Source organism: Juglans regia, chromosome 3, assembly GCF_001411555.2.
Source record: "Juglans regia cultivar Chandler chromosome 3, Walnut 2.0, whole genome shotgun sequence".
Taxonomy (NCBI): domain Eukaryota; kingdom Viridiplantae; phylum Streptophyta; class Magnoliopsida; order Fagales; family Juglandaceae; genus Juglans; species Juglans regia.
Genome location: NC_049903.1, coordinates 4,572,391 through 4,712,308, shown reverse-complemented (window position 1 = coordinate 4,712,308; position 139,918 = coordinate 4,572,391). Strand labels below are relative to the sequence as shown.

General features: G+C 34.7%; 11 protein-coding genes and 1 pseudogene across 17 annotated transcripts; 3 read left to right on the top strand and 9 right to left on the bottom strand.

Moving 5' to 3' along the window:
- LOC109008114 overlaps positions 1-606 on the top strand; it is a 2,064-nt pseudogene extending 1,458 nt beyond the window's left edge.
- On the bottom strand, positions 439-4,928 carry LOC109008122 (exocyst complex component SEC15A-like). Of its 3 annotated transcripts, XR_001998902.2 has the most exons (4): positions 4,675-4,871; positions 1,556-3,978; positions 831-940; positions 439-523 (listed from the first exon to the last, which is right to left on the bottom strand). XR_001998902.2 is itself a non-coding variant. In XM_018988104.2 (3 exons), exon 2 carries the CDS (start codon positions 3,973-3,975, stop codon positions 1,600-1,602), a length of 2,376 nt encoding a protein of 791 aa, XP_018843649.1. In that variant the 5' UTR covers positions 3,976-3,978; positions 4,675-4,871; the 3' UTR covers positions 709-940; positions 1,556-1,599. The 3 variants fall into 3 exon arrangements, 2 of the variants coding, with proteins under 2 accessions (XP_018843649.1, XP_018843650.1); XM_018988104.2 differs by lacking the exon at positions 439-523 and having other exon boundaries at positions 709-940; XM_018988105.2 differs by lacking the exons at positions 439-523; positions 831-940 and having other exon boundaries at positions 1,200-3,975; positions 4,675-4,928.
- Positions 4,929-7,975: 3,047 nt separating this feature from the next.
- Positions 7,976-12,573, bottom strand: LOC109008121 (bZIP transcription factor 17). The gene is made up of 2 exons (XM_018988102.2): positions 10,409-12,573; positions 7,976-8,624 (listed from the first exon to the last, which is right to left on the bottom strand). The coding sequence occupies exons 1-2, from the start codon at positions 12,312-12,314 to the stop codon at positions 8,179-8,181; spliced, it is 2,352 nt and encodes a 783-aa protein (XP_018843647.1). The 5' UTR covers positions 12,315-12,573; the 3' UTR covers positions 7,976-8,178.
- Positions 12,574-24,286: 11,713 nt separating this feature from the next.
- On the top strand, positions 24,287-35,811 carry LOC108983415 (R3H domain-containing protein 1-like). Its single transcript, XM_035688286.1, has 4 exons — positions 24,287-24,644; positions 29,531-30,149; positions 30,690-30,966; positions 35,538-35,811. Exons 1-4 carry the CDS (start codon positions 24,530-24,532, stop codon positions 35,586-35,588), a joined length of 1,062 nt encoding a protein of 353 aa, XP_035544179.1. The 5' UTR covers positions 24,287-24,529; the 3' UTR covers positions 35,589-35,811.
- Positions 35,812-38,875: 3,064 nt separating this feature from the next.
- On the bottom strand, positions 38,876-41,185 carry LOC108983410 (transcription factor MYBC1-like). The gene has a single exon (XM_035688798.1). The coding sequence runs from the start codon at positions 40,742-40,744 to the stop codon at positions 39,797-39,799; it is 948 nt and encodes a 315-aa protein (XP_035544691.1). The 5' UTR covers positions 40,745-41,185; the 3' UTR covers positions 38,876-39,796.
- A 1,611-nt stretch (positions 41,186-42,796) lies between these two features.
- LOC108983412 (calmodulin-interacting protein 111) lies at positions 42,797-54,162 on the bottom strand. Of its 4 annotated transcripts, none has more exons than XM_018955027.2 (11): positions 53,696-54,160; positions 51,325-51,483; positions 49,766-50,655; positions 49,350-49,554; positions 47,800-48,007; positions 46,433-46,929; positions 45,493-45,919; positions 45,232-45,312; positions 44,864-45,054; positions 44,600-44,787; positions 42,797-43,608 (listed from the first exon to the last, which is right to left on the bottom strand). In XM_018955027.2, the coding sequence occupies exons 1-11, from the start codon at positions 53,987-53,989 to the stop codon at positions 43,575-43,577; spliced, it is 3,174 nt and encodes a 1,057-aa protein (XP_018810572.2). In that variant the 5' UTR covers positions 53,990-54,160; the 3' UTR covers positions 42,797-43,574. The 4 variants fall into 4 exon arrangements, with proteins under 4 accessions (XP_018810572.2, XP_018810571.2, XP_035544548.1 ...); XM_018955026.2 differs by having other exon boundaries at positions 42,798-43,706; positions 53,696-54,159; XM_035688655.1 differs by lacking the exon at positions 53,696-54,160 and having other exon boundaries at positions 42,798-43,706; positions 51,330-51,391.
- Positions 54,163-54,955: 793 nt separating this feature from the next.
- LOC109009842 (G2/mitotic-specific cyclin S13-7-like) lies at positions 54,956-57,797 on the bottom strand. Its single transcript, XM_018990476.2, has 8 exons — positions 57,630-57,797; positions 56,915-57,053; positions 56,771-56,831; positions 56,405-56,665; positions 56,195-56,320; positions 55,842-56,090; positions 55,592-55,750; positions 54,956-55,504 (listed from the first exon to the last, which is right to left on the bottom strand). The coding sequence occupies exons 1-8, from the start codon at positions 57,664-57,666 to the stop codon at positions 55,166-55,168; spliced, it is 1,371 nt and encodes a 456-aa protein (XP_018846021.1). The 5' UTR covers positions 57,667-57,797; the 3' UTR covers positions 54,956-55,165.
- Positions 57,798-59,511: 1,714 nt separating this feature from the next.
- On the bottom strand, positions 59,512-71,201 carry LOC108983413 (stomatal closure-related actin-binding protein 3-like). 2 transcript variants are annotated; one of them, XM_035688806.1, is made up of 13 exons: positions 70,902-71,201; positions 69,294-69,760; positions 68,734-68,862; positions 67,245-67,337; positions 64,791-64,931; positions 64,563-64,631; positions 63,678-63,761; positions 62,674-62,854; positions 62,091-62,207; positions 61,941-61,999; positions 61,046-61,180; positions 60,261-60,410; positions 59,512-59,783 (listed from the first exon to the last, which is right to left on the bottom strand). In XM_035688806.1, exons 2-13 carry the CDS (start codon positions 69,576-69,578, stop codon positions 59,751-59,753), a joined length of 1,476 nt encoding a protein of 491 aa, XP_035544699.1. In that variant the 5' UTR covers positions 69,579-69,760; positions 70,902-71,201; the 3' UTR covers positions 59,512-59,750. The 2 variants fall into 2 exon arrangements, with proteins under 2 accessions (XP_035544699.1, XP_018810575.1); XM_018955030.2 differs by having other exon boundaries at positions 69,294-69,596.
- A 7,800-nt stretch (positions 71,202-79,001) lies between these two features.
- LOC108983411 (tubulin beta-5 chain) lies at positions 79,002-82,905 on the top strand. The gene is made up of 4 exons (XM_018955025.2): positions 79,002-79,181; positions 80,133-80,531; positions 81,013-81,282; positions 81,856-82,905. The coding sequence occupies exons 2-4, from the start codon at positions 80,138-80,140 to the stop codon at positions 82,536-82,538; spliced, it is 1,347 nt and encodes a 448-aa protein (XP_018810570.1). The 5' UTR covers positions 79,002-79,181; positions 80,133-80,137; the 3' UTR covers positions 82,539-82,905.
- Positions 82,906-87,698: 4,793 nt separating this feature from the next.
- Positions 87,699-91,945, bottom strand: LOC108983409 (probable mediator of RNA polymerase II transcription subunit 26b). The gene is made up of 9 exons (XM_018955021.2): positions 90,801-91,945; positions 90,443-90,511; positions 90,228-90,310; positions 89,577-89,629; positions 89,345-89,469; positions 89,196-89,223; positions 88,770-89,080; positions 88,603-88,693; positions 87,699-88,342 (listed from the first exon to the last, which is right to left on the bottom strand). Exons 1-9 carry the CDS (start codon positions 91,278-91,280, stop codon positions 88,218-88,220), a joined length of 1,365 nt encoding a protein of 454 aa, XP_018810566.1. The 5' UTR covers positions 91,281-91,945; the 3' UTR covers positions 87,699-88,217.
- Positions 91,946-103,879: 11,934 nt separating this feature from the next.
- Positions 103,880-110,114, bottom strand: LOC108983407 (probable mediator of RNA polymerase II transcription subunit 26b). Its single transcript, XM_018955019.2, has 10 exons — positions 109,986-110,114; positions 108,678-109,172; positions 108,474-108,542; positions 107,540-107,622; positions 105,315-105,370; positions 105,104-105,213; positions 104,935-104,962; positions 104,635-104,843; positions 104,461-104,548; positions 103,880-104,338 (listed from the first exon to the last, which is right to left on the bottom strand). Exons 1-10 carry the CDS (start codon positions 110,112-110,114, stop codon positions 104,214-104,216), a joined length of 1,392 nt encoding a protein of 463 aa, XP_018810564.1. The 3' UTR covers positions 103,880-104,213.
- Positions 110,115-118,430: 8,316 nt separating this feature from the next.
- Positions 118,431-120,753, bottom strand: LOC108983404 (10 kDa chaperonin-like). The gene is made up of 3 exons (XM_018955016.2): positions 120,462-120,753; positions 119,874-120,013; positions 118,431-118,909 (listed from the first exon to the last, which is right to left on the bottom strand). The coding sequence occupies exons 1-3, from the start codon at positions 120,564-120,566 to the stop codon at positions 118,861-118,863; spliced, it is 294 nt and encodes a 97-aa protein (XP_018810561.2). The 5' UTR covers positions 120,567-120,753; the 3' UTR covers positions 118,431-118,860.
- Between the last annotated feature and the right edge of the window lie 19,165 nt (positions 120,754-139,918).

Here is a 139,918-nt window from a genome sequence, read left to right as displayed (position 1 = left end):
AAAATGGAAAAAATATAGGCGACTCGTACAGCTTTGACGAGCTCCGGGAGATGCATTATCTGCATGCGGCAATCACTGAAGCCATGAGACTGTAACCCCCCCGTACCGATGGATACCAAAGCTTGTCTAAACGACGATATCATGCCGGACAGCACGTTCGTGAAGAAGGGATGGTTTGTGTTGTACCATACGTACGCGATGCGGAGGATGGAGAGCATGTGGGGAGAAAATTGCCGTGAGTTTTTGCCTGAAAGATGGCTAGAAAATGAAGTTTGTCGGCAAGAGAGCCCGTTTAGGTTTCCAGTTTTCCATGCCGGACCGAGAATGTGTCTGGGAAAATACATGGCGTATATTCAGATGAAATCGATTGCAGCATCAGTACTGATGGATAGGTTTGAGATCGAATCGACTGATAAGGACAAGGATCTGGAGCCATTGTTGTCATTGACTATGAGGATCAAAGGTGGCTTACCCGTGAATGTGAGGAAGAGATCAGCATGTGTGGATGCCGTCATTTGATCATCTACACAATTATCATACAAAGCTGAGATTTCCTCCCATTATCGATATGAATGCATGAACTATTAACAAGAGAATTTTCTTGCACGAATCTTAGACCCAAAAGATTATATGATCTAAATTATGAATAATTACTGAAAATGAGAAGCTTCTTCAAGTTAATTCGATGGTTGAAGATACCGCCGCGAATGCTAATTCTAAATAGATAATTCTTTTCATTATATATACAAAATGATATTTTTCACTACTTTAGGTTGTTAGAAAGTACTATATATAAAGAAAAACCCTCGAGTATTTGATTTGCATCCCACCTTACGGTTGAGAAGCTGCCTCCAGTATCCAAATCTGCCGCCCTGTTTTTAGAAAGGCAGGAGCTGGAATTTGAGCTGGACAAATTCAACAATTCCTTGACACAAACACGCTGCAAAGTTTGAAATAAAATACAAACTATTACAAAGCTCAGAAGTATTAAATAACAAGAAATCAAATTTGAAAGAAATTATCAGGAAGCCTCTACATAGAGTTCATGTAATCGATCCATTGAAGAACCCTTCTCTTGAGGAAGCCTACATGGCCATTTCAACAGAGGAAAAGTGCCAAACTCGGGGAATAGAAGGCTGGCATCACAATCATCGAGACTGTGAAAGCAACACATGCATAAAAGATGGAAGCAGCAATGCTTTTACATGACCTTAAATTGATTAGGCAAAGGGAATGTGAGCGAATTTTATCATACCAACATAAATCGAAACGAAAATCAAAGAATCCTACTCATTCTGAACATCAACAAGAAAGATACAAAAGTATATGTTCAAAAGTGGGGGAAAAAAGGAATTCTAATCTAGATGCAAATATATAACTCGAGCCTTTTTTCTGACATAAAACCTCGTCAAATTAGGACTTTTCAAATCCACCCAAGAGTCAACTTCAGAAACACGAACCCACCAGCCACGACTGTGTATTAGGTAATCCAAGGGAATTGCTAGTGCAAAATCCAACCTAGGATGTCTGAGTCTATAACTCATTCCAAGCCTACCTTCTGAACTTTAGGTTGCACCCTAATGTATATTCCAAGCCTTATTAATTGAAGTCCTTCAGTCTTTTCTTCAGTATATCTATTGATTTCTTCCGTGCACTTTGCTTCGTATTCCTGCTTGAAAGGCTTCCAAAGATCCCATCTGGAGAATCCTTGAATTTCTCACAGATACTGGCCACCTTCTTCCAATCCAATGCATTATAGTTTTTCTCCCTTATAACTGGATTGATGAAGTTATCCGGCTGGCTGCTTAACAAAAGATTTATCAATTGTCGCGCTTGTATTAAAAAGCCTCTAAAACTACCTTCCTTGTATATTTCACTCAGGCCAGTGCTATGGAACCTCTCATCTGCAAAAGACTCCAGCATCTTTAGATCATTATCGATACCCATAACAGCATTAGCATTGAACCGCTTGACGCGGTCACTAAGAAAAGCTGCCACTATTGAGTTGGATATATGATCGAGAGCTCCACTTCCAACCATGAAGAGAGCATCCAAAGGTAAAATTTGTTGTGCTGTTGACATAATAGTGCCAAGGTAAATGATCACTTCATTCATATTCTCATTCTCATTCCCATTCTGAGCTATTTCCTCTGAATTCCAGTTGATACTTTCTGTTAGTGTCATAAACTCATCTAACTTGGAGTTCACCAAACTCAGCAAAGAATTGTAGGCTACATCCCTTGAAGCTCTGAGAGTCACCTTGGCAGTTAAACTAGCTTGAGGCCTTTCAACTGGTCGAGCAGGCATCCGACAAAGTTGGGCCGCATGTTGAAGAAAAAAATCACAACTTCTTTCAAGAACAGATATGTTTGCAGCAATCTGCATGGCCTGAGACACGCCAATGGTGCCACTACTAATTGTATTTAGTATTGATTCATTTAAAACATCACTCAAAATTTTGTCCAGATACTTCTTCACAACATCATAAACATTAGAATGCACCCCATGAGACAAGTAATCAACAGACCCTTTAATGAATGATCTTATAATGCGGCAGGCATTAGGTACCATGGAGGAGAATGGCGCAATATAAGGGAAAGCTGGCATTATATCTGAGGTCTGGAGGTTAAATGCCAAAACATTATTCTCATAGTCAGTATCTTTTTTCAATATCATCTGCTCATAGGTGTCACTGGCAATAATATTAACAATTTGTTGACGACACTCTTCCAAAAGAAGCTCATAGTATTTGTCTCGACTCCTATCAAGCACCTCCAGAAGTGGGCCAACCTCATACCCATATTGTCTAAGAGTAGATCCAAGAAGTGTGACATAATCCTTAACCAGGAGAAGGTGGGTTGCAGAATCAATACGAGAGAACTGTTCCTCCAACACCGTTGTCATTTTAGAAATAGCAATTTCCCACATTGTCTCGACCTGATCAGCTGACAACAGCCCCCCAGCAGTCCTCAGGACCCGATCCTCCACTATAAAGTAACCAGCAATTTGAGCCAAAAATGTCTGATAGGATTCAACAAAAGGTTGTGCAGAAGAAATTTGCAAGTCTGAATTGAGCTGCAATACTCGGTTTTTATAGTAATATTCACGAAACTGCTCTTGGATTCCAAGACAAGTATGAATGTGATATGCCCGGTACAGAGGTGTCAGATCAAACTTCAATACAGAATCTTCATCAATTTCCTCAACATCTAACATATATGCAAAATCTCCTAAACCAAATACACTCTGTTCTTCGGCTTTCCTCTGGCATTCCAGCATTTCCTCATCCCTCTGGCGAGCTGATGCAGCATGGCCTATTGCTGTCTGTCCAATATTCATCCCAGAACTCCGTATGTGAACTAACCATTCATTAAACTGACTACGCACTTTCTTTTCAATGTGCAGTCTAATCACTGGAATTGTTTTCTCTATCACCATTCTTAGTGCCTTGACAGGAATATTCTGCAAGTGATTCTTTTCAATCAAATCCACAGTCTTCAATGCAGGGTAAAACTGGCCTTCAGATATATGATTGTTACATTTAACACAAAGATCCAACACCAGCACACAGACGTTAGACATTTTAATAGATTCAGTCATATTCTTCTTGATGGAATAAGATTCAAGAAGCTCCTCGAGTTTTATTAAAAGAGCACTGCCAACCTCTTGCAGTTTAAAATTATCACTTGAGAGTTCACCTTTCAACTCTTCAGCATCAACCAGCACACCGCGAAGTTCATCAACTGCTAAAATGAATTCCTCATAGTGGGTCTTGCAGAGCTCCTCTATTTCAACTTCCTTCTTCTTCACAACAGCTTTTAGCTGGTGAAGGAGCGCTTCAGGCCGCCCCATCTCAAATGCGTGCCGGACAATAGGACCCAGATCATCTCCATTCCCAATCAAAGTCGCAATGACCAATTCCTCTCCCGCATCCCCATTTTCTGCAACAGGTCTCCTCTTTGGTTTTGTATCCATCTTCTGATCAATCCCAGAAATCAAAACAGACGAATAAATAAAATTGTAAAATGAAAAATGCCCAAATGGAAAACCTCTTGTTACCTATAAAATATATCTCGGAGACCAACAACTTTTATAAGTTCATTCCCAAAAAGTGTTAAAACGGTTTTTTTTTTTCTAAGATATTGACCTTTATCGTACCCACAACATGTTGACAGTAATCCCACGGCGGGGGACTCGAAATCTCAAGATTTCCTACGATAAAGAATCTATAAAAATAATGCTCATTCTAAGATTCCACACAACTCCCCCCCCAACCCCCCAAAAAAAAAAAAGTCCAAGACACATAAAGAAAATGAAATGATATTCTCCAATTGGAAAACGAACAGGGAAAGAAAAAGAATAGTTAAAGAAATGGGAAGCATGCTTGGAATAGGCATTTACAAATGGGCTCCAATCAAACAAATCAGTGAATAATAAGCAATCACTAGACGCACACTTAGAATTAGATATCAATAAGATGGAGATATGTGCTCCTTTTAACCAACCAAACCCACAATCAACGAAGATAACGAAAACAAGAAGCAATGCTCAAATCTGCTCCCACCGAAATGGGTTGAACAAGCAAAGCAAGAAAGAAGAAGAAAACAGAAACCTCGAGAAGCCCAAATTCATTCAAGGAAAGGAGAGCTATGATCATGGCACGGACTTACTCACCGTTAGATACAGAAGCTGGTCGAAGTCCTCCTCAAACAAAACTAACAGAGTTTACAGGGAAATGAAAAACGCTCTGCGAAATCGTTGCCCCTTTCTCGTAATTCTCGGGGATCTTCTTCTCGCCTTGTCTGCCGTCTAATTTGTCGCCTTTATTCCCCACTACTGTTTGTGTAGTACCGCAACATTTTTTCGAAGGAAAATGCTGCAGCCCCTTCTATCTTTGGATTTGAAGATGACTTGAGATGAGTTGAGATAGATTGTGAATAGTAATGAGATGAATTGTGAATAGTAGTGAGATTTGTGAGTTAAAGTTGCTGAATAGTAGTGAGATGAGTTGAGATAAGCTGAGATGACTTGAGATGACTTGCGAATCCAAACAAGTCCAGATGTACTATTGTCTTTCATGTATTTTTTTTAAGTTATTTTTTATATAAATTTTTTAATATTTTTTAATATTTAAAATAAATAAAATAAATTTAAAATATTATTAGAAAAGCATTTTTTTAATCAAATAGTAAAAAAAAAAATCATTAAAAGATACTTTATTTTTTTATAATATTTTATTTTATTTTGTAATTAAAAAATATTTTTTAATAATATTTTTTTATTTTTTAAAAATATTAAAAATTATTAAAAATTTTATATAAAAAAATTTTAAAAAATATATAGAAATACACTTACTAGACCTGGGAGTTCTAGTATTTTCCTTTTTCGAAAGCGACAATTGCTAATTCCACGCCTTGTTTTACGTCTTTTAGGGTGCCAAAGCCCGGCTTGTCTGAGTGTGTGTGCTGGCCATTGTTTTGTTCATTCAACCTCGTTTTTAACGTGGCATTTAAAATTAAAACTCTATTCTTGTTATCTCCAAAATTTATTAGATTGTATTGAAAAAGCAAGGCACTGCATTAAAAGCTAAGGTTGGGCAACGGGGGCCCAGCCCACCGTTACCTCGCCTCCGTCCTCCCTGCCTCCGCATGGGCGGGCGAGATATACCCCGCACCGCCCATGCGGGGGTGAGGGGCGGGCTGACCTCAGCAAGGCCCCACCCCGCACCCCGCTCTGCATCGTATCAAAAATTTAAAAAAAAATTATTTTTTATATTTATATAAATAATTTATATAAATATAAATTGTATATAAATATATAAAATTTAAAAATTTGAATTCAAATTAATGGATTGCATTGGCTTCCTAGATTAACATTTATATAAAAGGTCAAGACAATCTAAAATAAAACTCTAATGAGTTTATATTTTTTTGAATAAAATTTATAATTATATTATATTATAATTTGAGTCTAAAAAAAATTATAGATTCAATGAATCACTGGATTGAGCAGGGAACGGGACGGGGTGCGGGGTTGAAATCGCAACCCCCGCATGGTGCGGGGCAAGGGGCGAGGAGGGGGTGCCCCCGCCCCGCATCATGCGGGTAGCAGCCCTACTAAAAGCTAAGCTGTAAGCATTACATTCCATTAGAACAGTCATTTGCAAGCTTATTTATGAAAGCTCACCATCGACTTTTTATAATAATATTAATTATATTATCAAACCATTGTGTAAAACACACAAAGTAATTTGATTTAGGATATAAATTTAAAATTTAAAATATTATAAATCAAATCTTATCATTTAAGTTATGTGTATGGTGTACTCTACGCACCACTTTTAGAATAAAATCAGCCCTACACCATACACCTACTGACGTAGATTTGTATTTTATATTTTATGATTGCTTGATAGAATTTTTCTTCATCATTATATATCTCACTGTTCAATAATCTTTATATTTTTATGCTTTTTAAATAAATATAGAAACTTGAAATGATATTAAATAGACAAATATAAACGTAATTAAATAATTGTGTAGTTATTATTAACAAGATAAATCCAACCATTATATTCATATTCAATAGTTTAGTTTTTCTCGTACTATTATTTAGAAGATATATACTGTAAAATATAATAGATATAAAAGTGATAAATATGGTGTTAACAAAAATGATAAATATCAGAAGGTTAAAATGTCTCATAATATAATTTAAATAATATAAGTAATAGTGTTTGAGCAAATCATATAAAGAATTAAAAATTAAATGAGCATACATCTCATACAAAAGCAACGTGGCGTAGACTAATTGGTGATTTGAATTAAAATTAAATAATATTATGATTAATGAAAAATTCTAGTCATCATCTCACACATCACACATCATACATAATTTTTTAATTTTTTCTCTTATCAAATATGTGATGTATAGATGATGAGTAGAAGAATTCAATTAATTTAGAAAGAATAAAATCAAAAAAATTTTAAAAAAATTAAAATAAGTGTAACGTATGGTATGGTGTGATGATGGGTAGCAAAAGTCTTTGACTAATAGTTGTTTGTGCTGATTCGAATACTTTTTGTCCTGACTGCCAAGCAATTTGGCTTGTTATGGCTCACACCATATCTCTCAGCATCAACTTGAACCGGGTAGGATATTTATGTTCTTCTTTTTCAATTGTTTCAAGCAACCTCCGCATATCTTCAGCTTGTATTCTATTCATTGTCTTATCGCCAAAGTAAACTATGATTCAGATCACAAGAAAGAATCTTGAATAAGCTGCAGCCTTGGCCTCCTTTCCCTTCCCACCAAGATTTCATGTGTGTTGAATCAATGAATGGACTTCTAAGAAACTGCCGACCAAATTAAAGACGGATTAGCAAATATCTCTCTTTACTGATCCAATCCATCGTGTGCTTTTTGTTAGTCTATTCTTGTTGCAACTACAACACATCTCCGTTCTCCAAAGAAAGCATCTCTATCTTTACGGGTTAACTTTGCTAGAAATATTCTCTCCCCCCTTACTGTATAGAAGATTATCCGCTCAACTACACCTTCCTTCAAGGTTTCATCCATGACTACTACAAGAAACCAGTTCCAACAGGTATAACTTATGCCTAATCCATGCCTCAACTTACTGCAATTGAGGTTCACAAGGGGGGGAAAGTTATTTGTTTTCCATAGAATGTTGCATGGCTTAACAGTTTGCAGATTGACTCGAGTACATTTCTTAAATTCAATTCTGCCATATAAACAAAAGTGTGACCAGATATGACCTACAAATGAACTATGATTTGCTGCAGCTTCTCAATTAGAATTGCACCAAATAGCTTGTCCCATATATTAAGTCAAATGGCTGCAATCAGTAAATTGCCCGATTACAAGCCTGTGTTGCATGCCAACTATCGATCATATCTACACCTATGAATGTTACCTCAGAGAACAAACTGGAGAGAGAGAAACTGCCAAAAAATCTTATGAAGGAGACGAGCTAGCTTTCAAGGTGCTGCATCTCAACTGAAGAACATTACAGTATAACTTAACACCATTAAGTTAGGAAAGTATTGGAAGTTCCGACTACATGAAGCGGCTAAAAATGCTATAGATGCTGCTAATTATTCTGTTATATACAAAAACGGATTAGTGTTCCATATCTCCAAAAACTAAAATCCACCTTCAAGTCATCACCAGATGAGGACCAGATCGTGGAAGCACACATGAGTAAGTCACATACTTCACGCTGTCCAAAAGCACGACTACAAAAATCCGAGAAAGGGACTTTGGTGTGATCATGCCATCAACTTCAATCTCTCCAGCCTCCCTGGGATCAACAAGCACGGAAACAATCATTGGTGAAGAAGATGTATTACCTTGAAAGCCTTTCTTCTGCGATGTTTTTCTAATGTGTTCTTCAGTGATGTTATAATTGGATCCAGCCAGTGAAGCTGGAAGACCATTGAGGATCCTTCTATTTCTCCCCTTGTTAAGACGAGTAGCATTCTGTTGATGTTCTGCAGGAACATTGGAAGCTGAGGATGCTGGAACTATAGCTCCAGAAGCAGAAGCTGGAGAGACATCAAACTGGAACACCTCGGTGCACATGCCAGAACTCAACATTGGCCCTGTAAAAGGGAAAAGAACCATAAGTATTAAACAAGGTGATGAATGAGTGCGTGCCAAGCACGACTGACTACCAAATCAGTTCAATAAAAAAAACATGCATGGACACCAGAAACATGAGATCAATGGTAACCCATCAATAAAACTCACAGCCCAGCACCGAAACACCAGAAATGAGAACCAAAATGATGAGGTAATTAATTTTTCAACAGTCAGGGTGGTTACAATTAATGATTTACCTGACAAACTAAATTTAGTTATAAAATGATGGGAAATGTTCTCTTAAACATCTTATATGAAAGTCAGAATGTCGGGAGCCCGAAGTCAGAAGTTGGTTTAACACATCAATGCTAGAAGAGAAACTACAAGCATAATACCATGGTGTAAGTAGCTTCCCTTTAAGGCACATGGCAGCTGAAGAACATGCACCTCTTAAGAGTATCTCAATTCGCATGTTTCAAAGGTTGTTATCCAGTGAACTCACTAGATAAACATTTTGACCCTACATTAAGCTCCAGGTCTGCATTTGTGTTATAGTGACTAGGAATGCAAATATAAAACACCATTAATCCCTTCAAATGTACATATAACTATGTCCGTAGTTAAAACCTGAATCAAGAAACTTGAACATGGCATTCGTAAACATTTCCTCAATTACTGAAGCCAGACAGCAACCCAAATTCCAAAACTATATGGGCGATAGTAGAAAACAAAAGGTGACCTAAACCAAACCAACTGATCAGATAAAAAGTTTGTGCCAATTCCTTAAAAATCCCATTTAGATGAATGGGCATAATAAAACAGTAACATACAAAAATACATACAACAGTATCAAAAAATTGACACCGGGGAAAAAGCCTTCCATTAACAAGTTAACTGCTGAAATAGCCCATAAAACCGTCACTGAAAACGTTTATATTTTTGCTGATGGAAATAATTCACAGACCTATTGATGAATGTATGAGTGTCTCTTGTATAGTTGTATACGATGCATTAATGAACTTCAAAATTTTTAACGAAGTCTGAATTCAAAATTTTATTCTACAAATCTTGTCACTTTATGCAATCTAATATATACACACACACACACATGTATATATATATATATATATATATATTTTTCTTACAAGTATGTATATATATACATATTTATATATTTATCATTAAAGAAGAATTTTATTGATGAGAAATAGGCATGGCTCAAGTACAAACATACATACAAATAAATATATATATATATATATTAACTTTGCAGAGAAATAAGAGGACACCCTACAGCATGTAACAGAACATAACTCCAGCCATGAAGCATGCAAGGGGCTGATTTCACATCTGACATAAAGACTGCATGATAGTTGCTTCGTTTGCTTGTCGATACTGGTAAAACTAATTTTATATAGTGAAAGATTAAATTCAATATAACCACTTTTAATGGCATGAACATTCATGATTTCCTTGTACTTGGGCTATGCCTACTTCTCATCAATAAAGTTCTTATTTAGTGATAAAATATATATATATATATATATATATATATATATATATATATATACCACCACAAGGAACAATGAAATCCATCGCAAAACTACCTAAAATAGTATATATATATCTATTAGAGTATATATGCACTGTCAAAAGTAAGGAATCAAATGCTCCTCTCCAACATATCAGGCATGCGCCACTATACTAAATGCATACATAAAGAATCTAGGAAAATAGACAAGTTGAGAGCACAATGAATTTATCTTATTTTTCGTATAAGTTAAGTTGATAGCACAATTATTACCAGCAAGGCCTTCGCGGAACCATTGTTGTAGTTTACTATCTACCGCAGTCGACTTCAAATTGTCTTTCAAAGTATCGGTAGAACTAGAGGCAAGAGCCTTCTGTCCTCCAGTAGGATTTCTAAACACGTGAGAATGTCTTGCTCTACTGCCTCCAACTTCAGGAATTGCCAGTGCTGGAGCTAAATCTCCAGGAATTGCCAAACCAGTTTCTCTATTAACCTCCTTTCCAGGAGTAGCTTGAGATGCCATAGCTTTCTCACTGGCCAGGACAGAATGAATAATCAAGTTACCATCAATCTTCACAAGCTTATCATTCCTTGGCACATACAAAGAAGCAACAAGAGGCTCGCTAGCATTTCCTAGATTAACAAATTCATCTGAACCCAGTAAAGTCTGTGTTGCTTGTCTTTTCCATTCAAAATCCGACTCTTTCGCTCTAATGCGACCTCTCTCATAATTTACTCTGTGAGAAGTATCATATTCACCGCTAGAAAATCCAACACTCACACCTTCTCCAGATCCATTACAATTTCTATCAACGTTCAAAACCCTACCAAGGTGTTGACTGTAGAACTTATCATTGACATAATCCAATCCTCCAGGAACTTTGTCCCCTACTCCTCCATATCTAACATTCACAAAAGGAACTAACCCACCAAATAGCAAGAAGAAAAACAATAAACCCAGAAAACTAACACTCGCAACCTTCTTAGTTTTCCCCTCACTCTTCTTAGTCTCCGACTTCTTCGCCTTTGGCGCTGATACAGGCTGCTGATGTTTCAATCTCGGTATCGGCACCAAAGGTACCTGAGACCCTTGCGGTTTCACCACATACGGCGGACATGGCACCCACGGATAACCCACGGGCGCCATCGCAGGATGGGGGAACATTCCCGGATGCGGTGCACACATGCCACCAGCGGCGCCACCACTCAGTTGCTGACGTAAACTGGCATTCTCGGCCATAATATAAGATATCTTAGTGTTCAATTCCGCAATAGTGGAATGCATGGTCCTCAGTTTATCCTCCAGCTCCTCCACGTAGTGTTTCTTCCTCTGCCTAGACAACTGAGCACTCTCGCGGTTCCTCATCAGCCTCGCCTTCCTCTTCTCTTCATCTTCGTCTGCCGAGGCATTGAAATTCGCATTCTCTGACGACCTCCTGTACTTGGTGGTCCTCGAATCCGTAGCGGTCCCTTCCCCCTGGTCTTTCTTCCTCTTCGACACGCAATTTTTGGACCCCATCCCCTCCTCCACCTTAATCTTCTGATCGACGACTATCACATTTGACGAATCCGGTGAAGGAGGACGGTAACCTGAACCCTGCGATGACACAGACCCGCCCCCGCCCGAGAACTCGCGGTCGCAACGGCCAGAGTCCGGTGACGGAAAATTCAAAACTCCAGCGACAATCGGGTCCCCATTACCGGAATTATCAGAAGAAACCGGTGGAGAATACTCGCGGCCGTAGCTATCAGACTCGGACGTTGGGAAATTAAGAAATTCACCAACGTCCGAGCCCCGATCGCTGGAGACGCCGGAAGCACTCGATTCCTGAGACAAGGAATTCAAGAGCTGAACAGGTTGATCCGGGCCCGAACAGGGCAGTTGAAGCTCGTGGTGCCCGTCGGAGGTGAGAAAGTCTTCAGTTTCGGAGGGAAGGAATAGATCTTCGAGATCGTCAAAATTGAGGTCGAAATCAACGTTCTCGTCGAACCCTAACCCCATGCCAAGATCCGACACGAATGTTTCGGAGCTCATACTGTTGGTACTGTTGTTGACCTCCTCGGAGAAGAATATAGAATCGAGAGGAGGAATTGGGAGCGAATCGAAATCCGTCGTGAAATTGTTAAGGTGTTGGTTAGAGTCCGTTGGTGGTGGCTCGGCGACCGGTCCGTCAGCCATTGCTAGGGTTTTTGGAACTAAAAAGAGGGTTCCAGAAGTCAGAAACCCGTTTATAGTCTTTTCCCTCTTTATTCTCTCTCTATTTATTTTCCATTTTCTTTTTTCAAGTTTTTGGGAGGCGGATTGAGATCGTTTGTGTTAGAAGAAACTCAGCTGACCAAGATCAAGGCTCAATTGACAAAGATCAAGGCTTGATCTCAGCCACTAATTCAGCCTCAGATGGAGGCCCGCATGCAGACCATGCTCAAGATAGCAAGACAGTTGATGCTTTCCTTGTATAGATAAGACAGCAAGATAGTTGATGCTTTCCTTGTATACATATCAACTTTCCTTGTATAGATTTATTCTCTATTTAGTTTCCTTATCTAGATTTATTCTGATTGAATGTAATCTAATCACATTGTTTCTTCCTATGTCTCAATCCCTACAATTATGGGAACATGTGTATTTAAGCAGCTCTGCTGCATTGTAAAGAATTGAAAAGAAATACAATTTGCATTTTATTTTCCTCTATAGTTTTTTTCATGGTATCAGAGACCCTCGAGGGTTAATACCTTTTTCTGATCATTTTCCTTTTAACATCATGTCAAACTCTGGTAATTCCTCCTCCTCTTCTACTCTATCTCTACCAAGTATCACTCATTTTATTTCTATCAAACTAGATGGTAACAACTATCTAAATTGGGTATCACAGTTCCTACCTGTGTTGCGTAGTCATGATCTCATGGGTATTGTTGATGGCACTGAGCCATGCCCACCAAAGTTTCTGTCTGATAATTCAGGAAACTTGTCAACTGAGATCAACCCATTTTTTCTATCTTGGCAAAAGAATGATCAATACCTTCTCAGTTGGTTCAATACCACCTTGTCAGATAGTGTGTTGTCTTCAGTTTATGGCTTACACACTTCTAGGCAAGTTTGGACCTCTTTGGCAACTAGATTTGCCTCACAGTCTAGGTCCCGAATAGCCTACCTAAAAAGACAGCTTCAATCCTTGAGTCAGGGATCACAAACCTGTACTCAATACTTAGGACAAGCCAAAATCCTTGCTGATCAACTTACTGCAGCAGGAAAGGCAGTGGATGATGATGACCTTATTTCCTATGTCTTGGGTGGTCTCAATCCCACTTACACTGCCTTCATCACATCTTTTCACTTTGCTACTAGAGAGTCTGTTATGGCCTTTGAAGACTTTCAAGCTGAGCTATTAAACCATGAAATTCTTCTTGGGAATCAACAACAGCAGCAAACAAGTAACTCTGGTAATTTTGCCCTTTACTCACAAAAGCCCAAATCTTTTAACTACAAGGGAAAGAATCTTGGACAGCAGAGGCAACACTCTTATTCTAAGAAATCAGAAGGGCACAAGCCCAAGAATGAAACAAACCAGAGAGGACCTTGCCAAATCTGTGGAAAGATGGGACATCAAGCTCTAGACTGCTACCATAGGATGAACTATTCTTATCAAGGGAGGCATCCTCCTTCTCAGTTGGCTGCCATGGCTGCAAGAATGAATTCTGTTGAACCAGAAGAACAACCCTGGTTTGCTGACAGTGGAGCAAACAATCATGTCACAGCAGATTTAGAGAATCTCACTCTTCAAGAACAATTCAAGGGTGATGAAGAAGTTGCTGTAGGAAATGGTTCAGGTTTATCTATCCTAAACATTGGTTCCTCAACACTTTTTCATTCTCAAAAACCTTTCAAGTTCAAAAATATTCTTCATTGTCCTAATGCAGCAGCCAATTTGCTTTCTATTCAGAAATTTTGTGTTGATAATAACTGTTGGTTTAAACTGACTGATACTCATTTTTTTGTGAAGGACAACATCACAGGGCAGACTCTCATGCAAGGACCAAGTAGAGATGGCCTCTATCCAATCAAACTTTCCAAGTCTATCAATAAAGTCAAGAAATTCACTAGTTTCCTTGGAGTCTCTGCAAATGCCAATATTTGGCATCGAAGACTAGGACATCCTGCTTCTCTAGTCTTAGATAAAATTAGAAAATTTGCTCACATTCCTGTCATTCAGTCTACTGAACATTCTGTCTTGTGTGAGGCCTGTCAATTAGCCAAGGCCAAAAATCTTCCTTTTCCTGCTTCCACAATTGTAACCAATGAACCTTTGGAAATAATACATTCTGATTTGTGGACTTCTCCTGTTCTTTCTACAACTGGGTTTAAATACTATGTTGTGTTCATTGACAACTACTCAAGGTTCACTTGGATTTATCCTCTCAAGACAAAATCTGAGACCTTTGACAGTTTTGTGAAATTTAAATGCCAAGCTGAAAATCTTTTGTCTAAGAAAATTAAAAATTTTCAATCTGATGGTGGAGGTGAATTTCTTTCTACTCAATTCAAACAATTTCTCACTGCCAATGGGATCCACCATCGAATATCTTGTCCATATACTGCCCAACAAAATGGTCTTGCTGAAAGAAAGCATAGACACATAGTTGAGATGGGTCTTGCTCTCTTAGCTCAATCTAAATTGCCAAATACCTACTGGACAGATGCCTTCAACACCTCTGTTTACCTCATAAACAGATTGCCTAGCCTTGTGTTGAAAGATAACTGTCCATATACCAAACTGCTAAACAAAGTCCCTGATTATTCCTTTCTCAAAGTGTTTGGTTGCTGTTGCTATCCTCTTCTCAAACCTTATAACACCCACAAGCTTATGTACAGATCCAAAAAGTGCATATTCATAGGCTATTGCTCCAATTATCGAGGGTATAGATGTCTTGATCCCATGACAGGAAAAATTCTGACCAGCAGGAATGTCATCTTTGATGAGCACTCCTTTCCAGCACAGGATTGGAAACCATCTCTGCTCAAGTCTTCTGCACGAGACCTCCCCCAACAGGTTAGTACTTTACACTCAAATGATGTTATCTTACCTGTTTACCACACTACATCAACACAAAGTTCTGATGTCTCTGTCAATATTGCACCACCTGCTGAATCTGTTGATCCCTCTGTTGAACCACAAATGTCTCCCAACTTCAGTTCTCCTTTAGAACCACCTCAAGTTGAGGAACAAATGAGTTCTACTGCCTGCTCCATACCAGAAACACTTCAAGTAGAGGACACAGCAGTCCCTACTGCACCCCCAATTGAGACCATAGCTGCTTCTACACATCCTATGACTACCAGGTCCAAGGATGGTTCTAGGAAAACTAAAGCATTTCCTGATTACAAAGTCTTTTCAGTCATCAAACACCCTCTCATGGCTTTGCATACAGTGACTCCTAATACCACCTTACCAACTACACCACATCTTTATTCTCAAGCCATCAAGTCACCCCACTGGATTCAAGCCATGCAAGAAGAGTTTGATGCTCTCTTATGCAATCACACTTGGACTTTGTGTCCAAGACCTCCCACCAAGAATGTCATTCATAATAAGTGGGTGTACAAAATAAAACAGAAAGCTGATGGATCTCTAGACAGATTTAAGGCTAGACTTGTAGCCAAAGGGTATGAGCAACAAGATGGGATTGACTACACTGAAACTTTCAGTCCAGTAGTCAAAGTGTCAACAATCAGAACAATCTTAGCAATCGCTGTTCATTACAATTGGCCATTGAGACAACTTGATGTCTCAAATGCTTTTCTCCATGGGACACTTGAAGAGGAGGTTTATATGGAACAGCCAGCTGGTTTTAAAAATAAAAAATATCCAAATCATGTTTGCAAGCTACACAAATCCATCTATGGCCTTAAACAGGCCCCTCGTGCCTGGTTCAACAAGCTTGCCACCACTTTAATTGCTTTTGGATTTCAAGAATCTAAAGTGGACTACTCTCTCTTTGTTTATCATTGTTCTGACATACACATATTTCTGCTAGTGTATGTAGATGACATAATTCTCACAGGAAATAATACTGCAGCAATGAGAGGTCTCATAAATTGTCTTAAGCAACATTTTGCAATGAAGGATCTTGGCTCTCTTAGCTTCTTTCTTGGGATACATGTTCAATATCTGACCAATGGGATGTTGTTATCACAGTCCAAGTATGCATTGGACCTTCTCTCTCGGTTCAAAATGACAGAAGCCAAACCAGCTAAAACCCCTATTCCAGCAGGCTCTCAGTTATCTAAGCATCATGGTGATCCATTGGAAAATGTCACTGAATATAGACAACTTGTTGGAGCTTTGCAATACCTCACTTTGACAAGACCAGACATAAGCTTCACTGTCAATCAGCTTTGTCAGTTTATGCACAATCCCTCCACAGTCCACTGGACAGCAGCCAAAAGAGTGCTACGGTATCTCAAAGGATCACTCAATCATGGACTGTTATTCACCAAGGGATCACTCACTCTTAATGCATACAGTGACTCAGATTGGGCTGGTAACCCAGATGACAGAAGGTCAACCACTGGCTATGCCATATATCTAGGACCATGTCTAATCAGCTGGAGTGCCAAGAAACAAACTGTGGTTTCTAAATCAAGTACAAAAGCTTAATATCGATCTTTAGCACTTACCACAGCTGAAGTTTATTGGCTCAGGATGCTTCTAAAAGAACTGCAAGTGCCTCTCGGTACAGCTCCTACCCTATGGTGTGATAACTTAGGGGCACTGTCCTTGGCAACAAATCCAGTGTATCATGCAAGGACTAAACATATAGAGGTGGACTATCACTTTATTTGAGAGAAAGTTGTTAATAAAGACATCACAACCAGGTATCTCTCTACCATTGATCAAGTGGCAGACATATTCACTAAGGGACTTACTTCAGCATGATTTCTACTACTTAGAGACAAGCTGAGAGTGACCACCTCACCCATCAGCTTGCAGGGGGATGTTAGAAGAAACTCAGCTGACCAAGATCAAGGCTCAATTGACAAAGATAAAGGCTTGATCTCAGCCACTAATTCAGCCTCAGATGGAGGCCCGCATGCAGACCATGCTCAAGACAGTAAGACAGTTGATGCTTTCCTTGTATAGATAAGACGGCAAGACAGTTGATGCTTTCCTTGTATAGATTTATTCTCTATTTAGTTTCCTTATCTAGATTTATTCTGATTGAATGTAATCTAATCACATTGTTTCTTCCTATGTCTCAATCCCTACAATTATGGGAACATGTGTATTTAAGCAGCTCTGCTGCATTGTAAAGAATTGAAAAGAAATACAGTTTGCATTTTATTTTCCTCTATAGTTTTTTTCAGTTTGCACCTGAAACTATCCGGGTCACGCAACGGAATAATTAGGCGTGACATATCATTTTTTGGTAGTATTTGTCAACATTTAATTTAATTATATAGATCTCAATCTTAAATCCAATCTATTAATTTAAATATATTAAATTCATAAATCTTAATTCAATTTATTTAAATAACGAATTATATTATGTCATTCGTTTTGACTCGTTTATTAATTAATTAAAAATATATTAACACGACACGATTTATTTAAATTCGTTTATTTCATAAAAATAGGTTGAATTAAAATATATAATTTATTTGACTTGATTAACATGATTTTACATAAATATTAAAATATACATTTACTAATAATCATAATATCTTAAAAAAAATATATCAATATTTTTCAAATTATAATATATAATAAAATTAATATTACAAACTATACAATAACAAATATGAATATAAGTCTAAAATTACAATGTTAACAATAAAGATAATAAAAAATATAGGCATACTAAAAAATATTAGTATTATTGCTTAATAATAATAAAATTTTAATTTTAAAATAAATTTTAAACTGATAAAATTGATTGATTTCGTATTAAAAAAATTGACATATTTATAAGTCGTATCTTAACAAATCAACCTATTTTAACCCGAGTTATTAACATCAAATTCAAACTCATTAATTTCATCATTTTTTAATTGAATTCACAAATAGCGTTACATGTTGATACACCTAAGAACACTCTTATTGGATTAGCTAAAAGTTAAATCCAATGAGTATTTAGTTATTAAAGAGTAAAATATGCTCACATTGAATTAGTCAAATTCTAAATAGAATTTAGCTACAGTAACTTTCAAAAGTTTTTCCAAATTTAAAGGTTACTGTATATACATCAAATAGATATTTTATTAATTATTTATCTATCTTTCTTTCTATCACATATTTTATCACAATTAATATATTAATTTGACTTAGTGATACATTAATTTAATAAAAATATGATTATTAATTAACATATAATAAGTAGAATAATAAAATATGATAAAATTAAAAAAATTAAAAAAATTATTAATTAGAAAAATTATTAATTTTTGAAATTATTAATTATTTATTATCATATAATGAATAAATATATAATCTAATGTAGAGATTTAATGTGAATAACTAAAATCAATTTTATCTTATATTATTTTATTATTATATAATAAAAAAATAATTATTTTAATATAAAAATTTATATAAATAGAACAATTAAAAGTTAATTTTTTTTTATATTTATTAAAATTATCTTTTAATTTTGACTACTTCAACGAGACTGCTCTAAACGAAATAATTTGGAAACGGAGCGGACCAACTTTTCCAAGTGCGTGCATTGAGCATGAAACAACGCGCCTAAAGTCAGGCTCCTTATCCTCCACGTGTCAAAAGCAACGCGAAAACTGGGACCCACGAAATTCATTGGGAACTCCCTGGAATCCTGACCACACTCGCGGCTCGCGACAGCACTACATTTAAGACTTTTTTGTTTTTTCCTAAAATGTGGTCGTGCAATATTCCTCGCCTCTAATTAACTATTTCCATATTTTTATAATTTTTTATTTTTTATTTCAATTTTAGATCTAATTATATAAGAGACATAGGAAGATACAAGCCTTGTTTTTTCTATACTGTCATTTAAAGTTGCGTGAGTGTGTCATCCATCAAAGAAAACATAATTGTGTGAGTGTATTTATTTCTGTAAGTCTCTACTTTTCTTTAAACATGTTTATTTCTTTTTCTATATTTTAAAATTCAAAGAAAAACATCTAAATTTAATACATTTATAATGGTCAATGTACTATATTCTTATTTTATTTTTATTGTTAACATTATTTATGAATAAAATTACGTTAATACAGTAAAATAATAGTATACTATAACATATTATTTAGTTTAGACTGGTTATTTAAATAGATTAATTGCTTAAAATATGATAAAAAAATAAATTTAGTGTTTAAGTATAAGTATATATATGGAGACATAAATGGTTGCCTAAACCTGTAACTGACTGTGTTCAATCTCAAATAAAAGTGCTAAATGCTGAAGCTCGAGTGAGTGAACTGATTAATGACTCAGTTAAAGGGTGGAAGATAGAGTTGGTGAAACAGGTTTTTGATGAAGATGAAGCTGAAATGATATTGGCCTTGCCTATTAGCCCTATGGGTGCAGATGATAGACTAATTTGGATCCAAACTACTAATGGTAAGTATTCTGTTAGAAGTGCCTACCATATGTTGCAGCAAGTTAGGAGGATGGGGGATGGGGAAACCTCAGAGGGAGATAGAGAGGAAACTATATGGAAGCAGATATGGATATTGAATGTCTCAGGGACAGTGAAACACTTTTTGTGGAAACTTGCAAACAATATTCTGCCTTCAAAGCAAAATTTATAGCAGAAAAAGATAGTGAAGGATGGCTTGTGTCCAATCTGTTTAAGTGATGAAGAATTAGCTATGCATGCTATTTGGTGGTGTCCAGCAGCCACAGATGTGTGGGCAGAAAGGGAAAATCCAGTGTAAAAATGGAGAGTGGGTGTGGAAAGTTTTTTCCAGTTATGGAAGGAACTGTACAGCAAACTCACGATGAAAAGCATTGAGAATATGGTTCTAATAATGAGGAATATATGGCATAGAAGAAATAAAGTGGTCTTTGAAAAAAAATTTGCAAGTCCTACTAGGGTGGTACAGTGGTCAGTAGCAGGATATGAGGAATTCAATAGGGCTAGAAGGAAAAAGGAGAGAGAAGTAAATTTAAGTGCAGCTGATGTTGGTAACAACTGTGGTAGGGGATGGAAGAAACCTGGGGATACGAAATTAAAGGTAAATTTTGATGTAGCTATTAATGTGCCTTCTAAAAAGATGGGTATTGGGGTGATTATAAGAGATGGAATGAGTGAGGTGTTTGCTACAACATCTATTATCAGAGAAGCTATCTTTGGTGCTTTTGGGGCTGAGTGTTCTGCCATGTGGGAGGCTATGGTCCTATGTGAAGAGTTGAGAGTGAGAGAGGTCATGATTGAAGGGGATGCAAAGGGTGTGATTGTAGCCATGAAGATGGGAGAGATGAATGATTCAAGTCTGGGTCATCTGGTGAAAGATCTGCAATAGAAATTGAGGCTCTATCCAGAGTGAAAAATTGGGTTTACTCGTAGAGAATGTAACGAGGTAGCTCATCAACTTGCAAAAAGGGCTGTACATGGGGTGAATGATTTGTATTGGATTGAGGAGGGCCCTAGGTATATTACTAATCAATTGAGGATAGACAAAATGTATTATGATACAGTTAAAATTTGAATTGAATACAAGGAGGTTTATTTCAAAAAAAAAAAAAAAAGAGTATAAATATGACTCCTCGTCCGAACGTGGCATTCACTTGTTATTAATATGATAAATAGTAACAAGTAAGTTACATTGTGATGCTCTTTTAATTTGTTTTTTTTTTTTAAAAGGTATTTTTTTAGTGGTAACAGCTATAGCCTATGGGGCAATGGGGATATGGGAACTTCATTACGTGGTGTTGGTGAAGAATTACCGTTTCCGCCACGCATACTCGGTGGTGTAGCTTCAATTCCGTGTCACTGCATGTGTTTGTTGATGATACTCTTTTGGAATACACAAACTTCCTCTCGTATTTTAATCATTTTTCCTATTATTAAATGAAAACCCTTTTCTATAATCTAATGGTTTTTAGCATTTGTAACTCTAGAGAAGATAATTTCTTGGAACACTCTCATTGAATTAGTTAAAAATTAAATTCATTAAATATGATCACTTTTAAAATTATTTTTAATTTTAAAATTAACTATTCATTCATCAAATATATTTTATATTAATTATTTATCTCTCCCTTTTATATCAATTATTTATCTCTCCCTTTTAAATGACAATTGAAAAAATATAATTAGAATATAATTACTAATTAATATATAATATTATGAATAGTAAAATATAATAAAATAAAATAAATTCATAATTAAAAAAATTAAAATATTTTTAAAATTATTAATTACTCATTACTATATAATAAATAAATAGATAATTCAATGTGGAGATTTGATGTGAATAGTCAAAGTTAAATTCATCTTATATTATTTTACTGTCATATAATGAAAAAATGATTATTTCAATATGGATACTTATGAAAATTAAATAATTAAAAATTAAATTCATCTTACATTCATATAAAATGTAATTTAACTTTAACTAATTCAATAAAAGTGTTTTAACACGTTAATTATATACGGAGGAATGCTAGGTACAAGTTTATAATTGACAAATTTCATGTTGACCTTTTAAAAAAATATGGATCTCACTAAAAGAAAAAAGTTTTTCTTACACTTTTTCACGTGGAGTCTATTTTTTTATAAAGAACATATGCAAAACTTGTCTATTAAGACTTGTACAAATAGTTTCTCTTACATACGTGGTCTATACTGTCAAATCTTACCAATTTTACCTAATCAACATATAATTTATTATTTTTATTATTTTATTTAAATATATACATATTTAAACATCAAGATAAAATGATAAAAATGATAAATTAAATATTGATTAAGTGAATGTGCATGATATAAGGCTTTCATATAGAATTTCTGTTCAAGTTTTTGCATGGCCAAGTCATCAAGTATAACACACGTTTTAAAAATATAGAATGAAAAATAAAAAATAAAAATAAAAATTGCTTGAAACTTCAAGTATACTCTAAGCATGTCTCTTCCTTTCACGACATCCACTTAACAAATTTATTTCCTTTGCTGCGTGTCTTTCTAAATGCCAAGTCATTAGAAGCTTAATAAACATTAAAGACTCACAAATATGTGAGTGGAAAGAGCAATGCTACACTCACCGAAAATTTGTCTGTGTTTCAAAAAGTATATTTTATTTTTTATTTATATATATATTTTTAATTATTATAAATATTTAAAAAAAATAAAATATTCAAAATATTATTAAAAAACACTTCCTTAATCACTAAGTTAAAAAAATAAAAAAATAAATTTCGGAATACACTTTGAGACACACTTTCGAAAACTTTAGCATTTCTGAAGTGGAAAATAGGAAGGGTTAACATGCTGGGCCGTCTTCCTTGTATTTTATCCTTCAAGGCAATCAGCCTCTTTTTCCTCTACATCCAGGCAGTAGAGTTGACAACAGAACGTTCCCAACTTGCATGCAAAGATAAGGCAATGGGCCAGCTTGGCGAGCTTAGCTTTTGGTCGTTAAGTACAGTCGGCCTCCCAATTCTCTTTCAGGGCGGAGCCCAGCGTGGCACGGCAAGGGCAAACGTGTGGTCCATTGGGTTCGTTAAAATGGAACTGGGCCTATATTTTAGATTATTTTTAATGTTATTTTAAGATATCTGAATGACATATTATTAACGTGACATTTATAAATCTTAAATAATCAGATTTAATCTATAAAATTTAAAATTTAAAATTTAATTTTTTAAATCAAATTATATAATGTATCCGATATATGGTAGAGATGGCTTTTCAATACCAACGTTAAATAATAAATTTTCTCAATTTTATCATAAACATATTGTTAATACCTTAATTTATACAACAAATTGAAAATAAGGAAAGAGTCATCTCCAGCCAACAAGATGATTCAAACTTCGATACGGTACTTATCGTGTTCATCTATAACATAGATAATAAATTAACGAATAAAAGTAAATAAATAGAGACATTTAATTTTGTTAGAGATCTCCTCATAAATATAGAGGTATAACTTGTCTTGTGAAATATTTTTTTTGTTAGAAGTTCGAGTTTCTGTTATTTTTGGAGTCTAAATCCATTTCCTTTTAAAAGTTTGAGTTAACTTGTCATATCTCTTAACTTGATTTTTGATCTTATTTTGAAATTAAATTATATGCTATTGATTTGATCCCAACACATAAATTGCATCTTTATATCAATTTAAATTTTTAGGGTCGATGGGTCATTATTTTGTGGGAAAAATAATTTGTATAATTTTAAAATTTGAAAGTTTGGTGCAGTCATTTGAAAAAAAAAAAAAAACACGAGTGAGATCTATAAGAAAAAATATAATTATTTTGAGCAAACTGTTTAAAAGAATTTGCAGAATTTGGATACTTATTATTTATAATACTATTATATAATAAATTGATAATAAGAATAGAGTAGAACCAACACCTCACATGCTGTTCATGCGTATAATAAGGCTAGTTTTGGATATAAAAATTATTTTATTTCATTTTATATAATTATTTTAAATTTTTATATAAAATATAATAAATAATTTAATTTTTTAAAATTTTAAAATAATAATAATATTAAATATAATATTTTATTCAATTTTTAATTTTTAATTTTAATTTATATAATCTAATCTTGTCTAATTATTAAAAGAAAAATTCAATTTCTAAGCCTCATACACCACACACCATCATTTTTAGGATTTCTTTAATTTTATTCTCTTATTAAATGTGTAGTATATGGATTATGAGTAGAATAATTCAATTATTTTAAGAATAATAAAACCAAAAAATATTTTAAAAAATTTTTAAAAAATTAAAAAATTTTTGATATGTGATGTATACTTAAGAATAGCAATGCTCTTATTAAAAACTCTCCGAGTGTTATGATCGGAACTTACGTTACACGGCATGGAACTTCTACATTGATGAATCGGGTTAGTCCACCGCGGCAAAACTGCAGAGAAAAAACCGTACCCAACAAAACGAAAATTTTAGGAAAAAAAAAAAAAGAAAAGGGAGAGAAAATATTGGGCAGACTTTTTTGTCCTAATCGGATTTCAACACTACTTTGACGAAGAAAAGATTTCGGGACCTATAAAAATCTCTTCGTATCCTTCTTAAGCTTCTCTCCGTTGGTAGGATAAGAAAGGAAGGGTTCCTTCCCCTCCCTGAATGCTTCAAAGGCAATAACCTTTCCTTCTTCTTCTTGGCTAAGAAGAAGAAAAGGAATCTTTTAGGGGAGGTCTTAGAGAGAGAAATTACAGAGGAACAGGGAGACTTCATGGCCATGGACGCCTCTGCTACCAATGATGGCGTTGCTGGGCTAAAAGATAAGGAGTCAATGGTGGACCCCTTCTTGGTTGAGGCTCTCCAGAACCCTCGTCACCGTCTCACCAGTTAGTACTTTTTTCCGTTAAAATTTTATTCATTCAGCCCCAAGTCTCATTTGCAAACCCGAGATTGATTTAATTTGATCTGGCGCTTATGGGTTCAATTGATGGGTGTTCTATAATTTCTGGTTTTGTGATTAAATTTTCTTTTGCTGGTTTTTTTGGTTTTAGGGTTTATGGGTTTTAATTGAGTTGGATTGGGTGGATAGTTGTGAACTTGTCAGATCTGGGTTTGATCTGGGGTTTACCTTTTGATTGGTTTGCTAGCTGGGAAAATTGATGCAAAGCGATGGAAAGCGAGACTATGAATATGTATATGTATGCGGAATTGATTTGTCTATTTGGAAGTGCAAGCTCCATTAAGGAAACAGGTGGTATATCAGGCTCATTCCAGTGGAGCTTTGTGTCCAAAATGATCAGAAACCTTATCTTTTATACATTTGTTGAGTACTTTGTCCCAGACTTAATTCACTCATGATATGACTTCCTACTTCTTCCAAATAGATGCTTGTACCACCTTTTGTGCTATTTTCACGATCAATGTAGTAAATGAAGGCTGCTAGTATCTTTTAGAAGGATTATGCTTTGTTAACCTGTTCTAATTAAAAGAAATTGAATTTCTGAAATTCATTTCTACCATCATGAGTAGGATGTGAAACATTAGGTATTCTAGCCTGGTGACACCTAGTAGGAACGGCCTAGTCACTCATTGTTTTCTGAGTAATGATGGAAGTTGGTGGGCCTTTGGCCCATGAATCACATTGCCTTGACCAAACCTTGTAGTGAAATGTCAAGCAAACCCCTCATTGTCATGGTAACATTGTGTGGCTCAAGCCTCCCAAAACGGCTTTTTTTGTATGGACAACAGCATTAGGTAAGATCTTGACGACATATAATCTACGGAGACGTAAGGTGATCATAGTAGATTGGTGTTGTATGTGTAGGAAAAATGGTGAAAATGTGGATAATTTACTGTTGCATTGTGAGGTGGCTGGAATGTTACGGAATGAAGTAAGTGTTTAATAGAATGAAGTTAGCTTGGGTTATGCTTGCCATAGTGACAGAGCTCATGGCCAGCTGGATAAATCTACGAAGTTTCCCACAAATCTCAGCAGTGTGGAAAATGGTCCCGACTTTTATCATGTGGTGCCTATGGAAGGAGCGAAATGACCGGACATTTGAAGACAAGGAGTGCTCACTAGAAGAACTTAGATTATTTTTTGTTAGCACTCTTTTTCTTTGGGCCGCAGCTATAGATTGTTGTGGCCTCGGTTTTTCATGATTTTCTTGTTTCTATTACTTCTCTCTAACTAGGTGTGACCTTTTGTATACCATCTCATGTACTTGGGTTATGCCTATTCATATCAATATAATCGTTTACTCATATAAAAAAAACGTTGTGTGGCTCAAAATCCATATTCACCCCCAACCTGTTGATCTTTGACCATTGTCCAGGGAAAAAAAAAAAGAAATAGGGTTGGAAAGTGAAGTGTAGGATTATGCAGCTTGAAAGAGAGAGAGATTTTACCATCTAAAATTTTTTTTTTTGATAAGTAAGATATAAACTTTATTGATGTGAATGAAATAGGCAGATACATTCTACGAGTGTTAAACTAAAGATAGGAATTCATGTATATCATCCCCATTTAATACAATAGCTGAAAACCAAAGCAATAAAGTGTGGAAATTATATATATTCCTCAACAATAGAGAGAATATAGGAAGGGGTGCCACAATAGAGAGAATATATAAAGCTCAACACTTTATTCCTCAGCAATAAAGTGTTGAGCTTTGGGTGCCACTTTCAAAACTAGAGGTATATGGGAAGGGGTTATTGAGAGAATAGAGAAACGATTGGCAGGGTGGAAACGGTTGTATTTATCGAAGGGAGGGCGGCTCACTTTGATCAATAGCACTTTATCCAATCTACCAACTTATTTCTTATCATTATTCCCGTTGCCGGTAGGGGTGGCGCATCGTATCGAGAAATTATTCCGGGAGTTCTTGTGGGGTGGTCTGGGGGAAGAAACTAAATTCCATCTTGCTAGTTGGAACAAAGTTTGCTCTCCAGTTTCGGGTGGTGGTTTAGGTGTGCGCAATTTGAGAACTTTCAATAAAGCGCTTTTGGGAAAATGGTTATGGAGGTATCAAGAAGAAGGGGAGTCATTATGGAAGGAAGTGGTAGTTTCGAGACATGGAGGTGCTTGGGGGGGATGGTGCACTAATGAAGTAAGGGGGGGTATGGTGTGGGTCTATGGAGATATATAAGGGGGGGATGTCAGTGCTTTGAAAATAATGTTAGATTTGTAGTTGGTCAGGGCACTCGCATCAAGTTTTGGCAGAATGTTTGGTGTGGAGAGCGTTCTTTGGAGAGAGCCTTTCCAGCTCTATACAATATTGCGATTAATAGGGAGGCTTCTATAGCAGATCTATGTGTGATTGCCCAAGACTCTTTTCAGTGGAACATTTTATTCACTCGGGCTAATCATGATTGGGAGCTGTCTATTGTTTCAGAATTTTTTAGCATGATATATTCCTCAGAAAGATTAATGACACAAGATGATAGGCTACAATGGAGGGGCAAAGACAGTAAGAAGTTCTCAGTCAAGACATACTATAAAATTCTGGTATCACAAGGTAATGAATATTTTCCGTGGAAAAGTATTTGGAAGTCACGCGTACCTTCCAAAGTGGCTTTTTTTGTGTGGACTGCGGCACTTGGGAAAATTCTAACCACGGATAATTTAAGAAAGAGGGGACTCATAGTAATGGACTGGTGTTATTTGTGCAAAAAAAATGGAGAATCAGTGGACCATCTATTATTGCATTGTGAGGTGACGAGAGAGTTGTGGAATGGAATATTTCGTAGGGTAGATGTCGCATGGGTTATGCCGGCTAAGGTGGTGGACTTGCTTGCTTGTTGGAAGGGTCTAAAAGGCGGTACACAAGTAGCTGCAGCTTGGAAGATGTTCCCGCTGTGCATTATGTGGTGTATTTGGTTGGAAAGGAACGCACGCTGCTTTGAAGATAGGGAGCGATCGATGGAGGAGCTTCAGAATTTTTTTCTACACACTTTACTATTATGGTTTTCAGCCATTGTTCTTAATGGAAACAGTGTACATGAGTTCCTAGCTCAAATTTAGTTTTTGAAGAATGTATTTAGGTGTTTTCTATTGTATACTCCCTGTGTACATAGGCCTTGCCTATCTTCATTCATATTAATGAAAATTCACTTTTTACTGATCAAAAAAAAAAAAAAAAGAAAATTATGGACAAATCAATTTTTTTAACCAAAAACTTATATTATATACTTGTTCCCATGTAACGTGTGTTTATTTAGTTGTGATGCATATGCCTTAAGTCCTAGTTATCAAAGAGATAAGTTAGATCAAAAGTCCAAAAAAGTATTTTTGTTGGTTGATTCTCTTTTTGATAGGTAATTAGGATATTTTATTAATAAGATAATAGCAATAGCCCAAGCACGCAGGATATATACTCGAGTAACACCTAATTAGGATTTACAACCAAAACAAGTAAATCACGGGCACTTAGTGTGTTAAATATGAATGCTTAGGTGCTCATGATAAAATTAATACATTGCTATTCATAATACATTGATAATTAATACATTACTTATAAAAAAAAATAATAATAATTGTATTTTGACTCCTATACTCACTCGATAAAGAACAATCATGGTCATTTGGTTAATAGATGGTGAGTTTTATTCCTTGGAAACATAGTCAAGGCCACCTATTAATTTTTTTAATATTATAGATAAGATCTAGATAAAAAAACAATCTTCAATATTTACATTAGGCTGCAATTTGATTTGAATGTTGTATATTTCTTGAATATTTCCCTATGAAATGAAACTGTAGTAAATAGGTATTCATTAAAATTTACAAAAATCTAGTTATATTGTGTTAGAATCTTCTGGCCTCTGCGTCTAACATTTCTTTAGACACATGTAAAAGGGATGCTCAACACAAATGAAGGCATCTTGAATGAGGATTCTGTGTAAAAAATATACTTTTTGAGGATCTGCATATTCCATAGACATATATACTGACATGCATACGTGCATATAGATATAACCCTTCTCATATTTTCATTGTCTAAATTGACAATTTGACATTGAGAGGGTGTCTTCCCTTCCATTCCTCCCCTCTTCAACTAGACAACAAGAGAGGGGAGCTGGACTCTTCTTCTTTCCCTCTTCAGTATCCGCCTTTCCCCTTTCCATCTCTTCTACCAAACATAGGGTTAGTTGTAAGGAGATGTTTTTTCACTGCTCTCATCTGTAGTTGCTGCAGGGGGTGGTGTGTTATTGAATTCCCCAGTTAATATTCTCCTAAGAATGGATGCAAACCATGTTATTCCTTTAGTGATGCTTCACATGCACGGTGACTGGAGGTTGAGTATTTGATTTCAGCTCTGATGTTTTCTGGATTAAACTTCAGCTAGAACAAAATAGGTTCCAGGTATATGTCTGATTGGGCTTCATTTCACTCGTAGAGTGATGAATCCATGTTGCTCTTGATTGGGTGGCCACATGTATCATAGTTTTTGAGGTTTGAGTATATTTTCGACATTGACGGGATTTTTTAGTCGTAGCTGCGGGTAAGGTGGTGCACAGCTAGAGGTAGGTTGATTTGGGGAGTCTTCTTTTTTCCTCTGATTTTAAGTTGAAGATTGTATTCAAGTTAGCTGAATCTTCCGTTGCCTTTTTTTTAATCTACCAAGGGGGTTTGATTGTTCTTTTGATAGATTTTTGTTGAGGGCAACTTAGAAGTTGCTTCCTTGATTTTATTTTTGTAGTAATTTTTCCTCTTCCTTTCTTTATTTCTTTTTCTTTGAATTAGTTGCTAATGTCTTTCATTCTGTTTCAGTTTTGAGAATGGAACTCGATATCCAGAGGTTTTTGAGCATTCCTGATCAGCAGCAATTTGAGTTCCAACATTTTCCTACTTCCTACCTTCGACTCGCTGCACATCGTGTTGCTCAACACTATGGCCTTCAAACTATGGTTCAGGATATTGGCTCAGATGGTCAGGGAAATAGAATTTTGGTGAGGAAAACAGGAGAAAGCAGACACCGTGCTGTGTCTTTATCTGAAATACCTGTAAATCAGCCAGAAAATGATAAACGTGAGAAGATTAAAATTGTCATCAGGCCGAGGCCGAACAGAGCATCTGTAGATGGAGGTAATGATGTTGGTATCAGACGAAATCCTGTGAGAAGTGTGGAGGAGAGGAAGGAGGAGTATGACAGGGCACGGGCTCGCATCTTTTGTAGCCCTAGCAGTCCTGACTCAGATGATACATTTTCTCAGGTCCCAATGGAAAATATTTGTTTGAGCAGGGATGAGACCGAAGGTTTCAGAAATTCTATGATCAACCAAGAAAATAATACTGAAATCAAGGATGCTGGCACTTCATCTCGAGTTGCCATTTTCAGAGATAGGGAAAAGGATCGTACCGACCCAGATTATGATCGTAGTTATGAGAGGTAGGACTCTGTTGTTTCTATTGAGTTTGGGTTATGGAGTTATCAAGATTGTGGATGTTCATATTTGCATTCCATTTTATACTTCTACCTATCAAAAAAGATTGTGGATGTTTTTTTTTTTTTACTTATAAAAAAAAAAAAAGGATTGTGGATGTTCGTGTAGCAAGGACACTTCTGTTTTGGCATTTGTGGCCTGATGAACATGCTTGCTGCAGACAATTCAGAGCACTGGCCTTGGTATCTGTTTTGAAATTTGATCAGTCTGCTTTTATAAGAATTTTATTTTAGAACTTTTTGCCCTTTCTGTCCAGTGATGTCGGTTCCCCCCTGCCCCCAAAAAAAAAAAATTATTTGGGGATAGGAATAAATCTGCTTACTAATTAAGGATTGGGATGTTTTGTCATGGCACCTGTTGTCTTCTTTGATCTAATCCTTACTTTCGTGACATCTATTTTGGTGCTTTCTTTCAGAATTTGTGGTCCAGAGTTTATTGTGAAATAAACTCTGTTGTTGATCATATTGAATTACCATCTGCTGCAGGTATGTTAGGAACCTTCCACCCAATCAAAATTATAACTTGGTGCCTTTCAATATGCAAAAGGTACAACACCCATTTGTGCAGTACGATACTGGTTTTTCTCAGTTGGGTCAGATGCAGAGGACGCTCAGCTACAGGCCCCCAACGAGCCCGGCTATGGGCCCTTTTTCTGCCATGGGATTGAATCAGACATCTAGAGATGCTACATACATGCAGTGGCCAAGTGCTGCTATGATGTATGCACATTCGTATGAGCCATTTAGACATGCTGTTTTCCAGGTGGGCCACATTACTTGATGTTCTTATTGATTATGCTTTTGGGAATATAAAGATTTATTACAAATGATTGATTGGTATGCTATCTTATTGTCATTATGCCAATATCCAGTTATATCATGTCTTTGTCGTTGGGATCTCTTTGTCGTTGGGATCATCTGTTTTTAACTCAAAATGCTTTAGTAATTTTGTACAGAGTGCTGATGTGATTAGGAGTAGCAAGAAAGAATTTGATAGAGAATGGTTGGCAAGAATGCAAACACTTATTTTGAGGTTTTCCCTTTTTTATTTAAAAAAAAAAAAAAATCACAAGTGCACTTAACAGCTACTTTGGCAGGGTACCTGTAACACCCCGTTCCCGTAGGATAGAGATGTTATTAGCATTTATAACTTAGTGCCCGGTAAAGAGATTCATATCCAGAAATACCTCATTTATTGAAATTCATCAAAACGTTAAAACTAGATTGAACATGATTGTTTTAACAACTAAACGTAAAATAAAAGAACACAAACTAATCCTATGAATGACATAAAAAGGAATCTAATTCTTGTGTGAATATCACTTATTCATTCCTAAGTCTTTGTACTAGATCTATTCCTGGCCATCCAACTCTGCATCATCATAGACATCATCTGCGAGAATTAGACATAGAAGAAAACAAGAAGACAAACAAACAAAATGAGTCGAATACTCAGTAAGTAGCACATCATATCGTAAAATATAATTTTTGTAACATACATTTCATTTCTATGAGACTCTTCAAAACATACCTACAACTTCATAGATTACAATCAAACACGTAACATGACTTTCTGAAGGATTTTACATACGTATATCATTATAGACTCACATAGCAGATGTTTTAATCATTGACCAAAAGCGGAAGCATACATAATCGTGGCAAACATGTAATCGTGAATGCATAATATCTTATTTATCTTGTCTTATCATGGAGTGAAACACGCTTGGGTCCGTGTTTCACCTAACTTGCATAACATGGAGTGAAACACGCTTGGGTCCGTGTTTCACCTAACTTGCATAACATGGAGTGAAACACGCTTGGGTCCGTGTTTCACTTAACTTGCATAACATGATGTGAAACACGCTTGGGTCTGTGTTTCACTTAACTTATGGTTAACCACGCTTGAGTCCGTGGCACCGTAATATTTCTTAACTTCCTTAATGCATGAAAATTTATTAGGTTTTCATGAATATTTCTAACATAGCATATTCTTGTACATGGCATAGCATAACATGGCATAATATGTCATATTCTTGTACATATCATAGCATGGTATGTCATATTCTTGAACATGGTATAGCATGACATAGCATAACATGACACTTCCTTATACATGGCATAACATAACATGGTACTTTCTTATACATGGCATAACATAATATGATCTGAATATTTTATGACATTTCATGGCATACATAATCTAAGTACTACATGAACATGGCTCGCATAATATGGCTATTCTATTACATGGCATACTTACTTGAATTACTACATGAATATCTCATTGCTTTCATACGATTTTTAGTAACATTCAATTAATCAAACAAATTTATTCATTCAAGCATAATCTCATATTCCCTCAAGATCATGAAAGGAATCTAACATTGGCTTGTCTCTTAGCGTAGCATAGATAACCATCATAAGCACATCATATTTTCATATATGACAATAATATTCACAATACACATACATTTATATGATCATACTATTTATTACCTCAAGACATATCTAATAACAATAACAATAACAAAAACAATAATAATAATAATAATAAATCACACTTTTGGACTCGGGGTGTTACAATCTACCCCCCTTAGAAGAAATCTCGTCCTCGAGATGTAAAGTGTACTCAATACCCGATCTTTATAAAATATACTGGAAGAAATCCAAAAGAAAACTTGCAAAAGCAATTAAAAATCAACCAAGTTTCAAGTGCTTAAAAAAAATAAAATAAATAAAATAAATAGCTTATAGGAAATATAGCTAAACGAGCATGTTCCAAAATGCCTATCAGCCGGTGTCGTTCTAACAACACCATCTATTCAATAAGCAAGTAATAATTCAATCATTCAATCAAGCAAAACAAGACAACAAACATCAACTTAATAGTAAATAACTTCTCTTGAACTTCAAGCTAGCCAGGATTCATCCTAGGTATTTTCTATCCTAGAATCATTTTGTTTTTAAAAGTCTACAGAATCTCTCGACCTGGGCTCTGATACCAATTGTAACACCCCGTTCCTGTAGGATAGAGATGTTATTAGCATTTATAACTTAGTGCCCGGTAAAGAGATTCATATCCAGAAATACCTCATTTATTGAAATTCATCAAAACGTTAAAACTAGATTGAACATGATTGTTTTAACAACTAAACATAAAATAAAAGAACACAAACTAATCCTATGAATGACATAAAAAGGAATCTAATTCTTGTGTGAATATCATTTATTCATTCCTAAGTCTTTGTACTAGATCTATTCCTGGCCATCCAACTCTGCATCATCATAGACATCATCTGCGAGAATTAGACATAGAAGAAAACAAGAAGACAAACAAACAAAATGAGTCGAATACTCAGTAAGTAGCACATCATACCATACCGTAAAATATAATTTTTGTAACATACATTTCATTTCTATGAGACTCTTCAAAACATACCTACAACTTCATAGATTACAATCAAACACGTAACATGACTTTCTGAAGGATTTTACATACGTATATCATTATAGACTCACATAGCAGATGTTTTAATCATTGACCAAAAGCGGAAGCATACATAATCGTGGCAAACATGTAATCGTGAATGCATAATATCTTATTTATCTTGTCTTATCATGGAGTGAAACACGCTTGGGTCCGTGTTTCACCTAACTTGCATAACATGGAGTGAAACACGCTTGGGTCCGTGTTTCACCTAACTTGCATAACATGGAGTGAAACACGCTTGGGTCCGTGTTTCACCTAACTTGCATAACATGGAGTGAAACACGCTTGGGTCCGTGTTTCTCCGTGTTTCACTTAACTTGCATAACATGAGTGAAACACGCTTGGGTCCGTGTTTCACCTAACTTGCATAACATGGAGTGAAACACGCTTGGGTCCGTGTTTCACCTAACTTGCATAACATGATGTGAAACACGCTTGAGTCCGTGTTTCACTTAACTTGCATAACATGGAGTGAAACACGCTTGGGTCCGTGTTTCACTTAACTTGCATAACATGGAGTGAAACACGCTTGGGTCCGTGTTTCACTTAACTTATGGTTAACCACGCTTGAGTCCGTGGCACCGTAATATTTCTTAACTTCCTTAATGCATGAAAATTTATTAGGTTTTCATGAATATTTCTAACATAGCATATTCTTGTACATGGCATAGCATAACATGGCATAATATGTCATATTCTTGTACATATCATAGCATGGTATGTCATATTCTTGAACATGGTATAGCATGACATAGCATAACATGACACTTCCTTATACATGGCATAACATAACATGGTACTTTCTTATACATGGCATAACATAATATGATCTGAATATTTTATGACATTTCATGGCATACATAATCTAAGTACTACATGAACATGGCTCGCATAATATGGCTATTCTATTACATGGCATACTTACTTGAATTACTACATGAATATCTCATTGCTTTCATACGATTTTTAGTAACATTCAATTAATCAAACAAATTTATTCATTCAAGCATAATCTCATATTCCCTCAAGATCATGAAAGGAATCTAACATTGGCTTGTCTCTTAGCGTAGCGTAGATAACCATCATAAGCACATCATATTTTCATATATGACAATAATATTCACAATACGCATACATTTATATGATCATACTATTTACTACCTCAAGACATATCTAATAAAACAATAACAATAACAAAAACAATAATAATAATAATAATAATAATAATAAATCACACTTTTGGACTCGGGGTGTTACAGTACCTGAAGGCTGAAGGGGTCTTGTGTCACACAAATGAAATTTGAGATAGTAGTTGAGGCTTTTGAACTTGATAATATTAATAGTGGGTTTGTTTAAAAAGGTAGATCTGTTCCTGATGTTAATCAACCATTGTATACACAAAGTTATGTTTTATTTTGTAAGTATATACACAAAGTTATGTTACCTGTCAATGTCTTGTTTATTTATACTGACAATGCTACTTATCAAAAAAAATTTATACTGAGAATGCTGCAAGGTCCTTTTTTCTGCTGATTCACAACTTATATTTGGGAAAGTACATCTCAGATATGGCTGTGTTTGCGACGCTAGGTTTTAGGTTTGTTGATACCATTTGTTTTAATTCAATACGGTGGATTTGCCATTATTTTGGAGACAGCTTCTAAGGGATTCTGATTATAGCCTTGCTTGCACTGCATTTTTCTCATTTACTTACCAATTTTCTTTAAAGTTTTTCTGCTCCTGGATTGGGGGAATCTGCGATTTCACAGATTCTATGCATGGTGTTATAAGTGACTGTGTAAATGTCTTTCACATCTCATTTACATTTTCAAACTTTGCAGGCTCCGCTCTGTCAGCAGCCACTGACCTTTGATTATTCACAGAATCATTAAGTGCCAATTATGTGGGGATATGGATTACACTACCGATTCATTTGTAGACCTGGTTATACTTTAGACCGCTTTGCTATTAGGTTTATTGTTTGAGACTGTTATGGACCTCTGTTGCAGTTCTAGTTTTTTGTTGTTTTTTAATTTGGATATTGACATTAGTAGTAATGGAGTGTAATGCTTTTACTCTTCAAAAAAAAAAAAAAAAAATCCTTTTGTCGTGGAATCATGCATTTCATTTACAGGTCGTGAGTCACTTGTTGGCTGTCGGAGAGGCATTGCTTAGGAAGTGCCAAATCTTGTCATCAGCTTATGTTCAAATAATCCGCCTAATAAGTTAAGAAAGTATTCAAATATTGTAATCAACTTATAATGCTTGGATGGGTGCATGTCCAAACAACTCAACTCGAGTTTTGATTCGTTGACTCCTGAAATGAAGGCAATCATCTCACATGGTGGGGGAGCTTTGCATTTTTAAGTTTAAAACAAAAATTGGAACAACTCGATTACATCACTGCCAACTGAGTTCCATCGTGCGTTTATTACTGGATATTTAACAACTTAATCTTCTTCTTTAAATTATTCGAAAGTATTCTCTCTTCGGATGATACAGGTTTTGTTTATCTGATCTCTGAGCTGTCTAAGCATTCAAACCTAATCATTTTATTTTATAGGATGGTTCCTAAGAACACGTTGGTAAATCATTGTAAACACGAAGGATGCATATCAAAATTATTCTACAATGCTGGGCCTATTTGTTGGAATAACGTGATTGTCACAAACGGGATTATTTCGTTCTGTCCTCGCCCCCACTGCAACTGTTGAAAGAAAAAGAATATGAAAATCAAGGCCTTATAGAAATCGTAAGATTCAATTTATTTGTCTTTCATCAGTTTGGAATTTGGGAGCTACTTTAATAAGCAAGCACACATGTTTTATAAGGGAAACAGATTCTTGAGTATGATTAGAACTCTTCCTCTCGTGTGATAAGATTTTAGTCTTCCTTCAGAGTACACAATTATTAGGTGAGATCCAGGTTGTCTTCCACCTGCTCGCAGCTTGAGGTGTTGGGAATCTTAAATGTCATGTCGGCTCGAGGAGGCATCCGACTTTTCCTTTTCTTCGAGGGGGGGGATGAAAAGGCTCACTTAAAAATTCCACAACTTTGATGGGGCGCATGTGAGACCGACCCATCACCCAAGCTTAGAACCAGAGAGAGAGAGAGAGAGATACATCCCAAGAATCATTGCAATTTACAAATGTAAACCACCTGTTACTTGGTGCAAATATTATTTCCATTCAAGAAAGCGGAAAAACTTGCATGCATTTGGCACATTCTCATCTGCCTTTACTGAGCCCAATGGAAGCAGAAAACTATGACTGGCTGGGTCATTTTGGGACTATCCAATATTGCATCGGCTTCAAATATAGAAAACATAGTTTGGAATGACATGATTACTGACCCAAGAGTAAAACTTTAATGATCTTTCTAAAATGTCTTGTGCTTTTCATTTGAGTTGGCACCACTTTTGATACAAGTGGTACAAAATGGTCTTCCAAGTAAAACGATCATATGCTTAAAGAGTATGGAAAATGACTGCGAACTACCAGGTAGATTGCCTCCATCTAAGGCATGTAATAGTTAGGATGACATGGACCAGTGACCAGTCGGAAGGTTGCAGTCAAGCCATGGTGAACAACTTACCATTATATTTAGAAATGCAATCACCCCTCTATGTGGTTGGATATTGTAGAAGGCACATCAACCAACTGCCAAAGGCTTGATTAAAAGGACAGATTTAATTTATTAATCCCGGGAGATCAATGGCTGAGTGACCTTGCTTGACCAAAACAAAACAGTGCGCTCTCTGATGACAAAATATAATCTCATTCCCAAATGTTCCAACTTAATGCACTATGCCTAGCAGAAGTAATACAAAAAGAAAGAGAAGACTTGAAATGTACAATGATCACTCCAACTGCATGCAACCTACTATGAATGCTAGAAGTTGCCCTCTAATTTCCTAGATTTACTTGGCAAACAAATAGAACATATTGCAATTCCAGGCCAAGTCTCTGTAGTATAAAGATGAAAAACTCAAGCATGTTATGCCGAGATGCAGAGCAAATTGATACCCAATAGATTAAGGTAGTGCAACAAACTTGTAAGAAGAAATTGTGGCATATTGGGTTTAACTAGAGAAGAAAAATGCAGATTCTCTCAAAGCATAATGGATGTTTCCACATGATCAACATGTTATGTAGGTAAACTAAATGACTAATTATATACATCACTAACTGACAATGGGTGCCAAATCTGAATTCTAACTGGGAAGCTAAGGCTCCATTTGGATAGTGAAAGTGTTTCATCTCATCTCATCTCATCACATCATTACAATTTTTCTAAATTCTCACACAAAATATAATAAACAATTCAACTTTTTCAAATCCCAAAATAATATTAATATTCTAACAATATTTTATTCAACTTTCAACTTTAATCTAAAACCATCTCATCTCATCTTATCTCATCTCTCTATCCAAACCGCACCTAAAACAACTTAGGTCAGAATTAAAATTTTGCAAGTGATGGAAAAATTCCAAAAATTTGAAAACACGAAGAAAATTACAATGAAGAACAAAGTGCATGACATGGAAACATGCTTCTAAGAATTATAAACTACACATATAAAAAAAATTATAAACTAAAATTGTTAACCTCAGTCAATAATTAAATAATTTCACAGACCAACTACGAGTAGAAAGTTTTAGTTTTTATGTTTCATTAAATTTACGAGAATTTTAAGGGAATTAAGTACTTTTTTAAAATCTTATGACATATCGGCCAATCCCTATAGGAAATAGTACTTCACTCCAAATTGAGTGTTTATAGTAAGGTATTCAGTTTCTTCATATCAAATTAAGTTCCCAATTCAAAAGGACCTATCCACATTTTATCAATTAGAATTTCAGAACCAATATAGTGAAGAGAGTATCTATCTAACTAAGATCAATTAATTACTAACTCGATATAGAATTCAAAAATGACTATAAAAGTTTTAGAACCTCCCTATTTTTTTTGAAATTGATGCATTTTGGTGAAAGCAAGTATTAGTTCATATGCAAATGTATGCCTAAATGATGAACTGCTGGGTGCCCAATTCCTTGTTTTTTTTTTTTTGATAAGTAAGAAAATTTATTGATCCTCAGAATTGGGCTGGGTGCCCAATTCTATGCTACATGAAAGAATATATTGGCAATGCTAATTTGATTATGATAACTAAGAAGTATCAGAAAATTATGCTAATTTAATATTCTTGGAGCATTAAAATAACTCCAACAATGTAATATAAATCAGCTTTTTTAAGAGGTCTGCTTGCAGTAAGCTTTTAAGTCTTCTATGGAGTCACACAATGTACAACAGGTACAGCTCAGCTCTAAATAAAATCAGACTAATAAACATGAGGTCTTACACATGCGAGATTCCAGGATATTGCTGAGAAATTCAGCACCCGACATGCCAACTATGGGTAATGGCCACATTTTTAGATTTCTAGAGAAACATAATGGTATTTCCCAGCATTATTTATCCTCACCTGTCATCCCAATGGTTCATAAACTTGATGCTTTGGCCATGCACACTTTTAATGCCAATGAGTACCTTTCACCAGTGAGAAGACTGAGGTTTGGAAAACCAGCCGATTCCCAGACTACCATGGGATAAATAAACTTCTAAGACATCCAGATTGACTCCTTCTCAAAACACTAGAGTAGTTGTTGAGGAGCTTAGAAACATAATTGCCGCCCGGAGTGACATCATGATCAATATCCGTCACCAGAAGCTCACAGAAGACAGAGATCGCTAAAAACAATGTAATTATACAGGTAGAAGTCCACAGAACTAAAGGACGCGGTGAGGGACACTACCCACCAATTCTAACCTCATAAAGCATGGTGAAAGACATCCAATTGGCAACAGAAGCTTAATTGACCCAAGTTGTTTGACCCAGAAATATGCCCATTTCAATGGAAGCCCAACACCACTTACTATGACCAGGATAACTAAGGCAAACTAACACGACAATAAAAACAAAGAGTCTAAGCAAAACAAAAATCTAACAAATACCGCCAGATACCAGTATCACAAAGACCCAGAAACGGAATGAAACGAAAACTAAGACGTTAAAGGAGGCATTAACAATTACCAAAACTCAATCATCCCCAGTTGGAAATAGAGTGAGAACCTTCCTTCCTCCTGTTCCATTAGCCGATTCCAAGTCCTCCACATACCCCTGTACTGGATTGTGCACTGGTGCCCCCATCCTATGCACCGACTGTGACTGCCTACTCAGAAATGGATGCTCAAATTGCCCATTCGGTGGCGACCCGAAATGCCCTACCTGCCTGTGATACTGCGGCTGTAGCTGCGGGTGGGCTGCGACCGCAGCAATCTGCTGCTGCTGGTGATGGTGGTGCTGCATTGCAGCCACCGGCACCTGCACAAACGGCAAGAAATGTTCCGAATTGGAGCGACCTGGATGCAGAAAATGCGGCGGCACCGGGGAGCTCGCGAACAAATGGTCAGTAGCAGGATCGACACTGGCTGTCAATCCACCGGCACCACCACCTCCACCGGCACCGCCGCTACCGCCAAGTCCCTGCATTCGCTTGAGATAAAGGCGATACTTCTGCAAATGGCTGGCGACGTTCTCCCTAGTGAGCCCATCCACACTCATCAGTTGCATTATGGTCTTGGGGACAGCATTCTTGATCCCCAAGTGAGCCACAGCGTCCACAAAACGCTTGTGTAGCTGTGGCGTCCACACGAGGCGCGGCCGCTTGAGAGTACGGGCAGGCTCCTCCCCACCGGCCCCGGAACCCAACTCGGCAGAATCGGCGGCGAATTCCGCGGAGTTTGGGTGGGGAGGAGTGGTGGCTGAAGCGGGTAAAGGATTCGAAGGAGGAGGTTGGGGCTGGGGTTGGGGGGAGGCATGCTGTTGGATAGGGGAAATATTATTATTGCTGTTGTTGGGATTTCGTATGTCAAAAGCCAAAGCAAGATCAGGGGTAATTAGGGTTTGGGAGAGGGGCATCAGCTCTTCAGGCGATGGGAGCTCTTCTTCCCATCTTGAGAACCAATTAGAGTCCTCTTCCCTCATATTACCCCCTTCAAATCTGGCTCTTCCCACTCCCAATTCACTATTTCTCGTATCTGGGTTCTTCAGTTCTGAGCTGATTCTTTTCTGGCAGAAATATCAAGGTTTGAATAACAAAGAGAATACAACAACCGAAAGGAAAGCTAGTAAGGGTGGTAGCGGTGGTTTTTAAAGAGATACAGAGACAGAGAACCGAGAGACCCACATAAACGCATACACGGAGATGGGTTTCTTCGAAAAAGCTCTCTCCTGCCTGCCTCCACCAATTGATTTAAGCATAGATAGAAACGAAAGGGAGGGAGAGAGAGACAGAGGTGGTGCACTGGTGTTGGTGACAGTGGAGGAATTGGGAGGAGGGAGGCAGGTAAGGGGTGTGGAGAGAGGTTCGAGGTGGATCGTGTTCTCTTGTTTTCAGCTTTTAAATTAGAAAGCATGACCGACTACTCTAGTGTAGTGTTCGCCTTAATATTGTGCTTTTCTTCTGATTTTTCTTGTGATTTTTGAATCTTAAAATAATATTATTTTATTAAATTTTTAATTTTTATTTAAAATTATTTATCTCTAAACGCACCCTGTTTTTATAAAGATGTTTTTATCTTTGATGATTGATCTCTATCCCCCGGACCTCCACTGCTTTTGGTAGGGTTTGAGAGTCACGCTGACCTGCTTACTCCACCGGGTTGGAGGTTATAGTCTACTTGTGAGTTTTATAAATTAATAAAAAATTATTTAATGATAAAAAAATTATATAAAATAAATTTATAAATTAATATGATTTGAAGCATTACCTCATATCCTAAACCCACGAATGCTCAGCAGCCAGCTGCTAGTAAAAGAAAACAGGATGCATGAGAGAAAAAAATACTCTAGAAATGAAGAGGTGGAGCGTGTGTGACACACTCTGGAGAGTGGTGTGGAGATTCGTGGTCCCAAGATGGCCTGTACGGGAATTGGAGTTGGGGATTAGGAAAGGATTAGAGAGAGAGAAAGAGAGATGCAAAGTATGATGACTTTGTGGGATTTCTTTTTTAGGTTGTTGATGGGGGATTGGAATCAACTGAGGTTTGAGTTTAGTTATGAAGATAAGCTTCTTTTGTTTTTTGGTGGTTTGGTTCTCTTTTTGGCAGAGAAAAAAAAAAAAAAAAAACATAATGTGAGTACCAAAATGTTTTGTTCCTCAAGTCTTAATGATACTCTGTAATAGTCGATCTGGGTTGACCCCGAATTAAGGATTCTTAACTGAGTAATGCTGTATATCATATTTTTATCCTATTTTAATCATATTAAATAATATGTGACATATTCATTACAATTAGATAATAAAAAAGTATGTAATAAATTATCATTTAATAATAATAAATATACTACATCATATTTAATAAAATAAAAATAAGATAATAATATGATGTATAAACTTTCTATATAAACCTGTTTTTGTTATATTTTTTGGGACTTGACCAGCATCATATAAAAAGGATAGAAATATAAATTCCAAACTCAAATGGGGGCAGAGAGTATCTTCCAGAGGTTGATCAGAAGCCACATAGTGCCAAGATAGGAAAACTGTCTGCAGAGTTTGCTTGTACTTGTTGGGTTCAAAAGTTACACTTGGCCCAATTAAATTTTGCATTTGCACACATAGCTCATAGCTGTGTTCCTATTTTTAGCCATGGAATTGGTTGTGGTTCACTGTCTTCAAGGGTTCATGCCAGTGAATAGAGTGTTAGGACCAATAAAATCAATGGAACATTGATAAAGAGCTGGTGGATCAGGTGAGGACCATGTGCCTATAGAGCTTAACCCCTGTTGGATATTTCAGTACTTTCAGATATTCCTCCAGTGTATTAAACTTGAAGATCTGCAAATCTGGGATGGATTAGATGTTTTTTTTTTTTAGATAGATGTTGAGAGTTGAGACAACACGTTTAAAAAAATTGTGGGAACAGGAAAGCTCTTGGTGGGTGTCATGGTTGCTGATCCGGCACTAAAAGATGGATGAATTCTGAGAAATCTTATCATTCATATAGAACATCAGCAGTTATTTTTGACCCCTCTCTCTCTCTCTGTAGACTGCTTAATTTCAGGTTTTCAAAACCCCATCATAATGCTGTATGAAAGCAATTCAAACAAAATAATTTAAAAAAAAATTGGGGAGAGATTTTATTCATCCAACTAAGTTAATTATCCCGTTGAAAATGAAAGTCCTAGACTGAGAATGCCGAGTGCTTTCCTGCCGAACTTGCTGAAAGGCGTCAAAGCCATCGAACCTTCATTTTCTGCCATCACGGCTTCCACAGTAGCTCAAATCCATGGTGAAAATCTCAAGAGCTTAACACAACCCCCCCCCCAAAAAAAAACATATATATATATAAAAAAAAAAAAAAAAAAGAAAGAAAGATAAAAACTGCTTGTACAAAGGACTGAAGACGAGGACAACATATGGTAGTCCCTACATCTCACGGGCTGCCCCCCTCTTGTCTAATAGCAAGAATATTTGCATGCTCAAGTGTAACCATGAACTCTCCATTGCAAAATCATCACGCAATCTCTGGGTCCCACCAAAACGGGTTACTTGACTTAGCTGCAATCGGAGCTTAGAGCACGAACCTATGATGGAAATGTCAGAACAAAAACTCTCCCCTCAAGTTGCAATGCCAACCCTATACAAGATCCCATCCTCATCAAAATAATACTGTGGTTGTACTTGAGTTCTTCAACATTTCTTCTTTTTGAAGCCCCAAGCACTCCTCAAGTATATACGCCTCATATCGAAATCAGCAGGTGACATCTTCTATACTTTTTTTCTGTGTGAGCTTATGTAAATGAAATCCCGTTATAAAAAGGCCACGAAGATCATATATGGTAAGCTGCAGAAAAGTTGAGCTACACACTTGAATCGGACTTTGGGTGAAAAAGGGCTACGGGGAATTGATAAAGGAAGAATGCAACAGATTTTACAAGGTTCCTGCTTCATCGGAAAAAAAATGAAGAATGATGTTGAATTAATTTATCTTTTTGAAGGATATAAAAAAAAAAATGTAACCACAGCTACAGCCACAAAATATTTATTCCAAGTGTAAGGAAATTTCTACAGACAAACAAAATACAAAAGTACCTTTAACCAAGCAAAATCCTAATTCTACCAAATTCTGAATGTATGAGCCTTATAAGATAAATACGCATATTTTGGCAATGCCCCGGATGTTATTATTCCCTAAAGGGTGAAATATGCAAAAAATGTTGTTTTTATGCAAACAGTTAAGAATTGCCTTTATAATAAGTTCAGCAGCAAAGCTGTGCTATTTTTATTGGACTATCATTTTCTTTGTCCAACTTCTCTGGACGATTCTGAGACATCAGCCAATTTACGTGACCTACTCATCGATCCATATGGTCAAGGACTTCAGTCATTCAAAACATTTATCAAGTTACTTTTGGCATTTAGTCTCTCATAACCTAGCCGGCTGATTTGACAAAAAGATCACTCATTCTCATGATAAAGCCATGTTTAAAAACAAGAGATAATATCAGGACTAGAACACCCTTTTTAAACTCAGAACATAAAAACATATTGCTGCCATTGTCACTGTTATTATTGTGCAATATTTCTGATCTATATTTTTTAAGTAATATTGCTGTACTATTATTGGCCACCGCCACAACAGACTTGTTCCCTTGGGCAATTGGACCTCAGCACTGAGTTTTTAACGTGTGTGTGTGTGTGTGTGTGTGTGAGAGAGAGAGAGAGAGAGAGAGAGAGAGAGAGTCTCAATTCAGCTGCATATTCAATTCTAGCTTACTGACCAAAATAATAATATTATGTTAGAAAAAAAATAAGTATGGGAAGAAATGTTTTACCAGATAGGAAACCGGTTTGATTTACTAGAATACTGCTGAATTACTAATTCTTTTTCTGTTGCAGCAGAATGAACAAGCCTTTGAAATTTTGCTGACAGCTCTTCATAAGAGTGAATTTCTGATGGCTGCACTTGTCTGATTGCAGTCCTTAAATGTTGCATTGATATTTCTGAAGCATCACGGCACTCCTGGTTGTGAATAAAATGAAAAATTAATCACGATTTCAAAGACAGAGCAATCTAATCACAAATGAACTTAATATACCTCAATAGCTGCAACAGCTGCCTCCCGGCAGGTCAATGATATATCAGCCCCAGTAAATCTTTCTGTGAGACTAGCTAGCAGCTTTATGCTGATGTCAGAACTGCATGAAATTTTGCGCAAGTGGATGCGGAATATCTCTTCTCGGTCAGTGTGATTAGGAGGCCCCACATATAGCAGCCGGTCAAAGCGGCCTGTCCAAATCTTTTATCACTATTAGAAATCTTAACAAATTCCTGTGAGGGAATAGTAAGATACTACACCTCGCTCAGTATATGGGTATGGATCAGTGGGCATGTCGGGGGTGGAGGTGTGCATGTGTGCTTTTTTTTTTTGGGGGGGGGGGGGGGGGGGGGGGGTTGAGAGTGAACCTGGTCTTAAAAGGGCAGGATCAATCTTGTCTGGTCGATTTGTAGCAGCAATTACAGTAACATCAACTCTTTGATGCAAACCTAAATTCAACAAGATATTTGGGTGAGAGAGAAGCAATGCCAACGTCGATGTTCAAGATTAAATCTCCCAAATTTTACTTACTACTCTAGAAACTTAAGAAATAGCAATGTGTCTAAAACAGAAGCCATAGAAAAGAAAACTTCAATTGGTGGTATTTATAAGCAGAATTTATCACTAACCATCCATTTCAACAAGAAGTTGACTCATAACCCTATCAGAAACTGAAACTCCATCACTTTCCTTCCCACGGATGACGGCAAGACTATCAATTTCATCAAAAAATATAATTGATGGGGCATTGGCCCTTGCCTTTGCAAATAGTGATCTTACAGCCTTCTCGGATTCGCCAACCCATTTGCTGAAAAGTTCTGGACCCTTCACAGAAAGGAAATTCAGTCCCGCTTCTGAAGCTACCGCACGTGCCATGAGGGTTTTGCTGCAACCAGGGGGACCAAACATCAATATCCCTGTTGGGGGACGAGTCCCAATACGCTTGAAAGCATCCTGGTGTTTTTGAGGCCACTCTATGGCTTCCATTAACTGAGTTTTAACCTCACTTTGGCCACCAACATCTTCCCAATTGACCTTTGGAACCTCAAGTATTACCTAGGAATAAATAAACAAGAAGATAGTTGAGTAAGGCTGATTATATATGAAGCACTTAAGGCAGCAATAAAGGGAGAAGCTAAGAGCAATAATGGAAGTTGGACTCCAACTGTAGAAATCATTTAGTCATTATCATTTTAATACATGCTTAATATATAGCATATATTGCTCACGCTTTTACTTTTAAACATGCAGCAAAAAGCCACTCCCAGATCGATAGTCCACTAACTTTGTAGTCCCACAATCCACGCCTGTGTCTGGCTGCTCATCATTTGCGTAGTAGTTTAAATACTCATGATAGATCTCTCTCACATGCCCATATTTTTTTTCTTGTTCTCACACTTTTGAGCTCATTGTATCTGAGAGATTTTTCCATCGTATTATTGGTTTATATAAAAGAATAATGAGCCAATAGTACTCCCATAAAATAGGTGTAAATTACAGATACCACAGACCTCACTGCTGCAATATAGTTTAAACAATAATAATGCAACATATATGCATAAACCATACCTCCCGCATGGCACTGGGCCTCACTTTCATCCTGGCCTTTTCAAAATCTTCAAAAGCTACTCTTAACCGACACTCATCTTCAATGCCATCCAAGATATTTTCTGCATGTTCCAGAACAGTAGCCGTCAAGTGTAAAGATGGTCGAATCTCTGAGGAAACGGAAAAACTTGGAGCAGAGGAAGTTGCTGAATTTGCATAATCCCTTGAAATACTTCTTTTCACTTCTAAGCAATCAGATCCGTCCATTATAACATCAGAGCAGCCTTCACATGCAATAGGTGTTGAACTGATGTCCAAATCATGACAAGAATTTCTAAACTTAACATAATGTCTAAGACAAACCAAAGCTGCCTCGTTGCAAAGGGCAGCTAGATCAGCACCCACAAATCCATGTGTGACCGTGGCAAGGTGTTGAACTTGCATATCAGAAAGCGAGTGCTCCATTTCACTGAGAAGGGTATGTAATATATCCAGCCGCTGCTTGGGAGATGGAACACCTATATTTGGATTTTTGACAGAAACAAAATTAACAACACATCCGTCAAACAATGACAAACTCAACTGATTCCAACTCCCTGCTTAATTTTCCTTCCACATAGAATCATGCCCCAGTGCACTTATAACAAATGTACATCCCTGATTCCTTAGCACACCCATCTTGCAAACATAGTTATTACCCAATAATTATTTAACTAGCTCGAGCAAGTCAACTCATCATTTTCTTATTTTTCCTATTAACCATCGAGTAAATGACACATACACAGACAGTGCAAATGCATGTATTTCCTTTCAATCCTTTCAGAATACCGACAGCAAATTGCTAAATTTTAAATGTCCATGAGTCATATAGAAATTCAAACCTACACCCTAAATTTCAGGGACAATGTGATTTTGATTCATGTTTCTATTTTTGAATAAGTTTGAAGGACTCACCAAATATATACTATGACTTTCCTAGGAGCACTATCAAAGTAGATCAATTTCATTCCCAGAAAAATCAAAGACATAGAAGTTTAAATCACCTATTTTCTTTTGCAATTTCTGAGTTTTGGAATCATTGAGATATTCCCATAAGGACTCCAATTTACAAAGGAGATATACAGCACAGATGAAGGCAGTCATGATACAGAACGACTACCATATTAGGCAATCATGTTGCTTTCAACATGTCATATTTGGTGAATTACATATGAAAACAATTATTTGATAGGCAGAGAAAGGCGAAAAAGAAATAAAACTGGTATATGGCATAAAAATTTTGGCAATGTCGTACAATGCGAATCACCTGAAAGCTTAAGCAGAATGTATCATTCAGAAAGGTTCCTAATATGACAACATATTGTAATCACACAAAAACTCGGTAATACCTATTTCAATTTCCCTGTCAAGTCTTCCAGGTCGTCTCAGTGCAGGCTCAATACTATCAGGCCTATTTGTCGCAGCAATTACAATCGTTCCATCAGCTCTGTTAATTCCATCCATCAAATTTAACAGCGTAGCAACCATTCTTTGAGAAAGCTCTTCACCTCCATCTTTCCGAGCAGGGGCAATGGCATCAAGTTCATCAATGAATATCTGTAATAATATGCAACCCTAAGTAGTAATCTAAAGGCAGAGTCAACAAAGCAAGAATATATCATGCCCAAAGGCAAAATATTGACTTGTTTAACTGAATGACATGGAATTTGTATACTTGTTTTCTTTTTAGTTTAAGTTGAAAAATACAGTTAGAACTTGAAGGGAATATATTTTTATTTAGCTGTCCTACTTGATCATACCTCTATATAAGACAAAAAGTTACAAAATGTAAGTTATTCTTACAAACTTTCTCCAGTACCCAGAAGATTTTTATTTGTATAACAGCACAGAGATCTTCTCTTAATACAGTTTAGATGGTTTGTTTATTTTTGTATATCCATAAGTTAGTCGCTATAGTTCACAAGATGAGTATACAGTTATCTAGAAATAGTAAAACCTTGGTGTTGGAGTTAAGTCTTTCGTTAAGACCCCTTAGCGCCCCGGGACGGGAGTGGGGGGCGTTCTTAAAATCTTGTATCATTGGACAACGGCCCAAAAATTTCTGATTTTCTAGCACTTTTTCCTTTTGTTTGTTAAGTGGCTTTATGTATACTTCCCGTGTACAGGGACCACATCCCTTTCCATCATTAATAGAATTTAATCTTAATCATACATAAAAATCTTATTTTTCCTATCAGTAATGAATCCTTTATTGATGAGAAGGAAAATCTCATGCACACAGAGAATTGTAAGAACAGTAAAATTTAAAGTTCTAAAAAATAAAGCAAATTCGAAAGAGCTGAGCAGGGATACTTTCCATGTCAGTTATCTATTCCTACGTTAATCTTAAGAATAAATATGTGGTTACCTACACCTCCTGTGGCTCGAGTTGATTCTAGTATCATTCGCTTAGTTTTCGACATTTATAATTACATCCCCTGTTAATTGTGCTAATTCAGCACCTCCGTTCCCCTTCCGTAAAATTTACGAACGGAACTTCTGATACATGAGATAATGCGACTTTATGGACATATCAACAACTCCAAATGGAATAACAATACAAATGTTAGAGAGAAAAAGGGCGGACAGAAAAAAGGTTGTTAGGTAGAGAACGGTGAGCACTTTGGCGTATGGGCATTGCAATCATAACCAATTCTTGAGTTCACTGTAAATAAAATGCAAGCATTTAAAATGTATATTTTACACAAAATTTTCCTGACTTTTTTTTTTGCCTTTGCAAATAAAAAACATGAAACTCTAATCCACGTGAAATTGACATGTTCTAAACATTGTTGTTTTTTGGTTTTGAAATCCAAGTATAACACCGTATCCATCAGTACTTCAAGCAGGGTGAAGCCCAAGTTTGAAACATAAATCAATCAGGGTAAACAAATCTAACCACGGCTGGTGCTACTTGGCTTGCTGACTCAAAGACTTCATGCAAAGCTTTCTCACTTTCCCCATAAAAGTTACTGAAAACTTCAGGTCCATTCACAGAGAAAAGCTTGACACCAGCATCATGGGCACACTGTCGTGCCAAAGAGGTCTTTCCCGTGCCAGGAGGGCCATGAAGAAGCACACCCTTCGTAGTTCGTAAACCGAAACTAAAATAGTTACATCAGTGATCAACATTTAATTTTGAATATGTGGATGACAAGAAAACCACATCAAGTATGCAATCAAAGGAAGACAAGAATCATCCCCAAAGAGTTACGGAGCTCCAAAAGTCTAATATAGAATAGCATGACCTTAAAAAGGAATTCAATTGTACAAATCTGCACAAATAAGCAAGAAGCAATATCCTATAGGACATACCTCGACAATGTGTCCACTGAGGAGGAGATTATTATATCTTTCAAAATTGCATATTCTTTTGAAAGACCACCCAATTTCAAAGTATTTTCTACCACAGTAGCTTTAACATCCTGATATTCAAGTTCAACACCTGGAAAACCCCCTTTTTGAGAAGTTTCAGATGTCATGTTTGAAGAGGCACACAGATGGATTTCCGTATCATGGTTTATCAAAAAAGCACGGATGACATGGTCCACCAGTTCAGGAGCTTCAGGGAGCAAATTATCACCTTTCTCATTTGTCAAATCATGTCTGCTACTCTTTGCTGACAACTCCTTAGCACCTACTACGCGAAAATTGAAAAGCTCTGAAAGTATCGGGATGGAAACAAAATTTCCACAGAGCAGATAACGAGAAAACAGCCAAGTACTGGCACATGTTTGCAGAAGTTTCTTTGAACTTTTATCCGCTAATACCTCTCTAATGTTAAATGAATCAACAGATGAACTGTTTTGATTTGTCAAACAGGATACTGAATCATCACATATTGGTGAAATTGTGTGACAACTATTAGAAGAGCTAAGTTTCGACTGATACAATGGAGTTTTAGGGGATGAAAGCATTCCACTTTCAAATGGATTTTGAGGCCTTTCTTCAGAGAAGTTCATGGAAGGCAACAAATTACTTCTCACAATTGGCCTATTCTCTGAAAGAGCCAGCTCGAGATACAATTCCTTGCAGTTGTATACAGAAAAACACTTTATTCTGGTGCCATTTGGTACTTCATGGCCATTTACAAGACCAGATGGAAATTGACTTTGTATGGGGTAAACAAACACAACACCGCCCGAAGTAGGACAACCCAGGGTGTAGGAAAGGTTGGAGGACAGTTGCACTTCATTCTTCATAATCTGGGAAAGGTAAAAACAAAACCGAAGAAAAAAAAGTCTCAGTAATAAAATAGACCCAAATCTCTGTTTTATATGATGTATTAGGATCCAATAAGTTTGTGCAAAATTAGGCACACCAGCAATTCCAAAATAAATAAATATATATATATAAATAAACGCTGATACATAAAATCATAAATTGATGCATGGGGAGTATGGAATAGCATGTTCTTTAAAACTTGTACACTGCATCTCTCTGTTTTAAAAGCTGCACTGGACCAGATATAGATAGTCCATTCTATTTCTAGAAGGTGCCAACCTCATAGGGCATAAAAAACGTACAGTCTATCCTTGACAAAGATTATAGTAACTTCCAACCTCCCAAAGGCTGAACACCTTCTTGCAATTAACTGAATCAAAGCAACCATAAATTATAAATGCAAAATGATTTGATAATTAGATTTTGCAAATTCCAATTGCAGGAATGCCACTGAACTCATTTCAACCAGTACAACAATTGAAAACCTGAAACTTTTAGCGATGCCATGATGGAAGTGAAAAAATAAATGCCAAATGTTGCCAACTTTATTCCCATCCATTTATTCATTAGCTTCCCTTTTTTCCTGAATCATTTTTTTCGGTTGTCAATCACTGGTTTAGTAATCAAATCAATCAAATTGTCATTCAAACCTTACTAGAAGGAAAAACAGTTGCGAGAGCGAAGTAGTTCCCAACTTCATTGGCCATTTTCTCTCCATTATCAGTCCCAAAGTATGCTGAACATTCATCTGCTAATGAGCTAAGAGGGAAGCTAGATGAAACTTTCATCCTGGAAGGAGCAAGTGACACCTGTCAACAGTATTAAGATAAAGGATGAGCAGCCAAAAAATAGATAATTATGCAATCACGCATTCCCTTTTGACACTCTGTTAAAAGTTAAAAATATATAATTATAGAATGACAAATCTAACCAAACATATAAATCAATGTTTTCTATTTATAGAAGGATACAAATTTCTACAATCAAACTGTTATTACAGAAACAAAAAGACAAAGAATTTGAACGTGAATTAAAGCGGCAATGTAGCATATGGCCAATGGAGAAGTGAATTCTTGACAACCGGATAACACAAACAAAAAGGGAAACATTATTTTAAGCTAAGAGCTTCAAAATCAAAGTAACTCTTCATCAACCGTGTGCTTGATAATCCTTTTCTTTTTTCATGGTTCAATTTAGAAAAAAACTCAATCCTTTTCCTTTTCTCTCCCTCTTCCCTTTGCCTGTTGGGGTGGCTTGTAGAATTGAAAGAATCTTTCGTAGTTTTTTGTGGGGTGGTCTTGGTGATGACAAGAAGCTCCATCTAGTAAGTTGGGATAAAGTCTGCTCATCAGTTACTTGGGGGGGTTTGGGGATCCATAATCTGAGGCTTTTTAATAAAGTTCTTCTTGGAAAGTGGCTTTGGAGATATCAATTAGAGAGGGATGTGTTATGGAAAAATATTATTGATGTTAAATATGGGAGGGCGCAGGGGTGTTGGTGTTCTAATGAAGTTAGAAGTGTGTATGGTGTGGGCTTGTGGAAGTACATACAGAATGGTTGGGGGGATTTTGCTAAACATGTTTCCTTCAAGGTTGGAGGAGGCGATAGGATTCACTTTTCGCATGATCTTTGGTGTGGGGAATTGACTCTCAAGAATGCTTTTCCTTCCCTATTTAGAATGGCAAGAGACAAGGATGCCACTGTTGCTGATTCCGTATCTTTTTCCAATAATATTCCTCAATGGAATGTGAGATTTTTTAGAGATGTTCATCATTGGGAAGTGCTGATTATTACTGATTTTTTCAGTAGACTGTATGACATTAAAATGGTGCAGGGAGGAGAGGACAGAATGTTTTGGAAATACGCTGGAAATTCAATTTTCTCTGTCAGCTCTTATTATAAAGTGCTGGCGTGTCATTCTGTCAATCAATTTCCTTGGAAGTGTATTTGGAAATCCAAGGTTCCGACCAAAGTTCCTTTTTTCTGCTGGTTGGTGACACTCGGGAAGATTCTAACAACAGATAAATTGAGGAAGCGAGGGTATTATATGCCTGGACTGGTGTTATTTGTGCAGGAAAGATGGGGAGTCGGTTGATCATTTGTTTCTACATTGTGAGGTTGCAAAGACTTTTTGGGATGAGATTCTCAGCAGGTTGAGTATTGCTTGGGTGATGCACAAGAGAGTGGTGGATCTATTGGCTTGTTTTTCTTTATATAAGTAAAAAATTTATTCATCAAATGCAATAGGCAAAGCCCACGTAGGAAGTATACAAAAGAAACACCTAATTACATACTAATACTAGAAAAACGAGGACAAAAACTCATTGACAGCCCCTCCATTAAGTACAATAGCTGAAAACCAACTAAACAAGGAACACATAAAAAATTTCCAGAGTTCTTCTACATTGCGTTCCCTATTATTAAAACACCTCTCATTCCTTTCCAACCAAAGGCATCACATAATGCACAAAGGAATCATCTTCCACGCAGCTACCACTTGAGAGCAAGTATGAAGTCTAGTCCAACATGCACGTAAATCTATTGGCTTGTTGGAAAGGATCTATGGGCAGCCATCACATTGCTGATATTTGGAAGATGATACCTCTATGTCTATGTGTTGTTTGTGGCTAGAAAGGAATGGACGCTGTTTTGATGACAGAGCTCACTCGTTGGGAGAATTTAGAGAGTTTTTCTTTGAACTCTTTGTTTTTGGGCGACAACTCTTGTTTCCTTTTTAGACTTTGCTAGTTCCCATTTTCATAGCTTGTATTTAGGTGTTTCCGCTTGTATACTTCCTTGTGTAATTGAGCTATGTCTATCTACTTGCATTAATAAATTTCTTATTACTTATAAAAAAATAGAGGATTTTATTAATAGAAACGGCAAAATCCGAGTACACAGGAGAGAGAGAGAGAGAGAGTCAATCACTTATATATGAGACACATATAAAACACCAACATGTCCAATTCCAACGGAAATAAAGTTACATATTATACGAATAATGCGAATAATGCGAGTTACCGATACGATAGAACCAACGGCAATGGAAGAAGAAACCATGGAACTCTCGGAGAGCCAAACTTTACAGCCTTTGGGCTCACGCACAACACCGGCAACTTTACCAATGATAGCAGATTTACCGATGAGAGCAGGAAAGTTGGCCGAAGCCTGTTCAAGAGAGCAGAAAAGGTCCTCCTGACTAGTTCCAAGATCTATAGAAGGCGTGGATGAGGGTGTCGAAGGAGATGCAGAGTGGTCATCAGCTTTTGACAGCCTTGACTGTGCCTTGGAATGCTTCTTCGTCTTAGGCGGCATCTTTTCCCGCTGTAGTCTCCAAATAGGCGTAAGTATTTGAAGAAGTGGAGCAACGCAACGCAAGAGTAAGCGAGCGAACCAGGCGGAGAGTTTTTGGTTCAGAAATTAAACCCACCTTTAGGGTTTAAAGAAAGAAAAGAAGAAACCTTAAGAAAAAGCTTCTGCTTTGCCAAAAAGTATATTTGCACTGCCACTGATGATTGATGTACTTAATGGGCTGTTGGATCCAGAACTCTAACCAGACTTAGGTCCAGAATGTGTAGCCCAGAGCCCAATCTGCTGTTAAATGTGGGTTTCAAAATATTTATTATTTTTTTAGCAGTATATTAAGCGTTGATAATTATTTTATGACTCGCGAAGCTAACACAGAACTAACATGTGTTAGAATTTAAAAAATGGGGGGAATAATAAATTTACAAGTCTCCCATTTTTTATAAAAAAAAAAAGAGGATCTCAAAATTCAAAAATATGAAAATTTTACTCTTTTTTTTTTTTACTTCGTGATTAAGAAATATGATTTTTTATTTTACTTCGTGATTAAAAAAATATTTTTTAATAATATTTTAAATTTTTTTATTTTTTAAAAATAGTTAAAATTATTAAAAAAATCTATATAAAAAATAATTTAAAAAAAAACACATAAAAAATACACTAATCTCCAGCAGGAGCTCTAAGCAGGAGCTCCCAGCGGGAGATATAGCATTTCCCTTTTTTTTTATAGTGAGAAAGGATCCCACCACTTTTTTACAAACAACCAACACAGAAATTACACGAAGTAAAAACTAATAAACTGATGTAGTTTTATGGAATCCGTTAGATCTACTTTATAATAAAAACAATTTTAGAGTTTGTGGATTTATTTTGTGTAATTCAAATTAGAGAATGGAGAAAAAGGAAATAGAGAAAAAGGAAAAAATAAAAAACATTGAAAGGGAAAAAAATATGGAGATTTGAAGTGTCTGCTCGTTTCGTTGCATTCATTCTAATTAAATTGCTCTCTAATTCAAGCTTCCACATGAAATGTAAACGAATGAATGGAATACTTAAATGTTAACAATGTATCCTAATACTTAAATGTGCTCTTCTCATTGGAGATATTCAAAAGCAACAGGAGAGACAAAAAGAATCAAAGAAAAGCAAACTTAAATCAATCCCAATGCACATAATATATGTCCATTAAGCCTTGGATGCGCATATACCGCCAGACAAGAGAGCTTTTGCCGGCGAAAGCAGTGCCACGGCTCCCCTTTCAGATTTCGAGTACTTTCTGAACACAGCCTGAAGCTTACTTCTCGCAGCCATCGAGTGGAGGCTCGCCAGCAGTTTTGCACAATCCATGAGTTGTGGTTCGGAGAAGCCGGTATGAAGCTTGAGGGTGGCGTTCCAAGCGGGGATCTTCTTTAGAGTGCAACGAGCGGCATAGACTGCTGAGGCAGCAATCATTGATGGGCAATACATTATGGTTGCATAATGCATCATACCCAACTCACCAAGAAAATACACCAAGTTTTCCAGCTACACAATTTGAAACAAAACAACACAGCTTAGCTTCGGCAAAAATAACCATAAACAGCTATTATCGCGCAGAGAAAGAATACCGACTTCTTGATCAGGAATCGATGCCTTGATGAAACGAACGAGGAAAACGTATGGTGTAGGCACTGTCAAGGTCCATTCCAGCTTGCCAAGTATGATTTTCTCCATGACTAGAATCTGTTCATTGGTGTAAGCTCTGTCTGAAAGGTGTACAAAGTCGTTGACCTGCATACATCACAGTTCATCTTACACTCGAGCTGACTAAAGAACTGACTATGAGATCTGAAATCAGGTTGAGAATAGCATTGCTACATACCTGAGGGGGCCAGATTTCTTCATACTTAGAGGCCATGAGCATCGCACTGATGCCCACCAACTGCAATTCCCTCCTTGGCACTGTCTTAATTGCGAGGAACCGATCGATTATATTGACTGTCAGATAAAGAGTTTCTAGAGACAGTTCAAACTTCCTATGAACATCTATCAGCCAGTCCACCAGAATCCCTCTCATACTTTCATTGATATCCGGCTGAGAGTCTATATAATCATAAGGTCGACTCTCATTCTGTATCACGCACATAATTAATGGGTAGTTCATCAGTCAGGGCACGGAAGGAGACTTAAATTGGAAAAGGAAATCTACCTCAAGAAATTGATGAAAAAATATACCTCAACTAGTTTATAGAACTTGTAGATGTCCTCAACGTATTCTACAGCAGCCAAGTCATTACAGGCGTCTGCAGCATCAATATCAACAATCTGCTCCTTTGGTTTGTCAGTTAAACCACAAGAAGCCTGCCAGATTAAGATCAGACTTTTCAGCGAAAGTGCCACAGATTTCAAGAACAATCAACACTAATCTAGGAATAAAAAGGCCACCTTGCTACGAGCAGTTAGGACCGAAGTAAAGGCATGTGCTTTCTTCCTCAACATTTCTTCTCCATCCTTTTTCTTGTTGATAGGATTTTCTTGCTTAGCCTTAGCACCATCGTCCTCCGTATCCGGGCTAATGACAACGGCTTCTTCGGGCTTCGGCTTAACAGCAGCTTTCTTCTGAGGCTTTGGTGCAACGGCTCGTTTACCTGCCGCAACCCCATCAAGAAGAAGAGGAGCTCCATCAACATTCACACAGAACTGTTTCTGGAAAATTCAGACAGACCCGATACGCAAAATCAGGCATATTCCCAATCACAAACTCATAAATTCCAATTAAGAGACCAAAGAAATTAGACAGATGACTGGAACCTTGTTATTTTCAGCAGCTGCTGCAGCTTGCGCATTTGCGAGCAGTTGAGCACAGAAACTCCTAAAAAGACCATCATATAAAATTCAATGAGATGGAAAACAAAATCTAAATCAATAAATAAGAGAGGGGGAGTGTAAGGAGACCTTGTGATGGGACGATTTGGTTTGCCCTCGATTCCTCGGATGGTTACCTGATTCCCAATATCACCGAGTGCTCTGCGGTTTCTTGCTTCGGCTGCATCATTCTTCTTCTGCTGCTTACCTCCTCCAACTACTGCCTCGCCTAAAAAAAAAATCAAAGGAAGTCAAATGATAAATTTTATAGCGTTTGGTCTGAAATAAAGGATTCCAAGGCATATCAGACAGAAAAAGATATATGAACAGACGAAAAAACCCATTCCGGTTCGGTTCCTGGCATCGAAGAAAATAAATTACTTTTCCTCGAGTGAAAACACAAAATAACGTCAATCAACCATAAATAGGATTTTTCGTGTTTTCCTGCCAGTTTTCTCGGCAGCCAAGAGAATAAAGAATATCGACCGATAAAAAAAATCAAAGAAACTGAACCCCTTGTCCTCAAGATCTACACTTTAGAGTAAAAAATCAGTGAAACCAGAGTAATCTGAATAAAAAGTAAAAGAAAAAACAAATGTAAAGTCATATATTACCAAAGATTAGCCCATACAAATTCAGAAACGAAAAATCAGATTAAAAAAAGAGAGTAATCAAATCCGTACTATCCCATTAGCGTTCTGACTATCAGGCAGTGTATCAAAAACCCAAACAGAATCTCATCTCCACAGATAAAAAGAATATTGATCCTCGAAAGAACACCTCGAGAGAGAGAGCGAACAAATACCTCTGGGCTGTGGCGGAACGATGGGTCTTGACGCCATTTCTAATTGCTCGAATGTGTCCAAGAACTACAGCTACAGGCGACCGATTTCCTTATGAGTCTCTCCCCCTCCCTGTCTCCCTCTCTCTCTCGCTCTCTCGCATGTACAGAATAAGAACAAGAAGACCGAATGAACCGGGTGGCCTTTTGAAGTGGAGGAGCCAACGGTCGAATTTTTTTAACTTTCTAACCGTTGGATCTGGGGAAATCCAACAGCGGAATATGGGTCTGAAGAATTTGTAGCCGTTGGGGTTAAAGTAGGCGTGCCAGGACGAAAGGTCGTGACCTGGGGTGAGACTGAAATTCTATGCAATACGTGTCAATCTATGACACGTGCGCGAAGGGTGGAGCGCTTATATCCTTCCTAATTAGTCTCCTGCGTGTCCCAAACATTTTTATTAAAATTTACTATTATTATAGGTTTTGCTATACATGATAATACATCAGTCATTATTCATCCACACACCTCACATTTAACAGTTTTTTTTTTTAATGCCAAACTCATCACCTTTGACCTCTCTCTCTCTCCTCAAGTTCTCCTCGGCCTCTCTCTCTCCCCTCAAGTTCTCCTTTACTTCTCTTTCTCCTCAAGTTCTCTCTCATCGTGCTTCTTTGAGCAGGACCGAGATGGATGAGTTGGGACAAAACTGGTTTGCATGTTAGTGAACCCGGTTTGCAATATAAGATGTGGGATATTAAATAATAACTGATAAGAAGATTTATTATAATAGAAAATGTTGCACTCGTTTTATCATAAAATATAATGTTATATAAGTTTTTTTATATAAATATCATTTTTAATAACATGACACCTTACAATAAAATGTGAGTTTGTTCTCACTAATTCATTTATGATTACTTTTTTCATCGCTCACATTTTTGTTGCCGGATTGAAACAAATCAGGTTATATTTAATTCGAGTTCAAAAAAATAGAAAGTTTTTATTCATTAGCTGATACGGATACCACACCTAATCAAATATTTATATATCGTATTTGACATGAGAAATAAATTTTAAAATCTAAATCTTACAAATCAAATCTTATCATTTAAGTAATATAGATGATATACTTTATATACCGAATCTTGATAAATAGAAAATTCTGTACGAAATTACTTTGTGTAAATTTGCTAAATTTGTTCAAATATATCAATTGGTATTACAGTCAATAAGAGTGCTTATTGAATTTGGGTCCCATATAGGGGGAGCAAGACAGAGAGTAGACTCAATAGTTATAGCTGTCCATGAGGATCTCACTCACCGTTTGAAAATCTCAGTGTGCCTTTTTTTTTTTTATTTAATTAGAACATCCATTTTAGGCAAAGAATTGAAGAGAAATTCGATTCGAAAGCATGTAGGATGCCATGGAAAATGGGCAAGACTCTCCGAAGGTATTTTCTTTGTGTGTTAAAGCACTTCTCAAAACGATTTTTCTCATCATATATATATAGTACGTCTCCAAACTGATACCGTACTGGAGAATGACCTCAAGCATGCAGAGATGAAATCTTTGGTAATTTTATGTCTATGAGATGGCTTTCAAGCCTATTACTGGGCAGACGAGCGAGCAGTGACACAAGGGTATGTGCTCTTCTTTTACAGGCTTCTGCTGCAAAACCCTCTTCTTTTACAGGCACTTGAGTAGAATGCATTTGGTGACAAATTAATCGAGCCATCTGCACACTTGGAATTTTTTCTTTTTTCTTTTTTCTTTTTTATTCTTCCTGCTTAGCAAGATTTCAACATAAATAAAGCCAAACCCAACTCTACCCTTGTGTCAAATGATTATGTCATAAACTGCCATCCCTTGTTGCAAATGTAGCAACATATAAAGTAGAGTAAATATTTGCAAATCAGCCAAACAGCACAAATGAACCCATTAATATAGAAGTGGTAACTTTGTTACAACAAATGATTAGGCAAACAAAAACCATGCCTAAAATGATTCAACCCTATTAGTGGAACCCCGATTACTATAACAAGCACCAATCTTTTTTGAACAACACAAACGCACACACATTACTCACACTATGAAAACCTGGTTTTACTTACATTTTGTGAAGATTCAGTCAGTAGGTTAACTTCTATACTTGATCATCTGGTCCAGCAAGCATAACCTGTTATTAAAGGTTTCCAATTTCAAAACTATGTAAATTGAAAACCAAAGCAAAAATGGTAGGATGCTGGCAAAACTAATTTCCATCAAACAACCCATGTAGCCTTTATAAATCGATTGGTGTATGCCCGAAAATAAGCGCTGAGCATAAAGAAAATGTTTTTCAAAGCTATACCAGTGGCTTCAACTAGTATTCAAGATACAGAAGAAACAGAAGCCCGTAATCAGAGCCCAGAAAATGGAAAATTACAGTAAGCACTTAATCATGGTGATTAAGATCTTCAAATATTCTTTCTTTTTATTTTCTTTTCTTTTTTTATGAATAAGATCTCCTAATATTCAAAATAAATGATAACATAAGCTAGATGCGGCAACAATTGCGTAGAACTTTTGGGGTAGAAGGGGGAGGGAGTGGACTCCTGGGATTAAACTTTCATATGTCCTACCAAATGTCTGGAATAGAGGAAAGGGTACTTACATTGCAATCAAGAGCATATTTCCTGGCAAGCATAATTGCTGCATTCCTGTCTCGCTCCGATTCAAATGTTAAAACAAACGAAAGGCCCTTCCTTGCTTGCCAAAACAATGCCTTGGCTGCATTATTACCATCGCCTCTAACTCCACAAAGCTAGAGGTAGAGAAAAAGTTAGTTTAAGAAAATTTGGTCGGTGAAAGTTCTTCAACCAACGGTACCAACTTTTAATGTGAAGGCTTTAAGTCTCAAGGAAAGATAATTCAAGTACAGAAAGAATATGGGAGATATCAATGATCAGAGGCCATGACAAAAATAAGACTCCAGTTTCTGCATAACATGACTGATACATTGACAGAGGGAAGTACATATATTTGTGCCGAAAGTGCAAGTTTTTTCACTTTAAACATTGGTTCAAATCTTTGAGGCAAAGAATAATAGGAAACTTTTATCTGCCAGAAATCTGTGCCAAAGATTAATTCAAATTCAAATTAACAGTATGACATGCAATAAAAAATTTCACAAAGAGAATGATCGCACAGTTGGAAGACTTTCCCCACAAAGAGGCTAAAAAGAAATGGAAAGATCAGAACATGGATCATGCAGTTCACAGCTCTTGAAGGCAACTAAATCTGTATCAGCAAATGAGCCATGGAAAATATGGAGCTTCAATGACAAACTACAGTTAACAGGTAAAATGATGGGGTCTTGTGAATCTCAACATGCAAAAATGAGCCTTCTTCCCATTACGGAGATAGTCACTATAAATGCTAAGAATAGTGAAAGGAGACCTGCATTGACGATGAATAATTTTCTCTAGCCTTTGTGATCCATCCTCTACAGAGCTTTATCCTCATCTTTCCCACATGAAATACATGAACTGAGTGTGACGCATGATCTTGTCCATTCATCTGGGAAATAACTACCTAAAAGAGACAAATGTCAACTTGATAAGAATTAGATGTGCAGACTAGTGTCCTAGCCCATAATACCCCAGTTTATTTTTGTCAACACTTGGAATTAATTAGAACCAGCACAAATAATGAATTCCAAAGCACACAGTTCCAGATATATGCGCAGAATTTATAATATTATGTTAAAGTTCCTATATCCACAGGTTGTAATAGAACCACTTGGTTTCCTGATAAGAATGATATGGTAGTTATATTGTTAGATGCTGGTTTAAGACAAGATCTACATAAAATCCGTTTGGACCTGAAGCAGAACTCAGTATCCTAAATGACTTTACATGCTACTGATACTTGTTGCTAAATCTGACATTTATAGAATTTTGTTGTGTAGGTTGCAATGAAGATATCTTTTTTTCTCGTAAGACCACTATTAAAACAAAAATGCCAGCCATTAGTTTTTTCATGTGTTTATAACTATTATTTGAGGATCACGCCACGAGGCAACTACACATCCATAGTAAATGGGGACAACCCAGCCTGAAGGATCAGCCAAGAAATTTGCCAAATTTGACAACAAAACAAAATTTGTCTCTCATCTACTCATCCTCTTCTTGTGTCTTAGTTTTTAGCAACTAAGAAAATAATGGAATAAGATATCGTTATTCCGCTTTTTATCATATTAGTTTTTGGTAGTTAAGAATAATTCTCACTATTACAGCTTAATAAGAATTAAAAAAAAAATTGGGAAGTAAATGAAGAAAATACAATAACATACATTGAATTCGGTGTTAGACTTTCTTAAAAGCGTCTCTACATAGCTTCCAAGCCCTGCAGCTGTCAGAAGCAATTTAGTCAGTCTCTTTTTTTCCCCACATCTCTAAGCATCAATACGATGCATGAAGCTAAAAGCTATAACAGTCTTAACCTGGATCAATGGGACCAGTAGTTGTGACTGTGAGTTTTTGGCCGTTTGAAACAATTTCAGCTTGTAAGGTTCGCCCAACATCAAAGGGCTCTGGAGCATAAATTGATTTGTTGGCCCCTGTTGAAGTGGAACTAGTATTAAGAAAGATGCAGTTGCATAATAATAACTCGTGAAGTTAGTAACAGCATGAAACATTGGTGAGTTTTAACTGTTTGAAGGTACAAGGAAATCCTAGATCTGTTTAACACTTGAAGTATTTCTCAAAACTTCAAATGAAGTAGGAGCATATTCCTTTTTTTTCCTTTTCCAAATGCACAATTATAGACAACCCGATTATTCGTAAACCTTAAACAAGTCAACATAAATGAATCACAGAAGAAATCGCATACAATTTTTTTGTGGGTGATTATACTAAAGCATAGAGGACTGAAGCAGGAACAATGAACAGACAAACAAGGTAGAAAATAACAATATGTTCAAGGTGTTACAGTTTTAATCATATGAACTGATTCTACTGAGACCAATTGACATTGGAGCACAGGATGTCAATTACAAGTAACAGAAAACTTCTTGAACGAATTACCTGAAATAACTTCCTTCCAGCTGCCTTCAGATGACAAGCGGTACCACTGGATCAAGCTTTTTGAAAGCAGTGGAGCCTTGTCTGAGCAAGGCTGGATTCGTAGATAGGAACCTAGATTTTCAGAACCTTCCAAGGCATATATACGGTATTTGTTCTCCTCGTCTCTCTTGCTCATTGCAAGCTGGAAAAGGATAAGGACATTAGATATTCCAATAAAACTATCAAGAACAAGCATTCTTGCATTGCTAGTAAATATGTAACAATTAACAAAACTGAAGAAAGATATCAGATGTCAAACCATAGTCATAATCACATTAAGATAGCAAGAAGAATTGAGATGTCAAAACATAGTCTGAAACCATACTCATAGAAACATGCATAGCTAGGAAAAATTATTTATCCATAATCAAGGGGGAAAAACAGGCTTTATAAACTTTAGGACATAGGAGTCTCTCATATATTACTACTTAACAATGCCCAAGAAATATGAACCTATATGTGATTAATTCCAAGATAAAAGCTAGAAGGCAGGAACTGAGCCTATATGTTATATATCAGTGACGTACTTGACATTAGCACTAAGCTTAGGTACTACTATTTCGTTTCATTTTCTATGTCATATTATCACCCTCCTTTTCGTGTTGAATATGAGCACCGTTGCCGAGAGCTAATTCTAGTCATTATTGAACCAAGTTCAGACTTCAGAGGTAGCCACTGAAATTGGGTCTGTCAACCATAAGTTGATAAAAAAAATAGTGACAAAATGTTAAAAGAGCACTAAAGAAACATGTCATGAAACAGGTGTTTGGGAATATACATGTTATATGATATGAAATGAACTGATGCTATCCCCCTCGTTTTGGCTTAAGAAGAGAAAAGGTATTTAAATTAAGGTAAGACCTCACTGACCAAGCCAATGACAAAACCAAATATCAACCGTTCAGCTAAGGTCGGCAAAACTTATTACATAACTTTTATAATGCAAAACAAGATATTAAACAAACCTCTTTCTGAAGCTTAATCGAAAACATAGATTTTTCCCGAATTTGATTCCTTAGCGCACGAAGCTCATGCTCCATATCCATCACCTGCAAAGACAATGCATATATCTTCATAGTTTGAAAAGGGAATTTTAGATCAACTACCTACTTGAATTTATTTGTTTTTTACTAGGGCTATGCCTTTTACTTTGCTTTTACTTATCAAAAGAAATTATTAGTTTTTTGGACTGATCCCCATAATTTATTGATAGCCTTCACTTATATCAGAGGAATACCATGGCGACAAATCCATAAGCTTGATTGAATGTACAAACATCCCAGACAGATCGAAAACCAACAAAAAAGGAAAGCCAAAACTCTATACAAAGCAAAAGCCATTAAAAATAATTGAACTTCAAGCTACATATTTGAACTCCCAGTGTATACTAAAAAAGCTGGCGATTATGGAGAGCAAATCATGCCTTAATATGTGAATAATAATAAAATATGACAGTGAAGAGCCTTTTAAACAGCACCAATCTACCCTCTAGCACCATATATTGTTGAAGAATATGGCACATACTCTTGAAGATGTAATCGTTTCAACTATTTATTAGACTAGTTTTTTTTTTTTATATGTGAGTATTTATTAGACTAGTTATAAAACTAAGTATTTAAATAAAATGTTGAGCCAATAATTTTTTACTGGGAAAACTAGGAATTAGCAAAAAAAAAAACTAACAAAGTTTTGTAATACACGTTTGTTATGAAACCAACGGCTAGCCTCAGTAAAATACTAGAGTATGTGTCAGGGATAGGGCAACTCACAAGTATCTTGATCATGGTTTATACTGAAATCTGAGAAAACCTACTGGAAAAAGCAAAGCTAAGGAGAAAATAATATTGTACCTTGCTTGGCTGATGCAACAATTTGATTCTTCTAGCCTCCTGAACCTCCTCTACCAGCTCCTCCACATCCTGATGGTGTGGAACATTAAAGAAACAAAAACAAAAACTAGCCTCATGAAATCTGAACAACAATTTTTTTTTTTTTTTTGTTTCTCATGTTCCATTAATATTTAGATTCCTAAAACGTAAGGTAAATGTATATAAAACATTAAAACAACCGATTTAAACCTGCTTTTTTGAAGCTTGGGAATCGTTTTCTTGTTCTTCAAGCGCCTGTCCAATTCTCAACACTACAGCCCTTGCGCTCTCAATTTCAGCACAAGCAAAAGACTTCTCTTGGCTAACCAACTTTTTAGCATCTTCAGAAGCCTGTACATAAAATAATGCACTCAACTGAAAAACAAATACAAAATAACATTTTGCACCTACACAAAAAAAAAAAAAACCCCCAACATATGGAAGATAAACTGTATGTCAGCCATTCACATGGCAATATATGTCCCCTTGAAATCAGAAAAGGGGGCAAGGCAATATATTCCATCGCACAAATCAAATTACCATCACTAAAGCACCATCATCACCCATAAGAATACAAACCAACAAATAAATTGACATATCCTTCCCAATAATTCAAGACTTTTCAATAGAAACATGTCTTCTAAATCATCCATAAGCAGCAAAAACATGATACCATTTTATCTTAAATATGGAATCAAATCGTCAATAAACTTTTGTATACTCATAATAGAATTAGAGGATTAACATGAAAATCTATTGGGCATGCAAGCCAAGTATTAGACAGAAGACATAGTCAACTGAACATCCTACATTTTTATCAGCTATTTTTTAGCATCCTCTTTATAACCACGAAATAGGTGTAATAGTGTAAGATATACTTTCATGATAAATATAGGTATTAAAATCAAATAAAACTAACATTGCGATTATAAAATATGTTTGTTGAAGAGGTTCGGGATATGAATGTAAGATATGGCGGGGAGGAAATTATGGGTTTGTCCTTGGTGCCTTGTCAGGAGGAATGTCTAGGGTCGGGAGTATAGTTGGGAATTGTGTATGGGGATAATATTGTTCCCCTGGTTTCTCTTCCTCCGATAAACAATAGAGCGAGTTCACCATCATATGGAAGATGTGAAGACCAATTTAAAGCACTACTCACTACAATTGAGGCGAGGCCACTCGCTTGAAACCAAATCAAGTTTTAAGAAAAGCAGGGAGTTAAAGCGTCTTTCTTCGGCAATCAACTACGACATTAAGGGAGGTAGCTCAAGTCGAGAGAAGACAAAAGGAAGGGCATTTTGAAGACGTCCTCGTAGAGGGAGTTTCGGGTGGAGTATTAGTCTTACGGGAAATAAGGGGTTGGGGAGGTATGTTCTATTCCAATTCTGGCTTAGTGTATTTTGGATAAATTTCTAATTTTCATGGATTTTTTGGGTCATTAGGAGCTCTCTAGTATGGGTTAGGTGTTTTCTTGTATACGTCCAGTGCACTTGGTTACTCCTAGTGATATATATAATATTTTTACTTATAAAAAAAAATGTCTATTACTTGCATCTAAGCTCATCCTTTCAACCAGTAACATATAGCATCTGAACTCTTCATCACTAGCTATTTCTCGTTTAAGCAAAAGAATCCATTCGTAGTTCAGTCACTTTGAATGAAGAAATTTGAAACTTCCATGCTCATTTCTTTTATAGGCAATTACTTTTACCCATTTGTCAATTTGTATCCCTATTGAAGATTTAATCAATCTTAGCCTTCATGACAATGATGCCGAGATATTATTCCTCTCAATGGAGAACATGACCCCAGAAGAACAAATTGGCACAAATTTCACATATAACAAAGAAGTATAGTTAATTGAGCCAATTAGATATATGATCAATTTCAACTTCAAAGAAGAATACTTTGAGGATGTTTGGAAACAATTTTCATCTCATCTCATCTCATTCTCAAACATCATTCAAACATAAACACTTTTAAACTAATCATTACAACTTTTTCAAACTTATCATTACAACTTTTACAAAATTTCAAACAAAAAACAAAAACAAAAAAATCAACTTTTTCAAATTCAAAAACAAAAATTATATTTTAACAATATTTTAACTTTATAATATTTTTTATTCAACTTTTTCTCTCTCCTTTCCCAAAACCCAATAAATACTTAATTCAAACTATCTCACTATTGGGTTCGAATGGCCTTGCCTTTGAGAGGTTCCTCGACATAAAAAATAAAAAATAAAATTATCTCACTATTATTCACAAACTATCTTATGACTATTCACAAAATTCTCATCCCATCTCATTTCCCAAACATCCCCTTAGTCATCATAAGTAAGATAAGTAGCCAATGAGCTAAGTTGAAAACATTGTATAGTATCAAGGTCTAGTTTGGACCAAGAGCAAACTTGGTTTGCTTGGACCATTGGGCCATGGATTGACAATCGACCCAAAGCACTCAAGTAGGACCTATTGTCCAAATTCAACAAACCAGCATGTCTGAGTGTATGCATAAATAATAAAACACAAGCCAGGGAGTCAAATGTTATCGATAGACACGTTAAAACTAATGAGTAGAATCATGAGAGATAGAGCATATGAAAAACAAGGGGCTAAAAGATGTATGATTGTATATGCAAATTTAGAATGCCACTAAATGACCTGCTTGAGGAAGTTCGCTAGCTTTTTCACTTCAAACTTCTCTTGAATCAATTCTCCTTCTTTCTGAGTCAACTTAACAGCTAAAGCTTCCACCTGCAAGATGAGATCGCGGTCGAAGAATTATTATATTTCAACTATGGCATAGACAATAATAAAGGAATCATGTCTTTGCGTTCCAAATGCACTCAGGAGTATGTTCCTAGAAAAATGGAAGGAAAAGGGAAAGGAAAGGAAAGGAAAACGTAAGTGCATGTTTGGATAATGAGATGAGATGATAATTTTGTGAATAGTAATGAAATTGTTTGTTAATAGTACTGAAATGGTTTGAATTAAGATGTTTTATTGGGTTTTGGAAAAATAGAGAAAATGTTGAATACAAATATTATAAAGTTAAAAAAATGTTTGAAAGTTATTTTTTAATATTATTTTTGTTTCAAAATTTGAAAAAGTTGTATTGTTTTTTGTGTTTTGTTTAGAAGTTTGTGAAAGTTGTAATAATTAGATGAAAAAATTGAAGATTTGAAATTTAAAAGTATTTTGTGTTTGAGTGATGTTTGGGAAGGAAATTATGAGAAGTTTTGAGATGAGATGAGATGTTCTTAACTCATCTCACTTCCCAAACATGTCTTTTTTTCTGCTAATGAGGTATCTGGCTATTTGAGAACTCAACTAATCCCCAAACACATGCAGTGCCCTCATTCCACAACAATTAGACAATTACAATAGTCCATAGTAGATATTTTTTAAAGATGGCAACTTTTTTGTGGAGTATTTTCTTTTCAGTTGGGCTGGTTTGGCTTGGACTGTGGCTAGAAGATAGTAGACCTTTTTCTAATGTCAAGGAATCTCAAAGACCGTGCAAACGTAACATGTATTTTACCCAGTTAAACACCAGACCCGTGTAACACGTCCCAATCACATGGATCGGGTAAATCATCAGCTTTTTCACCAGTGGGACGTGACCCCCATAAATTATTTGCACCCAAGGAGTAAAAATGATAGGTGGCAGACCACAAATTACAGAAGTGTGTAAAATGATTCCAATTTGTCTCATTTAGTGGATTGGAGAGAAAGAGAAATAAAAAATTGAACAGCTTCTATTACCTTTAATGGGCTGGATTTTTACAGATAAAAAAATGGGCAGGATTTACATGATTTTCTCATATTTTGTTTCTCTTTCCAGATACATGTGTTTCTTTTTGTGTACTTGGGTTTCGCCTTTTGTGCCTTTTATTGAAATTCTTTACTTGTAAAAAAAATAATCGCTAGGGAAAGTGATTAACAGGTGAATTTAAATTTAGGTGATGCTTCCTAAAGTGCAACGACCCCATGTCAAAGAGACACTGAGCTAACCACTTCAGGATTTCAAAGAAAAAGGAGTAAAAAATAATGATAGTCAAGACAGAAGCTATAAGTTAAAAATCTATCAACAAAATCCATAAAACAAACTCAACTAAAACTAAATAAAGAAAAAGTATGCAAAACTAACCATAGAGATAGCTTTCTCCACATCCTCCTTGTTTCTTCCTGCCAAACGGCCTTTCAGAAATTCCAATGCATCTCTAAGTTTCTTCAAAAGAACATGTCCCTCCAAAGAAGCCACTTCTCTAAGCTTTGCCTGAATCAAGAAAAATCAGAGCAATTCATTCAGTGATGTCAGAACTTCATACCCTTCCCACATCAAGGGAAAGGAGAGCCAAATGGAATAAAGAAAAGAACTGGCTTGAGTTGGGAGAGTTAGAAAGGAAAGAAAAATAAAACAAAACAGAAAACAGTTCAAGAAAATAATTCATATTAATTACTCATCCAGCATTATCAGAAACCATACTGCACACAAGGGGGAAAGAAAGCCAAATGGACAAAGACATAATCTAGAGTCGACTTTGCAACTTAAGAAAAAAAGAGGCGCTTTGTTTCAACTAAGGTAAGGCCCAACATATAGCTCAGATGAGCAAATTCACAGTCTCAGACTGAAATTACTTATATGGCCACACCTGTGAGGAATAAATTAAAAATAAAATAAAATGAGAAGTGGAAAATTATGTGAACCTCATCAGACAACTTAGCAGCAGCAGTCAAGTTCTTGTCAAATTTACTAGCAAGATCTCGAACTGAGAGACGCTTGTGCTGCTCTGAAAGATTGGCAGATTCCTGTTCAACAACCTCCTTCAAGGATGGGCCCTGGTTGTCCTCCTTTGGCTCTTCCAAAATTTGATTGTCAGCTCCTAACTTATACTTTGGAAACCGATTAGAAGAAAAGCTCACATCAGCTGAAACCTCAAGAATGTCTTCTTCCTCCATCTTCACTTCAAATTCAGGGCTTATCTTCGTCATTGCTTCAGATCAGAATATCTGTTCACCAGGAGCAAATATAACATGCTCAAATATGGCCTTTAATTAGATAACAAGGCATCAAATCTTCCTCCTGTCAGGACACAAATCCACGATCTGAAGTAGCAATACACACACATGTAAAACTTTCAATGACACCGTTGCATTCTGCACCCAAATTTAACCTGAAAATTTGTGCAAATTGCATTTCGATTTTATTTTTTCAGGCATAGCACAGAGGCATAGGGGCAAACAAAATCCCACCATCCATGGTAGGTTGATTTTGAGTGACCAAGGCTTTCATACCGTTAAAAGGTATAGTTGCCTTTCCATCTCATAGAGATTTAACCTGGAATTGCTCTCAATCCCATGATCTATAGATAAGTAGCAATTCTATTATCCTATGATAATAGAAATTCAACCAGAGAAGAAGACCGCATATCTCACTGAACGAGAGACATCACTCAATCTGGCGATGCATGGTTGAAGAAAAAAAAGGAACATCGTGAAGCAGTGAACTGATTGGTATTCAATAGTGCGGTTACCCCCCAAAAAAAGAGGAATTCCATTAAAATGTTGTCTGCAATATGGCCAACTAAATTCCATAATTTCAAACAACAATATTAACCGATTCTAAAACAAGAATGTTCATCAGGCATCAGTCTAACGCATTCATATAAAAATCACGCATTTTGATAGGAAAAAAATACAAAAAACGAGGGAAAAAAAAACTGACATTTGAGATTGGCAATAGATAAAAATTCCAATTATAAAAATCACGCATTTTGATAAGGAAACAAAATACAGAAAAAAAAAAACTCTGACCTTAGAGATTGACAATAGACAAAAATTCCAACGACTCCCCAATTAAACTATTTATCAGAATCCATTTACTTGTAGACCCAACAAATAAACAACAAACCAAGGTTAAAAGTACAAACGAAGCAGTAGAGTTTTCATGATGAAATTCCAAAAAGAAATGAAAAAGACCCTATTTATAAATGAAGAAATCAAACTCCAACTTTCCAACTACATTTCAAGGAAACAACCCGAACTAAAAATTTCTCCACGCAAAATTATTAAACCATCTATAAAAAGAAAATCCAACGAAACAAAACAAAAATGCAGTCAGGAATCACTGACAAGGCATTTCTACATGTATTTACAACGACCCAGAAATTAAAACAGCCAAAGTACATGAAAAATCACAAACTGACCCCAAAAGGTTCAAGCTTTCCTGTACTAAACAAATTCAGAAAACCCGTATGAACAAGAATAAAAAATAAATAAAAATAATGCGGCTAGAGAAAACGTAAAAACACTTACAAGATCCAAGAAACAATGCGTCACCGGAACAGATAAACAAGCTAATGCTGGTCCATTGGAAACAGCTTCAAGGAGTCGCCGGCGAGTGTGTGTATGAGAGAATAAGGAAGAATGGACAAGGAGACGAATAAGAAGAAGAATCTAGGGGGGGGACTGGTTTTATGCTTTGCTTTATGAAAAGATAAAAAAGAAAAAGAAAAGCAAACGAAGGCCTTCTTCGCTTGTCGCTCTGACCTCTCTGTCTCCTCTCCCAACAACTCGAATGAAATGTTCCTCCTCCTCCTCCTCTTTCCTCCTTTTAATTTAACCTTCAACCTCATCGAACAGCTCTATATCTTCCTCCCTCTGTGAAAAAAAAAAAAAAAAAAACATTTAAAAAAAAGTATCTGACGAAACAGTAAAAAGAAAAAGCCTGCCGTTCCCACGCGCTGGCCCCACCCCTGAAGCCGGTCCCACCTCATGGTTTCGCGGAATGAACACTTTTTCGTTCCATGAGTGGAGCGTGGAGAGATGCGCGTGGGCCTAGCCATTTCATTACAGGTTAAAAGCGATTCCGTATATCACAAACCTTAGGAATACGCGTATTTACGAAAATGGGGACTGCATGGAAGCGGTATCCTATGAACGATTCCTGTGAAAATGTCTGTTCTGTACTGTACTGGACCATTACGTTATCATAAATAATATTTTCGGAGCACACCAAGGAGAAAGCTACTCTTTCCGCTGGCTACCGCTTGTCGCTTTCGCTATAATTTTTTATTCTTATTACTTATTTTTTAATAATATTATGATTTTTTTTTAAAAATATTAAAAAAATACATATAAAAAGGTACTAATATAACTAATGAAAATAATTTTTTTTTTTTTTTTTAACTAACACTCACTTAAAGAGATGTGTAGTCTAGATAATGTTATATTATATGTGTAAAATGAATGCTTTCAATAATGATTTCTATCTATATTTATTTTTTTATTGAACATATACCGTACAGAGAGACGGGAATTGAAAAATGGGCAAGGCTACTCTGTCGCCCAGTATTTACCGCTGGGCATGTCGCCCAGTCTTTTTTTTTTTTTGTTTTTTTCTTTTCACATTTTTTTAATATATTTTTATTTTTAAAAAAATACATCAGTATATTTAAAATTATTTTTTTAATTATTAAGTAAAAAATAATAAAAATTAAAAAATGACTAGCTATCAAACCAAGTAGACAAATCTAAGTGGATAAAAAAACTTTTCCCTTAGAAAATACAATGAAAAGATTGAATTTTGGGGCATGTGGGTGTGGGTGGAATAGTCCCCGTCACTGTCAGAAGGAGTCTGGTTTCTCGATTTGTTGGAGTGTCTTGAGAATTGACTGTCAAAAAGTTGAGACACTAATCATGGGAATTTTATCCCCTGCGTATTTGGATGAAGGCAATTTGACATAATTGTCAACAGTTAATGGTTTGGGGATATTTCGGGTAGGGTGCTGCCTGCTCGAGTTTTATATTTTTAACATCTGAAACTCATCATTCCCTTACCATTATTAATACTTCTGTACACTCTAACGACGGTTTATCGGCAGAGAATTAGAGTAATAGAATATATCATCTTAATCTAAAAAGCCTTAAAAAATAATAGATGATTTGAATTCTATATCTCTCGTATTAAAGTTGTAATATTACGTTATAAATTAATAGAACTTATTCTATTTAAAAAAATAATAATACTTTTGTGCACTCTCCAGATACTTCGCGACTTATAATAATTAAGTACTGACAAGTATGGGAATGACAATTTACCATTTCTCAAACCAAAACAACTCTAAACTTTTTAGAAGAAAAATTAATATTTATTATCTATGAATATTTCTTACATTAATTTCAACTAGAAAGGAAAAAAAAAGGTAGTTCAAACTAACCAAGAACAAAACTTCCATATATATTTTTTATTTTATCAATGAAATATTTTATATCTCACTTGAGACGATCATGCATGCATGCTAAATCAAAATATAAGATTTAGGAAACTATTATCCTTCAGTACTTTGACTATATTTTATCCTTGTACATGTAATGAAACATGAATGTTTATTTTCGTTGATATAAATAGCCGGGTGACATATATATATTAATTAGGAGAGGTTTTGATTTAAAACTTACCTCAACTCATTTCATCTTATCATTATAGATTTTTCAAATTTCAACATAAAATATAATAAATAATTCAATTTTTTCAAATGTCAAAATAATTTTTTCAAATTCTTACATAAAATATAATAAATAATTTAATTTTTATTTTACTATTTACAAACTATCTCAACTCATTTATGAATCTAAACATCTCCTTAAGAAGGTTAGAGAAGTATTATTTTCGCAGCATTCATTCATCGCCCACCGTTTTAGAAACGAAGTTTGGCCACCCAACTAATATGACATTTAAATACTAGTTTCGTACTATTTCAAACTCATAGGCTATAGGGTATATGCAAATAAATACAATACATTGATCACCAAAAAAAAAAAAAAAGTTAATAAAAGATCATCATTTTTTCCATAAAACATGATAAATGCTTTAATTGCAAAAAAGTTATAAACTAACATGTCTTAATATAATATAGAAAATTTTTATATTTAATTTTATAAAAAAAATTATTAATGAACGTAACACTTCACCTAAAACATATTAATAATACCAAAAGATTCAAAGAATAAGCCGACGGGTTGTCTTCTATGACAAGAACAACCGACGTGATAGAACAAAGAAGAGAATTTGCCTGATCAGCATGGCCTGTTTGCCTTTCCCAATCTCCGGATAGGCTTAACATCATGTAGTACTATCCGGATTATGATTTATACAAAAGCTAATAAAAATAAAACAAGGCTACGATAAAAACACAAAAAGAGAGATTTCTGCGATCTTTCGTTTTTCCTTTCATACTAATCTACTCTTTTAATTCAAGAAGTGGGAAATATCGTAAGGAGGTTGATTTTCTTTCTATTTTTCTTTCTAAATTATCGTAATTAGGCTTGAAAATAATTATCAATGCATGCAATAAAAGAACAAAAAATCTACTCAACCTCTTACTATTCATACAACCTCCACACTTCACATTATTTTTAATTTTTATTATTTTTTTCTTTTATTAAATATTTATTATATAAATAATGAATAAAAAATTTAAAATAATTTAAAAAGAATAAACTCAAAAAAAAATTAAAAAAAAATATTAAAAATTTAAAAAAATATGGAGTGTAGAGTGTGGTGGAGGTTGTGTAGCAAAACTCATAAAAAAATCGATCCCTTCCATAATCACGGACTAAAAAATGACCTTTCATAAGTTGTACTCCAGCTAGCTCTTCCATTATTTTCCTTTCTTTTTTTCTTTTTTTTTGGGTTTTTTTTTTTTTCCCCCCTAAAATCCATTGCAGACTTCAACAGGCATGCAGATCAACAGATCACTACTTACCCAGATCTATAAATACGTGATTTTGAAGCATATATAATTCAGATAGCAGAAGTGGTGTTTCAGTAATTTCGATAAACAGAGTAAGTATAATAATAATAATCATCATTTGATTGGAGCACAATAACTTAAGGATTAAATGAAGTATGTAAGTGTCGTGTAATCGTTTTAAAAAATAATGAAGTTAGTTTACAATTAAAAATTTAATTTTTTTAATGTGAATTTCATATTTATTCATTTTTTTTAAAAATGATTGTATATCATTTACGTAACTACAACTACAACTGTTATTTCACATATATATGAATGAGTAAACAGTACCGCAGTAATGAGACATTCATGAATGCCTCGTGCATGCGTGAGATTCATCCTTCAATTCTAGGAGGACAAGGAAGGTTAATTTTTAAAACGATTTACTTTATTTTTCCCAATAGTTGGGTATATTATATATATATATATATATATATATAATATAATAAAGTATTATTCTAATTTCATACGAAAAATTTGTATGAAATAAATATATATTTTTCATTCTCCTATCAATGTCGTGGGTTTTTTTTTTTAAAGAAACTGAATAAATTATTAAACAGTAAATATTAATAGTCTAAGGTGAATTGATTCAAAATTAGAATTTAGTAGTTGCCAAACCACTAAAAAGTAACCTAATAACCGCTAAACAACAACCACTCAATATATGAGCTTTGATTGATTATCCAACAAGATATGAAACCTTGGACGATAGTCTTCTACCAAACATGTGATCCTACTACTCTTAAATACAGATACAACTTATTAATTCCACCCATATCCAATACATAAACTCGAGATTAGGAAGCGCGTGGGAGTTGGAAATAAGGCATCTTAATGAAATGATGGTTCCCATTAAAGTAAACAAGCGAAACGTGAAATTATAAGATGCTTTAGAGCTAAGATTTTTTAATAAATATATATATATAAGTAGTAGTTGTGGTGGCATGGGGGGAACATTTGTTAGGTGACTCTTATTGTTCCTAATGATAGTTTAACACTAGCAGTGCTTTGTCACCATAATTAACGCCTACCGCCTACAACATCTGGCCCAGGAATCCCATGGCCTGAAAATGAGATTGAGATGCCACCTAAGGCCAAAACCCGCCAATATTTATTCTCACGGCTCGCGGCACGCTAGCTGCACGGGTGGGTTTCTTACGTTAAATCAACCTGTGTGCCAGTGCAACCACCTTGTTAATTGTTGCCAATAAACATCATGTCATTGTTTGATGAACCCTTTGAATTTCAAGTTATATATCTTGGGATGGATTTGGTATATATATATATATATATAATAGAGCTGAACACGTTACTTGAAAGGGTCCCATATCGTTCGCATTTTCTTGGTCTACAATTATAAATGGGTATGGATTTGACAAATGGGGAATGCATTAAGGACATCGACTTTGAGCACCGACCCAAAATCCATTGCCAGCTCGTCCACGGCAATCTGCAAGTCCTAATCTTCTTTGTTGTTTTTTTCCCCTTTTTATAACGTCCTAAAAAGCAATGATGGGGGTTAGAAGTCAGTTGGGCTGTAATCCTTTTATTTTATTTTATTTATTTATTTATTTATTTTCTGCCTTAACGGGGGGAAATGCTTTATCTATCTTATGATAAAGCTAGGCATTAGGATGTTTGTACGGTTCAAACAGAGGCACATGGTAGGGCCCATGGGACTCTAACCCCAAAGCTGGCACTGTTTGAGGTCCTCACCTTCTCATCGTAATGCATGTAAATTGTAATGTTGTAACGCAGACCCCACTTGTTCTCGTGGTGCCTCTCGGTCTGAAAAACAGTGAAATTCCTGGTTGTACTCTTATCTCTCTCTCATGGGGGCAATTTCATTGAGCAAAGCTGCTGTAACCTTTTTCAAGGAACGTGTCATGTCACATTCACGTATCTATATGGTTGCAGACTATTTAAATACTTGACGTTTACAGTGTGACCGAATCTTAACCCACAAGGCATTGAAGTGGAGCAATTTTAGCTAAGCAATTAAATGCTCGATCGAGAACCCTATGTGTTAAGCTTTTAGTGACTTTGAAACAAAAAAATAAAACCAAAAGTCATTTAAATATTGTTAATGTCTAAAAACGACGCAATCAATAAGGAAATAAAGATTCATTCCCGGACGTATAATAATAAATATTATAAAATATATTTTTTTTTAAATAATGTGAGTGGAGAGTTGTGACAAACAAATGTTATTTCATAATCCATCAATCCCGTGAGCAAAGTGGGACTAATTTGTGTACCGAGGATTGAGTAAAGAGCAAGGTGTGACAATGATTTTGCTATGGTGAAATCAACAGTATCACAAGTATGCATGGTATTGACTCTTGAGGTAAAAAAAACAAAAAATGTTCATAAAATTGGTTTTCAATGAAATCTTATCAGTAACGAGACTCAATTATCCGTTGATTGAGGAACAAATTCAGCCCATATAATTGACTAAAATGATTTGGATAAGTTGGCTTCAAGCTAATCTCTATTAATAATAATAATAATTAATATTACATTACTTCTGATTGGGTTAAGAAGATCGCAAATTTCTCCAATCTATATCCGAGGGCGGTTGGAAAGCCTCTAAAGTCTCGGAACGCTGTAGTTTTACTGCAATTGACATTGTGTTTCTCTCCTTTTGCTATTGTAATTATTACCTTACCAATGTCTCCATTTCAAGGCCCAGAAGCTTTCCACTTGACTTGGGCCTAAGAAATAAGGAACGTCATTCGACAATATTTATTGGGTACAAGCCTATGTTTTTCTTTAGAATCTATCAGCCCAGTTTCATTTCATTACCCAACATTTTTTTTTTATTTTTTATAAGAGTTTCATTAACCAACATGAGCATGCATATATCAAAATAACTATTATAATTATTAACGCGAGTAGTAGTGCTACTTATATTTTTATTTTTATTTATAATTTGATTTATAAGACTTATTCTGTTATTATTTTTTTAAAATTTAAAATTTAAAATTTTTAATATATTAATATCTAACACGTAGAGAAGTAAATTTTTTATAAGTATATTTAACACGCCCGGATTCGAACACCCGTACTCCAACCTTCCCCAGTAAAAAAACACATATTCATCAACTTTGCCATTTTATAATGAAAAAATCTATACAACTTTCTACTATTCACACAACCTCTACACATTACATATTTTTTAATTTTTATTATTCTTTCTTTTATCAAATATTTAATATATGAATAATTAATAGAAAAATTAATTTAATTTAAAAAGAATAAATTCAAAAGAAATTTAAAAATAATATATTAAAAAATTTAAAAATTTTAAAAAATATAATGGGTAGAGATTAAAGAAATTGTGAAACATTACTCTTTTGTAATAGCGGAGTCGTTGAAGCAAATGAAGATGCTTAGACCCAAAGCCAAGCAAGCATAAGTGCCCGTGGTAGATCTGATCAGCAACATTAACCACTCACTCTGGTTCAATCCTAACCAGGGATTTTATATATATATATATATATATATATTTATGTTTTAAAAGAAAATTTCCTTCCTAGATATTGGCTGGCAGAGTGGCAGGTCACATGTCAACGAACCTTATCTCATGTGTTCTTCTGCAAATATTTCTTATACCTGTTTTGTCCCTTTGCTCTCTCCCGGAAACACTACCCCCACGCGCCCTTACAAAACAACATTACTCCTGTAGTTCCCTGATCAGTAATACTTTGCCACGTTCAGGAATTCTAGGTCCGATTGGGTTATCAACTTATCAGTTCCTTCACGCGCTGTACGATTTGTTGTTTGTCCACTTTAGTGACCGGAAAAGAAAATTGAAAAATAATTGAATACGCTGACATATGTCTTTCGGACTACCTGCAATAAAATAAGGGACCCCATTTTTGCCCTCCATCTCAGATTCTCAGTGACCAATTTAACCGAAACTATGGGGGACCCAAGAAATTAATATTTCTTGGATTGACCTATATACCCTTCTCACTCCTGAATGAACCCTTAAATTTCCATATTGGTCAGCTACAATATGCAAACACGACTTTTTAGATATATATATTTTTTTTTGGCCAAGACTTTTTAGATACTTGAAGGTTGATGATGATATACTATTATTTCGTACTCGTTAATTCAGAACCAGTCAAGATTTATATGAAAAATTCTATATATTATATTCTATCTAATTTTAATTTATTATATAAAATTTGATATTTATTATCGTTAAATGATATAATAATAAATATATCACAACTTATATAATATAATATTTTTTTATATCCATAGTATAATAAAATTGAAATGTAAATATGGTGTATTACTCAAAAATTTATAATATGTACGTGGGGCTGGACAAGCTTGTAAGGACGTTCCAGTCATTTCAGTTAAGGTCATATGGTGTATTACTCATAAATTTATAATATGTACGTGGGGCTGGACAAGCTCGAAAGGACGTTCCAGTCATTTCAGTTAAGGGCATATTTGTCCTACTGTTTCAACCGTAATGAATTTTTTAAAAAACCTCAACCCCTGCTTAATCGCTCCAAATAAACTTCATCCTCACCGTCCATACCCATCATCCAACGGGATCCAATGTACTTACAAATAATGGAGGGAAGCACAACAAACAGTTGGATCTCTCTCTCTCTCCCCCTCTCTCTCTCTCCCTCTCTCTCTCGCTTATATAAACCTCCGGAGCACTCATTGCCTCCCAAATCTCTAATCTCTTACTCCCCCATCTTCTTTCAGTTTTCAGTTTTCATTTCTCACTCTGTGATTTTCCTGATTTCAGATTTCTCGTCTACCACAGGTAAATTTCTCTTGCCAGGTCTGGATTTTTCGATCGCACTGTTTTCATTCTCCGCATGCTGTACGAATTTCTTATTCTGTCGGTGCCGATTGCTGTTTTATTTGCTTGAAGATATTCTGGTTTTCGATTCGCATTAGATTTCCGTGTTGCAAGTTTGGGAACTAATTTAGTTCATTTTTAGAGCTTTTTACTCCAATGTTCAGTATTTACTTTTTATTTCTATTTATTTCGGTTATCTTCCATACTTCTTTTTTTTAAGCTTTATCTTCAAGTGTTCCGAAATTTCACTGCATTACTTGTATCTTTTTTATTTAATGCTGCGATTGCTTGAAATACACGGATTTTGATCATCTATGTTGGAAATTTGTCATTTATCTTGTTTATTCTGCTTTTTAAAAGATCATTGTTCGTATAGTATTTTTAGAAGGAACACTGTCTTACGACTTGGAGAACTTTTACGGATCTACTGATTGCCGATAATGCTTAACTCTATTCACTTTCAGTTAAATTTATTTTTTTAATTCAGTTTGTAAGATAATCAATTTAATTTTTTTGCTAGAGATTTCTTTGAAATTGCTGAATTCTCATCGTATTTTACATTTTACTTGATTTTTCGATTTTATTTTGGCGAATCTTGTTCCATCATTATCTTTTAGCACGTTCAAACTTATGCCATCGCTAGATGCCTAGATCACTCAAAGATCATTGGATTTAGCGTCTCATTTAATAGTATTCTATGATTTGATTTCTGAACTGATAAATGGCTACTATGTTGATAAATTGTTGGGTTGTGATGAGTACGAATTACATGTTGCATTTGAATTCAGGAAAATTGAGGGTCCTTGAGGTGTTTTAATTTGTGTATAGAATTAACTGTATTTCTCTGATTGTGATTTCGTTGTCTGTTGAGTCAAGTAAATCCTTGGATTTGATTTTCGCCTTTGAATTCAGGAAAAATGAGAGAGATCCTTCATGTTCAGGGTGGACAGTGCGGGAACCAGATTGGTTCCAAGTTCTGGGAAGTTGTTTGTGATGAGCATGGGATTGATCCAACAGGAAGGTACGTTGGGACCTCAGATCTGCAGCTGGAGCGTGTCAATGTCTACTATAATGAAGCTTCTTGTGGCCGATTTGTTCCCCGAGCTGTGCTCATGGATTTGGAGCCTGGCACTATGGACAGTGTTCGCACTGGTCCATATGGCCAGATCTTCCGTCCTGATAACTTTGTTTTTGGACAATCTGGTGCTGGAAACAATTGGGCCAAGGGGCACTACACTGAGGGTGCGGAGCTTATTGATGCTGTTCTTGATGTTGTGAGAAAGGAAGCCGAGAACTGTGACTGTCTTCAAGGTACAGCTTCATCTTATCTTATGATTTGTGTCAATGTATCTTTACAAGATTTAGTACGTTGGTGCTACAATAATTGTGCTATTCTTGCTCTTAATTTGGCTTCCTTGAACAAGTGCTCTTAGATTGATGCTTTAATTCCTTTGCTGCAAAAGCCTTCAAAATGCCCAGAATGCACTGCAAAGGGGAATTACACAATGTATAAGTAATTGAGTAGTGCAATAAAATAGGGAATATGGGATTTAATTTATGCTTCTTTGTTATGGAAAGTTGAATTATTTTAGCAGCTAAGCTGATCAAATTGTAAAAGAAGTTCAGGTAGTACACAAGATAATTGCCTCATCTGAACATGATGTATGGTTCTGATCATATGGACTGCAATGTGGTGTTCTTGAATAACCTCTCTTAAGAGATTATTTAAGAGCTCCAAATTCTTGCTGATAGTGTAGATTCTGTTAGGTTGCTGATGATATTTTTTTGGCAGGTTTTCAAGTGTGCCATTCCTTGGGAGGAGGAACTGGTTCTGGAATGGGTACCTTGCTTATCTCAAAAGTTCGGGAGGAGTACCCTGACAGGATGATGCTTACATTCTCTGTGTTCCCATCACCAAAGGTTTCAGATACAGTAGTTGAGCCATACAATGCTACACTTTCTGTTCATCAGCTTGTTGAGAATGCAGATGAATGTATGGTGCTGGATAATGAGGCTTTATATGATATCTGCTTCCGGACTCTTAAATTGACTACTCCTAGCTGTAAGTAAACGCTAAACGCTCTTGCTATGCTGTATTATGTGAATGGTTTGCTTTATCGAGATGGAAAATTATTTGACTTACTAGGTTGTGAAGGTTCTTATTGGACTTGATTAAGTAGAGAAAGAAACGTCCGAGTTTGGAAGCAATGTGTAGTTCTTATATCATTTATGTTGTGTTGCTTTGTGTTTTGGTTATTCCAATGTTTTTTTAGGGACACCACTAGTTGAATATTTTGCTTTTTTGAACACAAGTGTTTTTTGCTTTTTAGGGACCCTCTGTTTCTTCTTTGATCATTGCCATGGTTACTTCAATATTTAATTTTGGTAGTTTAATCAATCCAAGTGCAAAACTGTTTTTTTCTCTGGGTGGATAATTCATGCTCCAACCTTAGCCAGGTAATGCACTATTACCATGATAATTTTGTATCACTTCGGTTGATTAGATGTTACATTATGAAGATATCTGCACGTTGGAGACAAATGCTAATTTTGATATCAATATCCTAAGTAATGTTTATCCAGTCAATTATTGTTTTAAATAATATAACTTAGTCGTTGTACTTCCTGGTTGCAGTTGGTGACCTGAACCACTTGATCTCTGCAACCATGAGTGGGGTTACTTGCTGCCTCAGGTTCCCTGGTCAACTAAACTCTGACCTCCGAAAACTTGCTGTAAATCTGATTCCCTTCCCTCGTCTCCACTTTTTCATGGTTGGATTTGCTCCTTTGACCTCCCGTGGGTCCCAGCAGTATCGTGCCCTAACTGTACCAGAACTGACCCAACAAATGTGGGATGCCAAGAATATGATGTGCGCAGCTGACCCAAGGCATGGGCGCTACCTGACCGCCTCTGCCATGTTTAGGGGCAAGATGAGCACCAAGGAAGTGGATGAGCAAATGATTAATGTTCAGAATAAGAACTCTTCCTACTTTGTGGAGTGGATTCCAAACAATGTGAAATCAAGCGTGTGTGACATTCCACCCAGGGGACTGTCCATGGCATCCACCTTCATTGGTAATTCAACTTCCATCCAAGAAATGTTCAGGAGAGTCAGTGAACAGTTTACTGCCATGTTCAGGAGGAAGGCTTTCTTGCACTGGTATACTGGTGAAGGAATGGATGAAATGGAATTCACTGAAGCTGAGAGCAATATGAATGATCTCGTGTCGGAGTATCAGCAGTACCAGGATGCCACTGCTGATGAGGAAGGGGAGTATGAGGAGGAGGAGGAGGAAGAAGGAATAGAGCAGATGTGAAGTTGAATGGTAAATATAAGGCCAATTTCCCTTGCCACTGCACTATGGTATATGAAGCGTCGCTATGTTTTACTCCATTTCTCTGTGAAGATTAATTTTTTTTTTTTATGGGGGATGTTGTTACTTAGTTTTGTGTGGAGAAAGAACATCACTTGGAGAGTGTAAAATGTCTAATCTTATCTCTCCAAGTTATATAGTCTGAATGGTGGTATATGAAGCAGAAAAGGTCTGCCCGATCTTTGCCAGCAGTCGCGCTTTACTAATCTGTTTGTTCCATATTTGTTTATTTTCTTCACCGTATCCATTATTGTTTTTGCCATATTAGTTGGTTTTTATGATATCATGTAGCTTTGCGGGTTCTCGTCTATATTCTCTTTTCTGATTGTCGTGTTCAGAGCTGATTTGTTTTCTTGAAAGTTCGTTTCGGGTTATCTACTCTTTTAGAATAAACAGTGACTAATAAACGCATGAATGTGCTCTACTCCCTTTGAGATTGGTTCCTTTTTTCGTTTCCTTCTATCTCGGCGATTATTTGTTAGCATTGCTCGGAGAAAAGGAATTTAACTTAAACCTTGTCATATAATAAGAATAAGAAGTAGCTTATTTAAAACAAAAATTTTAAATATAAGTCTCATATTCTGTATACTCATTTAAAAATATGTCATTTTATTTTTTTATCCACATAATAAAAATGATTTTGAACATATTTGTAAGTAAAATAAGATAAAAAATAAAATAATATATTTTTAAATAAATGTACAAAATGTAAAACTTATGAATAGTATTGCTCTATTTAAAAAAGGGTTTTTTTTTGGCGGCTCAAAACCTTGTTCGACGGTCTAGCATCTTTCGGCAAAATCAACACGAAACACAAGGCATGTGAGACGCGACAAGGAAAAATTAACGTCGAAATTGGTTTTTACTCTTTTTTGTTTTTGTTTTTAAAGGCAACTAATGTACGAGCAAAGGTCCACCCGTTCGCTTATAACTAACCTTTTCCTTAAATTCCTTTGTCGTTTTTAATTCCCAACATTAGGTAAAATTCTTGTAGAGGTCATTTAGGTTGGTTTAGGTAGTGAGATGAGATGATTTTAAATTAAAATTAAAAATTAAATAAAATATTATTAAAATATTATTTTTTAAGATTATTATTATTTTAAAATTTAAAAAAGTTGAATTATTTATTATATTTTATATAAAAATTTTAAAAAATTATAATAATATGATAAGATGAGATGAAACTATTTCTGTATCCAGAACATAAAAAATATTAATCTTGGTACATAGACTCTCTGTGATGACAATTCTTATATCGTGCCCATAACCACCTAGTAACAATGTAAACACATATACGTATGTGCGCAAAGAAGGCTAAAAAAAGAAGAAGAGAGGAAATAATGAATTTGGTCTATTTTGTAAAGAAAAAAGAAGAGTATTAAGGTTGCTGAAATTTTGGCGAAGCGGAGAAAAGAGTATTATGATGCACGAACAAACCCAACTAAAATACTGTGGGCTTTGGCCCCTCCAAATGAGGGACCTATTAGTGTCGGCAGAACTTAACCCACCCACTGACCCACTTCACAAAAGTCGGCACCTGATATTATATTGTATAAAAAAAGAAAATTATAAATTTCCAAAATTAATGTGATTGGGTAAATCTCTTTTTATTATAAGATAACTCTAACTCTGATATATTATTATTAACAAAGAAGTCAATAATTCTCACAAGTAAGATTTGGTTGGTATTTATTTATTTAATTTTCCTTTTAATTTATTTACAAGTCATAAAAACCAGTCGTTAATAAAGTGATCACGACTACCTAATTTATTGAAATAGGTATACAATGTCTTGAAAAATATACAATAACTCATAACAGTCAAAAGACTATATACAATTCATTTTTGCTTTTGGTTTCAGCAACATTTTTACCTTAATTTTGCTTATTATAATATCTTTTATTTTATTTTATTTAAAAAAAAAATGAGGCTATAGGGTAAGAACATGAGCACCTTATATCTTTAGAAACCTTTTACATCCACTGAGACAAATGGGAAGGAAGAAGTTAAGAGTCAAATATACTGTTGTCCACTACTGAAAAGTATGGATTGGAAAGGGACGACCTTTTGCCTTTCCACTAAATACTGGGTGACAGATTACCTTTACTTTGACAGCCAACAAATTCAAGAGAAAAAAAAAAAAAAAAAAAGTGAGAGAGAATGAGAAAAACCAACCAAGACAGAAACCTTTTTCACTGTAATTTGAAACCCTATTTTTTTTTCTTCTATGGATAAACACGTAATATTGGAACTTTTTAAAATAATAAAAAAAATTAATGTAATTTTCAAACTTCTTGTTTCTCTTGCTCTCATGCTGAATGGAAAAATGTTATATATCATTAATGAAAAATGATTTATTTTTCACATTTTCACACCTAGACCCGTGATGGACAAACAAAATGATTTACGTTTGAGTTCAAAGATGAGATGAGTTGAGATGATTGTTTAGATCATCCAAACCAGCTCTTGATTCTCCAAGGCCATCCTCAAGTTTTGAGTTTAATTGTTTAGGTCATTTGCACTTAAATGTTGGTTGGTTGTGCACTTTAGGTGACATTTTGCCTAAATAAAAAGCAATGAAAATTAAAAGTTGTCTAGTCAGAATGATGATTCCCTATTTCCCATCACAATTTTTAGGTGTCCAAAGGGGCATGAACGAGACCTCTTTTTTTTTTCTTACTTTCTTTCTTTATGACTCCGCATATTTCTTGGTTCCTTATTCCTTATTCCTTTGCCTAATTTCTGAGATGAGTGGCAAGGTGGCATTACTTGCCCAACTCAAAGTAGTACAAATAATATATGTGGACATCATGGGTGAGGAGGAGGCATAGGATAAGAACAGAACATATCAATGCCTTTGGCCCTTTGGCCTTCCCAATTTTAGTTTTAAGATCAAAGCAATCAAACAATGCAAAGCACCTGATCTCTTTGCCGCCACCCCCACTACCAAACAAGTTTTCAAAGAGGCTATATATATTCGCTTTTTTCCTTTGAGAGATGAGGAATGGTATATATTTATAGCCCAATCTTTTGACTGTTTTAAAAGTAGGAAAGGAAATCAAAAGGGTGGCAGAAATAGAATACTATATGTGTTATGTGGCTTGCTCACAGACAAAGAGGAGATAAAATCTTTTGGATTTTTTTGTCACTTTTCCAAAGATTCCAATCTTTAAAAGCAATTTGATGATCATGCATTGCTCAACCTGAGTTTCCTCATCTCTTCAGTCCCCACACTAAATTCTTCCAAAACTAAAGACTCGCCCACACAACTTTCATCACAGTTACGAAATCAACTACAACAACAGGGCAATATCTCAGCAAGTTGAGCAGGAAGACTAGAGCAGAAAGATTCAGTTCTTTGTATTTTTCTCGTTCACTTTCACAAAACTTCTCATCTCATCTCATCTCATTATTATAAATTTTTCAAATCTCAAAATAAAAATAATATTAAAAAAATATATTTTAACAAAATTTTATTTAACTTTTTAACTTTTATCTCAATTCATCCCATCTGTAAAAACAAACTAGGCCTTAGTTGCTTACATTTTAAAGCAAAAACTATTCATTTCTTTCCAAGTTCTTGCGTATGTGTAATTTTGGGTCTTTCATGCTTGCTTAACCCATATGGTTTTTCCAGTGATACATGGACAACAGATAGACAAACAACACGCACATATATAAGACACCAAAATGTTGCTTTCCCACTTGTTTTTTCTTCCTTTTCGTGTCCTCCTTTGTGCTTTCTTGGTAGATATAAATGCAGCTGTAAATAAAAGGACAGAACAAAACACACACATACACATTGTTCACAGCCTCTTCTTTTGGTGCAAGGTAGAAAGTAGTTGTCGGCTTTGATGCTGAAAGCATATTCAACGCAGCTATTTAAAAATGATTAGAACTTACATGAATCTCATTTGGACTGTTCTTGGTGGTTCATGCCCTCTTTAAGTTTTAAAAAAATATAAATCACTGAACAACCTTTTAATTACTATAGTAAAAGGCAAGCTGGGTCGATGCTAACTATTTTGACACATAAAAAATATTAGCATCTTTATAGGTTTCTTAAGACAATTTTATATGTGAAACTCATGAGATTATATTTTCAAATCAAATGGTCTACATTTTTCTCATTATATCCTTTATCAAAAGCTGCTTGTGATTCCACATGCACTGACTAAAATAATAAGGGTAAGAAGTAAAAAGGTCGTTTAGACTATAGAATTGAACGTGTGTGTTGAACAGTCAAGAAGGGCAGGTGACAAAGACTCATTCATCAGCTACAGACGGTCGAGACTCAAGACTCGAGACTCTAGGATGGGAGAGTGGTCAAAACGGTGCGTGTGGATCGACGCCATGGCTGAGGTCAGCTGGGTTCGTTTGTTTTCAGAGATAAAATGAGATGAAATGAAATGAATTGAAATTAAAGTTAAAAAATTAAATAAACTATTGTTAGAATATATTTTTTAATATTATTTTTATTTTAAAATTTAAAAAAATTGAATTATTTATTTTATTTTGTATTGAAAGGTAGAAAAGTTATAATGATGAGATGAAATATTTTTTTGAAAACAAACAGTCCTCCTAAAAGTAAAAGCCCACGGAATTAGCCGGAAAATAAAGTTGGTGTAGTAGGTCCTATAATAAAAAGACACCCTTCTTGACCAACATTATCAAATATTATTATTAGGGCAACTACTAAACCTCCCAAATCTGATATTTTTCTATGTTTTCACATCATTTCATGTGCAATAACATATTTTTCATCATCTTCTTTCTTTATCCAAAGTATGAAAATTGGTTTCAAAACGTTGACTTCTAGGAGGGTTATCATTATACGGTAGCAGACTTTTTTTTTTTTTTTTTTTTTCCTTTAAATAAATGTTTTTATGTCGTCCACTGTCCACATTTTCTCTATATATATGTATATGAACAGAGGTAATGTTACGCTAGCACCGAATCCGCAGAAGGTAAAATCAGGCGCTTGAATAGCAGGTGCTTGAAGTTCCACATCTAATTAACACAGCTTTATTTCCTCTCATTAACAGTATAAGGAAAAAGAAAAAAAAAAAAAAGCATGCTCAAGAAAATCACTTGATCCAAGACTGAAAAAGGAATTTACCAAATGTGCATTTATTATAAAAGTTAGTGCAATCTGCATGAACATACAGCCTAATCAATTCCCAAAAGTTTACATACGGGAAAGAGTTTGTGAAAATGCACTTATTCTGTGCAAACTAACTACTACTATGATCCCATGGCGCTAAAGTCTTGATTGGAGGAAAATTTTTTTGACAAGGTATGTCAATCAAATAAGCAAATGCAGATAAGGTGGTTCTCTACAAACATTTATCTCAAGACTCAGTTCAGACTTCATAAGCTATAACCCTCCTCGTTAGACAGAAAAGTCTCTATACCTTAATGTATTCAATTTAGCAAAAAAGTACTCAAAAGTTGGTTTCCCTCTCAATCAGAATTGTCTTCTCCAGCAGAAATGGGGAATGAATTTGTTATTGTCGATGCTCAGATATGTCAAACCAGAGTAAGAGGGAGTTGTTTCTGTTCTTCCACCAACTTTATCATGGAAGAACTTGAACAGCTGAGTTTCACTCACGATAAAACAACCTAGCGCCGTCCATGTGCCCAATGCCGATTATGGTTCCCGGGTTTTACATGAGGATTTCTATGGCCAAGCCCCTGCTTGGGGAGATCATGCAACTCCATAACCTGTATCGTCCGCTGCCTCTTAGCTGTAGAGGAAAAAAAATTGAATTACAGCCTTAACAGGTTTTTTCAAGAATCTAAACTCAAAGCTGACGAATAGGAAAGGAGGACTCCATCTTCGAATTATATTGTTTCCTAAGCTATTCAAAGTTTCCAAAACTCCCACTTCACACATTTTTTTGACGATTTCACTAATTTCAGGAAAGACATTTGGATCCAACTAAAATGACAGTGATTGTTAGGTTTTAAATACTGAATGCTCAAAACTCTAGGAAAAGAGACATACCATTCTCAGCTTGTTGGTAACGCTCCTGAAGTTTCCTCTTTGTAGCTTCAAGTTTAACTTGGACTGCAACCTCGTCTGAACACTTGAATTTCTAGTTTAACAAGAAAAAACTGATCAGGAATAGCTTAAAAGCTACAAATTTAATACCACAAGAAATTCCTACGTACATCTTGCTGATCACCCGCTGGCCTCTTCTGTATAGCAACCTTGTCAGATTTTTGCTTGTATTTTGTCTCATTATTGACCATTTGTTCTGTACTTGGTTTGAGAGGTCTTCCAGGCCCATAATCAGTGTTTGATGGCTTACTTGGCTTCAGGAAGACTTCCTGTTTCTTCACTTGATGACTCTTGTTGTCCTTTGCCAGCACATTCACCACATTGGGCATCTGCAGTTTCTGCTTTGTACTATTTTGACACTCTTGTGCTGGTTTTCTTCCATTATCACGGTTCTTGCTGAATTCCCCACTGTCTCGAGGATCTGAAACAACATTCCCCGCTCATAATCATGAATTTAAGAAGTGGGGAATTCAATTTAAGAACCGAGTAGTGAAAGCTATTTAAGATAAGCATAAGAGATTGCAGATTAAACTCACTTCCATCATCATCCATGCCATCAAAGAACTTTTGAGTAGGGCAGTTATCAGACACCCAAAGAAGCAAACTCCAGTCAGTTCCATAAACACTACAACCAGAAGAAGACGTGTTCCAACCAACTTAAACAAATGCGGAAAAGGTTATGTACCTGAGAGAGCTCCATTGAAGTGGGTTGAGTAGCAAAGAAAACTCCTTCATCCAGTGGAGGAGATGGAAGCCCCTCTTCTTCATCAACTACAGATGGATTTACAGAATCTGAGGTACCTTCTGCACCTACAAAATCATGGATAAAATAAGTCCCTGAAACTAGTTTTATAAATAAGGTAATAACAGCAGGTCCATCTCAAGGTATAGTAGAATATTGGTAAACAAGTTCTTACCTGCAATAGTCGTCGTAGCACTGACCCACTCATCAACCATGTCTTTCCAACCGCTGAAAGCAACAAAATCAAGATTCGATATATTGTTAAAGATTCATTATAAATAAACCAAGACAATTAAAGGACCAAAAGAACGTAATAGTGGGTTAAGAACTGTCCCATAGATTTGCAGACAAACAAACGGAGACAATTGTCAGTAATTCATTCCAACAAAAAAGGATGTTTGCCACAGGGTGGGTATTCACGTGCTTGTGAGAAGGAAAGAAGGAATGCATAAACACGACAAAAGCGGATGACGACAATCAGCAACTGGGCATGGATCTCATTTGTCATACTTAATTAATGATGAATATTCGAATGGTAAAAGGTTTGCCCAAATCGGTGTCGGTAAGCTTAATTAAGGATACGATGTGATTTCATTACCAAATCAATACCTGGCCTTTAATGCACCCCGAAGAAAATTTGACAATAAACACTGCTTAATGCTAGAAAGTGCAAAAGCAGATATGACAATTAAGAGGGAGTATGCATAAAAACCATAGTAATGCCAAATGCAGGTTCGATGCCGAAAATCAATGATTAAACTCAATCATGCCAAATAAGCATAAAGTGCTGATGAAGTGCACTTGGCCAGAGAAAATAGTTTCATACTCGATAAGAGTCCGTGCAATGTGACGAATCTGCTTTGATGCATGCTTCCTAAGCCTATTGACAGCCTTTCCAATCTCAGTTGCCTGGCAAAGAAAAACTGTGTCAACCCAATACTGATCAAAACCTCTTGTAAAAACAAAAGCAACCAAACAACAGCTGCTGCCGAGACAAATGGCAAACTAATCCAATGGCTACAGGAAAGATTCAAATCAAACCTTCAGAATATCCACAGTCAGAGCCATCAACTGAAGCTTCCTCAACGACTCAGACAATACTGAATCAGGCTGCCGCAACATCAACCAAAGTACCACAAATAAGAAACTAGAAAACTCAACCACATAAAGGATTCTCAGGGGACCAGTCAAACAAACAATAATTCTTCAAAAATATTCAAAACCCATCTCAAAAACCCTCAGGGCTGCATATTAAAGTACTCTAATTCGTCATCAAGAGCATTTACAAGACCTCCAGCTTCTTTGCCATGCAAGTATCAAAGAACTGAACCAGAAAACATGAATGCTAACCTAAAGCAGATAAACAGACAATTTCAATTGAATTGCCGAAGACACATACCTCTTCTTCACTGTTATAAAGAATCTCTTTGATCCTCAAGACCTCTCCAACAATCTGAGACTCTTCCTCGATTTCATCAGTCAATGCCTCAGCATCTCCATAGCTGTAAGTGCTAACCGGTTTCATGTTCATCTCTCCCTGATCATCTCTACTGCTATTCACCTTGCTCTCCTTGCTACCCCCAGCCTCAAACTCACACCTACCTCTATCAAACCCACTGCTCTTACAACCTCCAACATCATCATCTTCCTCTTCTTCTTCACCACCAGGCACCGCTAACTCGACCCGGTCGCAACCCGAACATCGGGTCAATCTGCACGAGAAGAGCCTCTCGGCGATTCGATCCCTCCGCAACCTGAACTCCTTGGGGCAATCCGAAGCCGCCACCATGATCGCATGGTCGATTATGTCGAAAATGTCTGAATTTGCAGTCCGGAAGTAATTCCTCCAGTATTCCAATGGCCCAGGTTTCTTCGCCATGATTTAACTCCGGGAATTCAAGATCGGAAAACCGGATTTCGGCGAAGACTCACAAATCAGATCAGATATTCATGTGGTTCTAATCTATCCAGAAAAAAAACTCGATTTTTAGAAATCACCTAGCTAGATATCGGACAGTACCTTCCGGTTGGTTTTTGAGAACTATCCAGACTTTTCCGGTGAAAAAAAAGGATTACTTTGGAGATTTGATAGCTCTATTCAGAAACTTCTTCTTTTTTTTTTTTAGAATTTACCTTATAGGTTGTGAATTTTAATCAATGTCAACGAGAGAGAACGTTGATGAAAACCGATGGTGCATGTATGATTGGTAAATGGATTGGTAAAGGATGGGTTTTGAGAGATGATCAGGCACACAGAGATTAAAAAAAAAAAATCAACAAAAAAAGCCAATATTCCCACAGAAACAAAGAACGCGGTTTTTCTTTGAATTATTGAGAGAGTGTGTTTAGCCCGAACTTTCCCGGGAAATCTCCAAAATTTTCTCGAGGGCAAAAAAGCGACGCTATTCAAGGAAGAAAACAAAGAACATCGGTCAGCTACCAAAGAAATGAAAATAACAGACTCTCTCAATTCCCGTCTCGGCTTGCTTTTTCAAACAAAGTACAAGGTGCTGCAAAATTAAAAGTCCAATTCCCCCACAGAAGGAGAAAAAAAAAAAAAAACCAAAACCACCTTAAATCACTCTCCTTGAATAAAGCGAAAACAAATAATTTTACTGTTTGGTTGGCTCAGTTTTTATTCTTATTTATTATTTATATATATATTTTAAATATTTAGCTCTTTTCCGAGTCTCTGACCTTATCGTTCATCAAGTCACAACGAAATGGCTTAGGGTCTAGTTTAAATAGTAAGATAGAATTAGATGGTTTTATTTTATACGAATTGAATAAAAAATATAAAAATATTATTTTTTAATATTATTATTATCTTAAAATTTTAAAAAAATTAAGTTGTTTATTATATTTCGTGTGAGAATTTAAAAAAATTATAATAATGAGATGAGATGAAATTAAATTCAAATCGGACCTAGAATCATAGACGGACTCATTTTTTTTGTTTAATTTTTAAATATTGGATCTATTGGCTGAATGTAAGTGGATAGGGATACTGTGGTATTTTTAATTATCATAAAATGTATTATTTCTAAAATTATTTATAAAAACAATATTTTTGATAATTTGATATTCTATAATCGAGTATGTATTTGGCCTCATTTAATTAGGTAGTTTAGATGAGATGAGATAAAATATTTTGTTAAAAATTGAATAAAATATTGTGATAATATAATATTTATTTTGAGATTTGAAAAAGTTGGATTGTTTATTATATTTTATGTGAAAATTTTAGAAAGTTGTAATGATGAGATGAGATGAGATAGTTTGATTTTGTGTAACCAAACAAACTTCATACTTTATGACTATAACTGATAATCATTTAAAAGAGAATATGAAAATGTATTGCTTATGGAAGAGATTGAACTCTAAATAATATATATTATTTGATAATTTTGCGCGAAAACATCAGACTATATTTAGAATTATTAACAAAAAGTATTTGATATTATAAATTCAAAACTTAAGTGATGAGAGTAACTTATATAGAGCTCCTTCAATTTAATTAGTTGTTTCTATTCCCAAATTCCCAATCCATTCATTAGAGTAGTGGAAAACAAATTCATAGAGAACACTTAATATCTCATGTGCCATGTGAATCCATGAAAGGATGAGAGAAATAGAAAAATTATGCTTTTATGTGAATAGTAAAAGATTTGACATAATAATTTAAGAGTAGTACTACATATAATCGTGGAGTGCACAAGTATCGTGGAGTGCGTAAATATCATGCAATCGTTTTGAAAAAAAAAAGAGTATGATCTATTATTAAAAAATTAATTTTTTTTTATATGAGTCACGTATTTATTTATTTTTCTTAAAATAATTATACGATACTTATACACTCACGATTATAACTATAATTTCTCGTAATTCAATCACCATCCTTTGCATATATGAATAGTATATTTAAAACTAGTTTACATTGATATGACGTGGCATCCACTTTACTTTAAAAAAAAAAATTTGTAAAATAATCGAATGGTGATATTGCCACTCATAAATTTGGAAGGAAAGGCAACATAAAAAGTGTGCAAATCAGAGAATCCTAAAAAATCTATCTAGTTGCTTCGTGAGATTTCGAGGGAATGTTTTTTTAATTCTCCATATATCCCAAAAGAAGCATCACTCTTTTAAATGACCAAATAACAATAAATTAATTGTAAAAAAAAAAATATTCTAATCACAAATAGATTATACAAAAATAATCTTATAAATTCATATAATTTGATATGATTTTTTCAGTTTAAAAAGTTATTTTTATTGAAAAGTAAAGTTAATAAATTATATAAAATTATATTAATTTATAAATTTATTTTATATAATCTATTTTTGATTGTAACATAGTCAATTAATTAAATCATCTTACTCTCAACACGATTTTTCCCATTAAAAAAAGATATACTCCATGTTATTTGTGGGTCCATATAAATACAAACGTAAATACAAGATAATGTATTCGCGAAATTGTGTGGATTTTTTTTTTAAATATTAAATATTTAATAAATATTATAAGATCTATTTAATGTTTCTAGCTGATTTCTATGAATTATATAGAACACTGGTCCTAGAAAATGCTGAATGCATACTTGTGTATGAATTTGGTTTATATTCAGAGAAAAAATAACCGGACTTGTCCACTTATACAAGTGACCATAGAAGGTTAAAAAATGTACTGAATAGACGAATAAGAATAATAATACATGCCACATTTTTTCCAATCATATTTAAAAAATGAACGTATTTATGTAAAATGATATTAATTTTTATAAAGTATTTTATACAAATGCATAATTATAAATTTATATCAATGATCAATGCTAAAAAAACCCTGTATGTCTATAAATTTCCATCAACAAAACGAGATAACATATTACTCCGTTGATTATGCCAATTTTGGCGCCGCCGTGGGTTCAGGCCTTTGACATTTTGGCTAACATCATCGAATTGCTGCATTAAGGAATGAAAAATGCTAATTGAATTTATAAAATTGATACATAAATTTTAATATTTTTGTTTACTTGATGATTAAAAAAGTGAATATTAAAGAATTAGTATTTTTTTATATTTTTTTAAAAATATATAAAAACAATTGAAGAAAAAAATAAAACAATACATTTATAAACTTATCGGTTAAAATCTTCGATTGTTGTATCAGTTTCTGTAGCACTACTTTAAGGGTTTGTTTGTTTTCGGAAATGAGTTGAGATTAAAGTTAAAAAGTTGAATAAAATATTGTTATTTGTTAGAATATATTTTTTAATATTATTTTTGTTTTGGAATTTAGAAAAGTTAAATTATTTATTTTATTTTGTATTGAAAGTTAAAAAAATTGTAATAATTAGATGAGATAAGATGATATATTTTTTAAAAATAAACGAGGCCTAAGAAACACCATATCTACAAGTTTTCTTATTATTTGTTAATTGTTTCACGATGGAGATAATTTTATTAATATAATAATAATAATAATAATAATAGTTATTACAGCGAGCATGTTTGGTTTATATATATTTTTTTCAAGCTAAGTGTTTGTGATTAACTGACTAAAATTTTATTTTTTTAGCTTATGAAAAAATCGTTAAGATTATTAATTAATTATGTCAATAAAAATATAAATCAAATTATCCAAATAGATTTAACTATATATGTTTAAAATTGAAAGCCAAGTTATTATATGAGTCTCTCTTTCACTTTTTCTTCAAGAAAAAAATAATAGAAAAATTGAGTGATACTGATCTGTTGAATTGGATGGATGAGGAAGACTGCCAACATGATTGTAAACCCACGCGTGGAATGTATTGACAAAAAACTTTTCCCGATATGATAAATGGATTATGGGACCCTCTTCTCTTCTTTGAGGATAGGATTAGGTGCCAATTTCTGTAATATACATGAGACGTGTGCAATGATGGTTGCCACTCTCCTTGCTTATCAACTCTCATGCCTATCCATTCCTTTTTTTTTTTTTTACTTGTGATTTTTTTTTCTCTTTTATTGGTTACGATTTAGAGTGATTTGGATTCAAAAATAAGTTGAGATAATTTATAAATAATAAAATAAAAATAAAATTATTTATTATATTTTATGTGAAAATTTGATAAAATTATTTTGAGATTTGAAAAGTTGAATTATTTACTATATTTTATGTAAAAATTTTAAAAAATTATAATGATAAAATAAAATAAATTAAAGTGAATTTTGAATGCAAACGAAATCCAGTGTTTATTAGATCTTTCTCTCATTAATCATTAAAAGATAATTAATTTGATTGTTTGTCACGTCAAATAATATTATTATACAGTCTACAGATGTTAAATTTATGATCATGTTACGATACTAATTCAGATAAGTTTATTTATATACGAGTAATGTTATAATATTATTAAATTAATAAATTTATATATTGACAGATATTATATATTACACATTTAATATATAATATTTTTGTTACAAATTAACTCCACAGTATTTATCACAAGAAGTGATATTTATAATTATAGATTGCATAAACATCATGTACTTTTTTTAATAAAGTAATTAAATATAAAATATACATAAAAATTTAATTTTTAAATATTGCTCTATTTTTTTAAAAAAGAGGGTGTGTTACTTACACAATCTATAATTATATTTAATATGAAAAATTATATTTATAATCGTAGACTACGCAAGTACTGCACAATCATTTTTTAGAAAAAGTGAGTACATATGAGACTAGGGCCGGCTCAATACGTTTTGGGACCTAAGCCTAAAATTATGAGTGAGACCTTTTTTTTATAAAAAAAAAAAAGTAAAATTAAATAAATTTATTTATATTTGTATATTATATTTTTATTTAAAAATAATTCCTATCATTTTATAAAGTAAAATTATTGATTCAGATTTTATACCACATTTTCAATCAATAATTGACTTTAATCTTTATTAGGAAATTTTTTATTTAGAGATAATCTTAACAAATCTAGTTTTACAAGTAATTTAGACTTTTAGACACAATTATAATCATTATTATCAATAAAGTTCTATAAGCAACTTATACATTTGAAAAAAAAAAAAAGGGCTCTTGCCTATTCAAATGATTATATAAAAACTTTTTATGAACACTGAAAAATTAAATTTTACTATTTATAATTTTTACATTAATTATATATTAAACTAATAATGACAAAATAGAAATGTATTCTTAGAGGGAGAATATGTAAAATAATTATTATATGTGACACTTTTAAAAATTAATATTAATATAATATCTATTTGATCTTATTTATATTCTCATTCTCATTGAGTTAATTAAAATTTTTTATTGTGTATATATTTTTTTAAGAAAATTTCTACTTTATATATATATTATTTTTAGGCCTTCTTACATTAGGAGTCTTAGATAATTGCTTAATTTGTCTAATAGAAGAATCGGCGATTCATATAAAAAAAAAATAATAATAATAAAATATATATTTTAAATAATTGTATAATATTTATACAACACAAGTATAGATTACTCATTTAATATTAGTCAGCTCTGGTCACGTGTATCACTCTCACTGTACAAGAATGATGTTCTCAACAATCTGCCCCCAACGAGCTGTGAAGATTTGTTTTTATCTGCCGTTCCAGCGTTCCTAATGTGAAACGTGGTCCATAACTACTCCGTCAGTATAGATCCCAATTCGACACGTGGTCCACATTCAGTTACGTTACTGTTTAGGATTCGGTGGTGGTTGGCTCGTATTGTACGTAGGTAATCCTATTCTTATTCCTATCTTTATCGAGCCTGAATTTGGGTGACTTCTGTTTCTGTCACCGCTGATGACATGACGGAAATCCTTTCTGAAACGTGTACGGTTGATGCCTCTTAACTCCGTTTAGGTTGCGTTTAGATGTTGAAGTGAGTTGAATTGAGTTGAGTTGAGATGATAAAATATTGTTAGAATATTATTTTTTAATATTATTATTATTTTAAAATTTGAAAAAGTTAAATTATTTATTATATTTTATATTAAGATTTGAAAAAGTTGTAATGATGAGTTGAAATGAATTGAGAAATGTTTATAAACCAAACAAATCTACACATGGTAGGACGAGGTGGGTTGCCATTTGTCTTGGGAATGACAGCTGTTCCAAGGCACTGTTGGTGTTGGTGTTGGATGGAAAATATTATTCTTATCATTAATTTCTACTGCTAATTTATATCGTTGTGAGTTTTTTATTTTTTTATTAATATTTATTTTATTTAATAATTAAATAAATATTTTTTAATAATATTATTATTATTTTTAAATATATTTAAATATATTAAAAATATATATATAAAAAAGTAAAAAAAAAAAATCATCATAAAACAACAAGCAAAAGCTCTCAACAATGGGAGTATCACTGCTCATGTTGGATAAGAAACATAACGGAGAAGCATACAAAAATAAATTTATTTATTTCGTTTGGTACCTTAAATAGCAAACAGATTATGGTAATTAAGGTCTCAAATACGATACACCTAATTCTTAAATGTTTTTATAATTATTTTATGATTTATTTTTAATTGACTAATACAATTATATTATCCTATTAAAATTAAATTTTAATATTATAAAACTATAATCTATTTCATATGAAGTTATAAAATAATTAGAAGTATATCATTTTCCTTTTTTTTTAAAAAAATATTTATTAAAATTTAACATTTTCAAAAAATGTAGTCATAATATTATAAATGTTTTGAGCCATATATCATATATCAATTCCTCTTCTACTATAAGTTTTAAACTATGAATATTAATTTTAAAGAGTTCAAATTCCGGTTAAATAGATGACGGTATATATAGAATGGGAGGAGTAGAGGAATCCCTCTCATAAAATAATTTAAAAAATATATATATTGTTTATGTTTTTTAATCATTATCATTTTTATATATAATATCAAGCAATTAAACTAATTCAAATCAAAGAATTAGCTCATGTTTAGCATTCCTTTTGGAGGAGAGGTGAACTAAAAGGTTTCGAATGGATTTAGGCCTTGTTTGTTTTTCAAAAACATCTCATCTCATCTCATCTCACCTCATCATTACAACTTTCTCAAATCTCCACACAAAATAAAATAAACAATTCAACTTTTTCAAATCCCAAAACAACAATAATATTAAAAAATATATTCTAACAATATTTTATTCAACTTTTTAACTTTAATCTCAACTCATCTCATCTCATCTCTGAAAACAAACGAGCCCAAGTGTCTTTGTACGGCGAGAGGTGAGAGATGCATAATACATATAGATAAACAAAAAATCTACTCAACCTCCTACTATTCACACAACCTCCACACTCCATATTATTTTTAATTTTTATTATTTTTTTCTTTTATTAAATATTTATTATATGAATAATGAATAAAAAATTTGAAATAATTTAAAAAGAATAAACTAAAAAAAAAATTTTAAAAATTTAAAAAATTTAAAAAAGTATGAAGTGTGGAGTGTGGTGGAAGTTGTGTAGCAAAGCTCATAGATAAATAGGGGTGCTATCCACTGATGGGAGGCTGGGTCGACCCTTCCCTGCATGGGTGGAGGGTGGAGTTTTCACCCTCATACCGGTGTAGGGGCAGGGGCGGGGGCGGGTCCCTCTCCTTCCCATTATAATAGTGTCCACGGTCAATTTGGGCCTAGAAACTATTTCTGAGTTTAAAAGTGACCAAAAATATATATTTAGATTCAAATTGTAAATTTAAATTTGTAAATATGACTGTAATTTAAAAATTAATAATATAGTTTATAAATTTATTAGTACATATTATGTGCAAGTTAATGTAGCCTAATATGACCTTTACAATTATTGTATAATTATTTTACATCTCTACTTAAAAAGAAGAGTAGTTATGTAAAATCAAAATTAATTTTTAATGAAGTGACATAATTACATCAATTGATTTAAAATAAGTCAGTAAAAAAATTATAAGTGTATCACTATTCATTTTTTAAATGCTAAAATTATAACCGAGCTGAAAATCTAATCATAAGATTTCATATACTTAAAAATAATGATTTTTTTTTACTATTTTTTTTAAATACACGTAATTAATTTTATAATTACGAGTAGTGCCATAAATTAAAGAGAAGTGTTATGAATACAAAAAGATTTTATAAAAATAAACTCATAAAATAGTGTGACTTCATGTAATCCATTAGAAATGCTATATAATAAAAGCAGAGAAATGATATTTACAGTCATAGAATGCGCAAGTGCCGTGTACTTATTTTGAAAAAAATTAATAAATATGAAATCCACACAAAATAACTAATTTTTTAATGGTGGAGCCTTACTATTTTTTAAAATGAGTGCGCGATGCTTGTACAGTCTATGAATTTATCTAACAAAACTCATAAAAGTAATTTTAAAATCTGACATACAACATTTAGTCACGTTAGTTTATTTATAGATAAATGATATTTATAATCATAAAATGTGTAAATATCGCGTACTTATTTAAAAAAAAATAAATATCAAACACATAAAAAAATTAAATTTTTAATAATAAATTTCACATTTTTTTAAAAAGAATACATATCGCACAATTTATAACTATATTTAATATTACTCATCCAATTAAAAAAAGAGAATCCAACGGGACCACGTACAAAATCTAAAATGATTAGTAACGTAAATTTCAGTAATGTTGAAATTTATTTTGTCAGTGAAACTTAAGATTTGTAACGGCTGAAATTGTTCGTTGAACTCCCAAGTCCCAAGCGCTGCGAAGAGACAAACAAGGAAGTTGCCATTAATTAAAAAGGTCCTCTTCTGTCATTGACAATGTTGCATTGCATGCAAGGTAGTTGGCAGCTCCGTTGGACTTCGTTTATGGCGTCTTAAACGCGTTCCCAAGGAGCCAAATCGCCAAAAATGCTTAATTTTGACCCACTCCTCTCTCTCTATATATATATATATGAAAATTTTATATACTATACTATCATTCAATTTTTATCTTATTATATAAGATGTGATATATTTATCATCATTAAAAAATAACCAATCATCTAATAAAAGATCAACTAATGTGATTAATATGTCACATCTTATATAGTAAGATGATAATATAATGTATATAATTTTTTATATATAAAATAAGCTTCGTGCAAGGCACACATTTCTTGTTGAAAGTGTTACTGCATTTTTGATATGGTATATATTAATTTTAAGATGCATATCAATTAGATCAACAAGGTATGCTACATTGATAATATGTAAAGATAATCTTAAACCTATGCAACAAATTTTACAAATGATTATAATTATATTTGAAGAAAATTAATGAAGGAAACAGAAAATATAAAATTATTGAATACATAATAAATCAAATGTTTAGAATTACTTCATTATATTGAAATCATAATAGGACATGCATTGCTCCACTTATTATAAGACCAATTAGACATGTATATAATAAAATTAATGCAACAATAACAACAACAATAATAATGTTCTTATTATAAATGAAAATAAGATTATTTTAAAAAGTGTTATTCAATATGCAGATTCATTATTATGATAAATAAGACAATTATTATTTTTTTGAAATGATATCCTATAGTAATAAAATATAATTCTTTAAATTTAAAGACAATATTTTTATTTTTGAACTTAAATATAATAATAATATTATTTTCAAATTTGGAATTGCAATACCGATTTTAGAAAATAAAAGCATGTTCTTACCAAAAAAAAAAAAAAAAAAGGTTAACAAATTACAATGGTACTAATCTATATGTTAGGAAAATGCCACTCGCATCGAGAGTGGCTACAAAAATAAAATGGATAGCCCTTTTTTTCACCTAATTGTTAAGAAAGTGTTTTTAAATAAGTTTGTGAACTGTTATTTTTAAATATTTAAAACAAAACGGAAAAAAAAAATTGTAGTCCCCGATACAAATTTGGTAGGCTCTCGATAGTCCTAACACCACCCTTTTTGTTATAGATATTGCAAGTGATCAATGTGAGAAAATGAAAGATACTATAAATGGAATCTACAATCATAAGAGTCATATATCTACTCTATTTTATTTTCCTATATATCTATTCTATTATAATAAGTGCCTATCTAACTGCTACAGTAAATTTTCTTGTTTTTCTGTTAAATTTTTGTTTTTCGTTAACCTCTGTTATTTTTTCCATTAACTTCTGAAGCAACACAACAGTTCTTCACCTTTAACCATCCCAAAAGTTTATTTTGATTATCTGTCCCCTTAGGCCTCCAACACCATCGACTTCTTGAAAATGGGGGCCGCACCGTCACACATGGCACAATGAAGGTGAAGAAAACCAATGATCTCCTATCCTTTTCCCTGTTCACCATTGCCCTGTGCAGGCAACTCTTATACCTCCTATTGGATAATGCCTACATACGTACATTTATAAAAACAAATAAAAATCAAATCATTATAATATCTTTTATTGGCTTGCTATAGCTTGTTTGGTGACGACACTAGTCGCAACAATGACAAATTCGGCAATGGCAGCCTTAGAATTTACGAAGATTTTGAAAGGGGTGGTGGAGAAATCGACATTGTTGACGGTCTCAGTCATAATCGTGGAGGATGGGCTTCAGCTCTGCCCGTGACTCGTATATGGCGGTAGTGTGGGCCGTTGGGCAGCTTCCGATGACGCAAACCTTCGTTTTCAGAGTCTATAGATCATACATGGCAGAGACTGTAGTTGAGGCCAAAGTCGAAGAAGATGAGGATCGGAATTTCAGAAGAAAGACGAAACCGAAAAAGAAAGGGAGGACTGGGCTGCAAGCTACGAGCTTGGCTTCAAATCAGAAAGGGCTGGGTCCAAAAGAGAATAAAACACACTAAAACAAGCTCAGTCCGAAAAAGAATGGTCCAATAAAAAAAAGAACATTAAAATAAGAAAATAAAGTTCACAACTTAGTAATCATAAGTACTAGAATTTTATAAACAGAATCACAATAGTGAAATATCCTCAAAGATGTTAGCAAAATATAATACAAAGTCAAAATGCATAGACAAAAGGGGAAATAAATCCCATTTGGCTCAACACATGCCATTAAATACCATATCTTGATGATACAAACTCAATCATCTTGTTAAAGTACTGATCGTAGTAGTTAATTTGTTTGTTAAAGTTTCTTTGTAATATTCTATTAATTATATTACTTGTATAAAAGTTGAAGCAATGTCTTTTAAGCTATATATGCCATCAACTGTTTTTACAAGTTTTGTTAAAAAACGTATTATTTTTTTAAAACAACTGTTTAATCTAACTAGGCCAATGTGTTTTGCACGTTGCTTTGACCCAATGTGTATGTGTGTGTGTATATATATATATATATATATATATATATAAACTCTAATTTATTTTTCCCAGCGTCAACGTCGTACCTACTATAATTTCTTTTAATAGCAATAATTAATAAAAAAGAGGTTGGCGGTTGAAGTCAAGAATGATTTGGGGTTTTTAATAGAAGCTAAACTATTATTTTCTACTATAATATCACATGGAAGTTTCGTCAAAAAAGTCAAAAGTTTGAAGCAAATTCATTGTTCTAGAAAGAAAATTTCAAAGCCTTACTCATTAAATGCAGATTGTCGTGCATTGTAGTTGCTTTTATCTCCCAAAAATGAACCCCATGCATTTTGATAGTCAATTCATGATTGTCGTCACCAAGTCTTTTGATATATTATTTATAGATGCTGTGAGTTTGAGAATTGCTCAGTGGTATATATATATATAGATCAATCAAATGTGCATGCATTCGATACAATGGTACTAATCTATATGTTTATGCTTGATGGAAAAAATAAAAAAAGTTTAACAAATTACAGTCTCAAAGTGGTGGCGTAGCGGTCATGGGATCAGCCATATAGATAGACCGAACGTTGTGGCCGACTTTGAAATTACTCAAGATACACTTGCAAAAAACTCATTGCTGATATCTATGTATTCCCAAGATTAGTCTGACTATGTTCTAGAATACTTGATGCCAAGGAGTTTTGATTAGTACCCGTGACCAGTTTTGATTGGTATCCAAAATCACTTGTTTTTGCTGTCTGAAAGCATGCCTTGCATCGAAACTCTAATCATGAGATGATGCATTTTATACTCAATGGCTTGTCCGAAATTTCAGTAAAGAGTAGTAAGGTCTGTTAAAATGTGCAAGGGTTTCAGCTTCATTTTACTTCCTTTTGAAAACTACTTTTGTGCAAATGAAGGTTCATTTGGATTAAGAGGGTTTCTAGTGATCGTGACCTGAAGTTGGTGAAGACATTGCTTCTACGTAATCCAGATTTAGTAGCTGGTTCCTCTGTAAAAGTTCCAACAACCAAGTTAAAAACTAGTTTACAACCAGAGATATAGGGTCATTCAAAGAACTCCTCCCATCCCATAGAGAACGGACACTGACAGCAGGTGAGCCTGCATGGTGAACAGAAAAACTGCAAAACATTTATCCCGCAATGTTGATTCAACTGAAAAACAAACTATGAAAATGTTGTAACAAAGATGAGTAGCAATGGTATGAATATCTGCTCTTTTAACACGGGTCATTACCCGAGTCTTATATGTCTGCATGAAGTGAAACCAGACAAAGGGTTTCTTATCTACTTGAAATAATCAAGCAATGCAATCAGGTTCTAACAGGGTAGCTTCTCAGCTACCTCTTAACTGAGCTATAGACCAGTAAAGTTACAGCTTTCACAGTAAAAGGTACAGGTCAAGTGTTTGCTCTTATTGACTCACACAAGATGATGAAAATAAACATATAGAAACCCAATATGACGAGACCAAGAAGCTAGTGCCTTTCATTAGAGACATGCTGGAAATTATTCTTGCGTTTCAGAAGGCAGTTTCTAGGACCAGGCTCCTGTTTAGGAAGTTCATTGAAATCCATGAATTGCGTTTTCTGTTGGTTTCTAGCTGTTGAAGAAGAGGAAAAAATGAAAGAAAAATTGAAGCTTATAGTCAAGTTCAGGAATCAAACTTTTATCCAGAAAGGCTGTAACAAAAAAGGAAATGAAACTATATAATTGCAAACAAACCCTTCTCAGCTTGTTGGTACCCGTCTTGAATTTTCCTCTTTGTAGCTTTGAGTTTTGCTTGGATTTCCACATCATCTAAAGGCTTATGCTGCTTGATGAAAAAGTAAAACGGATAATATAGAGATTGACACGTGAAGTTGAAATCTGCAAAAACTTAATAATCAAATTACTTACATCTTGTTGACTGGCTGGTGATTCAGTTTTACTGGGTTCAGTTAAATTATTGACTGATTCTCGCAGTATCAGCTGGTACTTCTTCTCATTGCTAGGTGCCATGGTCTTATTGGGAAGCAGTGGCTTCTGCTTGGTATAGTTTTTACTTCCTGGCTGGGGCTTGCTTCCACTTTCTTGATTCTTACCATACTCCATGCTATTTTTAGGATCTTTACAATTTTCATGACTGAAGATTTTAGTCTAAGAGAATAACAGAACTAATATATAAATGATAAAACAAATATCTAATAATTTACTTACTTCCATCATCATCAATGCCGTCAAAGAACTTCGCAGCAGGCCAATCAAAGAACACAAAGAAGCAGCTTACAATAAGAACATAACAAAAAAAACCAGCAACTGTACTACCCTTGTTTGGTAAGTACCACAGCCATTATGCCAACCTCAAAAACATAGCAAAGATCTATACCTGTGAGAGCTCTATTGGAGTTTGAGTGGCAAAGAGAACCCCTACATCCAATGGAGGAGAAGGGAGACCTTTGCGAACAACAGTGGAAGGGTTAGGGTCTGTAGAACCTTCTGCACAAAAACAATGAGCAAACAAAGGTATCGTATTTCAGTCTATATAAAGGATAGCTAAATGAAAATGAAAAGCTTTTACAAGGTCCTAGATTTATTACCTGCAACAGTTGCTGCTGCAGCATCAAGCCAATCCTTCACCATTATCTTCCAACCACTGCAAGAAACAAAAACAGTTAATTTTAAGAGATGTTTCTGTAGTACACTTCTCTAGGGTTTGAACACATTGTACCCTTAATAATTAAGCACCACCATCCGAGGTAGAAGCTGGAAAGTATCTGACAAATTCATGTTAATGTAACTCGTGACTGAAGGTGAGGGAAGCTTTTTTTTTTCCTTTTAAGTTTTAATCCATATCATTTCATCCATTCCCATTCTAATATTTATACAATCTTTGCAACTAAATAGCCCTGTATTGGAAGCTCATTAGAGCTTTATTTAATGTAAAAGCCTACTATTATTGACTGGTTAGTGCATTTCATAAGAAAGATTTGTTCAATGGAGTTCTAGTAGTAGAGGCATTTTTGTCCCAGAGTAGAAATGCTATTTACTGTGAAGTTTCGAATTTCGTAACTAAAATTTCCAAAATGAATTTAATTCATCACTTGCACCCAACATGCACCATCACCAGGTAACAGGGGGAAAATTTTTATTTTCCAAACTCAAGTATAAAGGTTAGGTACAGTGGATGTCTGGGATTTAGACCTTAAGGCCCCGTTTGGAACTTAGATTGAACTCAGTCTAATTTTAAGCTGAATCTAACATCCAAACACCCAACACTCAAATCACTAAACTCATATCAACTCAAAACTTCTTTACACGTGGGACTCACAACCTTTTTCAACTCAACATATCTTTGCACGTGGGACTCACAATTTTTTTCAACTTACCATAAATATATCTAAACTCATCTTAACATCCAAACACATCTGAATTCATTTTAGGTAGGCCCCACAAAACTCACTCCATCTCAACTCACTACTATTCATAAAGAACTCAACTCAGCTCAACATCCAAACGGAACCTAAATCTTAGGAAAGAATGACATGATTAGGTGCCTCACTTTTCTAGTTTCCTCATGTCTTTATGATAAATGTGTATATATATATATATATATATGTATGAAGCTTTACAATCTGACTTGGCACTTCACTATTCCTCTAAGATAAATGTATCAGAATAAAACCTTACAAAAGGAAGAATCTATTCTCACCTTCTTTCCTTTTTCTACAAGGGACATAATTTTTGGCATATGTTTAACCAGTTTAGACTGCCCTTACAATCTTTTTCTAACTACTTTGGTGTTTGTGCATTGGTAACTGAAACTAGATATCCATTCAGGAAACCGCACTAATGAAAGCCTTCATTGATTAGGAGAAGATCTGGCTTTTAATAAGAGTGGATAATGATGGTAGAATGCATTCCAAAAGCTTGAGTCTTCTAATTAACTGCCAAATTAGGAAAATGGGTTCCTTTTCCTCATCTTTTGATCATCTAACAATAAAATAGAGTCATATGCTGATGTTGAGAAGTGGAAAAAAATCGCCATCAGGTTGAAAAGATTTAAGTATTTAAATCAAAGGTAACCTGTGTAAAGTAGCTTAATTTTGTAATCCATAATGTGTGTCTTGATTGACCTTATATATTTGCTTCATTACACCTCAAATTGTCTAGCATTAGCTTAAGCACACCGTTGAGTTTCAGAGTAATTTGGCTATGGCACAAACCTGCTAAATTCTTTGATTTCCAATGCTAGATTTAAAATCAATGCAATGCACTTCAAGAGTAAATCATATATGCTGTATCTATTGAAGGAACAGGAAGCCTATCATCAGCCAATAGGCCAGGAGCAAAGGCTCCGGTGCTTAAACGCCTCTCGAGTCCTCTGGAAGGATACAGCTAATAAATGTTATGCACCTAATATCAATAACTCCGTGGACACGTCATAAAGATCGGGAGGCCATTAAGAGCTCAAAAACAAAATGGGGCACCTGATGATGTCTGCCGCTAATTTCGGATCAGTAAATTACCAAAGAGATGGGAGAGATAACTCAAAATCCATTCATAAATTACAAAACCAAATTGAGATGTGTATTAACATCAAACAAAGAAGTTGAGTCATAATTAACCTCAATAGGCAATTAATACGGAAAAGATCACCATCAGATACGACAAGGTAAAAACGATAAAAACAGAACCTTAATTATTGGTATTTTCTGAAAGAAATAAAACAAGAGCATTAAATTATAATCAGTTCAAGTCCATGTATGGGAGGATAACTACTGATGTAAAGAATAAATAGCTAAAGGCACCAGAAGATACATACCTAACAAGTATCTGTGCAAGCTGACTAATCTGCTTTGACCTGTGAGCTCGAAGAGCATTAACTGCCCTACCTATCATTGTGGTCTGAAGGGAAAAAACTCAAATACACATGGCATCATAGAAAACTTAATTAAGTTGAAAATACCATGGCGGGGGATAAAATGCTCCATGGAAATGGGATAGTTTCCGAGTGAATCATTACAGGAAAGATCATATGTATTCTAACGTATGGTCTTATAAATCTGAGTTGACATCATTTTTGACGTCATTTCACTATGTTCGTAAATCGTCATGCACGTGAAGCATTAACCAATTTAAGTGCTATAAGAGACAAAAAAGAGACAAAACAGTTGATCAGAAAAGAATGCAACATATAAGGAATGTTTCCTTTTGAAGTGATAACAAACAGGATTCATAACAAAAGAAACTTAATGGCTTACGTTCATCTATACATAGAAAAATGTCAACAAAAAAGTTGTTATAAATTCAAGACTGGATTAACTCCTTGAGAAACCCAAAGAATTCTTTTGTCCAAGCCGAACTAAAGGAGAAATAACTATGTTTAATATCAATGTGTACATTGTTATAGAGGATGGTAAGACATTGAGACACTGAGTTTTCAAGAAACTTGGAAACTAACCAGACACCACTAAAATTACTCATATCAAGAGTTGTAAACTGCAATTTCAGAATAGATTACTTTTAAGTTCTATAGAAGAAATGAACAGGGAAAAAAGCAGTACTTTAAATAAAGACTATATTGAGAGTAATGGTGTTTGGTTTATTTCTATACAAAGAATAAGCACGCCATTAGAGGTTTGAATTGTTTAAAAACAGCAAGCTAAGTTAACAACGAAAGATCTAGACGATGAATGATACTCCTTGTACGTGGAGAAAAATCAACATTGAAAACCCGAAATGGAGTCCATTTTTACCTGCAGAACCTCAACAGAAAGAACCATCAATTGCAGCCTTCTTAAGGACTCAAATAGCACTGTTTCAGACTGCACCGTAATGAAACAAAGAACAAGCAATTGTAACAAAACAATGAAACAAACTAACAGAGGCACATCTCAAATGTCTTATCTAAGTACACCCTAGAACTGAATTATGCCTTTAAAGCAACAAATCAAACAAACCTCCTCTTGACTATTATCAAGAATCTCCTTGATTCTTTTAACCTCTCCAATAATCTCATTCTCTTCATCAATCTCATCTGTTAAGGCCTCAGCTTCGCTGTAAGTAGATTTTCTCACTTGGCTCGTTTTCATCTCTGCATGATCATCCCTACTGCTATCTACCTTAGTCTGCCTACCTCCAACAATTTTCAGATCACCAGCATTGCCAGTCAACCCGCTCTTAGCCCTCCCACATGCACATGCACATTCACAATTGAGATTTTCCTTGTTGGTCTTTTTGGGCACTGCTACCACACTGTGTTCATGGCTGCAACATTGAGTCCACTCGCATGAGTAGAGTTTCTCGGTGATCTGCCCCCTTTGGAGCATGAACTCCTTTGGGTGATCTGTAGCTGCCACCATGATTGCATGGTCAATAATCTCAAAGATACCAGAATCCACTCCTTGAAAGTAGCTTTTCCAGTATTCCAGATTGTTATCTTTCATGGTGATAACCTGAAACAAAATCTATCATCAAATGGGGAATTCTAACAGAATAGTTTCAATCAAAACTCAAACATCTCACTGTTCTTGTAAAGAAATTTTTTTGTTAGAAGTCATGAAATACAGATGGGTATTCAGAACTCTCGAAACTTTTCAAACACAGCATCAGTTGATATTGTTTCTTTCTTCAAAATCTCACGGTTTAAACCAAAAATGAAAGAGGGTAGTGTGAATTTTCATACCAAAGCCCGTCACATGAAAATCAAGACTGGAAACGGTGGTTTCAAGGATTAAAACTTGAAGTAGCTATATAGGACAAGGTACATTGAATGTACATTGTTTTCTCTTTTTCATTTTTTACATGCAGTTGGGCACAGAAGACGTGGCAATTCTCAGATGAACATGAGAAACCAGACGTGACCAAAAATGTGTTACTCTTAACAGATGGAGAAAAAGAGGGTGAAGGAAACGATGGAAATATCTCTTCAGTTTCGGGAGTGACTCAGGAAAAAGACGAAGGTTTGGTGCAAATGAAAAAAAAAACTGCCGAAGAAGTTAAAGAAAAATCCAGAGAGATGTCAGAACTTTAAGCAGTTTTGAAAAAAAAACAAAACCCTATAGAGGGTGAATGCAAGCAATGGTTCTTTGATGTTATCCTTTTAAGTACTTCCACATATAATCTCTTACTTGCACAGTTATGGAGAAAATACAAGGAAAGTGAAGTTGGTAAAAGGAATATTGGAGGGAAACGTCTTCATTTTGGACCTCAGTTCCCCACCTAGTAAATGCATTTCCATTAAATGCTACGGCCATTTATGGACTTACTTTTAGTACTAGCATCAAAGATGATGCTGGCCCAATTTTGTGTAAGACAGTACAGCTGAGAACTCCAGGTATTTGACAATACCATCCATAAATAGCGGAGAACTCCAGATATTTGACAATACCATCCATAAATGCAGGGGCCTGGCCAGAGAGGGACTGACTACAGTTTTCTTCTCCTTGCTGTTCCTAGGAGTGAAACATTTTGACCTCTCCGTTGCCTGCAATTATAAATGTAGCAGGAGCCAATTTCATGGAAAGAAATACTGTCTTCTGCCCATTAGTTAGTAACAGGGGAACTAATTTAATGTGGTAAAAGATGAATCTCTTAAAATATATAGAGGTAGATTCGATTTTGTATTGTATTCAATATTCATTATATGGATTAAAGATCATTGATGTATGTACAGAAACTTAGATAAAACGGTGACGTACAAAGTACGCTAATTGAAAGAAGCCCATGATACATTGTATTGAAATGTTGTGAAATAATGTTTGCTAAAATAAAAACAAGAAAGAAAGAAAAACACTTCCCTTAATTAAGATTTACACACCCACCACCTGGCTCAAATTTCAATAATAAAGTCTCTTTTTTTCATATTATTGCTAAACCCTTATTAATAAACCAATCAGCATTGGACTTGGCTTCCCCCCTCCAAATCCAGGCTCCTTAGATTCAACTCGAAAACTTCTGATAAAATGCTCGCTCCAGTACATCCTACAAGGTTGATGAACCAAGCTTGAAAAGCTGCCTCCTTGAAGATAACCCAACACTTTTCCAAACAATTGTTTCTCAAGAGAATACTGAAATTCTTGTTCCTGTCATGGTCAGTGTCCTGCCAAAACTCTGCCTATTCAAAGCCATTTGAACAATAATTCTTCACACTGTCTGTTATCTTCAATCTCTAAAGATAGTTTCAACAAGAGTAGTGCTAAATGTATGATAACCTCCATCATAATTTTGTCACAAACTGACCTGATTCTTTATAGGCCAAATTCAAGGAGAATTCTGTCCAAAAATCAAACTTCAATCAAATCCAAAATCCAGGCCAAACTTTTATGCAAACACACAGTACCCAAACTTCCCAATACATTCAACACATTTCTGTTTATTCTTTCTTTGTATAACTTATATTGGCGGGGTAATGAGCAACAAATATAGTCACGTTCTGAAGTTCCCTGTTAGTGCACTTTATCATCTGACCTTTTCCTTATTTACATTCTTCCTAATATTTCAATCAATGCTGATCTGATCTATGACTTTAGCAGCACAAATATGAAATCCTGGGGCTGCCAAATTAAACTTGGAATGCTTCCCTACTTCAGTTTACCGTTTGCCCCAAGAAGTGCACAACCCAAGGTTAGGACTGGCCCAGAAAATTACACATTCTTACCATAAAAGGAAAAAGAAAACAGACATTCTTCGATTAAATCAGACATAGATGAGGTTACCATCGACTACCATGCGAAACCATGCATCAGCCCTCTTGATTTTATTTTTTTACAAGTATGAATCAGCCCTCTTGATGAGAATTATTTTCCAGGGATGGGGCATAAGATCCAGGTAACCCATGACGACAAGCTCGCAAGGTATTCGAGGCTTGCATGCCGTCAGATAGATACTTCATGAGCGCTGCTCTATGTCTGCACATACCAAACTGCAGAGCAGCTATAGAAACTGTAATGGAATTTCGTCTTCCTTTGATAGAATGGATGGATTTCTCACAGAGATCAGAAAAGCAAATAAGTTCTTCTACATTTCCTGCAATTGGAATCGTTAATGAAGTAATATTGCCATTATTTCCAGTTAAAGGAACGACAGAGGGCTTTGAACCCGATTCAGCTTTTCACAAATTTTCCCACTATAGAGCATTTATCACTACCCCAAAATGATCTGGTAGGAAAAGAGAAAGCAGTGATGGAATCTCCAGGCCATGAACAGCAGCCTCAAAGCCATCAACGGCATATTCTAACACCTCGTGATCGCCAGCTTTTCATTAATTTTGAAGAGGAACCTTCCGCTGTCCACGAGAACGACTTCGCTTGAGTCAAGATGCATGCTCAATAACATGAAGGGAAACCATCCTGTAGAGTCCTCAGCGCTACAAAACGTGATAAATAAGAGGAATCGGCGATTGGTTTCCAAGACTTTGCGTGTTTGGGGTCATCGAGATCACTATCAAAATACAGTGAGGCACTTTTCATTAATTTTGAAGAGGAACCTTCATCTTGCTCGCCAGCTTCATGCTCAGAGCATTCCCATTACTGGTTGCATTGGATTCGAGGGTATGCGAATTTCAAAACTGAATTATTTAAACTCCTCGCCACCACTTCAAAGCACAAATTACCAGTCCCCCTTAAGGAATGTCTTTATCATCATCATCATCACCATGCACAACAATGTCGGATGCACCTTTCTACTCCAGATTGCCATTACTCAAACATTCTTTCCCACTTCTCTTCTCCAAATCACACCACCGTAACGATGCCAATTACCAAGTCCGGCAACGTTCTCTCATACAGTTAAACGACAGGTTCAAAATACTCCAACAAGGTCAGGCACTCAATCTCCTCCAGATATGAGAACTAGCCGAGAGAGTTATTGGTTCAAGGACCTGCGAACCAGCGTCGTAAACGCCATGTCGTTGAATTTGGGCGGGGAGTTATATAATTCAAGCTCCATCAACTTGGAAAACCGCAAGTCCGTTTAACCCGCGCGACGACAATAATTTCGCCTGCAACAGCCAACAGCAAGTAATCCAACCCTTAAGTAAATCAACAATGTCGTTCTCGTCCCCAAAAGGAAACTTTGAAGGGAACAGATTCTCGTTGCCGAAGAACTTCAAGGCTGACGCTGCAAACCGATCGATTATGGGATCAAGTCGAGAGAAATTCTGGTTTAGGTTTCACTGTAGAGATATGCATTTTATTTTTTAAAAATGAAATGCTACTATGCCGCTTTTTTATTTTGCTATATTGACGTGACATTACTATAAAAATAATAAAAAAATTACAAATTTATTAAAAAAATTTAAAAAAAATAGAGGAAACGTAAGATTATTTTTTTAAATATAAAATAAATTTAATGCATCAATTTTTAAATTTTATTTTTGTAAATTTTTTTTTTACGAAGTAGAACTCTTTAAGATTTATTTGGAGAGTGAGTTGATACGATAATTTTGTGAATAGTAATAAATAATTTATAAATATTAATAAAATAGTTTGAGTTAAATATTTTTTAAGTTTTAAAAAATTAGAAAGAAAAAATTTAATAAATAATATTATAAAATTAAAATATTGTAATAATATAATTTTATAATATTATTTTTATTTGAAAATTTAAAAAAGTTGAAATTGTTTTTTATTTTTTATTTGAAAGTTTACAAAATTTGTAATGATTAGTTGAAAAAAATTATAATGATTAGTTTGAAAATTTTGAATTTAAATTATGTTTAAAAATAAGATGGAATAAGATAAAATGAAATCAAATAAAAATTTTGTATCTCATTTGAAGCCTCGGACCTACCTTAGTCTTTCTATATTAGGACTAACCTGTTTTCTATTCAACATAAACACATGTATTATACATATTGAAAGATAAAATGGATCCACACAAAAATCCTAATTCTACCCTTGCAATTGACATCAATAAATAAATAAGGCTAGATATATAAGTTTCGAACGTTCAAATCTCAGCAAGCCTCCCTCTCGTGGGTCTCACGTTTTTTCTTGGATATTAAGTCGAATTGAGTTGAGAATCTGAGATGAATTGAATTCTTTATAAATAATAATGAGTTGAAAATGTGCAATAAATTTTGTAGGATCCATTTAAAATGAATTTAAATATATTTGGATATTAAGATGAGTTTAAATGTATTTATAAGAATTTGAAAAAGATTGTAAATCTCGCGTATAAATAAATGTTAAATTGAAAAAAGTTATAGATCTCACGTGTAAAAAGATTTTGAGTTAAAATAAATTTAGTAATTTGAGAATTGAATATTTAAATGTTAAATTTAATTTAAAATTAGTCTGAACTAAATTGATTAAGATGTCTCTTACTTTTCCAAGTTTATTTACATTTTTCATTTGCAAGCGTCTGTCACCAACGGCAACTCCGTAAAAAATCTTTCCCATATATTAAATATGAGTAATCAAAACCAGATTTTTTTTTTGAGAAAATCCAAACTAGATTTGGTTCTGTATAAAAGCGAAAATGTAATTAATATATTCCTTACTGCACATACATTGTATGTACATGCATGCTTACGGCAACACGAGGAAACTGAGATCATCCCAAATCTCCCTTCAATTCTTCAAGCCCCCCCAACTTTAAAAAGCGTAGCATATCCCAACTTCAACAAGCCTCCGAGTCTCTGAACTCAACTAGAATAGCCCAGGTTCTCCGGAGAGGCACCCAGAAGTTGGGGTTTTCGCAACCCTTTCAGAGTTCCCTCTAGTCCCAGAACTTTAACCTACGGAACATATCAACAAGAAAAACACCGCCTCTATTGCAAGAAGTAGACAACAGAAAACCACGACCTGAAGGGAATATAAAATCTAGGATGGAGAGACTGTCGAACTTGTAGAAGTAGTCTAAGCACAGCTGAGTTGTTGTAGCTTCGCCTACCAGCAGCAATATGACTCTGGAAAACAATCTTCAACCTTATCAGTCCCATCTCTCTTGTTCTCAGCAACAAAATGGTTGCCATTGGAACCTTGATTTTAAATTAACTAAATCTTTCCCTGGAAACCTATATAAAGATGAATCAGAAATCATATGAACCTTGCTTATGTGATAGTTACCATGGTTGGATATTTATTTTGTTCCTTCAATCCCAGTCCTAAGATTTTTTAGTTTCCTAATATTGTTTATTGTTCATGCATCATGAGACTATAGCATGTTCCCTCTCCCATGAGCTGGAAAGAACATCATTCGTCAGCAATCAATATTGTTGAAATCATATTTTTTGACAATGTCGAGAATTTGGAGATGAAAAGAACCAAACGAAAGAAATGTTCAGAGCTGAAAAGAAAGAATGTTGGGTAAAGGGAGCAACAGAGATGTTTGGAGCAAACCAAGTTTAATAGTGGGCTCCAATACTGTAAGAGCACTAGTAGTGGACTCAACAAAATTATATTTTGGCTAAAGTTTAATTAGATTGCATAAAAACTCATTGTAGTGAACTCAACAAAGCTATAGTATTTTTAACTTTGATCATTTTCACTGATCAAATCTATTAAGTCCAAGTTACTGGCCAAAAATATTATTTTGGCATAAGAAATTCTCTCTCTCGCGTGCTATTCATTTCGGGCGAGCTCATAACTCTAGAAAATTTCTCTTCGTCTCAAAAGCATGAAGCGCCCAAATCTCAAACTCAACTACAGAAGACAGCCAGTCTCCATCAGCCATCATTTCAATGATATGTTATCATCTTGCTGGAGTGCTTCAAGTTCTAGTTCTACAATATTATGATTAGTTGATGCCAATTTTTTCTTTTAAACTAATGTTAGAAAATTAATGTGTACTTTTTTTAATAACGAATAAATATTCAAATTACAATTAGAATTAAAATAAATGAAAATGTCAAAATCAATATTTTAATAAAATAATGATAGATTTGGAGAATTTGTTATTTGATGAGCTAACTAAATTTATAAAAGTTAATTCTCTAACTAAATTTTGGTCAAACTTTGTTGAGCTACTAGTTAACTCTAACTAATTAGAAAAGCTGAAACAACCCAAGAATTCACAATCTTCAAACAGAATGAAAAGACTCCAGCATTTCCCCCTTTAATCCAAGAAAAAGTGTAACGAGTTTCCCAAAATATCTGTAACATTGAAAGTACAAAAGAAACTCATTATAATCTATGCAACTACATCCAACGAGCAACTGTGGTGGGAAAGGGCATCCATAATCAATCACTTAGCCATGCAAAGAAACAAAGAATCAGGTGACAAATATGTTCAGGAATAATTAAAAGCCTTTAGCCATAAAGAACCAAAATTTTTCCAATCTAAAAGCATGCCTAATTCAATAACGTTGTAACGTTAACGTTCCTTTCACCCATTAGTATAAGAACAAGATCTGCAATACGATATATTACCTGCAGACGTGAAAGGTCCTTTGGGTTTCTCTGATTAAGCGGACGGTGCACCAAGCTTTGCAAATAAGTCTTAACTGAAAATGGCTCAGAGAGCAGGAATGCCATGGCATTCATATAGCAACCCACTTCCGCTTGGCCATTAAACCAGCGAGGGCTTCACTTTGTTGAGCATCCACGTTCAGTATATTTTGTGCCTCATCCACAATGACTCACCAACACTCAATCTTCTTCATAGGGTACTCCTCCGCCCAATAATGTTCGGAAACTAGTGGACTATGGGATGTTAATACAATGTCCTATCTTCGGAGCAGCTCCACATCTCTTGTCCGATTGCCTTCATATAGGTATGCTTTTAAATTTCTGGGATTAACGGGTTCCTTGAGCTGTCTTTCCTTGGTCAAAAGCCCAGAAGATGGGCAAGGGCAAACGACCAAACTTGTCCTCCCAAAATTTGTATCGATACCACTAATTTTACCTTTTTTTGGCGGCCCTGAACATTCATCTTGTTGGTTCTTCCCCTCTTACACTTTCTACCACCTCTACCTTCCTCGCCCATTTCATCTAAAGTTTCCACATATGCACTAGCATCGGCGGATGCAAGAGCACTACCACATTTATCAAAAGCATTCAAAGAGAGGAAAGTTAGAGTCTTGCCCAATTCAATATCGTCCGCAAACAACCCACCGCGCAGAGGTTCTGGCCGCATATTCGTATGGTATTGGTCAAAAGCTTTACATAAGACCCTTTTTCTCCTGATCCCTAAAGGATGGCAATTCGTCCGAATTCTCCCTATGAACCAACCACCCCAATCCCTACTTCTGTTGCACAAAGAGCTCCGATTTGATCACATCTTCAGGCAAACCCAACGCTTCCAGCAGACCCCTTCATGCTCCCAGTCGAAAACATAATCTTCTGTGTTGACTTGATTCCCATCTCTAATCAAGTTCAACCCACCTGGTGCATAGTGGGCTGGGTCTTGTCCAGGAGGCAAAGCCCCTCAACTAGTCGGTTACCTTGAGCCAGTTCTTGGACAAGACCCAGCATTTCGCGATCACTGACGGTGTCGAAGCAGAGTTCGTTTTCCATAATATTGGCCATTAAAACAGCGACAGAGTCGGGGTATAGCGGATGTTGAGTCTTGGAGGTTCTGTGAGAATTCTTCGTTCCGACCTTCGGGTTCTTGCCAGTTGTCAAGGCCCAAGTAGAGCGCTACTGGGTCTTCGTCTTCCTCCATTTTTTTGCAAAGCGGATATTGAGAGAGAGAATCAAAGAGAAAATATCAGAGAAATGTATGAAGAACAAGATGAAGAGTCGATCTTGCTAAAAAAAATAATCTTTCAGTGTGCAAAACATAAAGACTTCCATGTGGCGGGAAAATGTAACAGATTGTTAACTGTTTGCAAATCCCACTGGCACTTAATGAGATCCACAATTATATGCCCGTTTGCAATCTCTTTTCCGAATTGATTTTTATTTTTTTTTTTGGATTTTCCTAATATAAAGAAATGACTTATCTAAATTAGTTTTTTTCCAAAAAAAATCGAAAATAAAATAAATGAAACAAAAAAATATAAATTACAGTGCTTCGGTCCAAATGGGTTGTCAAGTGTATGCCTACTGAAGTGCCCAAAATTCTATTGTTAAAGAATAGCATAAGTGGTGGCTGGGCAACGCAAATAAACATCCCCAACAAATTCATATAAAACACGAAATAAAAAATAACGATTGAGAAATATTTATAAAAAATCAGTTCCATATGAATTTGGCACAAATAAACAATCCAACGATGTATTGCTATTAATTGCGCTTTATAAGATATCGGTTGAAACAAATGCTGTAGAATACAAGACCAGGTTGTCAGAAGGAAGAGCATGAAGCTCCTCGAAAAACAACACACAAAATACAGCTGAGCTACGATGGAGTTCGATGGGTGGTGAAGCGTGGCCACAATAGTCTCCAGAGGGCACGTAGGTGGTGCTAGGCAACTTTCTGGTGTAGATCTAAGCTCCAAAATTTTATGAACAAAAGTAAAAATATCAACAAAAACAAAAGAGCTAACAAAAAATGAAGTAGATAGAGATGATAACAGCGAGGAGAGGTGGCGTTGGAGCAGAAATGGCTCTAATTTGGCCACGGGTGGTGGCAAATGGGGCCCACACAACCTCCTGTGAGTTGGTGATGTGTGAATGGTGATAGATCTAGCAAAACTTGATTATAATCAATGAGGTCGTGGAGATAGGTGGAGAAAAATATGAGGTTGTAGGCAAGCGGAGAGAGAAAAAGTAGTGGAGAAGGAAGGATGGCCCCTCCCAGGCGATGTAGAAGACGATGTGCTCTCAGTGTTGATTGAATTCATTTCACCAACTTCTCATTGACCCAAAAATTGTTCCAAAGATCTGGACAAAGAGCACCAATTCCCGCACGGGAAAAATACACGGGGAGAAAAAAGGAGGCATGCACTTCAAAGCATCCTCATAGTTGTACAATTAAGATAATGCCACCAAATGGCAATATTTTGTTACAGCAACTTAAAGCAAGAGATGCTGATTTATTTTCATGGATATCATTTCTAAGATAACGGAAAAGTACATGTTACTTTCATCCGATGAAAAAGCCCAGAACAGAATGGACCTGCTCAATTGCAGCACAAGGTAGAACCGTTGAACTACATTTTTTTTGGGTGGTTGGTAGAACTACTACTTGCCAGCAAATGACTGGGATCTACGATGTCTCCTGAACTATTTCAAAGTATCACAGTCCATGTTACCCCTCAATCATGCAGCGTTCCCAATATATCATCATCCCGATACAGATGATACCTGAAATCCATTCAAAAAAGGTATTTAACCACAGAAACCCTGTGTGTCAACATTAGATATTTCGAAATGGATGACATTTGAAATAAAGCATAACCAGCAGAGTCATTAGCCAAGGCTTCTTGCCAAGCATTGGTTGGAGATACCGTTTTCTCTTGACAATGTTCCACTAAGAAAAGGTATTCCTATCAGGAATGTTAAGAGCAGCACTCATACTTCCAACTTTTATATTAAGATCAACATGCAAGTCAGCTGATTTGAACTTCTTTAGCATGGACAGAATAATAAAATAAGTGCTTAGATGATTTAAACAAACTTAAGTAGCTTTAAGTGTGCATATATTCTCAATACTTTGTGTCATGTAAAGGGAATGGGTTGAATTGCAGCCAACCAACGACTAAACCTTAAGGAGGATAAAATCAAAAAAGGAAGCTCAGGAAGGTTCAGGGAGGATTCTATCTTATATACAAATCTAGAGATGCAAAGTCATCGGACACTTGAGAGAGCAGAGCCTAAAATCTGCTTCCCAACTTGAAAGCTGATGACAACACGAAGAAAAGCTACAGGTACTAATGTGACAGATCACAACACTAGCCACGACAACTTTTCCCAACTTGGCAGTACCATATTGACTTGCACTCTTATGACAAGAAATCAAGCTGAAGACATTAAAGATTTCCTCATCATATATGCATTGAAATACTTACAAAATTTCTTCTTAGGATATGTTTTTTAAATGTTTCTTTTATAGTTATCTCATCTTAGGATGTGCACAATCATGCATTTGAAGACTAAAAGAACAAAATTAAAGAAAATAAATTTTGATGACCCCGTAAAGTGCTAAAGTGAAACAAACCACAAAACTAGGACGATCATCCATATCTAAGGTGCATTGAAAAAAAAAACATATCAACTACGAGTTCTAAAATTATGAGGCACAACAGCTGCAAGAAGGGAAAACCCATACTCTTTGTCACCAAGCTTCACTTGAGTTCCTCCATATTCAGGCAAGAGGACAGTATCTCCTTCTTTTACACTGACAGGTATCAATTTCCCCTCTTTATCATGAGTCCCAGCACCCACCGCCACAACTTTTCCAGAGTTAAGCTAAAGTATCAAACGTTATAATGTGAAGAAATCACTAATAATGCATTTCAATTTCTTGTACCAATCAGTAATAAAGGACAAAAGGAAAAACAGAGAAAATGTTTTACAAGACTAACCACTGAACAAAGTAAATCAAATAGAAAAAACACGTTGACTATATTACAAATTTTGTGTCGCTTTACGTATAATGAAAATTCCCTCATAATTTATCCACACCCAGAAACAGGAAACCTGTAGTTATCGTTGGGTGCAGAGAAAATGCGTGAAAAGAAAGAAAAGCAACAAACTTGCGAATCTCATCACTCAATACAACCTATTACACTTAATTTTCTTTGTGGGTATTGGGTTCGTTCAGTTTTCTTCAGATTCCAAAATAAACAAACGCATTGACCGCGAGAAGCAGAGAAATGAAGAAAAAAGTGAGTGTAGAGTAAGTAAGTGAATTGACCTTGGTAGCTTTCTCGAGAAGCAAAATGCCAGCATGGGTCTTGGACGGGGGGACGATTTTCTCGACCAAAACGCGATTCAGTAGCGGGATCAAACGCTTCGCCATCGAAAGTAAAAAGGAAACCGAAAAACGATAGAGAGGGAGAGTCGGAGAGACTCGAGAGCCAGGCCTCTTCTCTGAAGTCTGCGGTCTTTTCAGCTTTTGCTTAAAATCTAGGGTTTAGGAAGGGTTTATCGCTCAGCACATGAGAGTACTTGGAAACCCTGTCTGCGAGAAATTCTGTATCTTTTCTTCAGGGGTCGTTTTGTAAAAGCCTCCTCTCGTTCCTCCGGAAAGTCGGGAAAAAAAAAAGGCGAAACTCAAATTTTTTTTTGAACCAGTAGACAGTAAATATGTATGTTGTATTCATCAATCAGTTGAGAAGACCACTAGAAATCCAGAAATTTGAAGAAATTTATAAAACAAGTAGTGTGTTATTTGCATGCATTTTAAATTTTCCTTTCATTATTTCTTTGGGGCCAACATACATATGAATTCTTATTCGACGTGGCTTCCATGTGCCTCCAGCTAGGGGAGGGCAGCGGGCCCTGCCCCGCCCCTCGCCACCTAGCCCAGTCATGTCTTGCCCCTACCCCGGATATATATATATATATATATTAATAATAAAAACTTATACTTACAGTAAACGCCGTTTTAGGGATATTCCAAAACAACGTTGTTTTACTATAAGACTAAAATCCCTCTCGGCGATTCTAACCTTAAAACTATTCTCAATCTCCTCTCATTTCCTCTCCTCTCTTCTTTCTCAATTTTTCTCCCTCCACGATTTCTTCTATATCTCCTCCTCCTCCTTTTCTTGATTTCAATTTTTTACTTTTTTTTTCTCAACATTTTGAAGCGTGGCCGTGGAACCACAACCACCACTGGTCGTAGTTACTTTGCTCAGACCGTGGTCTTGCCATGTGCTGTCACAACTGTGGCAGTGCATTTAATTTTTTTTTTTCCATGTGTCGCTATATGCACTTTGTAATTTGTTGGATTTGTTATTGGATAATATATCTGTTGATTTTATGGATGAATCTATAGATTTGATGTTGTTTTTTTATTATTTTGGACTTTTTCGATTGTTTTCCACCTTGGGTGGGTAGTGGACGGGACACCCCGTCTACGAAGTGTGGAGCTGGACTCCAAGAGAACAAACCCCAACCTCAATCCATTCGGGGGGGAGGGGGGGGGGGGTTTGTAGGGTGCGGTAAGCACCCCTACCTCTCGCTTTCGGCAAAAGTCTCTTGTAAATATTAAAAAGCATGCACATGATCATCATACTCTCCAACAACACATAAAAATAATGTCAAATTTTGGGCAAGTTTCTTGCTCTACATTTGATCCAACCCTTTTACAACTTAGACTTGCTACCTCTTATCTTGACTGAGCTCTCTAGACTGAAAAATAGTGTGAAAACTACATAAAAAAAATATGTTCGAGTATATACCAAAAGACAAAGAAATTTCTATTTGAGATTGCAGTAAGAAATAAATATTTTCATAATAGAGTTTAACCATGTAGACTCTATTATAAATTTGGCATAGGGACAAAGTTGAGGACCATTCCTCATATATGCATTATGAGTTTGTGCATATAAGATATATGAAAGCTGCTATAAACACGAAAGAATTACATAAAGTAAACCTACAAATTTATGTGGTTTTATAGAATCTGCTAGATCTACTTTATAATAAAATAACTTTACAATCTAACGTATTATATTAAGCCACATTAGATTGTGAGTTTACTTTTATATAATTATTTTGTAGTTAAAGCATTTTTTAAGATATATAGATCATGTTGTCTATTTAATATTTTGAATAAATTAGATCATTTAATTTTAAAATAAGAGAAAGATATTGCCTAGATTTTTCAATATTAAGAGTGATCATAGCCTCATATAATTTAAACATAACATGAGTTTCACATAAATATTTAATATTATGTACTTCTCTCGTCCATAATTAGAGAAGGATGACACTACAACCATCGAGGATGAATCCTCCCGATACGTGTATTCTTTATTTATGTATTTTTTTAGTTCTTTAAATATTTTTTGAAAAAAATAATAATAACACTATTTAAAAACATTTCATTAATCATTAAATAAATAAATAAATAGAAACTATGATACCCATTATATATCGAGATGGCTAGCATCTTTCTTTAGAGAATAGGTTAATGGAATATAATCCTGGTTGGTGCCGGTGGATTTTGTCATTATGACGCAATTAAGACGTAGAAAACGTGAATAGGAATAGTTTTATGATAAATTAAGTATATAAACGTTGAAGCTGGTGATGATGAAGTCCTCGTGTCCTTTTTAGTGTGGGAGTACTGCCGATCGAGTGTCATATATGAGAAACTGTACGTTGCTAAAAATTAGTCATAGTCATAGACAGCTAGCTAGCTATGCTTGCATGTAATTATGGCACATTTGACCACCTTAATTAAACCTAACCACCTAAATCCTACGTACACAAGCATTTATAATATGATTATGACCACTGATTATCATCACACACACACACACATATATATATATATATATATAATCCATGACCTCTAGTACTATATAACTATCTATTTTAATTATATACAAATAAACTAGTAGCAGTTGTTGGGTGTTCATAAAAAAAATAATAATAAAAATAAAGCTGTTAATAGTTATGATATTAAGGAATGAGTAATGATAAATATGTAACTATTTTTACAATTTTTTATATAATTATATTTTTAAATGAATATATTTATGTAAAGTGATGTTAATTTTATAAATTATTTTAAAAAAATAATATTAATTTAAAACATAATTATATAAAAAATTATAAAAATAATTGTATAGCTATTATCTTCCTCACATCTTGAGATGTGACCAATATTGTATTTAATTAATGCTTGTCCGTCACGTGGGAAGAAATGTGCCTAGCTGGTTGTTCGATGGTCAAAATAATATAGCTAGCAGCTGGAACCAATTAATTAAGCTGTTAACGCCAAATTAATTACCAATATTGTACACATAATTAGAATCTCAAGCAAACTATTAATAATAATGAGATGAGTTGAGATGGTGAAGTGAGACGATTGATAAGTTTTTGTGCTAAAGATGATCAATCATTAATATTAATAATAAGATGAGTTGAGATGATAGAATGAGATGAATTTTGTACAATTCCACGAACATGAGGTTTCAAGATGGCATATACACACACAAATTGTCTGAAGCCAAAGACCAATTAAACAAGAAAAAATAATAATAACAGATGAGAAATTAGAGTTTGAAAGATGTAGATGAGTGAAGAAAGACGACAGATGGGTACTCACAACATGATTTAAGTCCTAACACATTTGTAGCCCACAATAATGAAAGGTTTCGTGGAGTTGTTATGTCCAAATGATGATAGGACCAGGGACTTTGACTGAGAAAATAGAAAAAGCAAGTGAGAAAAAGGGGAACATATAATAAAAAGTAAAACCCTAATTGCTTGAAGACCAAAGAATTCTTTGCCGTAATCATGCCGCCTGTACTCAAAACGACACATTATTGCCCATCTAAGAGGGTTTCATCTTTGCAGCGACAGCTAATTGTTGCAATCCAATGCTGATCATGACCTCTGTGTGTGTATATATATATATATATGTGCGCGTGTGTGTATATATTGTGTTTGATTGCTAATTGGCAAGTAACTTAAGCATACTTGAGAATTTCACACATTTACCTTTTCTCTTTCTCGAAGTAGTGTGAATCATACGGAACTCATGCAAGCTTTGTCTAAGTTTTTTAAGAAAAAACCATAAGATCTAGCAACTTGTATATGAAGACATGACTTATTGGAAAATAAAAAAAGAAGGGTAAATCAAACCCAAATGTAATTATGATCTCGAGTTTTTCATTGAATAATATGCATATGTGTGCGTGCACGCGTGTATATATAAGTAGAGGTGGTAATTCGACTATATGACTTAATTCGAACTCGAATCCGATCCGTTAAACTAAACGCGTCAGGTCTTTAAACCTTATCACAATACATTTAAATAATGGGTCGTGTCGCGTCATCCATTTTGACATATTTAATAATTAATTAAAAATTGATCAACACGACATGACTCATTTCAATCCGTTTTATATAAACAGGTACTTGAACTAATATGCATTTATTCATTTGAATTGATTAACATAATTTCACATAAAAGTTAAAATTTATATTTATTAGTAGCCACAATATAAAAAATAATAATTAGACTACGCACTAATAAAAAATATCAATATTAGATTCCTAAATTAACAAATATAAGTATAGGTTTATAATTACAATCCCAATAATAAAAATATAAGTATATTGAAAAGTATCTAATAATAATAAAATTGTGATTGTGAGCAAAAATTTAAACGAGTCGTAACATGATAGTATCGTGTTAAGCGGGTTGACTCGTTTATAGATAATGTCTTAACAGGTCAACTCGTTTTTATTCAGATCTGTTAACATCAAATTCAAATCCACTAATTTTATATCGTATTCGTGTTGAATTCATAAATTGTATTACATATTATCACTCTTATCGTGACCGTAAAAGCTAAAATGCAAGATCTAGTCTTACCGTACGTAAGAATGTTATTTTCCACTCTCCTGGCAATGTTTTTTATTTTTTTAATCTTTTTTTATAGGAAATCTCTGTTATACGTAATCACACACAGATATAGGATGGTTAAGTGCTGCTATAAGACCGACTACATACAAATCTGGGATTAGAAGATATCTGATGATCACTAGATCCAATTGGACAACTTAATTTATTGATCATCACGTATGTATGTCTTTAGGGCGAAATTTAGAAACCAATCGTTAAACAGGCGTGCGATGAGGAGGTTAAGGTCTCGTTTATTTTTACAGATGAGATGTGATGAGTTAAAATTAAAATTAAAAGTTGAATAAAATATAATATTAATATTATCATATATATATATATATATGTGTGTGTGTGTGTTGAAATTATATATAAAGCACTACTTACGTGAGTACTTTAGTAGCTAGCTAGGTATGAGGATTTTTTGGTTGCTTTATGTTTTTCTTTTTTGGGTGCTAAATACATCAAGTGACGAATATGACTTTCATGACCTGATGATAATCTTTCTTCTAAAATAATTAATAAATAAAGGAAAAAAAACGACAAAAAACATAATCATTTCTTCTAAGAAAGAAGGAGACCACTACATATACGTTCTGATATATATATATATTCACCAGCCCCACCTCTTTACGGCCCACCCTCTTCTGCCTCCAGTTTAATTTCTAATTAATTTCCATTACAAAGCTCTCTAATTAATTTTTCATCGATTAAACATTTTGTCGATAGCTTTCTTTTATTCCGTTTGTTTGATGAGAAGTTGGTGTGAAAATGTATATTGATCATCTGCAACGTCCTGCTTTCTCACTTTACGTATGATGTGAGTCTAGATCATCTGTTCTTGGACGGGAACAATATTATGCTTAAAATATAACAATTGTAAATTATATAACTGTCGTGTAATTATTTTTAAAAAAATAAATAAAATATGTGACACACATGAAAAAAAATTAATTTTTTAATAATAAATCTCGTTTTTTTTTAAATCAAGTACACGACTTGTATGCACTTTACGATTATATGTAAATTGAGCCTCAGGGAAAAGGGTTGAGGTATATCATCATGTGGCCTGACAATTGGGGATTAATACTTATTATTATGGGCGCTACAAAAATAGAAATAATAATTAATTGAGAAAATATATTTACAATCGTGAATTATGTAATTATCGTATAATCGTTTTAAAAAAAAGTAAATAAAATATGAGATCTATATGAAAAGAATTAATTTTTAATAGTAAACCTCACTCTTTCAAAATGATTACACGACTTTTATGCATTTCACAATTACATGTAAAATTACTCGTAACCCTTTTAGCTAACTACCCCCATCCCGCATGCATGCATGCTTATTTCTAAACAAATGACATTATCTAGTTTCCCTCTTATTACAGAGTAGTACGTAGATATATGCATGAGATATTGGATGATCGGCCCTGTATATTCTTCAGAACCTCTTAAGTTTTTCAATTCCCCGGTCATGTTTACTTCTGAAATTCATGACATTATATTATTACTCAATAAAATCACAATTCCTTCCAACTTGTAAATATTTCTCGAGCATGGATTCTTTCTTTCGTTAGACTTTTTTTGTTTCTTTTGTAAGGCTTTGCCTTTTTGTGATCCATTTTTTTAATGATCCCATATACAGTATTAATGATACCATTTTTTTCCCTATTGTTCAGTAAATGTTATTGAGGATTTTTCCTAAAAGATTATAGCTTTTTTTTGTTCAGATTTAGGAGGAGTTTGCTTTTGAATTCCAAAATTTCTTGATTCAACGTACTACTGCTATATCCACATGATCTAATATAGTCTCATAACTTGAAATTATCTACCCTATTCCCATGATTTTGAAATAGAACTATTTCCGAAAATTCCTCGCCTAAGGTTACATTTGGATGCAAAATTAATTTTAAATGATCTGTAAATAGTAGTGAAAAAATAATAAATAATTTATGAATAGTAATAAACTGTTTATAAATAGGAATGAGATAGTCTACACTTGCCAAACACAAGATAAGAGTCCACACTAATAAAGCATTAATTCCCACATAAATGCAGAGCCGAACACCACTTTTTCAGGATTCAAATGTCCTTTTATCTGCCCCTGGACAACTTTTGAGGGAAAGGTAAGTGCCTGCCTTTGTGTATAGAACAGAGAAGACGATATTGTCATTAGGAATAGGCAAGATATGCATAAGGCAAAACCCAAGTAAAAACAACTAAAAATGATTCTATCTCGGATGACCCAAAATCGATGTAGAGTGAGAACTTAGCTAAGCTAGTGATCAAGCAGAGCTTTTCTTAGGGAAACTGAGAAACCACTCTCCCTTTTTCTCTCCCCCTCTCTTTCTGTCCGACTCAGGTGGAAGGGCTTTCCCAACAGAAATTAGGCTCTGAAATCAGTAGTAAAAGTTGTTTCCAATAACACCCTCTGCACCATATTTTTATTTTATTTATAGAACCAGGCAGCAAGCCCTAAGCATTTTGACTCTTACCCTCTCATTTTGACTTGGCTCTTCTCTTCAAACTCCAAGGTCCCTTATAAACAAAACCAAAAACCAAAAAGGTTCTTTCATAATATAATCCTCAGCCATCTGAAAGTACAGCCCCACCTCAAAAAATACCCATCTTCAGTCAGTCTTCTAAGAGAAAGGAAGAGCAAGACAAAGAGAGCACTACTCCATGCCATGATTTGGGTTCTGCGCAAGAAACGGATGGGTCTGAGAACAAAGTTAGCATGCTTGTCTCTGCTTCTGCTGATGCTATTACAGTTTGAGGCTCCATGTTTTGCCGATGGGGCCGAAAGATTCTACAGATCATTCAAAGGTGGGTCTGGTTCTGAGCACAATTCTGTTAAACCCCATGGCACTGGCTTTAGAGGAAATGCAGACAAAGATGCTGATGAGGTTTTTGGGGCTGATAAGAGAAAAGTCTACACAGGCCCGAATCCTCTGCACAATAGATGAGTAATTTAGTAGAGAAACCTGCCATCTTCATATTTTCAAGCTATGAAAACTTTTTCGCGCTTACTCTCCATATTCTTCTCCTTCCTTATCTTCTTTCTTTCTTCATTTTTATTTTGATTTTTGAGAGCATCTTCATGCTTGAGGCCTTTGAATATTTCAAGCAGTCTTACAGATGTATATGAAAGTTTAGTTTTGAGATTTTTGGTGAGGAAATATACTTATTTGTTAATAGTATAAGGGAAGAAGTATTTCTTATTATATAATATTTCGAGAACATTAATGCCATTAATAGGGTTGTTGGTGTGAATGAATATTGTTGTGCTTTTGCTCTAGCTGGTTGGTGATCTTATTCTCTGCTGTTGCTATCCCAGTACTCTTGTATAAAAAAAGGGATCTTTCTCAGTAAACTCTTTCTTGTTCTTGTAATCTCAGATCGTTCGGTTTTCCAAATCTAGCAATGCTTAGAGAGGAATTTCTATATGGCTTATAAGCATGTTCATTATGATCATGTATCTATATACATTTTGTATGTATTTATTTATGTATGTATGCATGCATGGATATTGCATGTATGTAGAAGATGCTTTATGTCTGCAGCCTCATGTAAGAAGACGGATTTCATTTCCTTTTATTGGCTAAGTTGCTATCATAGATTTAAATGCCCATCAACATGCATTTGCTGATCTATGCACCAGACGGCCATTTTTGTTTACACATGAGATCTCATCACTTGTACATCAAGATAGGATGACTTTCGGCCATAGATTGCATATTTGTCGACAGTTTTTTTTTTTTTTAAATAACAGCCATGAAGTAAGCTTGAGTAACATTTGAACTGTCAATAGACAGCCATTTTAATTTTTCTGTCTTGAATGATTATGAAGCGGTCCCACTGTAAGTTTGATTGATACTTTGCCAGCCCCACATGTCCACTACTATTGCATAACGAGTTTTCTACCCAAAAAAAAAAAAAACTAATAATCTCCATATATACTTTCCACTATCATTTATGGAACTGGCTCTTTTTCTTCTTCTTTTTTTTCCCAGTTTTCCTTTCGAACACGTTTGAGTAACAAAAAAAATAGCTTAATCTTGAGGATTTTCCCAACATTTTAGAACTTTTGTCTATCTTCTTCGATGTACTGATTGCATGATGTTTTGAAAGTACATGAGTTTAATGTGAGAATAGAAACTTTCAACCATTTATTCATGTGATTCCTTCTTAATTTTATATATATTTCCTCAAATCTCGCCTTAATTTTTTTAATTGAGTAATGTTAGATATAATTATGTGTTATGGTTGTGCAAGCGCTGCATAACTTCTTTTGAAAAATAGTAAAATTCACTATTAAAAATTAATTTTTTTCATGTAAATATAATATTTATTCACATTTTCAAAAATATTATGCGATACTTGTACACTTTATGACTGCAAATATAATTTCTTTTTCTATATATTAAACCTAGCTACCAATGTAGTTTTCTCAAACTTGACTTGATCTTGCTTTAATAATTAATATGATCATCTGGCTAGCAGATTAGTACTGTTACTAATTTGGTTATTAAATCTCTTCAATCAGTCACTATATATGTGGCCGTGTAAATAATTAGGAAATTAAAAATAAAAATAAAACATCAATAGTATCGAAGAAAATTCTCTCTGGGGTACTTTTAGCTAATTAACTTTAAAAGCGAGTTTTTCATAACACCGAAAAATAAATAGGATTTAAAAATAAAAGAAGGTTAACATTCCAATTTACCTATGAATAAGACGTTTTTTTTATGTCTCTCAAGTCTCATCCCCCCTCCCCCGCGGGAGGGAAAAAAAAAAAAAAAAAACTGGAACGTCATTTTCCCATGCATGACAAAAGTCATACTCAGCATGTACAGAAGTACAGTACTGATGAAAACATGGTTTGCTTTGGAAACCATACATAATTCATAAGAACGCACTAACTTCAATTGCTTGATTTGAAATCAAACTTCTTAATTGCTTTTAGTAAGTGTATATATATATATATATGCATGGTTTTGCGAGTAATCTCCAGCGTTAATTTTATGCACAATGTGCTAGCATCTGATGATGATGATCAACAGATTTTTGGATTCAGACACATACATGACGGGTAAGGTAATACTAAGTAAGGGTAGCTGGGTCCATATCCAAACACGTTATATAACGAAAGGATTTAAGGATCCTTTGTCTACACGGCATGGCATTAGTCGTGCATGCAACCAGATTTTTGTTTGTTTTTAGCATTCGCTTACAACGTACATTGTTTGCAAGGCAAACACTTTTTGTCCATTTCCTAGGACCACTTAGACCAATGCATCAAGAAAAAGAAAAGTAAAGATAAGAAGTTGGATTTAAGAATTGACTTTCAGGCCAGGTGTCGTGGGTTTCATGTACTGTTTTTAAGTACGTAGATCGACTATTAATATTGCATTTTCAATTTGAAGCATCCCTCCTCCTCCACCATTCTTACTATTTGTAAATGCTTACATGGAAACTAGATAATAGAAGAAGAAGGGGGTCACTAATTTGCTTAGATAGCGATTATTTTGTGAATATTTTTTTATTTAAAAAATAAAACCTGGCATCATTTTGTGGACACTTATAAAAAAAAAGTGGTGTTTGTAAACCCATTTATTGATAGACTTCTCACAGACAACTAGTATAAAAAATCAGATTTTTTTTTTTTTTACTTTTTCTTACAATTAAAATAAGTTTTATAATAATAAATGATGTGTTGACATGATAACAATTTAAAATAAGAAAAGTAATTTACACTCAATACTTTTTCATAACATTTTACATAATTATATTTTAAATACAAAATATTTTATAAAAATAACATCACTTTATAAAAATATTCTCATTTTAAAATAATGTTGTAAAATATGTTATGAAATATGAGGTATATATGATTATTGAATGAAAAAATTTTCTCATCAGTTATTATTTATTATCTTACACTCTACGTCCTACAAAAAATACTCATATATCCTATGAAAAACATACACATATTCTATAAAAAAATATCTTTACACTCTATGAAAAGTTATAAGTATGAAGTGTGCGATGTAAACAGTTGTTAATTTGTAGCAAAACTCATGACAAAACACAACGTACGGAATCTCTCATGACATGCCGCATCTTTTGTTCCATATTCTGCCGAGTTCAACTTTGGTAGAATTGTAATTCGTCAAATTATAAAATTATTTTTATTATAAAATAAATTTAATAAATTATATAAAATATGATTATTTTTATATAATTTTTTTTTATGATTATAACAGTCTTATTGTATATATCTTCATTCTTGAGCAAAGCCCACAGCCACCGGGCACCGTCCTTCACTACTAAAGAGCCACAAACTGCCTAACTGCTGTACAGCTCGAAAACCAATTATCAACCCATACAATAAACCCCGAAAAAAAAAAAAAAAAAGCTTACAGAAGTAACCATCTGGTCTAATAGGGACAGGGTACTCCAACAGTAAGAGAACATATCATTATCACCCAATCAATGATTTTTGTGGTTTTTCTTTTCTTCTTTGCTGAGTTGGCCTTTCCCAATTGGGTTTAGGATATTATCCCTGACCCAATTGTTTTTCCTCAAAACCCTGAGGGCCGACCAGCCACTCAGTGCATTTAAGGTGGCTTTTTAAATACACCAATTTGTTTGGAGTCCATGCGAAGGCATGATCACCTACGCTACACTTTATTTTATCCCACCACCGACCATTCATTCAACTAGAAAGTGACCGACTGTATTTCAAAGCGTGTGACCGTCTTTGAAGACGTTTAAAGCTTCCTCAGACAATATTTAGGTAGATTTTAGACGGTAAGAATGAGATGAGTTGAAATAAAAATTAAATAAAATATTATTATAATATTAGTTTTTAATATTAATATTATTTAAAATTTTAAAAAAATTAAATTATTTATTATATTTTATTTATAAATTTAAAAAAATTATAATGATAAAATAAGATGAAATGAAATAAAATATTTTTTATATTCTGATTTTAACCCTTGCTTAGCTTAAACTTTGCCCCTGCTGAGTGTGGGAATGTATTTTTTGAAAAATAAAAAATAAAAATAATGATAGTATTTCCTAACATGATCCCGTAAAAACCAAACTTGACAAGACCTTTATAACCTGTCGTCTACGCAAACCTTATTCTGGCATTTGAAATGTCCAAAGTGGTGCCTTAAATTATTCAAAGGTAATGATATATCATATCTTACACTTACTTTATATTCAATTTTTTTTTCTTTTGCTTTATGAATCTAGATTAAAAATTTAAAATATGAGATTCTTCTATAATTTAAAAAAAAAAAAACTCAATCAACCAACGTAATTATGTAATTTAATTAAAAATAAATTCAAATTTATAAATATTGATCTTCTTTTACTTTTTGAGTCAATCTTTAAAAAGTCAAATTTATTTTTAATTAAATTACATGATTACATTGATTAATTAAATTTATTTTCTTTTAGATTATACAAGAAGATCATGTTACAAATTTTTAATCTCAAGAAACAAAAGGAATAAAAAATATAAAATAAAACGCCAAATAAAAAAAGTTGTAAAGATATCATTACTCGGCTTGTCTATCTTTTCTTGTGGGGATCATTAGACCAAGCTAGCCATGTATGGGGCACATGTTTGAGGTCATTGTCTTAGGTTGCGTTTGGATGTTAAGCTGAACTCAATATTTTATAAATAGTAATAAGTTGAGTAGTAGAGAGAGTTATGTATAGCTCATCTAAACTAAGTTTAAAGTGTATTTGAATGTTAAGATGAATTTAATACTTTTTATGAGAAGTTGAAAAATATTATAAATCCTACGTGTAATGAAGTTTTGAGTTTAGTAATTTGAGAGTTTGATGTTTGGATGTTAGTCAGCTTAAAATTAGATTAAGTTCAGTTGAGCTCAACTGAGTCTTACAACCAAACGCAGCCTTAATTAAATTTCAAATGGTCCAAGGGTACTGAATCCCAAATTGCACCCTTTTCCATGGCATTTGGCAATTAATCAAGATCCATAATTCAAAATAGAGTCATCTCAGATATGCCATATATATCTGCCCAGTGTCCCCCAAAAAGAAATCTATCAACAAAAAAAATAATTAAAGGTTTCCCTAAATCATCGATGGTCACTAAAATATAAGATCTCCAGCTAGTACTTTGTATGGTGAGCGTTGCTACGTACATCAACCATTGTGTAATCGTCATGTTAGCATCTGCTAGAAACTAAAAATAAAATTGAAAAGTCGACTGAAACCGATTGAAACTCGTTGTTCGAATCCGAAATTCACCCAAAAAAAAATCATTCCGAGGACGTAGAAGCTACACTGAAAAACCGATTGAAAGCAAGATGCTAGCACTGGAAAACCAAAGTCGAACAACGAGTTTCAATCATAAATTGGTCATCTCCATCTTGCTAGCATGCCTTCTGGCATCTCCTCCCAAGCATCCTTTTCCACATCGTAAACTACCCCCTTCTTTTGCAGCATCTGTTGACCGATTCTTTCTCATGAAGACGTTTGTGAGTGGGAGTCTATCATCTTAAGAGTCATTTAAGTGGTCAAACACTCCTCCATTCAATTTAAATTGATCCCATGAAAATAGGATCACGTGGGACACGTAAACCCGAAATTTGATGGGAATTTCGACTATAAATACATGTGTTTGGTCCCCACACTCACTCACTCAATTCCCTTCGGTAATACACCATCTAAATAGAGTAGAGAAGAATTTGGAAGAGCCAAACACAGTGAAAACCGAAACAAATACAGTGAATTGCATCAATGGCTGGAGGTAAGATTTCTTGGCGTTAAACCCTTTAATTCTCATTTCTAAAGTGTTATTGCGCATTAGAGAATTTTATTTAATTCTAACAGTTGGTATCAGAGCATTAAAATCCTCTGTCTTGATGTTTAAATTCAAAAACCCGAGTTCCTCTGTTTTTGGCCGTGAATTGAAAATTTTTTTTGGGTTTTGATTTTTGGACGTTTTTAATTTGAAAGAAGTTTAGAAATCATAAATAAATATTTTTTCTAAGCTTTCTGGGATTAAAAACATGATTTTTGACGTGAAAAAACACTGTAAAACGCAAAAATCGCGCTGCGTCTGGAGGTTGAAGACGACGCGAACGACATGTCGTTTTCAGGCTTGTTGAAAACGACATGTCGTTTTCAGCAGCTTATGTTTCATTCGGTTCTGCTAAACGACAGGTCGTTTTCAACTTTGATGAAAACGACATGTCGTTTAGCATTAGGTTCTCTATTCCCGTATACTACTAAACGACACGTCGTTTTCAATTTAATGAAAACGACATGTCGTTTTACTTCGGAGGCCGTTCAAGTGTAATGACAAAAACGACACGTCGTTTTTCAATTGATGAAAACGACATGTCGTTTTATTCGGTAGTCGTTTATCAAGCCTGAAGGTAAACGACATGTCGTTTTGAGTTTCAGTAAAACGACATGTCGTTTAGAGGCTGTCTGTGTTTTAAGAAATGGGCAAAACGACACGTCGTTTTTTCCTTCTTGAAAAAACGACCTGTCGTTTACTTGGTGCAGAAAAAAAAAAATTTTCCCTTTTTAAATGGCTTGAATAGTGGGTTTTTGGATCTAAGGACTATTGTGCTTATATTTTTTTTATTTTTAATTATATGCAATGAGAATATTTGTTTATTATGCTCATATTTAGTTTGCATGAATTGATTAATTTTTTTTTTTACTTTTTACATGCAATTTATGATGAGTATATAGTTTAGAGCATGAGATTAAATGTTATGCATAATATTATAATCTAGATTGTGCAATATTTATGCTTATATATTATGAATCTTTTGTGCATAGTTATAACATGTGAGTATTAGTTAAAATTATGTAATTCATAATATTAAGCTAGTCTTATGCAATTTAAATGTCTAGTGATCCATATAGTTTTATGTTAATTAGAGAATAGACACAGCATCTTTAATTAAGTAAAATTATAATGATTGATTAGGATCACATAAGGAATATTAGACATTAATTGTAATTAATTATACATAAATATAATAAATTTTATCCCACAGAAATTTTTTTTATATTTATATTATTAATTAGAATAAAATATCAAGTTATTCATAAATTACCCACATGAATTATGAATGAAATAAATAATTTGATAGTTTTATCATAAAAGTCTAAGATAGAATACACATGAAATTCATAATATACCCTTTAGAATTATGAATTAAGTAATAATATTGATAAAATTCTATCATAAAGATTAATGGATCTACTGGTATTAAAAATTTAGCCCACAGGCAATTTTATGTCATTAGATTCAATTTTTAGGCATGATTTACATTGGTAAAACATGAATATTTATTTAGGCCTCAATTTTAACATAAACATGTAATCTATATGCAGTTTCACAACCTACAAATTTCTCTGATATTCGTTATGATATCCCTGAACTTAAGGGAGATAACTATAAGGTCTGGAAGGAGAGAATTCTTCTTCATTTAGGGTGGATGGACATAGATTATGCTATTAGGAAAGACGAACCACCAGCTGTAACTGATACCAGTAATGCAGCAGACATCGCACTTTATGAGCGATGGGAGCGATCTAATCGCCTAAGCATGATGTTCATTAAGACTAGAATATCAGCTGGTATTCGTGGTTCTGTCGATCAGCATGAAAAGGTCCGAGACTTGTTAAAAGCCATTGATGAACAATTTGTCACTTCAGACAAGGCTCTAGCAAGCACCCTAATTATGAAGTTCTCATCCCTAAGACTCACCAGTGTGAAAGGTGTGCGTGAGCACATCATGCAAATGAGGGACAATGTGACTCAATTGAAGAAACTCGAGGTTGAAATGTCGGAGTCCTTCCTAGTGCACTACATCCTAAACACACTCCCGCATCAATATGGACCCTTCAAAATCTCTTACAACACACATAAGGATAAATGGTCAATTAATGAACTCATGACCATGTGTGTTCAAGAGGAAGGGAGACTGATGATGGAACAGGGTTAAAGTGCAATGCTGGCAACGCATGGAAAGGGCAAATATCAAGCCAAACTGAAGAGAAAAGGCAAAATACCTCCCCAAGGTGGTATTAAGAAAGATTCCAAGTGTTTCTTCTGTAAAAAGAAGGGACACATGAAGAAAGAATGCGCCAAATTCCAGAAATGGCTTGCAGATAAAGGTAATTCGACCTCACTTGTTTGTTATGAATCTAATATGGTTAATGTCAATATTAACACATGGTGGATTGATTCTGGATCAACAATCCACATTTCGAATTCCTTGCAGGGTTTGCAAAACCTAAGGAAACCAGTGGGAAGTGAGCGAAGCATCTTATCATGAAATAAGATGGGCTCGCATGTGGAAGCTGTTGGAACTTGCTATTTAATTTTATCTAGTGGTTTTGTTTTAAAGTTGGAGAAGACCTTTTATGTTCCAAGTTTTTCTAGAAACTTGATTTCAGTTTCAAGACTAGTACCTTTTGAATATTCCTTTAATTTTTCAAATTCATCATTCAGTTTATTTTATGAATCTGATTGTGTTGGGAATGGTATTTTGTCTGATGGTCTTTACTGCATTAATTTACAAAACAATACCACTTATGATTCAATGCATGTTCACACTGGCACTAAAAGATGTGTTATTAATGAGGATTCCTCTAAATTATGGCACCGGAGATTAGGCCATATCTCCATAGATAGGATTAAAAGATTAGTAAATGAAGGGGTACTTAATACTCTGGATTTTATTGATTTTGAGACTTGTGTGGACTGCATAAAGGGAAAGCAGACCAATAAGTCAAAGAAAGGTGCCAATAGGAATTCAGACATATTAGAGATCATACAGACTGATATATGTAGTCCAGACATAGACTCATATGGTCAGAAATACTTCATCTCTTTTATAGATGATTACTCACGATATATGTATCTCTACATGCTTCTTAACAAGAACGAAGCATTAGATGCCTTTAAAATCTTTAAGGCTGAAGTAGAGAAACAATGCGGTAAACAAATTAAGATCGTGAGATAAGATAGAGGTGGAGAATATTATGGTAGATACACTGAGAATGGACAAGCACCTGGGCCATTTGCAAAGTTTCTTCAAGAGCATGGGATTGTTGCCCAATACACCATGCCTGGTTCACCGGACCAGAATGGTGTAGCAGAAAGAAGAAACCGAACATTATTGGACATGGTGCGGAGTATGCTTAGCAGCTCCAATCTTCCTAAATCATTGTGGGCTGAAACACTTAAGACGGCTGTGTATATATTAAACCGAGTTCCAACCAAGGCTGTTTCTAAAACGCCATTTGAATTATGGAAAGGTTGGAAACCGAGTTTGCGACATATGCACGTTTGGGGATGCCCGTCTGAGGTGAGAATTTATAATCCACAAGAGAAGAAACTAGACCCAAGGACCATTAGTGGGTATTTCATTGGATATGCTGAAAGGTCTAAAGGTTATAGATTTTATTGTCCATCTCACAGTACTAGGATTGTGGAATCAAGAAATGCAAAGTTTCTTGAGAATGACTTGATCAGTGGGAGCGATCAAACCAGGAACATAGTTCCTGAGAATGATCATTCAAAATCTCAACCTTCCACTTCAAGTGATAGATTGGTTATTGTTTACAACACCCCTCAAGTACCAACTGGTGTTGAACTACCAATCATTGATGTTCCACAAGTTGCTGACGACACTCTAGTAGATCAGGTAGTTCAAGAGTTGCCAACAACTTTTGAACAACCAGTTGAACCACATACTACTTCTCAGGAAAATGATGGTGCAACATTAAGAAGATCTGTTAGAGCAAGAAAATCAGCAATTCCTAGTGATTATGTTATGTATCTGCAAGAATCTGACTATAACATTGGAGTCGAAAATGATCCCGAGTTATTTTCACAAGCCATGAGTTGCAAAGAATCAGAATTATGGTACAATGCCATGAAGGAAGAGTTGAATTCCATGAAGAGTAACGAAGTCTGGGATCTTGTTGAGTTGCCTGATGGTGTAAAAGCCATTAGATGTAAATGGGTCTTTAAAACCAAAAGAGACTCATTAGGCAACATTGAGAGATACAAGGCAAGACTCGTTGCTAAGGGATTCACTCAGAAAGAATGAATCGATTACACAGAGACTTTCTCTCCCGTATCTAAGAAAGATTCCTTGCGTGTTATTTTGGCATTAGTAGCCCATTTTGACTTTGAATTGCAACAAATGGATGTGAAAACAGCATTTCTCAATGGAGATCTAGAGGAGGAGGTTTACATGAAACAGCCTGAAGGATTCCCCTCTAGTGATGGTGAGCAATTGGTTTGCAAGCTCAAGAAATCCATATACGGTTTAAAACAAGCATCTCGCCAATGGTATTTGAAATTCCATAATGCAATTTGTTCATTCGGTTTTGTAGAAAACGTTATGGATCAATGTATATACCAGAAGGTCAGTGGGAGTAAAATATGCTTTCTTGTTTTATATGTGGATGACATTTTGCTAGCAACCAATGATAAGGGTTTGCTGCATGAAGTGAAACAATTCCTCTCTAAAAATTTTGATATGAAGGATATGGGTGAGGCATCTTATGTCATTGGCATTAAGATCCATAGAGATAGATTTCGAGACATCTTGGGTCTGTCTCAGGAAACCTATATTAATAAATTTTTGGAGAGATATCGGATGAAGGATTGTTCACCAAGTGTAGCTCCCATTGTGAAGGGTGATAAGTTCAATTTGAATCAATGCCCAAAGAATGACCTTGAAAGAGAACAAATGAAGAACATTCCATATGCTTCTGCTGTCGGAAGCCTAATGTATGCTCAGGTCTGTACAAGACCTGACATTGCATTTGCTGTGGGAATGTTAGGACGATATCAGAATAATCCAGGTTTAGACCACTGGAGAGCTGCAAAGAAAGTAATGAGGTACCTTCAAGGGACCAAAGAATACATGCTTATGTATAGACGAACGGACAATCTGGAAGTAATTGGCTACTTAGATTCTGACTTTGCTGGCTGTGTTGATTCATGCAAATCAACATCAGAATACATATTTTTGATGGCCGGTGGAGCTATATCATGGAGGAGTGCCAAGCAGACTTTGACTGCCACTTCTACTATGGAAGCCGAGTTCGTCTCTTGTTTTGAGACTACTTCACATGGTGTATGGCTTAAGAATTTCATTTCTGGGCTTAGAATTATAGATTCAATCTCTAGGCCATTGAGAATGTATTGCGACAATTCAGCTGCTGTCTTTATGGCTAAGAATAACAAAAGTGGGAGTCGGAGTAAACACATCGACATTAAATATTTAGCCATAAGGGAACGTGTTAAAGAAAATAAAGTGGTCATTGAGCACGTAAGCACTGAACTAATGATCGCTGATCCTTTGACTAAGGGCATGCCACCGTTGAAATTCAAGGATCATATAGTGAATATGGGACTTGGTTCCATTATGTAGTTTTTCATTGTATGAACAATATTATTTTTAATGAAATTCTTAATCATTTTGATGTTCTTTTCTCATATTAATGTGCACCTTAATTTATTTTTGAGAAAATTTATCTGTATTGGACCAAGAATAAACATAGGGTTTATTCATTAAGAAATTGTTCCCACATAAATGGTAAAGAATGAATACATAGTAATACATGGAAGGTAATACTCGTCATTAGAGGACCTATCGCCATGATTCATGTATTTATTACTTAAATGAAGATTATTTATGGATTTAAGATCAGGAGTGTTGACCAAGTGGGAGAATGTTGACCGAT

Bases quoted from the DNA above. Each gene is read 5' to 3' on its own strand.
- LOC108983410 (XM_035688798.1), bottom strand. From the start codon at position 40,744: ATGAGGGAAGAGGACTCTAATTGGTTCTCAAGATGGGAAGAAGAGCTC.
- LOC108983411 (XM_018955025.2), top strand. From the start codon at position 80,138: ATGAGAGAGATCCTTCATGTTCAGGGTGGACAGTGCGGGAACCAGATT. The intron at 80,532-81,012 runs GTACAGCTTCAT...TTTTTTTGGCAG, and splicing joins GAACTGTGACTGTCTTCAAG to GTTTTCAAGTGTGCCATTCC. The intron at 81,283-81,855 runs GTAAGTAAACGC...TCCTGGTTGCAG, and splicing joins TAAATTGACTACTCCTAGCT to TTGGTGACCTGAACCACTTG.
- LOC109009842 (XM_018990476.2), bottom strand. From the start codon at position 57,666: ATGGCGTCAAGACCCATCGTTCCGCCACAGCCCAGAG. The intron at 57,054-57,629 runs GTATTTGTTCGC...TTTTTTTTTTAG, and splicing joins CGTTCCGCCACAGCCCAGAG to GCGAGGCAGTAGTTGGAGGA. The intron at 55,751-55,841 runs GTATGTAGCAAT...TGATGTATGCAG, and splicing joins AAGAAATCTGGCCCCCTCAG to GTCAACGACTTTGTACACCT.
- LOC109008122 (XM_018988105.2), bottom strand. From the start codon at position 3,975: ATGGATACAAAACCAAAGAGGAGACCTGTTGCAGAAAATGGGGATGCG.
- LOC109008121 (XM_018988102.2), bottom strand. From the start codon at position 12,314: ATGGCTGACGGACCGGTCGCCGAGCCACCACCAACGGACTCTAACCAA. The intron at 8,625-10,408 runs GTAATAATTGTG...TCCCTTTTACAG, and splicing joins GTTCCGCGAAGGCCTTGCTG to GGCCAATGTTGAGTTCTGGC.
- LOC108983407 (XM_018955019.2), bottom strand. From the start codon at position 110,114: ATGGATGGTATTGTCAAATATCTGGAGTTCTCCGCTATTTATGGATGG. The intron at 109,173-109,985 runs GTAAGTCCATAA...ATTTTGTTTCAG, and splicing joins CTTTGATGCTAGTACTAAAA to GTTATCACCATGAAAGATAA. The intron at 104,549-104,634 runs GTAAGTAATTTG...TTCATCAAGCAG, and splicing joins CACCAGCCAGTCAACAAGAT to CATAAGCCTTTAGATGATGT.
- LOC108983413 (XM_035688806.1), bottom strand. From the start codon at position 69,578: ATGACGAAGATAAGCCCTGAATTTGAAGTGAAGATGGAGGAAGAAGAC. The intron at 68,863-69,293 runs GTTCACATAATT...TTCTTGATTCAG, and splicing joins CTGCTAAGTTGTCTGATGAG to GCAAAGCTTAGAGAAGTGGC. The intron at 60,411-61,045 runs GTCTCCTTTCAC...CTCTACCTCTAG, and splicing joins ATTATTCATCGTCAATGCAG to CTTTGTGGAGTTAGAGGCGA.
- LOC108983415 (XM_035688286.1), top strand. From the start codon at position 24,530: ATGGCCATGGACGCCTCTGCTACCAATGATGGCGTTGCTGGGCTAAAA. The intron at 30,150-30,689 runs GTAGGACTCTGT...CATCTGCTGCAG, and splicing joins TATGATCGTAGTTATGAGAG to GTATGTTAGGAACCTTCCAC. The intron at 30,967-35,537 runs GTGGGCCACATT...CAAACTTTGCAG, and splicing joins TTAGACATGCTGTTTTCCAG to GCTCCGCTCTGTCAGCAGCC.
- LOC108983409 (XM_018955021.2), bottom strand. From the start codon at position 91,280: ATGGCGAAGAAACCTGGGCCATTGGAATACTGGAGGAATTACTTCCGG. The intron at 89,470-89,576 runs GTAAGAACTTGT...ATGATTTTGTAG, and splicing joins TGCTACGACGACTATTGCAG to GTGCAGAAGGTACCTCAGAT. The intron at 88,343-88,602 runs GTATGTCTCTTT...TTTCCTCTACAG, and splicing joins TTACCAACAAGCTGAGAATG to CTAAGAGGCAGCGGACGATA.
- LOC108983412 (XM_018955026.2), bottom strand. From the start codon at position 53,989: ATGCCGCCTAAGACGAAGAAGCATTCCAAGGCACAGTCAAGGCTGTCA. The intron at 49,555-49,765 runs GTATGTCCTATA...TAACTATTTTAG, and splicing joins TCAGTGGACACATTGTCGAG to TTTCGGTTTACGAACTACGA. The intron at 45,313-45,492 runs GTTAGTGATAAA...TGTTGAATTTAG, and splicing joins ACTTCTTGTTGAAATGGATG to GTTTGCATCAAAGAGTTGAT.
- LOC108983404 (XM_018955016.2), bottom strand. From the start codon at position 120,566: ATGGCGAAGCGTTTGATCCCGCTACTGAATCGCGTTTTGGTCGAGAAA. The intron at 120,014-120,461 runs GTCAATTCACTT...TTGATACTTTAG, and splicing joins TTCTCGAGAAAGCTACCAAG to CTTAACTCTGGAAAAGTTGT. The intron at 118,910-119,873 runs GTATGGGTTTTC...AATGGATTTCAG, and splicing joins GTGAAGCTTGGTGACAAAGA to GTATCATCTGTATCGGGATG.